This window comes from Elgaria multicarinata, chromosome 15 (assembly GCF_023053635.1).
Source record: "Elgaria multicarinata webbii isolate HBS135686 ecotype San Diego chromosome 15, rElgMul1.1.pri, whole genome shotgun sequence".
NCBI classification, from domain to species: Eukaryota; Metazoa; Chordata; class Lepidosauria; order Squamata; family Anguidae; genus Elgaria; species Elgaria multicarinata.
Window position 1 is genome coordinate 8,605,612 of NC_086185.1, and position 144,179 is coordinate 8,749,790.

The 144,179-nt window shown below is 44.1% G+C and overlaps 1 protein-coding gene across 1 annotated transcript; it reads left to right on the forward strand.

The window, feature by feature from the left end:
• Positions 1 to 15,341: 15,341 nt before the first annotated feature.
• On the forward strand, positions 15,342 to 63,963 carry SMARCA1 (SWI/SNF related, matrix associated, actin dependent regulator of chromatin, subfamily a, member 1). Its single transcript, XM_063142055.1, has 24 exons — positions 15,342 to 15,512; positions 22,760 to 22,846; positions 24,491 to 24,657; positions 25,776 to 25,876; positions 25,988 to 26,088; positions 28,293 to 28,472; positions 29,145 to 29,300; positions 29,842 to 29,973; positions 31,068 to 31,136; positions 31,756 to 31,865; positions 34,667 to 34,893; positions 36,721 to 36,842; positions 37,388 to 37,540; positions 38,500 to 38,632; positions 40,354 to 40,502; positions 40,680 to 40,799; positions 42,670 to 42,780; positions 42,918 to 43,031; positions 46,082 to 46,204; positions 50,005 to 50,137; positions 51,622 to 51,740; positions 52,137 to 52,349; positions 61,818 to 61,928; positions 63,455 to 63,963. The coding sequence occupies exons 1-24, from the start codon at positions 15,342 to 15,344 to the stop codon at positions 63,524 to 63,526; spliced, it is 3,174 nt and encodes a 1,057-aa protein (XP_062998125.1). The 3' UTR covers positions 63,527 to 63,963.
• Positions 63,964 to 144,179: the final 80,216 nt, after the last annotated feature.

Below are 144,179 nucleotides of genomic sequence, written 5' to 3' on the forward strand. Positions count from 1 at the left end.
TCTGACCCAAACAGCAGATGCCACGGCCTGCTGGCTCATTCGCTCTCTGCTTTGCATGAAAGCCATGAGGAGGAAGTGGAAGAGCGGGGGAGAATGCTGGTGAAAAGGGAGACCAACTGAGGGGAGGGGGATCCGCTGAGGATGCCTTGCCCAAGGGTCCCCCTCCAAAACCACTGCTGCCACTGTGTTCTTTATCTCAGCCAGCCAAATGTCTTGGGGGAGCTCCGGTCCACCCTGAATTCCACCCCTGGTCTTTCTCTCGGTTCAGAGCGTAACAAGGCTGCACCTCTAATCTCCAGCCATGGGAGACTAATAAAGAACATAAGAACATCCTAAAATGAATGACAGGACAAGGCGAGGTGGAGCCCGGAGCAAAGAGTGCATCGCATACCGTGCAGCCGCCCGGCGTTTCGGTCTGAACTAGTCAGAGCTATGAAGGAGCTCACCAAGATGTTCCACGCCTCGGATAGCTCCTTTAGCATTCTGACTGGTTTTGAGTGAAACTCGGAGTGGATTCTCGGGCCCACTGACATCAGAGCCATCAGCCTCCACTGGGCAAAGAAAATATCAACTTGATGTGGAGTGGTAGTTTAAAATGGCATATTCCATGTTGGGAATTTTTTTTAGGGAAAGGGGAGAAAATAAATCACCCAGCATCATAATGTTAAAAAACACACAACCCATATCCCTTGCAAAAGTGGACGCTCCATTTCAGTTTCTTTTGCAGCCTCTGCAGTATCTCCAGTATTCAAGGCAGAAAGCCTGGGTGCAACAGTTGCTGGGGAACATGGGTGGGAGGGTGCTGTTGCACCACGTCCTGCTTTGTTGGTCCCTGGTTGACAGCTGGTTGGCTGCTGTGTGAACAGAGGGCTGGACTAGATGGACCCTCGGTCTGACCCACCATCAGGGGTCTTCTTAGGCTCCATTGATCATCCTCTCCTCCATGAATTTGACTAATCCCCTCTTAAAGTCATCCAAGCCGGTGGCCATCACTATGTCTTGTTTATGTGTTGTGTGAAGATGACCTTCCTACCAATGAGCTTCATGGGATGACCTCACTGGGTTCTAATATTGTAAGAGCAAAAAGTCCCTAGCCACTCTCTCCACACACCATGCATTCCTTTTACGTACCTCTGTCACCACGTGTTTCCCCCCTCTTTCTTAAAAGCCCCAAACATTGTACCCTGTCCTCATAGGAGAGGTTGCTCGTTACCTTGAGTATCAGAGGCAGTAAGCCTATCTACAGCAGTTGCTGGGGAACATGGGTGGGAAGGTGCTGTTGCACTGTGTCCTGTTTTGTTGGTCCCTGGTTGATGGCTGGCCGGCCAGCAGAGTGCTGGACTAGATGGACCCTTGGACTGACCCAGCGTCAGGGCACGTCTTATGTTCTGATGTTCTCTTCCACAGCTGAAGTGGTATTTGGGAGTGACCCATATGCAATGTGGTATCGTTTCGCGTGGAGCCGCAGCAAAGCAGAAGTCCTATCCTCACCCCAGCTCAATTTCCCTGCCTCATTTGTGGGTAGCATAACCTGAGAGGCCATTTCGAGGTCTTTTTGGGGGGTGGGAGCAAAGTTTAGGGCTGTGGAGTGAGTGCCCACAGAAAGCTCCTTTAAGCTAGAGGGTGGCCATTATTTTTACCCAGAAGCCCCCATCCCAGTGACACAATGTCATCATGTTAAACAACATCACCCCCCCACCCCAAAAAAGCAACCACAAGCTGTCAACCACCGAGAGGAGAATCCTGAGGTGGGTGTATTTCACCGCCTCCCATTTCTCACACCCCCATTCTTGAATTTTTTAAGGGGCGGGGGTTTCAACCCCCCTTTTGCTTTACGCCTCACTGATTTTGAAGCGAACATTCAGAGCAGAGAACCGCGAATTTTAAAAAACTTCAACAACCGCATCCCAGCCAAGAGAGGCCGAACTGTGACGCTCCGAGTTGTGCGAATTTGGGAACCCATCGAAAGTGGGGGGAAAGCTGATGAAAACGCCCAAGATCTCTGAAAACGTCAGCTGGGCAAGAAGGAATTGCTGAGCTGGCAAAGACAATCTGGAAACAAAGGACGCTGTGTGGCTTTTCGTAACGGTTACTGACAAGAGCTCTTCCCATTCCACCTGCGTTCCCAACCTCCCCCCTCTCCGCCCCCTCCACAAGGGTCAAGGCCTGCTTCTGTCAAGATCTAGAAATAATCTCGCCCTTCACAAATGCGCCTCTGAATGCTTTTATTGTTCGATTTCGCCAGTCTCAAAATGGAACCCTTGCAAGAAAAGCCGTCTGTTACCTTCCACCTGTCATGCTTATGATGATTAGGCGTCAACTGGCGTGGCCTGCAATAAAATTTTGCAGTGGATCCTCATTCCCAGAGTTCAACGCTTTTGCTCAGGGTGCCAACCAGCCTGGACCTGGAACCTTGTAGTCCTACTCAAATCAACACTTTCTTTTTTCTTTCCCACCTCCCTGAAGTCTCCTCCTGCTGTGTCATTCTGGAGGGCGGTAACGAAAAAGGGGTTCTTTCTCCTTTCCTTGCAGAAGTATCCTACCCCAAATCTGAATCCTGTCTCCACCAGGAAGATTATGAACGTTTTTAGTGGCTTGAGCAGGTCAACTCCCTCTTCCTGTCCACCACTTCATTTTCTTCTCCTCGCCACGACTGATGCTTCAACATCCCATATGTCCTTGAAGCTCACGGGTCCTCAACAAACTGGTTTATTTATCAGAAGCGATAAGCCTGTATACAGCAGTTGCTGGGGAACATGGGTGGGAGGGTGCTGTTGCACTGTGTCCTGCAGGCGAGTCTGTGGCCAACAGCTGGTTGGCCACTGTGCAAACAGAGTGCTGGACTAGATGGACCCTTGGTCTGATCTAGCAGGGATGTTCTTATTTATTCACATTTTCTTTTGATTTAAAAATTTATATATCCTCTGTGTACCTAAGGGTATACAGAACCCATTACTTCATTTTTGGATGGGCCTGCTTCATTTCCAGACTGACTGGCAATCAACCTACCCAAGTTCACCATTAAGAGGGAATGATGCACTAAAGGGACTTATATTTATGTATTTATTATTATTTATTTATTACATTTATATCCCACCTTTTTTCCTCCAAGGAACCCAAGGCGGCGTACATAATCCTCCTCCCCTCCATGTTATCCTCACAACAACAACCCTGTGAGGTAGGTTGGGCTGAGAGTCTGTGACTGGCCCAATGTCACCCAGTGGGTTTCCATGGCCAAGTGGGGACTAGAACCCGGATCTCCTGACTCCCAGTCCGACACTTTAGCCACTACACCACACTGGCTCTTATATGAAACTCAATCTGTGATAGCAATCAAGGGAGCCATAATGGAGAGATGGGCTTTTGTGGAATACTTTATGGAGTGTAAATCATGGGACTGCTGGTGTTGTGACTGGATTTGTTGCTTCAAGTTGTATCTATAGGGCATGACCTAGCCGGTGAAGCACAGACTGGGCAAGCCATTGTGATGACACAGAATGTTCAGGAAAAAAAGCTCCGGAAAAAAAGCTGCCAGAATATTTAGAGTCCATGATCTGGGAGGGAAGGGAAATTTGTTAGTTTGGCTGGGCTGGGTCCCACTGAACATTGTGGGTCTCTCTCTCTCTCTCTCTCTCTCTCCCCCCCCCCCCCAACAATGACTCTGGAAATGACACCATATCATGTTGCAGCATTGTTCCTAGGAAGTTATTGTGAGAGGGAATGTTGGACTGCCAGTTGCTGATGGTTGCAGCTCCATCACCGCTTGCAGCAGTTGAGTTAAAAGAATGCCTTGAGCATTAGCCATGCTGGCTGGGACTGATGGGAATTGTAGTCCAAAAAGGAGGGCAACAGGTTGGGCAAGGCTATGGTAGAACTGAAAAGGGCTAAAAACGTTACTCATTCATGAACGCATCGATGTGGCCCCAATGATGACGAAGAAGAGCAAGCGGATCCAATATGGCGAAAGACCTAAATGCAATGTTTGTGTTTAGAGATACTAACATAACTCAATAGCAGCAGCAAAATGCTTCTTCTGGTCAAAAACAACAGTAGAGCAGAATGCTTTAAAACTAGAATTAGTGAATTGCTGCAGTTTAAATATTTGGGAACTGTGTAGATTCTAAAGGCAGAGTCTGTTTAACTAGTCTAGACAACAGGATGTAAGCCTCCTGTCATTTCCTTATTGCTTGATCACAAACTAATAAGAATGGGGAAATGGAACACTGAACACACCTTCAGGCTGCTGTTGTATGCAGTCCTCCAAATTCGACCTTCTTTTTCCTTCTCCTCAAACTCGCTTGCAACACATGCCTGGGCTGGAATGTACAAAAGGTCTCCCTCCATGCCTGGGCTAGAGAGGCCCCTAGACCCATAGCGATTGCTTTTAGAAGGCTACAGGGATAAGGCCATAGTTTGGCTGAAATTGGAGGCGACGGCCGAGGCGAAGGCTTGCAGATTTCATAAAACCAGCTGGGGTGGTGATAGAGCAGATGCAGGGAACGTCTTGGGATTGGGGAGGGGCACAGGCTCCACTGGGAACCCGTTGGGGCGAGGGCCGGTGCCAGACTATTGTGCGCCCTAGGCAAGGTGAGCTACTTTCACACACACCCTCCAAATGCCCACTTTGATTTTTAAGAACAGATGTTTCCTGGAAAAAATAAGAAGCACAAAACTTGAAACTGCTAAATTTATTTTAAAGTGCAAGAAATACGCCATGCCAATTATAGCAAACAAATCGGAAAGGAACGTCTATGGGTCTAAAATGCATTATTTAATAGGAATATCACCTCCAAATCATCCCCCCCAACTCACATGCGTACACACACACACACTCAGCATCACTCACTCCAAACAGTCACACACATGAACACATGCATTCACTCAAAGACCCCATGCACCCCATTCACCCATACATTCTCTCTCTCTCTCTCTCTCTCTCTCTCTCTCTCTCCCGGGCACGTTCCGGAAGTCCGTATGTGAAGCTGCCCCACCCCCACCCCAGCATCCCTGGCTTCGCTTCGGCTGGGCGGGCACGAGGCACCATCTCGCCCGTCCAGGCCCAGCTGAATCCTCGGGCCGGGCCGGATCACAGCCCACGCGCGTGAGTGCTGCGCTGTGCCCGGCGCCCCTCTTAGCTTGGCGCTCTAGGCGGCCGCCTGAGTGGCCTCTATGGTAGCACTGGCCCTGGTTGGGGCTGCACCCAATCCCCCCTCTGCAAGTTGCAGCACTGCTACCCAAATCCCAGCGTTTCTGCCAGGACATAGGGCGGGCAGGGAGCAGGCGCCTTGTCTCCTGGCAAACGGTGCTCCTGACAGACTGCCACCCTGTGGGATTTCTGCAGTGGCATGGCCACTTCTGGAAGCAATGGAAAGCATTCCCCTGCAGCTGAGGGGAGGAATCAGGGAGCCAGAGAAACGGCTATGACGGGCCGCGTGTTGCCCACTCTTGTGGTAGAGCGCCGGACTAAGGACACCTAGGAGACCCAGGATCATGTCTCATCTCAGCCATGAGGTTTGCTAGGTGACCATGGGCCAGCCAAGTGCCCTCACCTTAATCTATCACATATGGTTAATCTGCACGGATGAAACGGGGAGAACCGTGCCCACCTCTTGAACTCTGGAGGAAAAGCAGGACGGGGATGATAATGATGATTTATTACATTTCTATACAGCCCCATAGACAAATCTCTTTAGAAAGATTAAAAATATTAAAAACCGCGTGCAAATTTTAAAACACACACATATAAAAACACACGCAACAGACAGCATACACAGGGACAACCAACATCTAAACCCAACTCTGAGCACTCAGCCAAACCGTAAAACAAATCTAGGACTAACTAAAACTCATCACAGGAGGTATAAGTGGAAATTAAAGGAAGACCCCTAAGTCACCCATGGTTTTCTGTAGGTAGTTGTCACTATTACCTTGGTGGGGGGAGGAGAGGGGAAAGAGCATCAAAAGGAGCCAGAAGTCCGTTCTGTAGACAATGGACTGGTCAATCTAGAATTGTGGGTTTTTATAAGTCAACAGGACCAGCAACTGAATGTACAGAACAATTTTGTTTGTTCTAACGTGGCTTTGGGTCGGCTCCAGCAAATCCCACAAGATCTGGACACCGTAGATAGATACAGGAAAGTAAGTTTGTACAAAGTTCTTCAAGCGCGACCTATATTTTAACCTCATTAATTTCCCCCAGGTTTTCTCCTTTGGACTCTGGGGCCATTTCCTTCTGCTGGGCTTGAGACCTGGCTGCACTGAAGTAAAAATGACAGGAGACCCCCATCAAATTTCCCATGTAATGAAGAGTTTGCCAATTTGGAAGAACAACCCTGAAATGCAATATCCTAAGCGCGCCCTCCCCGCCCCCCCATGGCTTTATATTACCTTGTAAAAGTGCATTATCTTTATTAATGAACTGCATCCTGGGTGTATCACATACATCTATTAAGATGCTAACCATCAATGTATTAATTGCTGCCAAAATCATAACAGCTTGGCATTGGAAGAAACCTACAGTGTCTAATATAGATGAATGGTTGATAAAGGTTCTGGAAGTTGATAGGACAGATAAACTGACAGATAGAGAGAGCAATCCTATAGTCCCTGAGTGAGTATCACACGAACCACAGGACAGCTCAAAAAATCCCTCATTAGTTGCCTTATACTGAGCTCTGGCCTTGGTCCATGAAACTCAGTATTGTCTACGCTGGCTGCAATGGGTCTCCAGACAATGGTACCTTTGTGGTAGGACTTGGGGGCAAACGTTTGGAGCCCTGCTCAGCAGAATCAGCTGGAGGGACCCCTAACACAACAGGACTGGCTTACATATTTTGAAGTATTTATTTATTTTATTTATTTATTTATTACATTTTTATACCACCCAATAGCCGAAGCTCTCTGGGCGGTTCACAAAAGTAAGTCAAGGAATGTCCACTAACATCTAAAAATGAGTGTGTGTGCACGTGAGAGAGAGAGAGAGCACTAAATCCAGAGTATAAAATTATCTACCTGCACCATATCTCCAGAGTTTTGCATGAACCTTTCCTGACCTTAACTGGAGATTCTGGGGATTGAATCTGGGACCTTTCTGCATGCAAAACGTGTGCTCTACCCTTGAGCTCCTGCAAAGGAGGTGGCCTTTGGGAAGGGAGAACAAATTCCCATGGTAACTATAATAGGGTAACCGTATGAAAAGGAGGACAGGGCTGCTGTATCTTTAACAGTTGTATTGAAAAGGAAATTTCAGCAGGTGTCATTTGTATATATGGAGAACCTGGTGAAATCCCCTCTTCATCACAACAGTTAAAGCTGCAGGTGCCCTGCCCTCTTTTAAATCTGGTCACAGTATAGCTGCAGTACAGCTCCTGCAGCTTTAACTGTTGTGATGAAGAGGAAATTTCACCAGGTGCAACATGCATACAAATGACACCTGCTGAAATTCCCTTTTCTCTGCAACTGTTAAAGATACAGGAGCCCTGTCCTCCTTTTCATAGGGTCACCCTAAAAGCACCAAAGTTGCTATTTGCATAGCATTACTGAAAGCCTAAAAGGTCGCACGGGTGTAACTGATCGGCAAGTGCTCAGGGTGAAGCACCTGAAGCAAAGCCAGCTTATTCAGCTGCACAAGCCGCGCATCAGTCAGCATAATAGGATATCTGCCAAACGTTGGCTTCAGTAAATTGTTGTCCCAATCTGTAGCATCTTTATGGGCCGTTCGAAAGACAAATTGCTCCATCTGGCATTGCCGCCAAACAGTCGTTTCGTTTTTCAATTCAAGGAGAACCAGACTTGGAAGTCCCAAGGTGCATTTGCTGCTTGCCAACAATGGGCAGAATTTGGTGTGGTGTTTTTCGTTTTTATTTTAATTCACTCGTGTGGCTTTATTGGATGCCTATTCGAGATAATTTGCCACTGGTTCTCTTGAGCTATAATCTTTCATAGTTGTAGATAACACTGTTGATTTATAATGCAATCTAAGCGAGAGTTGCAGCGATACAATGAACATATTGTCCTTGGTGTATTTCACATTTCACCGCGCTGGGGACGGGGTGGGGGGGATACCTTGATTCAAGTTAGAAGGTTCATAGAATGATTCTTATAATGAAGACCGGGGGGCAGAAGAAGGTGAAAGCTTAAACTGCAAAGTCACCTCATTCAGGGGAAGAAGTCCAGCGAAATGCACACACTTTTGCACATCCCAGGAATTAAATTGGAAGGGGGATAAACAGTTGAGTGGTTCAACCTGGCTGCCTCAATGTAATGAAAAGAGAGGGAAGCTATTCCACACACTTTTCACATGCGTGGCTTAAAATGTATGCTTACATGCAAATGCAAAACCTCCATTGGCTAGAACGTGCCCTCGAATAGATGTCTGTCCCATATTCTCTCCCTCCGTAACAATATTCATGTGCAGATAGTGCAAGAGAACCTCAAAACCACTCTTGGTGAAAGCCTTTTAGGGTATTCCCACCAGGAATGCTTTCAGTGATTATTTAAAAAACAATGCATGTACATATATGTTTATTTATTTGATTTATACCTTGCTTTTACACCCCATTTTTCCAACAGTAATAAAACCAAGATTAAAACTGACTTAGTCAAAAACAATCATAAAGACAAAATAAATTAAAAGACTATTAAGAAAAACACACAAGTATAAAGGAAAAACACATACACAAACAGCACCCAACCCAAGAGAATCTATTTTAACAACAGACTAGTTTCCATGCCAGCTTGAATAAAAAGATATTCGCCTGCTGGTGGAAGGACAGCAGAGACAGGCCCAACCTAGCCTCTCTAGGTAGGAAGTTCTAGTGTCCAGGGGCGGCCACCAAAAAGGCCCTTTCTCAAGTATCCACCAACCATGCCTATGACGGCAGTGGGGCCATGTGTTTATTATTTAATCCATATCTCATCAAGTGAATTCCCAGCCACATCCAAGCTCTAATGACAAGACCCCAAAGCACCCAGCTTCACTGCTGCATCAAGTACCATGAGACCAATTCCATCCTCCTGCATTTAGTCTGACTCCTCTCCTTCACGTCTATGGCTTCGTCAGAACAGACTCAAAGAAGTCCTTGGGAATGCATTCCATGAGCAAAGCGTTTCATTGAGGAATGCCTTTGTTGAATGAAAACTCCACTGTTTGATCTGGTTTGGTATTTCCCGTAATAAAGCTAACCCGAAGGCATGTTAACTATGTTCTTAGATGTTCCCGCAGCCATGTGGCAAGACAAAACTTGGTACATCTAAAGCCCAGGGGAGGACCGCAGGCCTGGGCAAACCAACAGAATCATCCCCTTTGACCTCCACAAGTGCAATGATCAGAGATCGGTTGTACTTTAATTACAGCGTGTGGTTCTTTTATCATAGGTGAGACAAGCAGGGCCCAGAAATAGTTTGCACCAACTTTGTTGCAGATCGAATAAGGATCAGACACAGAGTTGGGAGCTACAGGCTGCTTGAAAGTGAAACACCTTCGGAGTGCATCTGATTCTCTGGGAATTGGATGCAGGTTGGTGGATGTCCTATCTGCTGAAGGAGTGTTTGTTTGCTCCCACTTATGCTGTGTTTGCATATTTATAAATAAAACAAATATTCAAAATGTTGCATATATCTTCAGTGCTTCCTTACCCAAAGGGAAACTAAACCCCTTTGGGCCAATCCTAAAACTCCTCGCCTCTCGGGGAAATCAAAAACACATAAGTGACCATAAATACTACCCAGGTTTTGCTGTTCTAACTGAGTATAGTAAAGGGAAGAGGAGGAGGGAGGAATAACTCCCCACTCATAGTCTGACTCTGTAAGTCAAGGATTGGCAACCAGGTTCCTTCTAGATGTTTCAGACTACAACTCCCATAAGTCCCAGTCAGCATGGCCAATGGTTGGGGATTGTGGGAGTTGTAGTCCAAAACAGCTGGCGGACACCAGCTACACAATAGCTTTAGGCGTCCCATCACCAGTGTTGATGTAAGATTCATCTGCCAATCAGGTCGGCTTGTGTACATTGAATGTGTCATCTTGTCCGTAAGCTACAAAACGTCTTGAGCTTCCTGTGGTCAAACCCTACCAGAAAGCTCCATCCACACTTAAGTCTTGCCGTTTAACCTTACATGTACGGAGGGGTGTATCCTTAATGGTACAGTAGTAGACAGTTTTTACATGCTCGGGTGCCTTTTCTTCCGGCAGGTTTTAGGATCAGGCCGTGGCAAGTGAAAACAGGTTCTCAGGCTGATCGCTGGCTTTTGTGGAGGCCTGGGAATAACTACCAGCCCCTTGATCTCAAGGTTTACAACCCCAATAAATGGATTTTGTCTCGTTTTATGAAATGGCATGCACTGTAAAGGAAAGGGGGGGAGGGAAAGCCCACCTTTCTACTCCTCTTTAAGCTCCATGACCACCAAAGTGATGGGGCAGTTTGTGAGTGTTAAAGAACTAAGGAGACAATCCGCACTGGGACATTTCACTGCTCAAGCTGCCTGCTGTTCACAAAACACGCTAACCCACATTCAGTCATTGAATGTGAGTTGCTTTGAGCCGTGGGCTGTTTGTTGAAACACAGATGTCCAAGGGAGAGAGAAAACCACTGCTTATACTTTTTGAAGGAGGCACATAGAGTCAGCACAGTAGCTTATTATAGCCTCTAATTCACCTTGGAGAGCTCCCTTAGAGTTCTAACTGGTTCTGACTGAAACCCGGAATGGACTCACCACTCCAATGACATCGGAGCCACCAACCCCCACTGTCAGTGAGATGCAACCAACCACCTTGTTCTCCCTGAGGTGGCAACCTGTGGCTGGAAGGTACCACTTCAAATGGCAGCGGGGGGCGCCCATGATCAAATGCTGCTCCACACATAAGAAACAATCATCCCTGCATGTAGAAAACTAGTTTATCACAGAGAAGGGTTCTGACCTAGCTTTCTGCCTGACATGCCAGTCCCACCCCCCACCCCCACTCCCGGCCTGTACAAACCAGACAAATATCTATTCGGTTGGCAAAGGGCAGGCTAACCAAATGAATAAAGCTACTTTTAGATTCTGCTCTACAGGACAAATAGCAGCTTTGAAGATGAGCCGTGTGGGGGACCAATCTGGAGGGTACCAGGTTGGGGAAGCGATGAGGGGATGGTCCCGATCCACACTGGCCACCCTGCTTGGCTGCTTTTAAGTCTAAAAATCTTCCTCATCACATTTAATTTTGTCCTGAGGACTAGTCCCATCACAGCTCCCCCCAACAGCATCTGCACGATAGATGCTTCTTTCTAAGGGGAAATTAGTGTGTGGCGGTGGGGGGTGGGGGGGAAGGGGGAGGAGATGTTCATTGGGAGCACAGCAGGAGTGGGAAGGGTTATACTTCCCTGGTCCGCTCATCCTTATCACACACACCCCAATTCCCCTTTCACAGCTGTTCTTGATATTTTGAAAGCCAGACCCGTGAATTCATGTCACCTCGAGTTTGGACCTCCTGCACTCACTGCCATGTGTCCCCCTGCCATGCACAAGTTCAACTGGGCACTCTGTGTGTACGTGCATGCGTGTATGTGTGTGCGTGTGTATATATTTCTTCCCCTCAAACCGACCCCCTAAAGTGGGAAGACTGCAGTCGGGTGGCCTTTTCCCTTCTCTTAGGGTTAGCTGCTCCACATGCAGGTCAAAGATGCGTGAGTCCTAACCCGGGAGAAGTCCAGTCCCAAACCAGAGAGAAGTGCGGCGGGTAAAGTGACGAAAGAAAGAAAGATGAGAGAGAGAGAGAGAGAGAAAAGAAAGAAAGAAAGAAAAGAGAAAAAGGAGAGAGAGAGAGAGACAGAGAGAGAGAGAAGGAGAAGGCAAGAGGGGGAGAAAGAGAAAGAAAGAAGAGAGAGAAATGGAGAAAGAACAAAGAAAGAAGGAAAGGAGAGAAAGAAAGGGAGAGTGAGAAAAGAAAGAAGGAAAGAAAGAAGAAAAGGGAGAGAGACAGAGAAGGCAGAAGAGGGAGAAAAAGAAAGAAAGAAGAGAGAGAGAAATGTAGAAAAAAGATAGAAGGAAAGGAGAGAAAGAAAGAGTGAGAGAGAGAGAAAAGAAAGAAGGAAAGAAAGAAAGAAGAAAAGGGAGAGAGACAGAGACGGCAGGAGAGGGAGAAAGAGAAAGGAAAAAGAAAGAATGAAAGGAGAGAGAGAGAAAAGAAAGAAAGAAAATAGAAAAAAATAGTAAAAGGAGAGAGAGAGAGAGAGAGAAGGTGGGGGAGAAAGGGAAAGAAAGGAGAGAGAAAGAAAGGGAGAAAGAAAAAAGAAAGAAGGAAAGGAGAGAGAAAGGAGAGAAAGAGTGTGTGTGAGAGAAAAGAGAGTTAAAGAAGAAAAAAGACGGGAGAGGGAGAAAGAAAGAAAAGAGAAAAAGAAAGGAGAATGAGAACGAGAGAGAGAGAGAGAAGAGAAGAGGAGTGAGAGAAGAGACAGGGGAGAGAAAGAAGGCTGCGGCCGGCCGGGACAAGAGGCACCTGCTGGCCCCGGGAGCTGGCCATAAAGTGACCCGGCAAGTCCCCCCGTACGGGGCCGAGCTCCCCGCGGGACTGGGAGCCCTCCGGCTGCCTTACCTGGGCTCTGGCGCGGGCGGGACAGGGCAACCCGGCGGCTTGGGCGGGCGAGGGGCGCCTGCGGCAGCGGCAGCGGCAGCGGCAGCGGCAGCGGCAGCGGGGCGCCCTCCTGGCCCGGAGAGGAGGAAGGCATCACCCGCCCACCGGAGGAGGGCAGGGAGGAGCGGAGCTCGAGCGCGCGGCGCGTCCTGGGCTCGCTGGCCAGCCTCGCCAAAGCGCGCCCCCGCCGGTCCCGACCGCCTTTCTCCGCCTGCGGCGGGGCGCGAAAACCCGGCCTGGATCCCGCCCGCTCGCCCTCCCCGCTATCTGTGTGCCCGAGGAGCTAGACTCGGGCATCCAGGTGGAAAAACCGGACTGGAGCGAGAAAAGAGGGACCGCGCTGCCGCTAGGGCCACACGCGCAAGTCACGTCCAGCAGAGCCGGCCCCTGTGGAAGCTGGTGGCTCTTATTTCAGTGGGGCGGCGAATCCGCCCTGGGCTTCAGTCAGAGCTCCGCGGGAGCTATCCAAGGTGCTGAACCCCGAACCCCAACCTAGGTTCAGCACCTTGGACAGCGCCTTTAGAATCCCACCTGGTTCTGACTGAAACCCAGAGCGGATTCACTGCCCCAGTAACATAAGAGCCACCAACCTCCGCTGCTAGGGACCCATCCTAAGTGAGTCACCCTAGCTGAAGAATACGGAAAGTTGTATGAGCTTCTTTCTTTCTTTCTTTCTTTCTTTCTTTCTTTCTTTCTTTCTTTCTTTCTTTCATATGCCTAGGATTGCTCTCTTAACTAACTTGAAGGGAACAGCAAATTCTGGAAGCCACCTTGGAGATGAAGCAAATTTACAGGCACGGTGGGTGGGTGGGGAGTTAGTATTTAGATGTTTCCTGTCCTGGTTAGGCCAGCAGGCTTCAGGAATAGGATACAGAGAAACCTGTTGCTAAGATCTTGGCTACAGGGTGACTTATAATTTGAACGTGTGTGTGTGTGTGTGTGTGTGTGTGTGTGTAAAATTCTCACAAAGAGCAGATGGTGAGATAAATCTGTTTCTAGACTGTCCGGCCTCCAATTGCAGTGTGTGTGTGTGTGTGGGGGGGGGTTACACCACTGGGGGAAAAGAAAATAATTGCACATTGCAAATCTCATGAATGGGAGAAGACAAAGGTAGACATGCTATATTTCTACGTGCAGGGATTTATTCAGAAGGGGGAGATATGGAGGGACACTGAATCAAGTGACCTGCAATCTAAAGTAATACAGCTCTTAAAACTGTAGCTATGGAAGCAGCAAATTGATCAAATGTGACCAGTGGGGGGAAACCTGGTGAAACTAACAATGCTTAGCCCACTTACTATAGGATTGTGCTGCAAGGTTGCAATCCTTTACACGCTTAACCAGGGAGTAAGTCCTATTGAACTCAAGGGGGCTTAATTTTGAGTAGACATATATAGGACTGCACTGTAAGGAGCAAATATTAAATTCTCTAGTTGCTATGAAGGGATCTCAAAAACTGTCCTGTTATAAACTCTCACCTTGCTCAAGAATAGTCAATTGGCCTCTATGTATCAGTTCACTTTGTCCTGAAACTGAAATTATTCAAGCAAGGATAAATAGGTCAGGAATGCACTTGTGTTGAAAGCCAATACTTTCTTTAAACAAGGAGCTAGTGCTCTCCAGTGGTAGGAAGGAAGTACCACAGATTATTATTATTTTTAAACTAACCATTGAGTTATCTCCTGTGACCGGATCTCTCGCAGGTTTTTATTGTAATTTAAAAGCATACTCCTCTAAAAGCTAGGCAAGAAAGGGGAGCATTTAATCTGTTGTACTATTTTCTTAATCTAAATCAGGAGCAGGTAGAAGACTTCAGGCTTCTTGGATCTACTTTGCTTTTTACAAGATCCATTAACTGGAGACCAGTACAAAGGACATACGCTTAAAAACCCTGAGCTCAGGATTTGTCTTTGAGTACAAAACCTGAATAGCACCCACAGTCCTTCCACTCAAAAATCTACACGCTGTTACTCCAAGCATCCTTTATTTTAGCAGTGTAATTTGGGGGTAGGAATAATTTTGCTGTGGCTCCTGGGAGTGAGAAATCCCTGCTAGTTTACTGCAAACCACTCAAAGATTTCTCCGTTGGTCTAGATCTACCTTTTGTGCACCCTTCGTCTATCATGTGCCTAAAAGCCAGCAAGGATTTAATGGGCACAAATCAGACAGAATATCCGTAATAATAATATTAAATAATAATAATAATAATAATAATAATAATAATAATAATAATAATAATAATAATATAATATGTCTTCCAATTAAATTGTTAATAGGCGGGAAACACATCTCGACAGGTTTTATTAACTGGTATCTAAATTAATTGGTCATTACGTATGGCACATGTCAGGATCAATGCTTGAAAAGCACTTCATTCCCATGCATGGCTAGACGGGGGGGGAAAAGTCCTACAACTCCCAGCATGCCCCGGGAGTTGTAGGAACCCCGCCCCCTCCCTGTCTAGCCATGCGAAGGACTGCGCTTGGCAATGTGTTTCTGTAAACGTCCAATAGGGCGAGGAGGGGCGGAGCTTCTTTCCCCTCTTGGCGTCACGTGCTCCACCCAGGAGGCGGAGCCCCCCTGCGCCGCGCCGTGCCGCGCGTTTCTCTCAATCTCGCGATGTTTCGTCCCGTGGGCGGAAGGGAGCCAAGGAGAGGGGGTCCCTTCCCCGCCCCCTCCCTATCTCCCCCCTCCCCCCACTTTCCTCGAACGGCGGTTGCTAACACAAAATGGACGCCGCCGTTGCTGACGCCGCCGCCGCTGAGGCCGATGCCGCCCCCGCCGCCGCTGCGGCCCCGACCCGCCCGGGTCGCGAGGAGGGCGAGGAGGAGGAGGAGGAGGAGGAGGAAGAGCCCTCCACCTCGGCCGCCTTCTCTTCCCAGGAGCCCGGCCCGGAGGAGGTACGGGCGGGAAAGGGGAGACGGAGGAGGAGGGCGGCGGCGGCGGCGGCCACCACGACCACGACAGCCGCGTTAGCGCCGTGGTGGCCTCGGGCGGCGCCGGACCTGGGCGCCTGTGGCCCCCGCGCCACAATCCCCGACCCTCTGTCCTCGGAAGCCGCCTGTGTATGCTCAGAGGAGCTCTTGCTTTTAAGCCTCCCCCCCTCGAAAGATGTCTGTGTACGCTCAGAGGAGCTGATTTTTTGATCCTCCTCCCCTTCCCCTTGAAAACTGGCTGTATATGCTCAGAGATGCTCCCTCCCCTCGAAATCCATCTGTGTATGCTCAGAGGAGCTCTTTTTTACTCGTTCCCTTTGAAAGCTGCCTGTGTGTGCTCAGAGGAACTCTTTTTTAGTCATTCCCCTCATTATTATTATTATTATTTATTCAATTCTTATACCTGCCGATAGCCGAAGCTCTTTGGGCGGTTTACAAAGCTGTCTGTGTATGCTCAGAGGAGCTCTTTTTTACTCGTTCCCCTCATTATTATTATTATTATTTGCATTCATATCCCTGCCCATAGCTGAAGCTCTCTGGGCAGTTTACAAAGCTGTCTGTGTATGCTCAGACAAGCTCTTTTTTACCGTTTCCCCCTAAACCCATCTGCGTATGCTCAAAGGAGCTCATTTTTTGATCCTCTGCCCCCCCTTGTCTGTGTATGTTCAGAGCTCTTTTCTTGACCCTCTGCCCCTCCTCTTGAAAGCCGTCTGTGTATGCTCAGAGGAACTCTTCTTTTATTTACCCTCTCCAAGGAGTTCATGGTCCATGTCGGAAGAAAGTGTATGTCTAAGCGGCCCCAGTTCCTGGCAGTTGGGCTACCAGCACCCTACCAGGTTCTGAGGCCAGGATGCCTCCATGACAGCGGCCTGCCTGTGAGGGCAGGATATGTCTTTGAATCACCAGTTACCTCGTTCCCTGCTTTTCTGCAGCTCCCCACAGGCGTCTTGCCAGATATTTTTTTTATTTAACATTTAGGGTAGTATCCAATATTTGTCCTCCATCGAGTAGACCCATTGAAATGAATGGGACTTGGTTGTGAACCGCCCAGAGAGCTTCGGTTATTGAGTGGTATAGAAATGTAATAAATAAATTAGTCATGTCTAGCTTGTCCTATTTATTTCAATAGGTCTTTTCTATGTGGGGCTAACCTAGGATACTTACCCTCAAATACCCCTGTCTCCAAAAAAGGATGCTGGCCTACCAGGCAGCCCTTCAGTCTGATCCAGCAGGGCTGCTCTCTTCTTGGTCAAGGATTCCCAAATCCCCTGGAATGTGTGTAACACCAATATCTACAAAAAGCAGGGGTCAGGGGCAGGAATAGGGTTGCTAGGAACCAGAAAAGGGAAAAATTAAGGAGGAGGATTACATTTTATGTTCTTCTAAGGATTTGAAGGTGACATATAGTCACACAGAGGAGGGCCAGGATCTCTTCTCGATCCTCCCAGAGTGCAGGACACGGAATAACGGGCTCAAGTTAAAGGAAGCCAGATTCCAGCTGGACATCAGGAAAAACTTCCTGACTGTTAGAGCAGTGCGACGGTGGAATCAGTTACCTAGGGAGGTTGTGGGCTCTCCCACACTAGAGGCATTCAAGAGGCAGCTGGACTACCATCTGTCAGGGATACTTTAGGGTGGATTCCTGCACTGAGCAGGGGGTTGGACTCGATGGCCTTGTAGGCCCCTTCCAACTCTGCTATTCTATGATTCTATATATGGTTCTCCTTTCTCACCCAAGTTCACCTTTGCAAACAACACCTGTGAGATAGGTTAGGCTGAGAGGTAGCAACTGAGGCCCAGGTCACGCAGTGAGCGTCATGGTTAAGACAGTGGGGTGGGGACTTATATTTGGATCTCTTTGTACCTAATCTGGGACTCTTTAAACCAGGGGTAAGGAATTGGGCCCCTCCAAATGTTTTGGATCACAACTCCCATCATTCCCAACCATTCCTGGGATTTAAGGAGATGGTAGTCCAAAACATTAGGAGATCACCAGGTTGTCCACCCCTGCTCTAACCACTACACCACACTGGCTCTTCATGTTCATCGTTTCCCGGCTTATTGTAGCTATTAAGCATGATGAGCTTGTGGGCTTCTCATTGGGACATCTGGTTGGCCATTGTGGTATCAGTGTGCTGGACTAGATAGGCTTTGGTCAGATGCAGCAGGGCTGTTCTTATGTAGAGAAGCAATTTATCTCTGGATATCAGTTCCTGGGGCAGTGGGCAAATGGGACGGCCGCCATATTCTTGCCCTGCCTGATGGTGTCTTCACCAAGAAGCGGCTGGTTGGCCACTATTGGAAACTGGCCCAGGTGAACACTTACTCTGTTCTTACGAGTTTTGGGGTTTCTGTTTATACCAATTAGGGATGGGCTGACTGAAGGCTTGCCTGGTAATGTTCTCTCCTGCCCCCATCTTTGCCTCTCTTTTGCCTTAGTTCATCATTGTATTTGTAAATTTGCAAAGGAAGAGTATATAGGCTGAGTGGGAGACATTCTAGAGGGGTGTCTGTGTTAAGCCTCTCCTTATATATGCCTGCCCGAGACCTTAGATCTATTGGAGGAGCCTTTCTCCGCATCCCACCAACGCAACATATACGTTATGATGGGACAACGGAGAGGGCTTTCCCTTTGGTGGCACCCCGACTGTGGAATGCCCTCCCCTTGGAGGCCCGATTGGCGCCAACATGGATTGCATTTCGACGCCAAGTAAAAACATGGCTTTTTAACAAAGCCTTTGATGGTTAAACTCACTGGCACATTGTTTTAACTGTTTTAACAGCATCTATTGCTTTTAAATTATATATTGTTGTAACTTGGATTATGGTTTAATTTGTTTTTAACTGTATATTTATTGTTTTATACTGTATGTTTTTATCTGTACGCCGCCCTGAGATCTTAGTGATATAGGGCGGGATATAAATATTTTAAATAAATATTTGTTGCAGCAAAACCAAGGAATAGTTGTGTGGTACCTTAAAGACTGAAAGGGTTCCAGCCCACTTTTATGCATGTTTACTCAAATGTTAGTTCCACTATTTTCAGTGAGGGTGGGGAAATGTGTATAGGGTTGCAGACTCATTGTGGCATGAATGTTCGTAGACCAAAGGCGTGACGTGTTGTCCCCAAAAATCTGTTTATTTTATAAGCAGGGGGGCTAAAAGTATAGTTGGTCAGTGGCATTTCTGTGTAAAGCTGAAATATACGCATTTAAGTCATAAATGTGTGGATAGAAGCCTTTGTTCTTAATTTTATGTACTTTATGAATAATTCTTAGCAAGATAAGCACTGCCATGTATGGCAGCTTTATTTGATGACACAAGGCTCTTGTTTGATGTTGGTAATGGACTGAATGAGGACGAACAAATTGAAGCTTAATCCAGACAAGACAGAGGTGTTCCTGGTTAGTTAAAAGGCAGATCAATAGGGATTCAACCCGTGCTGGAGGAGGTTTCACTCCTCCTGAAGACTCAGGTTCACAATTTGGGTGTACTGGATTCAGGCCTCAACATGGGTTCAGGTGTGCATTTGCAGAGTTGAGGCTAGTGCGTGAAATGCACCCATTCCTAGCGATGTCTGACCTGGACGTGGTCATGCATGACTTAGTTACATCCTGTTTGGACTACTGTAATGGGCTGTATGTGGGTCTGCCTTCGAAAAGTGTTTGTAAACTTCAGCTAGTCTTGAATGCTGCGGTCAGACTGATGACTGAGGGCAGTTATTGGGAGCATGTGACACAGTGGCTTCCAGGCACAATTCAAATTGGTGGTTATGACCTGTAAAGCACTATGTGGCTTGGGACCAAGCTAACTGAAAGGCCATATTCTTCCACATGAGCCTGCCTGGGTTTTAAGAACCTGGAGGAGAACCTTCTTTCTGTCCTGCTGCTATTGGAGGCACATCTATTGGAAATGTGAGAAGGGGCCTTCTCACTTGCTTCCAGGCTCTGGGACACCCTTCTGAAAGAGGCTAGGTTGGCTTACATGCTCGAAACTTCTGGTTCCTTGTTTTGCAAGGTCCTTGAGCGGGTGGTGGCGGGCCAGCTCCAGACACTCTTGGATGAGACTGATTATCTGGATCCATTTCAGTCGGGTTTCAGGCCTGGCTTTGGCACGGAAACAGCCTTGGTCGCCCTGTATGATGACCTATGTCGGGAGAAAGACAGGGGGAGTGTGACTCTGTTGATTCTCCTTGATCTCTCTGGCTTTCGATACCATCACCCATGGTATCCTTCTGGAACGTCTGGCTGAGTTGGGAGGGCACTGCATTGCAGTGGTTCCGCTCCTACTTAGCAGGACAGCTCCAGAAGGTGGTGCTTGGGGGACATTGCTCGGCCCTGTGGACTCTCCAGTATGGGGTTCCGCAGGGGTCGGTCTTGTCTCCCATGCTGTTTAACATGTACATGGTGGTTCCTCCGATTGGATGGAGGGTGTTCAACCGGTTCTGGATGGGGTTGCACTCCCCCTGAAGGAGCAGGTTCGTAGCTTGGGGGTTCTCCTAGAACCATCTTTGTCACTTGAGGCTCAGGTGGCCTCAGTGGCACGGAGTGCTTTCTACCAACTTCGGTTGGTGGCCTAGCTACGCCCCTATCTGGACAGGGATAACCTAGCTTCGGTTGTCCGTACTTTGGTAACTTCCAAATTAGATTACTGCAATGCCCTCTACATGGGGCAGCCTTTGAAGATGGTCCGGAAGCTGCAGCTTGTGCAAAATGCGGCGGCCAGATTGATAGCTGGAACACACTGATTCTGGCCTGCTTGCATTGGCTGCCTATATGTTTCTGAGCCCAATTCAAGGTGCTGGTCTTAACCTATAAAGCCCTACATGGCTTGGGACCGCAATACCTGATGGAACGCCTCTCCCGACACGAACCTACCCGTACACTGCGCTCAACATCTAAGGTCCTCCTCCGAGTGCCTACTCCGAGGGAAGCTCAGAGGATGGCAACAAGGGAGAGGGCCTTCTCAGTGGTTGCCCCCCGACTGTGGAATGATCTTCCCAATGAGGCTCGCCTGGCGCCAACGTTGTTATCTTTTCGGCGCCAGGTCAAGACTTTTCTCTTCTCCCAGGCATTTTAACAGCATTTAACAACGTTAAGTTTGTTTTTAATGGACCCCAGAATTGTTGTTTTTAAATGGATACTGTTGTTTTTATACTGTTTTTATGTTTTTTAAATTTTTGTATACTTTTAATGTTTACTATTTTTAATTGTTGTAAACCGCCCAGAGAGCTTCGGCTGTGGGGCGGTATATAAATGTAATAAAATAAATAAATAAATAAAAATCAATCTCTGATCAGCCCAGTTGGAGGATGTTGTGTGACTTGCAAATCCGGACACTATTCATGAGTTAACCCAAAGTTAACCTAAGAACACATCAAAGGTTAACTTTGGGTTGCTTAACCCATGGATAAGCCATAGTGTCTGGGTTCGTATGTCATGTGACAACCTCTGATCAAGTCAATCAGAGGTTGATTATGGGAAGTGGAAGTTGCTCTTGCACAGCCTAACCTGGCAAACCAAGGGCTAATTACATGCGAACCGCGTCTATGTTTGGAATTGACTAATGGTGAAGGGCTGTCAACATTGCCAGCTGATTTCTGCTTACTCTGAGATACTGGCAAATGACTCTCCATAAACCTCTTCCTCAAGGTGTACAGCAACATATGCTTTGGCAATGTTTCCTTATACACCTTGCCTGCTCATTTCTGGTTGGCTGTGTTTTAGCTCATGCATAGGAAGTCGAGGGAAAGCACCTGACAAATCTATTTCTCTTTTCACTGGGAAGGGGTGGGGAGGAAACTGCCATTCATGGCATCGTTACAAATTCTGGTTAATGAAGGAGCTATGGTTAGTGTTGGTGTTTGTATCATTCTGAGCCGTGGTTATTGCCAGCAAGAGGAGGGGATGGTCATTCACTTCAGAGAGCGGGGACGGTGCGGAAATAGCGTGCTTCCCCAAGGCTGGCTCCCATTTTGCAGATTGATTTGCAGGGAGTGAACATTAATTCTGCATCAGAAACTTGAAGCTGCAGTCCAGGAATCTTCTCCCTTTCTCTAATCTGGTGCCAAAAGTAAAGTTCAGCTTCTGGCGTCTTAATCTTCTATTTTACATCCTTTTTGTTGTTCTGGAACAGCTATTCGTTCCAAAATACATAACCGTACAGCTGTTCCAAATGTAAGACAGTTTTAGCTGTTCCAGCAACACTGTGGCTATTTTTTGAAAAATAAATGTTGTAGTTCGAGTTAATAAAGACTAATATTTTATTAATGGTAGAAATCAGAAATAGGTTTTCAGGCCATGTTTGTATTCTTTTCTCCATCTGCACTTACCGTCAGGCAGAAATCTTGCTTTGATAGCCAGGTTTGACATGCCATTTGAGCAGGGATGGGGAAGCTGTGGCTCTCCAGATGTTGTTGGACTCCAGCTCCAATCAGCCCCATCAAAAATGGCCAAGGGTCAGGGATGATGGCAGTTAGAGTCCATTAATATCTGGAGGGCCACAGGACACTTCAAATACTTAAAAAGTTGTCATACAGAGGAGGGCCGGGATCTCTTCTCGATCATCCCAGAGTGCAGGACATGGAATAATGGGCTCAAGTTACAGGATGCCAGATTCCAGCTGGACATCAGGAAAAACTTCCTGACTGTTAGAGCAGTAAGACAAAGGAAACAGTTACCTAAGGAGGTTGTGGGTTCTCCCATACTAAAAGCCTTCAAGAGGCAGCTGGACAGCCATCTGTCAGGGATGCTTTAAGATGGATTCCTGCATTGAGCAGGGGGTTGGACTCGATGGCCTTATAGGCCCCTTCCAACTCTACTATTCTATGATTCTATGACTCCTCACTTCTGCAATAGGGACTAACAGTAGAATCCAAAACAGGCCTCTTCTGTGCATTTTATTGAGTTCAGTGTGGTATGCTTCTTGATAAGGGTTTTGTAACTTTTCCACTTTACACATGAAAAGGGGTTTCTGTCTCAGAAGTAGTTTGAGCTAAGTAAATCGATCAGGATCCAAAGAGCTATGCATCTACTCCTGCAAATACAATGAGTCTTTTAACTTACGGTTCTCAAAGAGCAATCCACTCCCATAAAACATAGTAAACTGTTTTGAATTGGGGAGAACTTTCAAAATCACTTCTACCAATTTTGCTTTGGTCTGTCAGCTGTTAGACCTAATGATCATTGTAGAATTTTCAATTTTATTTACAGAAATATGATCCTCCATTTCAACTTAAACCCCCTCCAAAAGCATCTAAATCTGAAAAAGACGTTGATCCAGAATATGAAGAGAAGATGGTAGGTTTTTCTGCTTCAGCAGTTTTTTTTATGATACTTTTGCTATATCTGTTGTTAAGCTTAATTTAGTTGTGGTAAGTAGCAGTAAAAATGTTTATATACATAATATTCACTATTCTGAAAAGAAAACTTTAACAAATGATTCATTCATCAACAGTCTTCAAAAAGTGTGTATTTATGTATACATACTGAAATATTATATTTGGAATGTTTAACGTTCATATCTGTCAAAAATCAATATAATCCCTTCAGAGGATCCTTTATTTATTTATTTATTTCACAAATTTATATGCCACTTAGCAGCCAAAATTTCAGAGCGGTGAACATAATGACAACATCAACATTAAAATATAACGATAAAATACCACAATGAAATAGTCACTGTTCAGCAATTAAATTATTAACTGGAATCGGTTGGGTGGCGACTTGTTACGTAAAGAGATGGATCTTAAGGAGATTCTAGAAATCCAAACTGTAGACGCCTTTCTGATGTCAAGGGGCAGCGCGTTCCAGAGGGTGGATGTTGCAACTCTGAATGCTCTATTACTAGTCCTCCCATATGTACCTGCCTGGACCCTAAGGTCATCCTCAGGGGTCCTTCTCCACGAGCCCCTGCCAAAGTAAGTGAGGCAGGTGGCTACCAGGAGGGCCTTCTCTGCTGTGGCACCCCGGCTGTGGAATGAGCTCCCTAAGGAGGTTCGCTTGGCACCTACATTATATGCTTTTAGACGCCAGGTGAAGACTTTTTTATTCTCCCAGCATTTTAACAGTCTATAAATACATTTTAACTTGGTGTTTTTAATTTGTAATTTTGCATTGCTGCTGTTTTTATCTGGTTGAGCTTTTATATTGTATTTTATATTATGGTTTTAATATTGTTGTTTTATACTTTGAATGTTTTTAATTTTTGTGAACCGCCCAGAGAGCTTCGGCTGTTGGGCGGTATAGAAATGTAATAAATAAATAAATAAATAAGGTGAACCTCAATTTCATGCTGCACTATCAAAGAGTGCTTACTCGAAGGATTAGAAAGGTTGCTCAGGGGTGTTGGGGGTGTTGTGATCCTTAAAGTATCCTGGTTCCAAGTTCTTTAAATCTTTATATCTTAACAACAAAACCTTAAACTTAACTCGTTAGCTTATTAACAGCCAGTGCAGTTCTTTTTAGCAGAGATATAACATGCTGACCAGAGGAGGCCCCTGTACCAGTTTCAACTTCCGGACCAAGTCTCTGGGTAGCTCCATACATTTGAACTCTGGGCTTCCTAGTTCATAGCTTGGTCCCCTAGCCATGACAATTTACCAGCTCTCTCTTTATTTGAGCCATGCTGTTTCAAAAGAAGTATTAATTCAAAACTGGAAATGAAAGCATGTGTTAACGTACACTACTACACCATGTAGTGTCTATTAATGTTAATTTGCTTTTTCCAAACCCAGAGCCTGTCATGAGTTGTGGACTCGTTTCTTATCTTGAGGAATTTTCCATAGATTAGGCTCTTAAAAAGCTCCCACTGTGTGCCCTGGAGGAATTTGAAAGTGATTGCATTCTTGATTATGAGGGGTGACATTCCCCTGTTTGCATTTTAAGGTCAGAAGTTGATATGATATTGCAGATACTACTTTGCTTTTCTTGCCTTGAATATAGAAAACAGATCGAGCCAAAAGATTTGAATTCCTGCTGAAGCAGACAGAACTTTTTGCACATTTTATTCAACCTGCAGCCCAGAAATCACCAACATCTCCCCTAAAAGTGAAACTTGGACGACCACGAGTAAAGAAGGATGAAAAGCAGAGCTTGCTTTCAGCTGGGGAGTATGTTTTCTTTCTATATATATATTTGTTGTTGTTGTTTATTCGTTCAGTCATTTCCGACTCTTCGTGACTTCATGGACCAGCCCACGCCAGAGCTTTCTGTCGGCCGTTGCCACCCCTAGCTCCCCCAAGGTCAAGTCTGTCACCTCCAGAATATCATCCCTCCATCTTGCCCTTGGTTGGCCCCTCTTCCTTTTGCCTTCCACTTTCCCTAGCATCAGCCTCTTCTCCAGGGTCTCCTGTCTTCTCATTATGTGGCCAAAGTACTTCAGTTTTGCCTTTAATACCATTCCCTCAAGTGAGCAGTCTGGCTTGATTTCCTGGAGTCTGGACTGGTTTGATCTTCTTGCAGTCCAAGGCACTCTCAGAATTTTCCTCCAACACCAATTTAAAATTACTGCTGGCAGCTTAATTCTTATTACATGTATTTTACATGCTACACGGTTATAGCAAATATACAGCTCAGGTACTGTATAGCTCTTAATAATGGCTCAAAACACTTGAACAAATACATTATGTTGGTATTTGCCTGTTCAGAAGACATCTTAAACCCTGCTGGCTAAGGCTTTTGGTTAAGCAGCAGGGTTTAAGGTGTCTTGTGTGATGCGTTTTGCTAAACCCTGCTCACTCACTAACCACAGCCGGACCGTCTGCAGCAGGTTTAGCAGCCCCAGTTTCAGCAGTAAAAATGCATGTCGGTATTTGTGTTTTCAGGTTTGGCCTCTCAAACGTAGTTAGCAAAAACCAGCTTCCTCATTGCCAGCTTTGGAAAGCAAAAACATCCCTGTGTGCTTGTGGCCATAGCAGGCAAAGGTGACCCAAATATTTTAATTCCATTTCATTCATTTCTATACCACCTAAAGCTCTCTGGGCCGTTCACAGAAGTTACAAGCCAAAACGCAACCTCAAAATGTAAGAGATAATTTAACGTACAAAATTTGAAGCAGTTAAAAAAAGAATAAAGTACTGGTACCCGATGAAACAACTGATATTAAAAACTCCATCATATATGGGGAGAACTGGACGCCAGACTGCAGATATAGTATACAAAGAAGTCCTTGCTGAAAATGCGTCTTCTGCGCATGTGTTAGACTTGAGTTTCTTCATTTATTTTGCAGTTATCGCCACAGGCGCACTGAGCAAGAGGAGGATGAAGAGTTACTTTCTGAGAGTCGGAAAACCTCAAATGTGTGTACTCGATTTGAGGAATCTCCTTCTTGTTAGTATATTCATTGAAAACTTCCTCCATTTGCTTAGATGAGTTTAAAAAATTAGATCACAGTTTACTCAAATGTATAAATAACAAATTTGCATGTTTATGTTTTTGCAGACGTTAAAGGAGGAACGTTACGAGATTATCAGGTTAGGGGGTTGAACTGGATGATCTCATTGTACGAAAATGGCGTGAACGGCATCTTGGCAGATGAAATGGTAAAAAGCTCACTTTTTGAATGTATTTTTGGGATGGGAGCAGGGTGTGTGTTCCTTGGAAATATGTTACTCCCAAATGTGAAACATGAATCATGGAGATTTGAGCATGTTATATACCAAATGGAAAGACACAGTGGTCACAAGCCCAGAGTTGTGCAGGTATTGGAACTTTTTATCAGTAGTTCCTTTGCCAAATCCCAACACTACTTTTTAAACTCCCTTGAGTTCAAGTAGTAGTTGTAGGCTACGATCTACATTCTTCATACTCCATGACAATTCAGTTGGTTGTAATATAGCCTTGCAAATAAATCTGGAATTGAACTAGCCTTTAAATTATTGGCCGTTCGGGGAATACTTGAGGTAAGATTTTTTTTTCATCCATCTGCCTCAATTATTGTGCAGCTATTACCAATATTGGTGGAGTTTCTCATGACTTTTGTGATTTCCTAATAAGCCAGGAGACATTCAGATGAAATTGGCAAGGCAGGAACCTGACTCTCTGGAGATGCTTGTAGGAGGACCACTTTTCCACAGACAAGCTTGTCTACCGATTGAGAGAATCTCCTTGTGTGTCCCAGCATCCCTAAGGATATGCTTAGTTGGCCAAGGGAGAAGGTCTTTTTGCTGGCTGCACCTAGGCTCTGAAATTCCAATTTGAGGGGAGCCTGTTTTACCCCCTCTCTAGTGGCTTTCTTCATGTTGGTAAAAACTTCCCTTTGCGGCTGTGATTTGCCGTTATATTGAATGTGGGCTATGTTCTGTTTGTTTTCTGTTGCTGTTTGTTACTATATTATAAGCATTGGACAGTATCTAACACTTCCCAAGCCCCGGTGGGACCCACTGCTTGTGCAGTGGGGATTTAGTGCTTCCGATAGGAATCGAATCAAAGGGGCTGCAACCCAATCCAAACCAGGCGATAAGCCCACTGCTCAAACTTGGGAACGACTCACCCTTCTCTCCTCCCTTCTTTGGCATGCTATAATATAATTCTTTCGGGTTTATTGATCTGATCCAGGTCTCATATGCTCGCTTATAATTTGAGATTAATATAACAATAGTTTCCCAGCTCAGATGTATTGGGCAGCTGTGCCTTAACAAATCCTGGAAGTATTCTATTACAGTCTACGAGGGAAGAGGAGGAGGCAGCCCCAGGGTGCAATGCTCATTCTCCACCAAGACGACTCAGTTCCAAGTAGTCTGTTATTTTGCTGAGCTCATCTTTTTCACGGGGTCGGGGCCGTGGGCGGAGCAATCCCCATGTTTTCAAAGAAGTCCTCCGAATTTGGAGCGTTCCGAACGTCCAGTGCTCTGCCTGCAGAGGTAATGTTTGCCTCTCTGTCCTCCTTTCCTCACTTGATGCACTTTTGCGCACATCTAGTGGAGCTGTGGGGACCAGAGCTTGGAGGCTTCAGTACGTCACGGATCCTTGATGCCTTCTCTTCCTGCCTCCTTCCCCCTCCTTCGCATCCTCACCTGAGGTTGGAGCGCCTTCCAGCTGCTGCGTTCTTTCCACAGCACTTCAAGGGGTGGGATGGTTTTTTTTTTAACAATCCCCATTGGGATTTCTCCTTTCGAGGTTGGAGCAGTGTCCACAGCCATAGAGGGGGAACTCCCAGGTATCTGTGGTCCCTGGGATGCTCTTCCAGGCACCCTAGGATTGCTCCTTAAGTCTATTTATTGAGCTTATGTGGAAGTAGAATGGGCATGTCAAAGGAAGTAAGTTATCAAGCCTAGCCCACCCTTAGCAATCAATCCCTGTTCTTTTTTAAAGGCTGTGAATTTCTTCTCTACATGTAGAAAATTAATGAGATGGCAGGTATCTCAAGGAGTCCAGGAATAACAGTTCTCTATAATTTAAGGAATAGATGCATAATGCATAGCAGTACTACAGGCTGAGGCTCAAATATTCACTTGCAACATGTCTCGGAGCCAAGTGTAATTAAATTTTTCGTTCTTTGTAATATTTCTTGCGTATTGCAGAGGATTGCTTATGAGAAGCTGTGGTTTTATTGTCTAAAAACAAACTCTAGCCAGAGTTGTAATTTGCATATGGCAGTATATTGGAATTACGGCACTTATTCGTTCCATAGATCGTCCTGTGTGTGTGTGTGTAGACTTTTCCATGCACTGTTATAAATGGAAATTAGCTCAGTACCGCTAAAAATGACACATCACTTTAAATAATTTTTAAAAATCTATTGTAGGGACTAGGGAAGACATTGCAAACTATTGCATTACTGGGCTATCTGAAGCATTATCGAAACATTCCTGGCCCACATATGGTACTGGTCCCAAAATCGACTTTGCACAACTGGATGAATGAATTTAAGCGCTGGGTTCCAACGTTACGTGCTGTCTGTCTCATTGGAGACAAGGACGCTAGGGTAAGTAGCATCAATTAAACAATGATCTGCTTTACAGGTCAGACTGAGATATTCCAAGAACTTATTTTCTGTAGCCGTTGTATATTGTATTTTATACAGTGTTTTTCAGAGTAGAAGATTACTAATTGATTAGTCCATGAATAAAATCTGAATGGATTGGCATGAGAGAAAACCGTTGTTCTATAGCAGCCTTCCTCAACCTGGGGCGCTCCAGATGTGTTGGACTGCACCTCCCAGAATGCCCCAGCCAGGCTGGGGCATTCTGGGAGGTGCAGTCCAACACATCTGGAGCGCCCCAGGTTGAGGAAGGCTGCTCTAGAGGAAAGAGCATATTTTGTTTTAAGATGATGCATCCCTGTGTCACCCTTGGAAGTATCTGAGAAGAAACATTCCTTCTCTCACACGTAGGGAGAAATAGCTTTTTTCATATTGATTATAGTCCTAATATTATCCTCATGAAACATCGTTTTCTTTCTTTTCGTCTTATGTTTCCTTGCCAAGCTTTTCCTCTGATATTGATAGACGGTTGTGGCAACAGCCTCTAAAGGTTTTGGAAATGCTGGGAGGGGAATTGTAGAATTCCCTCCCCGCCACCCCCATTCATAGGATTGTGCTCATAATTGGTTGCCTTACTTATCTGAAAGTGCTTGCCATGTTCATTTTTTTCATTAGGCTGCTTTCATTCGTGATGTTATGATGCCGGGAGAATGGGATGTGTGTGTGACGTCCTACGAGATGGTAATTAAAGAGAAGTCTGTTTTCAAAAAATTTAACTGGAGGTATCTTGTGATTGATGAAGCCCACCGAATAAAGAATGAAAAATCTAAGGTAAGCTCCCTTTTTATTTCTGTAGGTACTTAATGCCATACTGCTACTACTACTACTACTAATACAACAACTTTATTGTAGTCAATAGACCATTCCATCAAAAGTTACATACAAAAGAACTGAGCGTACAGTTAGCTATTAAAAGGACAAGTAATCGTAGAGGATCTAATAGAAACAGCCAAGTTCAAAAACTTGGCCACTTGCTCAGTGATTGATTTGTCTGAGTTCCGAAGTAATCGGGACATAATACTAGAGTAGTGCATATCTGGAAAAAAATCTGTTAACTTTTTCACGGAAATAAAACTTCTTGGTACAAAAGCTAAGAAGGGTTGTCTTACCAAATATTTCATTTTAGAATGTCAGGAAAATAGAGTTGAATGTAAAACAACAGTGACTGATCTGATGTATGCATATTGTTTGTAATTCTGCGTTAGGGATTTTTGGTAGCTTGGAGCTTCATTTTGAGATACTTTGTGCTACCATTTGTAAAAAAACCCCATATTTTCAGGTGCTAATAAGTGCTCTTCCAAACTTTTTCTAGCTATCTGAGATTGTTCGTGAGTTCAAGACAACAAATAGGTTGCTATTAACAGGAACTCCATTACAGAACAATCTTCACGAGCTATGGGCATTGCTCAATTTCCTTTTACCTGATGTCTTCAATTCTGCAGAGGTGAGATTGGATTTCGCATTAAGAACATTACAAAACCAACAACTCATTTTTTGATAACCTAAGCCCTATTCGAGTGTTCTGATTCTGTGCAGAGTAAACACGCAAGGAGAGGAAGTGTAACCCCCCCCCCCAATAACTTTTGTCATCTTAAAGTCATGGAGAGTTCTAGCATTCTGATGAGGGTCTCCTGTATCCGTGTGCATGGGACGGAACAGATTTTCCCAGCGTTCTGAATCACATGGAGATCCTCCTCTTCAGGAAGTAGACGGTGACAGACGTGTTGACAGAGGTGGCTGGGGGACTGTCACGCTACCTCTTGTTGGGTGTTTATGCAGAACCGGAATGCCTGAATAGGACTCTAGTTTCTGCCAAAAGCACTCATAGAATCATAGAATAGTAGAGTTGGAAGGGACCTATGAGGCCATCGAGTCCAACCCACTGCTCAATGCAGGAATCCACCCTAAAGCATCCCTGACAGATGGTTCTCCAGCTGCCTCTTGAATGCCTCTAGTGTGGGAGAGCCCACGACCTCCCTAGGTAACTGGTTCCATTGTTGTACTGCTCTAACAGTCAGAAAGTTTTTCCTGATGTCCAGCTGGAATCTGGCTTCCTATAACTTGAGCCCGTTATTCCGTGTCCTGCACTCTGGGAGGATCGAGAAGAGATCCTGGCCCTCCTCTGTGTGACAACCTTTTAAGTATTTGAAGAGTGCTCAAGCTGACTTTGTATTTTATTATAACTGTTTACAATACAAGAGAGAATGCAATGACTGGAAGGGGGAGAGGAAAATGGTATCCCAATGTTGAATTCTCTTCTCCCTCTCTATGATGTATAGCAAAACTTACTCGGTGGCCTGATATCACACTGCCTTTGTTGCTCACTTCTTCTAGCGAGAGCCAATATATATATTTGTGACAAAAACATAGTAATGTCAGAGTACATTTTACTACATATTATAGAAGGGAAGAACGTGGCATGAGTATACAGTTTTCTTTTAACACATAGTTCTATCCTAAAATTTCTCCTTGAGTTAACAAGTGCTGGTGACTTATGAAATTACAATATTAATATTAATAATATTTCTTCACCTATAGGACTTTGACTCCTGGTTTGACACTAAAAATTGTCTTGGTGATCAAAAACTTGTAGAGAGACTTCATGCAGTAAGTTTGATGACATTTCTTGCTTGAGCAAATTTGCTATCTCCTCCTCTTAGTGTCTCATACACTATACTATGTATTGAAGAGACAGCATATAATTCTTAGTATAGCATCTTAAATGTGTACATCTGAGAAATATAAATGTGTATTGTCTGCAGTGATACAAAGGAAGCCAAGATTTGTTGAGTTTGTTTGCTTCCAACTTACGTAGTTTAGCATTTTTGGTGTGTATGTCATTCCCTTGCCCCGGAAGCAAGGCATCCAATTATTGATATTATGTACTTGACAAATGCTTTTAAAATTTCACGGGTTCAAACATGGGGAGGAGTCTTGAGACTTCTTTTTAACAAGCTCTGTTATCAAGGTAATTCGGAGGGAAGGCCGTTCTCTGCAAGGAGGCTGATGTTTGTGGGCCTGCAGTTGCCCCTAGAAATGCCACGGGGAGTGACACACTTTCTGAAAAGCGTTCTGCACGGGCTCTGTAGCTCTGCTTGAAGTTCTTTTTTCATTCTCAAGGTAGACCCCCTGCAAAACTGATTTGAAAAAAGGCATCATAAGAGCAGTGTAAGGAAGCTATGGCATTGGCAGTCTAAATACTGAAGCAAAAACTGTTGGTTTTCAGGTTTTGAAGCCATTTTTGTTACGGCGCATAAAAGCTGAAGTGGAAAAGAGCTTGCCTCCTAAGAAAGAAGTGAAAATTTATCTGGGACTCAGCAAAATGCAGAGGGAATGGTAAGGTGCTTTTTTCTTTGATTTAAAATTGGTCCACAGTGGTCTAACTTGTCTAACTTGTCCTATAAATTCACTGTGTCTGCAATCCTATAACCAATCATCTGGAAGTAAGCCACACTGAACTCAGTATGTCTTAGTTCTTAGAAGGTGTATATGCAATATAAATGTCCTTGGGCAAGTTGCTATGACTCAGCCCCAGGTCCCTCTTCTCTTTTTCACCTAGTCTGCAATACAGAGATAATAATACTGGCCTCCCTTCCAGAACTATAGTAAGCATAAGTGAGATAATGTGTGTGAAGTACTTTGAACATTTGAAATGTGCAAAATAAATGCACATATAGATGATCTGAAGAAGGTTCCCTACATTCTGCCTCTGCTGTACTCAGAGCATGTCAGAAAAATAGAAGGCAGAAACTTGGTTTGGGGTTAGATGGAAAAACTGCTTTACACGCAAAAGGTTTCTAGCCCACCTTTTAGAGCATGTACCCTTGCAAGGCGGGTTGCAATAAATCAATACAATATAACATTTTCAATGCAAGCCATTTTCCGGAGTCCCATTTTAGAGCCAAGGGTATTATCATCCAGGAAAGTTAGAGGGAAAGAGGGGCAGTGCCAGTTCGCATGTAAAAGTGGCAAATGGCAAAATAATTAAGGAACCCACGATTTGCTGAACTGCATGCTGAACGTGAGCCACTGTGTTTTCCATAAGCAACCACTAGTCAGCCTAGTTGTAGGTTGTGTGATGTGCGAACCCAAAGCTATGGGTTATTTATGGGTGAAATAACCCAAAGTTAACCTATGTTTAATTTTTAGGTTAACTTTAGATTGTTTAACCCATAAATAACCATCCCATAGTGCCTGGGTTTGCACTTCACGCAACAACCTTTGGAGGTGGATTGTGCACAGTATGCAGGTATGCCGATGTAGGGGGAAAAACGCACCAATAAGCGTGGATGCTAAAAAGAGAGATCAGCTCTGGTGCTTGCTAAACGTGTTAAAAACTGTTTTATTCTTTAAATCCAAAAATGCTCTGCTCAACGTTTCGGATGTATCGTCCTTTGTCAGGAGCTATAATAAAATATACAGTTCTTTTAAAATAACAAAGCAGGAGCATCACCCATACATTACTGAAACATTTCATGTAGAAACCTCAACTATTCCTATCTACAGGTTTTGTAGTTGCCACAAGTCGTGGAGACTAAAAGTTTTTCTAGGGACACTTTTGTTCTTATTCCTCCTCAGGATTACACAATGTAATTTGCTGACCTTAGTACACAAATTCTACACTTTGAAAATCTAGGCTTTTCTGACTTATCATATCACCTCCCCGTTAATGGCTTATTTTTTATTATATTCGATCACTATCTTCCCCTACTGATACCTTGCCATAGATATACTTTCCCCTGGCAATGCCTTGTGTAGATTATAAACTATTACAGTCATTGCATCACTACACACCCCAGTAACATGTACATAAAAATACAAATATATAAATACAAATACGAAGCCAAAATGTGTTCTCTCTAACCTGGAAACAGTTGCTGTGCTAGCAGGAGCTACTGTGTCTCACTGGTTTTCTCACCCGCAGTTATGGCGTAATTTTTGGCGTTCCGTGTCGAAATTAAAAGCTATGCAGGCAATCTGGGCCATGTGTCTCTTATTGAGCTACTTCTTATCTCTTAAAGAGCCTTACTAGGTCAAGATTTTGACTCCCCTTGTTCGTTGTGGCATTGGTTCTTTTCCTTACTACAACCTATATACTGCTTATCACTTAGCCATTATAAACATTCCATTCCATTGATTCATTAAGTCCTCCCGGGACTAAGGATTTCAAGTGGCAAATGGCAAAATAATTAAGGAACCCAAGATTTGCTGAACTGCATGCTGAACGGGAGAGGCCACCAGTGAGGGAGGAAGCAGCAGCCAAGCACCTCTCCACCGTGCCTGGGTCCAGCTCCAGCTGAGAGCCCCCTCCCTCCTGCTGTCACCTGTAACTGCTGAACTTCGCAACTAAGATTGTAGTGCCTGAATTTGCTTTCCTTTTCCCCCTCCTCCTCCTCCCTCCCAATCCCCTTTCCTTTTGTGTCATGTCTTTTAGATTGTAAGCCTGTGGGCAGGGACTGTCAAGAAATACTTTTGTAAGCCGCCGTGAGAGCCTTTTTTGGCTGAATGGCGGCATAAAAATCCTTAAATAAATAAATAAAAATAAATAAGTGTAAAATCCAGAATGCTTTTTAACACGTTTATCAAGCACCAGAGTTGATCTCTCTTTTTAGCATCCACACAGTATGCAGCCCAGAAAATTGTGGATTGGCTTTGGATTTTGTGAGGGGAGAGGTGTGCCACTTGATCACCCAGCTGCATTAGCTGTGATGCATGGTCCTGCACTTGGCCTGTACTGACTGTGTAGCAGGGCCATCCTGCCAACACTTGGTCCATGGTAGCCCTTCTGGATAAACCTAGCTGGGAACAGAAAGATGTGCCCCTTTAGATTTTGGAAATTTGGTTGGGTGTGTCTTCCCTCCCTACTGGAATGTGCTCGCAGTGGCCTTCCTCTCTCCAACATCTGTCGAATTTCATGGGTGTGCAGAAGTGCTGACGATTCCTTGAGTTTGTTAGAATCAGGTTTTAGAGAAAAAGAAACTAACCTTAATGCTGCAAACCACATTTAAGTAAGTAGCACTTGTTTCTGATCAAATGTATCTACGACTGGATGCGGTTGTCTGAGACTCTTTCATATTTTATACGTTCAGACTTTAATACCAAGCGTTTGGGTTTTAAATGGTTGAATAATCTTTTAGGTATACCAAGATCCTGATGAAAGATATCGACATCCTGAATTCTGCTGGGAAAATGGATAAGATGCGGTTGTTGAACATTCTGATGCAGCTGCGGAAGTGTTGTAACCACCCGTACCTGTTTGATGGTGCCGAACCTGGCCCTCCCTACACCACTGATACTCACCTTGTGACCAACAGTGGCAAAATGGTGGCTCTGGATAAATTGTTATCAAAACTCAAAGAACAGGGTGAGGAGAGGCTGTTGTGAACAGCTGTTAATGTAGAAATCCACCCCTTACCTTAACCCTGCTAAAGCAGGGTGCTCTAAAGGGATACTCTAAACACACTTTTCATTGCAGAATTTACACAGAGGTAGACCTACTGCATATTCCTCCCATGACATCGTTGTTCTCTGTCACCTGCATCATGTCCCCAAATGTCAGCCTCTTACCACTTACTGATTTCTTTCTAGAAAAAATCCCCAACATGGAGCATAAAATATCCCCATAATCTATTGATTTTGCCATTGGGGTGTCTTTACGTCCCCAAACCAGACAATGTACCAGGGGCATAGAAATGGCCCGTAGATTTCCCAAGGGAAACTGGTCTAGGGAAGCAGTCTTTACTCTAGACATCAGTAGGCTGACATAAAACCATTTCATTGGGAATTGTTTACTTCACCAGAGCCCCCTTTGTTATCGGGGTAGAAAAATAGCCCACAATACCAAAAAACCCCGCTAGTTCTTAGTAATAAAAGTTTGGCCTTGACAGTTTATAATACCTTTGTAATACGTTGAGTTTATAATGTACTTCTGACGCCATAGACACAAATCTGTGGGGGCATTTTGCCACCCCAGGATACATTGGAAAATGGCTTGGGGTAGTGAAATGCCCTACAAACATGTTTGTGTATTGGGGTTTTTTCCCCAACCACTGCCTGTGGATTAACATAATGTTGTATTGGCGACAAGCCCTGCCCCCCTGATAGAGTGGGCAGGGACTGAGCTCCAGCACTAGACAGTCCGTAATGTGATGCGCACTGTTTCTGTGTACAGACTGCACAGACACTGTCTATTCCCATTGGTCTCCACAATAGCCAAATAGATCCATACAGGGTGAACTTCAAAGGATGAGAAGCCATGGGAATGAACAAGGTGGAATTGACAAGATCTGGCAATGAGAAGTGTGGCTTTACCACTGTGGCCTTTGGTGTTGGAGCGCATGAGACTAAGGCCTGCCTTTCCCCCCCCCCCCCCGGGATCGTCCCGGGATCATCCCTGTGCATGCAAATGACACACGGGATCCCGGGAGCTGGCAGGGACGACCCCTCCTTTTGCCTGGGATAATCCTTAGGCCTAAGAGACTCCAATGGAGCAGCTCAAGATGGGGGATGCCAGGCTTGTTCAGTTGGGCAAGAGTAGAGATGGGGAAGAACCTAGTTTGGACAACATTTTTAAGTGAACTGACCTAATTCTCATTTCCTAGAATAATGTGCTCATCAGAACACAGATATCCTTTAGACTGTGGACTTTTCCCAATGGTGTGTTGCAATTCTCTGCTCAAATTGTATACAAAAAATGTGTGTATTAGAGAAAGTTGTTTACCAAAATAAATGCAAATATTTAAACTTTTTTTTAAAACAAACCCACCACCCTGCTAATTTCTGTGGAAATTAGACAGAATCGACTTCTAATTGATTACAAGCAAAACTGACATAGACCAGATATAGGTTCAGTTCCAGATTCCTTCATAATTGGAATAGACCTATTTAAATGAATGGGACTTGTTAGTCATGACTGACTTTAGCCCTATTAGTTTCAATTATGAGGAGATCAGGAAACAACCCATTGACTGATTTGTCTAGCCCCTTAGTCAAGGGACTTTAGAGACTGAGAAAGGGTCATAGATAGTAGCTGCTTTTTGAGAGAGAGAAAAGCAGTTTCAGAAGGAATAGGAGAAAGGCATAAAAAAAGAGAAGTATGAGGCAGTGCATGAAAATGAGAGAGAACTTCTACTTGATATAGGTGATTCTCCTATCAGTGTGATAAAATGTCCTCCTATAATTTGTGTCTCAGGTTCCAGAGTTCTTGTTTTCAGCCAGATGACTCGTTTATTGGACATACTGGAAGATTATTGTATGTGGCGTGGCTATGAGTATTGTCGTTTAGACGGACAGACACCACATGAAGAGAGAGAGGTGAGAAGGTTTTATCTAATCGCTTGAATTTTCATTCCATTCCTGTCCTGAAGGCAGGTTGGAGCATGGGCAATAGCTACCCAGTGACTTTTATAGAGTGACTAGTAATTTTTCCACTGGCATTTACACTTCCCGAGGTGCCAGCTTGTTAAATAAGGCTTTTTGTGTGTCTGTGGCAGGGCTTATAAACAGAGATTGATCCAGGATTATTAAATGGTCTCTTGAGTTTCTTTCATGTCATTCAGTCTTCTAATTTGAATTTAAACAATCTTTTGAAGGGAAGATCAGTGCAAGGTGTATTTACAAAGAGTGCCAGTGAGAATCAACAATATAGTCAGAAGATATCTGTAATTCATAGGCTGGTGTTCAGGTACCTTGTGTTCAGCTGAAATCATTTTAATTCACAGTGTTCTTACTGTGACCACATTTGGCCCAACAGATTTTCGTGTAGATAGGATAAAAAGCTTGCTTTTTAAAATCTCCTGTAAAAGTATTATTCTCATGAAATCTCTGCTGTTTTATTTTATTTTATTTTTACTTTTTAGGAAGCAATAGACACCTTTAATGCTCCCAACAGTAGAAAGTTTGTTTTTATGTTGAGTACGAGAGCTGGAGGCTTGGGGATTAATTTAGCAACAGCTGATGTTGTTATTCTCTATGACTCTGACTGGAACCCACAAGTTGATCTGCAAGCGATGGTAAGCCGCCTTTCAATGCATCTCAAGCTGAGTGTCTTTGAGTTCTCATTCCAAAGGCATCAGGTTAGAACAAAGATTACTTAGCAGCTGCTAGGTCTTTTGGGGGTCATCGTGGCCTAGGGCGTGTCAATTTTATTTATTTTATTTGGATATTTATACCCCACCTTTCTTCATTTCGAAAGCGCAAGGAGGCACACACAATTTTAAAAAGCCATAAGTCATTATTATTATTTTTATTTATTTATTTATTTATTTATTTATTTATTTATTTATTTATATAGCACCATCAATGTACAGTACAGTACAATGGTGCTGTACAGAGTAAAACAGTAAATAGCGAGACCCTGCCGCATAGGCTTACATTCTAATAAAACATTCTATACATTCTAATAAAACCATAATAAAACAATAAGGAGGGGAAGAGAATGCAAACAGGCACAGGGTAGGGTAAACAGGCACTGGGTAGGGTAAAACTAACAGTATAAAGTCAGAACAAAATCAAGTTTTAAAAGCTTTAGGAAAAAGAAAAGTTTTTAGCTGAGCTAAAGTCATGACACATAAAGTCATGACACATAAAACAAATGTTTCAACAAGTGTTGAAAGAGGAGCACACAGCAGATTCAAAAGCAAATTAGATGCTAAAATACCATTAGCTAGCTAAGCCTGCTGTGGTGCCTGAATGCTGAGTGGCTGTTCCAGTTGGCTTGCATCAGTTCAAGACCTGATGCAGGTGCAGCCCTTTGGGTCTGGCCACTAAAAATAGAAATAAAAAGGAGGAACAAGTTATATTTGTTAACCGTTACCAGCTTTTAAATACTTCTTAAAATGAAGTAAACAAACAAACAAAATCTTTTTATTTGTACTAAACGTGATACTTGCAGTGTTTTTTTCCCCCCTTCTGTCAGAATTTTAGTTTTGGCTGTTTCTGGATGTATTATTTAAATTTGCTGTTTGATTAGGATCGCGCGCATCGTATTGGTCAGCGGAAGCCGGTTCGGGTATTCCGACTTATCACTGACAACACTGTTGAAGAGAGAATTGTAGAGAGAGCGGAGATAAAATTGAGACTGGACTCAATAGTGATACAACAAGGTACTGCCCAAGATTTGTAAAAATGTCAACGACTAAAATGTTTATCCTGAAAATAAGTATATCCAAAAAATATGGGGAAGGAGGCTCAGAAAGGCAGAGGTACAATTTTCTACTGCACCTAGAATATTTTCTACTGTACCTGGCTTTTAATTTAAGAAAGCTATAAAGACTGATCTATTCCGGCAGGCCTATCCAGTGGAATTTTAGGATGTTTTAATAATGTATACTATGTTTTAAATTCAGTTTTATGTATTTTATACTTATTGTTGTTCCCGCCTCAATCCAAACAGAGAGGCGGGTAAGAAATGATATTATTATTATTATTATTATTATTATTATTATTATTATTATTATTATTATTATTATTTCTTTTCCATTGTCATTCTTTAGGTAACCCCACTATCTGTTCACCTCTGTTTCACAACTTAAAAAGCATGTTCATAACAGTAGGCATCACTATTATTATTATTTTTGTATAGCTGAGTGAGATGTTACATAGATGACCAATTATTTAAGATAAAACCAGCCCCGATTTTGGTAAGGATACTTGTCGAGCTGTAGTAATTATTGGGGCACACATTCTGGCAGAATACCCTCAAAATCAATAGGCCTTTTAATGGCTAGAGATGAAGTGTTATTCTTAACATTGAATGGAATGTTAGTAAAGATTAATTTTGTGAAAGGAAGTGCAACTCTGCTAGCTCTCAGCTGGTAATAGCCCTGTTGAAGTACTTCCGACGTTAAGGCTGTGAAACATTATGGAGGTTAGACACCCTATTTATTACCATGCAGTTGTGGTTTTTTTCCTTGAATGTACAGGTACTAGTTGGCCAACATAAAACTCACAAGCCATATGCATTGCCAAAGGGATCTTTTGTCTGTGTGTGTGTGTGGTCTGGAACACCTTGTAAAAATATCACCTTTTTGTGTGCGGTGGGCACTTAAGGGTTGCAAGGGGATCTTCTAAAAGCATGATGGTAAAATCATTGGGATTGAAAACAAGAATATTATTATTATTTATTTATTTATTTATTTATATAGCACCATCAATGTACATGGTGCTGTACATAGTAAAAGAATAAAACAGCAACACCCTGCCACATAGGCTTACATTCTAATAAAATCGTAATAGACCAAATAGACCAAAAAAGAAGACCAAATATTTGCTCAATAATTATTTTGGTTTTGAAGTCCTTGTGTAAATCTATATCAACATCTGTGTCATATTTTTCACGTCTGAGCCAGGGTTCTGCATAATAAGTGTTCTTTGTCCACCAACTTTCATTGGACAACTATTCTGTTAATTAAAATATCTAAGTTGTGTTAAATAAATGTGAGTGAAGCACATGTTGATTGTTCAACATTCTTCCGGGTCGTGTTATATTTCTGATGTGACCCTCAATGACAAATGATCTCTCTCTGATACATGCCTTTCAAAGGTGACATACTGCTTAAGCAATAAAGTAAATAATTTGATGAATCTATAAAACTGCAATAGTTTCATGTGATGTGATGCTTGCCTTAAGTTTTGTAAGTCAATGATTTATTTAAAATGTCACTTCAGTTTAGACATTTAGATCATCGATTAGAATCCATTCTTATCCTCCCCTTATTCATTACAGGTTTACTAAGGTAGATGAGAAGGGCGTCCCTGTGTAATTCTTGTATGAAAAATGCTGCAAAGCTTTGGATTAAAACTCTCTCTGTGGTTCCTGTATTAGGGAGGCTTATTGATCAGCAGTCTAATAAACTGGCAAAAGATGAAATGCTGCAGATGATCCGGCACGGAGCAACACATGTGTTTGCTTCCAAGGACAGCGAATTGACCGATGAAGACATTACCACTATTTTAGAAAGAGGTGAAAAAAAGGTGAGAGGATTCATTATTGTTTGTCTTAAACTTCTAGAGTAATTCTAAACTCTGAACGGGGGGTGGGGGGAATCATTCCGTTTAGATGACTCTTTAAACAATCTGATTAAATCGTTTTTTAGGTTGCGTTTTTTCTTAACGGTCATTGTGTTCTCTTTTGTGCCTGGCCTGCTTTAGACAGCTGAAATGAATGAGCGTTTGCAAAAAATGGGTGAGAGCTCCCTTCGAAACTTCACCATGGACACAGAAGTGAGCTTGTACAATTTTGAAGGTGAAGATTATAGAGGGAAACAGAAGGTATCTTCGTTATACTGCTATTATCAATGTGTTTGCATTGCAGCATTACTGTAAGTAAATGCAGTTTTACTGAGGACATAAAAACCTCAGTGCTGAGAATAAGATATGTTGGGACGGATGTAGGATTTAATTATATTTTTGGTCTTTTTGAGTCCATAGCTAGAACCGGGCTTTATCATGGGGCGAATCCCGGGATCATCCCTGTGCATCCACAAGACGCACAGGGGATCTCGGGATCAGGGAGGGATGATCCCTCTTTTGCACCGGGATCTCTCCCTCCCCTTTGGCCCTGGGTTTTCCAAGGTCCCGGGCTGAGCCCAAGACTGTGGTACATGTAGCCGGGTGCCACGTGTTGACCCGGCTTTACGCGATTCCTCGCGTGGAGCCAGGAGCTGCACCCATCGGGGGCAGGGTGGGGGGGAGCGGGGAAAGTAATTTAATTTTTTTTTAAAAAAACTTAGCTTTTGCGCACGAGCGTACGTGCGCTGCTAGTTCTTTAAGAAAATAAAAGAAATGGCAGGCGTGATGCCTCTCCTTCTGAGGTCATCGCGCGTCGTGTGTAAACAGAGGAGGGATCTCGCGTTAAGCACAACGCGAGATCTTCCCTCCTCCGACGTGGGATAACAGGTAGGTCTAGCTAAGGCCTGAGTTTGCTCTTTGTAGGGATATTGCCAGACTAGACTAACTATCGAAAAGAAGGAAATGGTCCAGTCTTTTTTTATTTTTTAAGTCAGTTTGCTGTTGTAGAAGTAACATTTGAGGCCTAATCTGTGCAGGACACAGAGAGCAAGAAGGAAGCCAAAGTGCATTCAGAGTTGAGACACTGTGCTTTTTTCCTCCTCCTTCCTCCTCCCTTTTTCCTTTTGTGCTATATCTTTTAAACTGCATGCATGAGGGCACAAACTATCTTGTGCTCTCAAAAATGCCTTTTATAGGCTTTGCTTCTTTGGTATTGTTGCTCCAGAGGTACCTGCCTGCAGTTTGCTGGGGAGTAAAAGCACTACTTTTCAGACATGGTGGTTTAATTACTGGGCAGCTTACAAAACATTCACGACAATCAAACGAGTAGTGCGAAGGAATTAATTTAGACCAGCTCCAAGATCTTCTTTTTTTTTTTTTAGGTTAATTTTTTTAAATTAATTTTCAAAATACATAGACAAACAAAAACATACAAAGAATTTTCATTGTTGACTGCTGGCAGATGGTAGTACATTTAGCATATTTTATCTATTTCTTTACAGGTGTAGTTAGGATTAAAATCTATTAATTAATTGGGGATTATGTAATTCTTCATAGCCGTACATTATAATTAGTCTCTCTTCCATAGTCTCAAAAAGGGCTGTGACAAGTTCTGCTTCATGTGCCCTTGACTTGTAAATAATATAAAGTCGTGCCATATAGTGTAGAAATCAGAAGTCTTAGCTTCGCCCTTAGCTAGTTTGAGTTGGTGTGTCAACTTTTCTGCCACGGCTATTTGTCCCTGGATCCACAGCCGCTCCCCCGCCCCCGGGACTGTTTTTATTTGTTTCTCTTTCCCTTCATCCCTGAACTCACACCTCCATCCTCAGGGAGGAAGCCACCATGGAGTTTTCCATGTTGGTTGGAAGTGGGGGAAATCTGGGGTCAGAACTCCCCCTCTGATGGTGGATTTCTGCCCTCGGAAGGAGGAATCTGCCATGCCTTGTGGCCTCTGCTCTCAGAGTGTAGGATTGCAACCTTAATCGTGCTATTGAAACTTGTGTTAATCTTCATTCTAGTCTTTCGGCATCCTCTCTTGACAATGCCATGTTTATCATTGGAATCTGAGTAAGTTACTACAATCTGTTGGCCTTTAAAGAATAATTAAACTTGATTGTATTTGTTTTTTTAGCTGAGCATGATGGAATGGATCGAACCTCCGAAACGAGAGCGCAAAGCCAACTATGCCGTGGATGCCTATTTCAGAGAAGCCCTCCGAGTCAGCGAACCGAAAATCCCAAAGGTGAAAAGAGCATAGCTTTCTACTCCATACCATTTCTCTACGTTATAGCCTTGTTATATAAATATTGCCACTTGTCTGAATAGGATAATATTAAAAAGGCAATGCGGTGTAAATGCTCTGTATGTTTAATTCCAAAGGCACCACGACCACCGAAACAGCCGAATATTCAAGATTTCCAGTTCTTTCCACCACGGTTATTTGAACTTCTCGAAAAAGAGATTCTATATTATCGCAAGACCATAGGCTACAAGGTTAGAATCTTATTTTCTTCCTCCTCTGCCACCCTGTTAAAGGGATAGAATACCGATATCTATGTATCCCCATTTAGTAGAATATTTAATAAAATTCATAAGAATCATCTTTGGCACCTTAAAGACTAGCAGTATTTCATTATTGGCGTGAGTTTTTGTGGGCTAAACCCACTTTGTCAGAGGCAGGGACGCATAGAAACAAGATGGGAAAGTCCATTACAGGCAGATAGAAAGTGAACATTCTATTTCAATTTAAAGAGACACCTACAATATTAAAGAAAGTAAACTGCAGGATGGGACATGGACTCCACAGTCCATGATGGCTAAGCCATTTAGATGATCAGCTCAGGCCAAGTTCCAAAGTGTTAAACTTAACAATGAATGTCAACTCTGAGGTCTCACGCTGAATTCTGCCTCTAAAGTTTCTCTGTTGCAAAACAGCCGCTTTGAGTTCCATTACCTAAATTTATTATTTATTTATTACGTTTATATCCCACCTTTTTTCCTCCAAGGAACCCAAGGCGGCGTACATAATCCTCCTCCTCCTCGTCTCCATTTTATCCTCACAACAACCCTGTGAGGTAGGTTGGGCTGAGAGTTTGTGACTGGCCCAAAGTCACCCAGTGGGTTTCCATGGCCGAGTGGGGACTAGAACCCGGATCTCCCGACACCCAGTCCAACACTTTAGCCACTACACCACACTGACTCTCCCACCGGTTTATTGTAATGCTCTCCCATGGGTTTATTGATGTCAACCTTTTTCAATGTTAAATTAGGGCCCATTTATTCTCCTGCATAAGGATTGTCTTGCGTTCACGTAGAACTCATGATGTTCTTCGTTAAATAAGAGTAAGGTGCTTTGTGTATTCATGAGGTGGGGTGAACATGCAGGGTGATCCTGGCAAGAAAAATAGCCACAAGAGAAGTGGCATTCCATCCTCCATGTGCAAGCATCTGATCCAGAATTGTATCACGCATTTTTACGTGTGTTTGAAATTCTTCAAGGGCCTTTGGCCATGAGCATTAAAAGTTTGGCTGGCTGATTCTGATTCCCGTTGCAGTTTCATACAGCTGCGTTGGGGTAAAATAAAAATGAATAAACCTGATGGGGGGATTTATGTGATGGAGAATCATGTGAACTTTGACGCTAGTCCTCAAAGGAATGAGGACAGCAAGCTTTATGGTAGCCTAAACATATTACACCAGAGTGCCTTCGCGGGGCTGCGTAAATGCTTTATGGTGAGAGCAGTGCCATCCAGTTAAATCCACCACACCCGTGTGGGTTGGCCACTGGTTTTTTGTTTTGTTTTGTTGGGTTGGGTCTCTACCAGTCTCCAATAATTTGTCACCATGCACGATTCAAAGTGCTAGTTACAGTCTGGTTCCAAGCCTTTTAGGGCTGTTTTAGGATATCTAAAGCTGTGGTCTTCAACTGGTCCAGATCCGAGCCTACCCCACACTCCACACCTGCAACATGAGATCCAATTTCACAATTGCCCAACATGGCGGCAAGAGCTTTGCCGCAACCCATCTAGACTGATCTCGTGAGCCACTTTGGGGTCGCGACCCACCAGTTGAAGGCCACTGATCTAAAGCACTGCCCTTTTCACGCACCACATTCAACATCTGAGGACTTGTTCCTTGTTTTGCCATCTTCTGCGGTATGCAGAAGATGGCAAAACTTCTGCATACCGCAGAAGATGGTATCTTCTGGGGACCCTTCCTCCCGAGAGAGGTTCAGAGGTTGAGTTTTAGGACACCGGCAGAGACTTTTTTATTCTGCTGTGCCTTTAATCTGTATTAGCCTCCAGCTGGGGAAATGTATTTTTAAACTGATCCAGTTGTTTTATTGCCCGAACCCTGCTACTGTTTCAGTGGTTTAATGGATGCATTTCTTTCTGATGTTAATTTGGAAGCCGCAGTTGTGGGTGGATGGGAGGCACCATTTAGGGATGAAAAGCAAAATAATTGAAGGAGTGGTTAGGGTGCCCAGGTGAGGAGTTGTGGAGTTCTCTTCCTGCCCCCTCCTTCATTTGCAACCACCACATTCCCCAAGCACTTTTCTCCCAGTTGGGCTCAATCGTGTTGGAGGACAGACAGCAAGGAAGGAAGCCGTGGAAATGGGGACACTTCTGTATTCCAGTCTTGTGCCCCCTTCTTTCCTCTTAAAATAAACCGCAGCTCGCCTTTCTAAGTGCAGCCGATTGAGGTTTAGGTACATGGGTGTGCTGCTCTTATATCTCATTTGGCCCATAGAAAACGGTTGCTTACAAATATAGGATATTGCAAATACATGTTTTGGCAGAGAGAGAACATAATGTAGCCCTAAGAAAACGATTGGCTATTTTTGTTGTTGTTTCAATATAGTTTGTAACAAACGGGACTTCTCCATTTTGGCTTTATTTCTGTTAAATAAATCATGACACGGTGTAATAGGTCATGTGTTGTTGTTCATCTGAGGTTGTATTTACCTAATTTTTAGACCTCCTAAGGAACAGATGATTGTTATTCTGTCCTGATATGTAAAACCATAGAATTCCAAGAGGGTGCACTTTCTTTTTCACACGACTGTATAAACGCTAATGTCTTCTTTACAGTCTAAGCGCCGGAGTGTGTATGTGTAAACGGGCTCCTTCTGTTTACATACCCTCCTTGTCTCTTTCATTCATGGTGTCCTGGAGAATGTTTCAGGCTTAACAAGACCCTCCTGAGATGCATTACTTACTTACCTGTTGCAGTTATCATTATACTTCCGTGGAACAAGAGCCTGCAAGCCATGAAAGAACAAATGTAGATGGATGAGTTACGATGTCTTGCATTCATCTTGCCTGAAGAACTTTCTGAGGACTGTAAACACAAGTAAAAGAAACGTTTCCAGTGCCAGGGAAATATTTCCTGCTCTTAACAAATACTCAGTAGCTGAGAAGTGCATCAGTCGTGCCTGACTTGAGTTTCTAGAAAATGCTCTGAAGGGAGATAGATAGGACTATATACAGAACCCTTAGTAGCATTTCTCCGTTACTATTTATTCATCCCGCTGCTGATTTTAGGTCCCCAGGAATCCTGACCTCCCAAATGCAGCTCACGTGCAGAAAGAGGAACAAGGGAAGATTGATGAATCGGCTCCTCTTACCTCAGAAGAGGCGGAAGAGAAAGAAAAACTTCTCACTCAGGTGAAGTGCTTCTAATTTCATTTTATTTAAATAAAAAGAAAGAATTATAAGCCCATCTGCTCACTGTGTGACAAGCGAGGTTCTGATCAGGAAGATAATAAGAGTTACGTGCAGCAAGTGATGACTGTAGCTGTTCTATGCTGTCTTCCGATCATATGAATTGGGTAGGGAGCCTGGTGCCTTCCAGATGTTTTGGAGTACAATTCCCAGAAGCCCCCAGCAGATTATTTTTTGTTGTAAGCCAAAACATCTGGAGGGCACCAGGTTGCCTAATCCTGATATAAATGGCATTGATATAATTAGAGAGTCCCAGTAATGATAGTTATAGACCCCATTCTGGATTTCTTGTGCAGAAACGGAGAGAATTATAATTCTGTGTTTTCAAAATGGCAGCTACCGTTTATTATGCATGGTATGGAGAATGTGGACAGGGAGACATTTTTCTCCCTCTCTCAAAATACTAGAACCCGGGGTCATCCCATGAAGCTGATTGGTGGGAGATCCAGGACAAATAAAAGGAAGGGCTTCTTCACACAGCGCAGAGTTAAATTATGGAACTCACTACCACAAGATGTAGTGATGGCCACCAATATTCAAAAGGGGGTTGGATAAATTCCTGGAGGCAAAGGCTATCAATGGCTACTAGCCCTGATGGTTATGTGCTGCCTTCAGTATCTGAGGCAGTAAGCCTGTGTGCACCAGTTGCTGGGGAACATGGGTGGGAGGGTGCTGTTGCACCATGTCCTGCCTTGTTGCTCCCTGGCCTACAGCTGGTTGGCCACTGTGTGAACAGAGTGCTGGACTAGATGGATCCTTGGTCTGATCCAGCATCAGGACACTTCTTAGGTTCTTATGTTCTAGGTGAGAGTTCAGAGAAGAGCACAGTTGAAATTCAAAAGACTCATGGTGAATTTAAACAAAGATCACATGTTTCTCCCCAAAATGAATGACCTTCCTTTTCTGGCAATGATTACTTAATTATTTTTGGATTAGCATACTCATGTATTTTGCAGTGGGTGGTCTCAGGCACTTCAAATCAAGTATTTCTTCTTTAACTACGCACTGCAGCTATCCAAATTTTGATTTGCTTTATGCCTTTAACTAGCCCTGTTGAAACCGATGTACTTATTTCTGTAAGAAAAGATCTGGAGTATTTGAAGATCATTTTTAGCTCACTTTGCCTTTTTAATATTATAAAGCAGGAAGGATAGAGTTTTGTCACAGTCTCTGCAATAGATTTCTGCATTAAGTATTCATATTATTGAGTGGTGCTTTTAAATGGTTATTTTAGTAATTGTCCTTTGACAATTTAAATTGCCTGTGTTGATTGAAGTGAATCTTCACTTAAAATTACAATATCTGCCAGATCATTCTTAGTCTCTCTGTACAAACAGTTTGGAAATCTTTAAAGCCAGTATTTAATACCATGAAGTAGTCATACAAAAATACCTAGAATTTTCTCTCTCTTCATATTTCTCTATTGAAATACCTTTCGTCAAGTCAAAAGCTTATAACTCCTTCTACTCCTTGGTTATGTGAAAGTGTTCTTTGTTACTCAGACTTGGTAACAAAGTATCAATAATAGAGATAATGATATAGGTTTCTGTTAATATGCATTTAATCTCTTACAGTGCAATCCTATGCATATCTATTCAGAAGTAAGTCTCACTCAGTTCAGTAAGGCTTACTTCCAGGTAGGAGTTTATAGGATTGCAACCTCATTCACTCTAAAACAATTGGGAGTTAACCCAGCAAATTCAAATATAGAGATATGGGAATCGTTGCTGGGTTAAATGTTCAGGCTGAGAACGTGTTATACATTCCTTGTTGTTCATTTGTTGTCATATATATTGGGTTGGATGCAAAAGTTCCCTTCTGATGAAAGGAGATTTCCTCCAACTATTTTTGTTGGCAGAAGTAGGTCAACCTTTGGAGGCAGAGTTCTTCTCTCAGAAGAAATAAACCTTTGGATCCAGCCCATTGTATGGAAAAGTTTGCTTTCCATAACATGCCAAATCAGAATTAATTACCTCACACTTTTGTTTTTAACACATGCGGGTATTAAGCATCACCTCTGCAATTGGTTAAACAATGTTTATCTAAGGCAGTGGTTCCCAATTGGTGGTCTGCGGACCCTAGGGGATCCGTGTAACCCACCCAGGGGGTCCGTGGCACCATTCACATATTAGCTCTGCAAGGTCTGCATTTTAATAAAAGGAAATATGCTGTCTCCCCACTCCATTTGCTTCTACGGTGACATCATGCGCGAAAGCACTTACGTGATTTCGCGACTAGCTTCAGAGATTACTTCCCTGCACCTAATCCTGAAAACTCATGGATAAGGAATCCTTTTGAATGTGGTGATATACAAATACAACTCTATCTGCGGAAGAGCAAGATGCACTTGTTGACATGACTTGTGATGTTTCATTGAAATCATTCAAAGAATATAGACTGGACCAATTCTGGGTGAAAGTTTTTCTTGATTATAAGAAGTTAGGTGGAAAAGCTTTGAAACATCTAGTTCCCTTTTGTTCCACATATCTTTGTGAACAAGCGTTTTTGACATTTTGTTATATGAAGAACAAGCATAGAAATCGGCTCGATGTTGATCCAGATTTGAGATTAAAAGTAGGAAATATTGAACCGGATGTGGAAGGGATTGTTCGGGACAAAAAGAGGCATGATTTCTCCCATCACATTTAGGTTTAGTAGCTGCTAGACATGTCATAATTTGTTCAATTGTAAACTATACGTTAGTAAAACTAAATTTGTCTTTATATTCCTAAGTCATTGTCATTTTTGCATGGTAATATCACAAATATCACAAATTTTATGGCCTGTTTTTTAACATACCTAAAATCTTTTGCTTATTAGGGGCCACCCCTTATTTTCTCCAAAAAATTGCTTCGCACAGGTAACTACCATAGATACAACAAATTTTTCAAAAATAGGGGGTCCATGGCTTGGCATTTGAAAAACAAGGGGTCTACAGTACTTAGCTAACTGGGAACCACTGATCTAAGGAAATGGCACAAGGTGTAAAAGTTGAGTACAAGATGAAATTTGGGAGTCTCTACACCCCTTCCTGTTTTTCCATGAGGAGTTTTGGCTGGAACCAACCCTGTGCGGTCCCATATTTCTTGAAAGTGGCCTTGTAATTCATAAATAGCTTTTAAAAACATTTAATGGTTTAAGAATTGCTGGGATTTTTTAGTACCAATTTCATATACATTGCCATGTTTTGCTTTACTTCCCCGCCCCATCCTATAGATGTTTCTTGCAATTGTATAAAGTGGGTGTTTGGGCTCCATTCTCTTCCTATCCAGGTGTTCATTTCATTCACTATTTGCTTTGTAAGTATTCAAAACAGAATGTTATTGCATTTAGTTCCAGGATGCCCAGGAGATGGCCAGTGACATCTGGACAAGTGCCCTCAGACTCTTGCAATTTTATTTGTTACTTGTGCTTGTTCAAGTGTGATATAAGTGAAAATCCATTAAGATTTGGATTGAACTTTGTTTCTTCGGAGAAATGCCATTTACAAGCATGAATAAAAAGCTTCTTTCCCTGATGCATGAGGAGCGGTGTGCAAAAATAACTCGCTCAAGTTTTTATGACTGAGTAATAAACCCTGGATAATAGATGTTTATGGAAATCCGGCAAGATCATTAACCCCTGTAATTATTATGTGACATTGTACCGAAGCATTAATGAGCAAATTCAACTGTATCCTTCTAAGATGCGAGATCTAGGAAAACATTTCCTCCTTCACCTAATGGCAACTTCTTGCTTAACAGGGCTTTACAAACTGGAACAAAAGAGACTTCAACCAGTTTATTAAAGCTAATGAAAAATATGGACGTGACGACATAGATAATATTGCCCGTGAAGTGGAAGGAAAGTCACCTGAAGAGGTTATTGAGTATTCAGGTTTGTCAATCGTACCTTGAAAGGTTCCAGAAAGAGTATTGTTGGGCTGGGTTACTTTTTTAAGTGAAGAAGGATAGGGGACTGGAAGAATGTGCACTGTGGAAAGAACGTAATGTCCTGCATGGAGAGATTTAAGATCTGCAGAGGGATAATGCTGAGAGTGCTACTCTGTAACCCTTTAGCCATTACTATTCTGCGCTAGCTGAATTTTAGATCATGACATGCTTCATTTGACAATGCTGTGAATGGCAAAGCAGGACAGGGAAGAGGCTGGATTTTATCCTTCCTCCTCTTGCCGGCGTTGTAATGCCAATAATGATTTTGTTGAGTGATAGGTATTTGGAAGAATCCAAAATGCATTCCTGATACAAGCAAACACAATTCTGTTTTGCAGACCTGGCTGTACTCTTCCAAGGCTGTAGCGTCCACCATTTATTGCAGGAAGCCCTTTCCTCTCTACACATAATGTCACTGCAGTTTACGTACTAACTACCTTCTTATCCACTGAGGTCCAGGGTCATTATGGGAAAGTAGAGAGGAAGGACAAATGGCAGTCACACTGTGCCGGAGTTTAAGTGTGTGCATTTATTTAAAGCAATTTAATCCTGTTCTTCAGCCAAAAAAGCCTCTTAGAGAGGTTAACAAATCAGTACAAAAACAAGATAGTTTGTGCCCTCACCCGTGCAGTCTAAAAGACATAGCACAAAAGGAAAAAGGGAGGAGGAGGGAGGAGGAAAAAAGCAAATCTAGGCATCAGTTTGTAAAGTTACAGTGTTCTTATAAGGACCAACGAGGATAGAAGCTGTACAGGGAAAAGAAGAGCTATAAAGAGCTGGTTCCTCAGCATAGCTGAGGGAGTGTCCCTGCTTCCCATCTCTTTCTCTGCAGTAGCAGGGCTGCTGTCAGGTGGCAGTTGGGGAAGAGCCAAAGGTAGTAGGTGTCACAGCATTGCCAGGGGAGTGTTGCTTCTTCACTTCTCACCCTCTGCTGATGGACTCAGCAAACATTTGTGTATGTGTGTGTTTAACGAAAAGCAGTCACGAGAGGCTGTGATCGAGAGCTGAGAAATAGTGATGGTGAGGGGGTGGGTTAAGCTTTTCACCTCTCTGTTTTTCTGCTCATCCCCTCCCTGCCCTCTTTTGTGTAACATGTAATTTGCCCCTAAGTGTATGGAACTCACTGTTTTACGATGAAGCTTCCCCAAAACCTTTCCAGGCCTTTCTAGAAGAAGTATCTGGAATGTTCCCTTATAAGAGATTCTAATTATTACATGTATTTTTGCAAAATTGTATCAGTTACGTATTTGCTTTCTCAAGGGTCTTAGAACTTGTTACATTTTTTAATGTGTAGAGATAATATAATCTGTCCAAACTGTATTTAAATAACCTTGTGAAATAGTGCTTTAATTATATTAAAACAGTAATTAGTGTTCTTTTACTAATACTATAGAGCATTTAAATATATTTTCTTCTTGAAATTTTCAGCTGTATTTTGGGAACGTTGCAATGAACTCCAAGATATTGAAAGGATCATGGCTCAGATTGAAAGAGGGGAGGCCAGAATACAGAGAAGGATTAGCATCAAAAAAGCTCTGGATGTCAAAGTAATACTTCAAATTAATATTTCTTCAGACTAATTTTGTTCCCAAGAATATGCTTCTGTTCCCCACTGATAAAGTATTCTCAGTACCTTTCTAATTTTTCCATACAAAGTTTACACTAATTCAATGGTGGGTAAAGTTATTTTTTTTTTATGATAAGTGGTCTAACTTTATAAAGCCACATAGATGGAAATGCTCAATGTAAATACTTTATGATTGTTAAACCAACTGAAGGATCTTTAAACTGACTAAAGCCTTGATTAGACAAAGATTTAACAGCTGCTAACCTCCGTGTAATCCCACTTACTTCATTGGAGCTCAAGTAGCATAAATGGCCACTGAATTATATACGCACCAACATCCCTAATAAAAACCTTGGTTTTTCGTTTTTCACTTTAGATTGCAAGGTATAAAGCCCCTTTTCATCAGCTGCGTATTCAGTACGGAACAAACAAAGGCAAAAACTACACAGAGGAAGAGGACAGATTCTTGATATGCATGTTACATAAAATGGGATTTGATAAAGAAAACGTATACGAAGAACTAAGGCAGTGTGTACGCAATGCACCCCAGTTCAGATTTGACTGGTTTATCAAGTCTAGAACAGCAATGGTAGGTAGTAGTGTCTGTTTACTTTGCCTTAGGTTTTGCATGTGATGGTCATGGTGAGGGTACACTGTTTTGTATTTTGATGTTAACTGCTTTTTGATCAGAAAGTAATTTAGAACGTTAGAACATAAGAAGGGCCATGACGAGGGTCCGTCTAGTCCAGCACTCTGCTCATACAGTGGCCAAGCAACTGTTGACCAGGAACCCACAAGACAGGAAATAGGTGCAACAGCCCATGTTCACCATCAAAAGGTGTATATAGGCTTACTGCTTCTGATACATGACGTTACACCTCATCCTCATGGTCAGACCTGTTTCAATCCTGACGTCTCCAGTTAAAATGCTCATGTACAGAAGACTATAGGAAGAGCCATGCTGGATCAGACCAAGGCTTCATCTAGTCCAGCACACAGTGGCCAACCAGCTGTTGACCAGGGACCAGCACCCTCCCATCCATGTTCCCTAGCAACTGGTGCACACAGGCTTACTGCCACGGATACTGGAGGTAGCACATAGCCATCAGGGCTAGTAGCCGTAGATAGCCTTCTCTTTCAGGAATTTATCCAGTTTAGAGATATTTAAAATCTAGACATAGTCTATGTATATTATGCCATTCTGCCAGAATACCAGACTGAGTGGAACAAGTAGCTATGAGAATTAGCATGGTTAGTGAAAAACACTTCCCAACTGAGGTGTTGGCAAGTATCCTTGCCACCCCTAACCTATGAGCGGATTGTGGCTACACAAACGGAATAAGAAGTGCAATTCAGCAACTACAGCAGTATAAAATCAGTCTCCTTAGAACCGAGCCTACATGAACAGGAAACACCTCTTAGCAGCTTTAATTTTTGGCACTACCATTTCTGGAGAAGCTGCCATCTGGAAGCTTCCTCAAATTTAATGAGCATTCTTGGCAACTTATCTAAACTAATGGATTATGAGAGTCCTGCCTGAATCAAACATTGGCCACAGATTCAGTACAAACACTGATTTTGGCACCCCGTCTCACATTCGTTGGTTAAAATTAAGTGAACCAAGCTAGTCTTGATAGTTGTTTTCCAGGATCAGCTTATGCCTAGAATAGTTGTAACGCTAGAGCCTCATCCAGTGTAGCTGAATCCTGGGAGATTCGGGACAGATAAAAGGAAGTATGTCTTTATAGCATTGAGCTAGACATTTGCTGCCATAAGATGTGGCAATGAATGCTATCTTTAAAGGGTTATACTAATTCATGGAGGAGAAGAGGTCTGTCAATGACAGCTAGCTATGATGACTATATGCTACCTCCAGGCTATTTCGGACTACTAGCTGCTATTGAAGAACTGCAAGAAAGAAGCTGTTTCCCTCACATGTCCTGCTTTTGGGTTTCCCAGGAGAATCTGATTGGCTGCTCTGAGGGAGCAGAATGCTGGGGCTAGCGGCTCCTTTAGTCTGATCCAGAACAGTTCTTCTATCCCATCCGGCTCCTCAGTTCCTCGCAATGTTGGGATTTTCATCTTCTCAAACTGCATCAATCCAAACTGACTATCAGACGCGTGCGCCTGACAACCCAACATTGTATAGAAATATTTCCTTTCTGTAAAAGGCTCCCAGTAAGAAAGCATCTATAATCACTGCTTCAAAAATGTAAGCATTTTATATCTGCAATTATATTTCAAGCGGGCAAGATTCCAGGAAAAAAAGCTGAGCTTTTCTGTGTAACAGCAAATTCTCATTATTTCCTACCGGCCACCAGATGTCTCTCTGGTTCTGGATAAATAGGCCGATTGCCTCCATGTTTTTCACCCCGATTGCATTTATTTGAAAGTCTGTCTTCAGAAAACCAATATAATTCCTCTGCATTTCTTATTTTCCTGTAAGCATATGGCTTACACAGTATGAGCTCATAAATGGCATGATGGCTTCTATAAAATTCCATTTTTTTTCCGCACCGGTCTTCGTATTTCACGTTTAGATGTTCTGCTGTAGCAACTGCATTTGCTTCTTTTGTGACTGTGATGGAGGTGGGGATGCTAAGCACCACTGAATCACAAATCTGTTCTCTTCAAGGCACGACATCTGCCTGTGCTCTGTGTACTCTCTTCCATTGGAGTGTGATCACTGGGCTGTGGTTTCTTCTGTAAGTGAGGATTCAGTGCACCTTACGCTTTCTGCTCCATTGCTACCTTTTGTGGCTTTGTCCATGGCAGTGGTGAACTGCATTCCTTCCTTTTCTATAACTTTGGAAGATAGAATGCTATATCCGGCTCATGTAGATCTTCCATGTTTCAACCTTTTCCTTCGTGATCCGAGGAAAAGGGGATACATGAGAGCACTCTTCAAATACTTGAAAGTTTATCACACAGAGGAGGGCCAGGGACTCGATCATCCCAGAGTGAAGGACACGGAATAATGGGCTCAAGTTACAGGAAGCCAGATTCTGGCTGGACATCAGGAAAAACGTCCTGACTGTTAGAGCAGTACGACAATGGAACCAGTTACCTAGGGAGGTTGTGGGCTCTTCCACACTAGAGGCATTCAAGAGGCAGCTGGACAGCCATCTGTCAGGGATGCTTTAAGATGGATTCCTGCATTGAGCAGGGGGTTGGACTCGATGGCCTTATAGGCCCCTTCCAACTCTACTATTCTATGATTCTATGACTCCTCACTTCTGCAATAGGGACTAACAGTAGAATCCAAAACAGGCCTCTTCTGTACATTTTATTGAGTTCAGTGTGGTATGCTTCTTGATAAGGGTTTTGTAACTTTTCCACTTTACACATGAAAAGGGGTTTCTGTCTCAGAAGTAGTTTGAGCTAAGTAAATCGATCAGGATCCAAAGAGCTATGTATCTACTCCTGCAAATACAATGAGTCTTTTAACTTACGGTTCTCAAAGAGCAATCCACTCCCATAAAACATAGTAAACTGTTTTGAATCGGGGAGAACTTTCAAAATCTGTCCTGGATGCTTTAGGGTGGATTCCTGCATTGAGCAGGGGGTTGGACTTGATGGCCTTGCAGGCTGCTTCCAACTATGAGATCTTGAAGTGCCGGGCCTCACTCTGGAGGCTTGTGCAGGGGCCACGAGGGCAGATATACGCAGAAGTTTAAAGAGAAAGTTTACAAAATATCTTGTCCCCGTAATAATGCCTTCTTTGCTTGCTCTATAATGTATCGAGGGTGCAGTGGTGTTTATTTTCTGGCGGGGGCTTTCTAGTAGAAGAGAAGATAGCTGTGATTTGCATGTACTTGAGAAGAATGGCATTGTTTCAAGTCCAGGATACAAGGGAAGTTAGGATTATTGTTTTGTTGAGGGAATGTGATTCTGCATGCTCTGGATATTAAAACTGTACGGGTGAAACAATTCTCAGGGGAAACCAAAGACAGAAAAGCAAGCAAGAGTAATGGCTGCTGGAGTCCTAGTCTACAAACATGGCTGGATATTTTTATTTGCTGGGCGGGAAGTGTATGATCTTCATCAGCTTGGTTCACACAAAGAGGGCAAATAAGATATGGCTGGCTTTTTAGCAGGCAGGAGACCTTCAGATAACTCCTGAATCCAGGTTGACCTTAGAAACCTAGACAGACTGTGGTTGGTTCTAGCCATGCATCTTGGCAAATGTGGGAGTCGGCGTCCGAAGTACCAGCAGACATTATTGATGATTCTCTTACACATATTGCAATGATGGTATTGGTGGCATCAGTAACCTTCAGTAAATCATAAACTCTGGCTGTCATGTTTCCGTTGTCACAAACGCTGCATTTCTTGGTATCCGGTAAGGAAAGGAAAGGGCTCCTGAAACTCAAACTGTTTTTTTTTTAAAGGAACAGAGGATCTGTGTTCTCTCTCTCATGCCAGCCTGTGTAGAATAAAGAGATTTCAAACATGGCTCTGTGATACAGGCTCTGAATGTTTCCAAGATGCACAAGTATTTTCCTCCTCCTGAAATCTACTGCATGATTCAGTTACGCAGTCAGGTTATAAAACAAGCAAGCCAGATGCCTGATCATCCTTCTGCCTTTGCCATCTTTGAGCAAGGAAACAATGCTGATCTAGGCTATTAAATGAGTGAGAAGATAAACCAGCTGCAATATTCTGATAGCGCTCACCTATCGCCATCTAGAAAAACTAAATAAAAAGAAAAGACGAGGGCGGTAGAGATAAACACGTTCCGTTCTTTTGGTGCAGATTAGTTCAGGGTGCACTGGAAGACGCTTAAGTCCCGCAAATCCTTGGGGGATATGGGAGATGAAAGCCACCTGCATTTCAGTCACAGATTCGGGGAAGCCAAATTGCTTTACATTGTATTAATTGTAGCAATACTACAAACGAGAAGGATCTTGGAATTGTTGTAGATCACAAGCTGAATATGAGCCAACAGTGCGATATGGCTGCAAGAAAGGCCAATGCTATTTTGGGCTGCATTAATAGAAGTATAGCTTCCAAATCACGTGAGGTACTGGTTCCTCTCTATTCGGCCCTGGTCAGGCCTCATCTAGAGTATTGCGTCCAGTTCTGGGCTCCACAATTCAAGAAGGACGCAGACAAGCTGGAGGGTGTTCAGAGGAGAGCAACCAGGATGATCAGGGGTCTGGAAACAAAGCCCTATGAGGAGAGACTGAAAGAACTGGGCATGTTTAGCCTGGAGAAGAGAAGATTGAGGGGAGACATGATAGCACTCTTCAAATACTTGACAGGTTGTCACACAGAGGAGGGCCAGGATCTCTTCTCGATCCTCCCAGAGTGCAGGACACGGAATAACGGGCTCAAGTTAAAGGAAGCCAGGTTCCAGCTGGACATCAGGAAAAATTTCCTGACTGTTAGAGCAGTGCGATGGTGGAATACGTTACCTAGGGAGGTTGTGGGCTCTCCCACACTAGAGGCCTTCAAGAGGCAGCTGGACAACCATCTGTCAGGGATGCTTTAGGGTGGATTCCTGCATTGAGCAGGGGGTTGGACTCGGCCTTGTAGGCCCCCTCCGGCTCTGCTATTCTATGATTCTATGATTCCCCTTGTGGCTGTCCTGAGAGAGAATATAGGTGCTCCTTCTCTTCCTTCCCATTTTCTCCTGCGCAAGAATCACACCCCGCAAGTACACGTCTATGGTATAGAGGGAGGGAGGGAGGAAACAACCATCACTAATCTTTGTGCCTGCTCTTTCAACATACAGTGTGGGGAAAAGTCTAAAGGGGTGTTGATGAGGTGCCAGGAATGCATATAAGAAGGATGTTCTACCCCAGTGTCCTTAACCTCTACATGTTGAGTGGAGGATCTGCAAAGGGCTTCTACTTCCGTTTGTTTAAACACAAGTACAACCCGTCGCAGGGTTCTTTGTCACATGGAGGCTTCTGTTTGCATTCAAGCCAATGTGAGCAAAGCCCTCTGTGGATCCCCCATTCAACAGAGGGAGATTGAGGACATCAAGGGTGGATCTGGTGCACATGAGGACACCGGGGTGGTCAGGGCACATAGCTCTGTGCCTCTTCCCCATACCCCTGTATCTCAGGCTTTTTATCTCAGCAGCTGGCAAAGATGATGCTACCTCTAAAGGATATTAAGGCTGCACTCCTAGGGACACTCCCGAAAGTTAGCTCTATTGAACACAATGGGACCCAAATCTGACTAAACACGTATAAGACTGCATGATAAGGTGATTGTGTTGTTGATCATCGTCATACATTTATTTCTTTCCCACCTCTCCCTCTGGATCAAGACGGGATACCGCATTGAATACAACAATACAATACATTAAACTGGTGAAAAGAGCGTATAAAACTGATGGGATATTAAAATAGCCATCATAGCATCTTAAAATTCTTCAGTTTAAAATTCTTGCTCTTAATTTCATTTTGAATCTCGCCCAAATCAATAACCAAATGATTACTATTTGTAATTCCTGTGCCCCTTTTCAGTACATTTCCTTATCCTCGTAGCAGTCCTATGGCGGAAGCAACGATAGTGCCTGAGGCTTTCTCAGTGAGCTGGGAGCTAGTGGCCTTAACTACATGTTACAGCTGGGAATGCGATTTGGAGCAGAGGAAAGAGACTTTTCTCTGCCTACCGCTTGTATGCTTTACACCAGACCCACTATATGCTCTTCATGTATAACAGACCCACACCATTCGCTCTTCTGTAGGTTTTATTGAGTAATACTGGATTATTTATTGATAGCTTGTGTAGTTTACGAGGCGGAGGCATCACTTCCGTGGAAGAACGTCTCTTGCCCATAATTAAACTTATTGTGACAGTATCCCAAGCGAAAAAGGTTTCTATCATGAATGGTGTGGGGGCATTTGCAACATGTGCACCAGTGTTTATAAGTCTTGCATGTCCAGTTTTTAGTTGTGTTTTGAAGAAGACATTCTGCCTCATTTTCCTTCACAAGCTGTATATGAGTGAGACTTGGTAGGCGTGTGAGTTTCCCTGGAGAAAGTGCTTCTGCCTCTAATTGGACCCATTCTTCCTCTCTCTGGGCCCTTATAGTTTGTGGGTTCCGTGTCTATGAAATAGCCAACTTAAAAATGGGCTTCAGATTAGAAAATTGCAAAAGTTTAGAGGCAGTGTTCAGTTGCATGATATTCCGGAATGTTTGCTCCTGCTGCAGAAGAGTTCCTGATCGTGAGTCATCATAAGAAAGGACTAAAAAGGCAAGCAATGCTCTGGCTAGCACATGTAGGACCCGATTTCTGGTTTGCCTTAGCGCAAAGCAGACGCTGACGTGCAGTTCTTCAACTCAAAAGATGCCCAAAATAACTGAGGACAGCCGTGCTGTCCTCTGCCTGAAATAGAGGCTTTAAAGAAACTGCCTTTGTAGGAGACAGCTGCATAGATATGGCATGTCCTGTATACCCGCAGCACTGGGATCATAGTAAAAAATCTGCCTGACTTCAGTGTCTTATTAGGTTGTCTCCTTTACCTCCCTCTCTCCTGCCACAAATGTACGAAAGGCATTTCTTTATACAGGTGGAAGAGAAAAAGGTTACTAGGAGGTGTGAGCCTAGTTCAATAGGTGGGGCCACCTGCTTTATATGCATTTGATCCTAGATCCAGTCCTTGGTGTCTCCTGTTAAGAAGATCAGTTTGCAGGTGGTGGGAAAGTCCTGTGCCTGAGACCTTGGGGAGTTGCTGCCAGTCAGAGTAGACAGTACTGGGATAAATGGACAAATAATCTGACCCTAACGTATGGCAGCTTACATTGTTGGTAATAATCTGTGCCTCAATTAAGATTCGACATAGAATCATAGAATAGTAGTGTTGGAAGGGGTCTATAAGGCCATCGAGTCCAACCCCCTGCTCAGTGCAGGAATCCACCTTAAAGCATGCCTGACAGATGGTTGTCCAGCTACCTCTTGAAGGCATCTAGTGTGGGAGAGCTCACAACCTCCCTAGGTAACTGGTTCCATTGTCGTACTGCTCTAACAGGAAGTTTTTCCTGATGTCCAGCCTGAATCTGGCTTCCTGTAACTTGAGCCTGTTATTCCGTGTCCTGCACTCTGGGAGGATCGAGAAGAGATCCTGGCCCTCCTCTGCGTGACAACCTTTTAAGTATTTGAAGAGTGCTCTCATGTCTCCCCTCCGTCTTCTCTTATCCAGACTAAACATGCCCAGTTCTTTCAGTCTCTCCTCTTGGGGCTTTGTTTCCAGACCCCTGATCACCCTCATTGCCCTTCTCTGAACACGCTCCAGCTTGTCTGCGTCTTTTTTGAACTGTGGTATTATAGTCTCCTATACGTTAGTAGGCTTAGGCTACTTTATGGACTAGTTTACATGTTTTTTCCTACATTTAATTCCACCCTTCTTCTAATGAGCTCAGGAGGGCGTACGTGTCTGATGCTATCAGGATTTGGCAGCTTGTGGTCCTCCAGATATTTTGGCCTGCAACTCCCATGATCCCTCACTATTGGCTCTGCTGTCTAGGGCTGATGGAAGTTGTAGGCTGAAGCATCTGCACTACATCCACTGATTCTTCATGTTACTTTATTGCAATGGCAAGCCGTTACTCGGTAAGACCGTCTCCCTTTCACTGTGGTATACCTAACCACATGGATCCTTCCAGTCGTGTGGATGGTGCGCTTATCAGTTCTGGATGTTTCTGGATACTGGCACGGAAATTCTCCACACAACCTGAGCTATGGCCAGTGTGGTGTAGTGGCTAAAGTGTTGGACTGGGAGTCAGGAGATCTGGGTTCGAGTCCCCACTTGGCCGTGGAAGCCCACTGGGTGACTTTGGGCCAGTCACAGGCTCTCAGCCCAACCTACCTCACAGGCGGGATATAAATGCAATCAATCAATCAATCAATCAATCAATGGCAGTGTGAGGAGAGAGGCGTCATGTGGAAGCAGTAGTGAGGAATCACTTGGAACACCCCTGAATCTACACAGCTTTTGCCACTCCTGATCAGCTGGGATTTTCGCGATTAACCTTTAAACTCCAAAATGGGCAGAAGATGGTTTAATTTTTAAGTTCCTTTATATGCCACCTTTCTTTCAAGCAGCTCAAGACGATGTGCATGGTGTGTCTCCCCATCCTTGTTTACTTTATCTTCACAACAACCCTCTGAGTTAGGTTAGGCTGAGATACAGGGACTAACCCAGGATTACCCAGTGAGCATTATGGCTGAGTAAGGATTTGAATCCAGGACTCCTTAGTCCTAGTCAGACATTCTAAAATTGCTTGATGGGAAAACACTAGGGCTAAAGCATTGACTAAAATGAAAGGGTTGCCAAGTTTTTATGTAAAGCATACCGCAAGTTTTTATGTAAAGAAAAATTGTCTGCTCTCTGGAACTCGCTACTGCTACGGATGAGGCAGGCCCCAATTCTTCTGGGCTTTTGGTACATACTGAAAACATAATTTTTCCAACAGGCATTCCGAGGAAGGCAAAGTTTTGTTCACTGAATGAAATGTACGTGTGTGTTTTGTACAATGCTTAGAATGTCTTTAAGTGGATCGTAAATAACTTTAATGTATTATATAGTGATTTAAAGTGCTCTTTCAGAAAGTTTTCGATTCTTCTATATTTTGAGAAATATAGAGTTTTATACAGAAGCAAGTCAGGAAGTGAAAACCATAATATAAAAAGAAGTCTGAGGGAATTTTCTAGGGAGGGATGTTTCCGGTAGATGTTTCGAATGAATTGACTCTCAAATGCCTGAATATTTTCAGAAAATCTAATTTCAGTAGCCGGGTGGCAGTCTGTGCCCTCAGGCTCTGATAGGACATCGTGAGGGTGAGGTCCACATTCCATTGAGTTTTATGATGAAGTACACGTGGATTTTAATTACTATAGACAGCCTCCTAAGTTTGGAATCAGCAAACCTGAAACATAATTTGTCAACATGATACAACATTTTAATAAGACTACATGGCTGTTTCAAAACGTTGACCTGTGTTAGCTGCACCTTTTCTCCCAGACATCTTGCCTTTCTTTATGTTTCTGCCTCGTACGTTTGGCTAAACTGCTACAGAATTTGACGTTTTCTTTACCAGGAACTACAAAGACGCTGCAATACACTCATATCACTCATTGAAAAAGAAAATATGGAAATTGAGGAAAAAGAGAAAGCTGAAAAGAAGAAACGGGGAACGAAAACTTCAGCAGTAATTTGCTTACCTTTCTTACCTGTCTTTCTCTCACTTTTCTACCATATATTCATAGTGGCTTATAATAAGAGACAATAAAACGAATCCCATGTAAACAACCAGAAAAGACAAAAATAAATAAAAATGTTCCAGTCAGAAAAGTCCTAGAAAGACCAATGGCTGGATGAACATGGGAGGTTTTACAACCCTTCTGGGATAAAGACAAAGAGGAATGCTCCTCTGCTCCAGAGGCTTTTAGTGTCGGGGTGGGAAAACAGCGGCCCTCTAGAAATTGACTACAATCCCCATCATCCCTGGCACATTGCACAGATGGCAACTGCAACAGGGCTTGATTTGATTCAATGACATGGCTTAGGACCACAATACCTGATGGAACGTCTCTCCTGACATGAACCTACCTGAACACTACACTCAACATCTAAGGTTCTCCTCCGGGTGCCTACTCAGAGGGTGGCAACAAGGGAGGGGGCCTTCTTTGTGGTGGCCCCCCAATTATGGAAAGATCTCCCCGACAAGGCTTGCCTGGCGCCAACATTGCTATCTTTTCGGCGCCAGGCCAAGACGTTTCTCCTCTCCCAGGCATTTAACAGCATATGCTGAGTTTTTTTTAAACTGACCCCAGAATAGTTGATTTAAATGAACATTGTCTGTTTTTATGGTTTTAAATTTTGTATATTTGTTTTTAATGTTCACTGTTTTAATCTTTGTAAACTGCCCAGAGAGCTTCGGCTATGGGGTGGTGTATAAATGTAAATAATAATAATAATAATAATAATAATAATAATGACATGAAAGGAAGTTTAATATGGGGGAGGGAGTCTGCAATCAGTCCCAGGCTGACTGTAGAGCGCTCTAAATTAAAATGAGCCCCTTGGGACAGTTGGTATCTAATGGTTAAAATTGTAAAGGTAAATGAATTTGAAAAGACTCTTTGCTGCTATGGGGTCTTCCTTCTCCTCCTTTCCCCTTGCCAGAAAGAGACCTGCCGTCAGGATATAAGGACACAGCTTGCTTTCAGGCAGTGGGTGTAGACCGTGGGTTAAGATCCCCCGTCAAGGAGGAAGGAGCTGTTCCACAAGTTGCACATAGGTGGTCGTGCTCGTGGCTTCATGGTGATCTTGAACTATCTCCACTCGTCTCCATGGGCTGTCAGAAAAATTAGCTGCCAAGTATTGTTACAGACTGTTTTGTGTAGGGTTCTAAGTAGATGGCGTCATTCATCTTCTCTCCGTGCTACCAAGGCCATTCATATACCTCACTGGCTTTTGTAACAGGGAGCTAACCTTTAAGCTAACAATAGCAATTGAAATTCGCTAAATTTGTCAATGCCTTGTGAAGTTAGGACTCTTCTAAAACTTGATTCCGCCCCCCCCCCCCCAGGGTCACTCTTTAATTCTCTTTTATTTTGTGCATATGGATAATGCTGTGTGTGTGTGTGTGTGTGTGTGTGTGTGTGATTATATATTTCCAAGGTTAAGATAGATGAAAATGAAGTGTTTCTCTCTCTCTCTCCCCCACTTCAGTCACAAAAAAGAAAAGCAGAATCTACCACAGAGAGCTCTGGAAAAAAGGATGCCAAGAAAGTGAAGACGTGAAGCCAGGAAACAACGCTCAATTTAAAACTGTCATATTTTCCTCTTTTATCTGCGGATGTTATCGACGCCGTCTGTGTATTCATTGTATCTCCCCCCCTCACCAAATCCCCCATGGTTTAAATTTTTGCAGATCTGTATATTTTAACAATGCTTTTCTTTACCTAATGTGTAGCTTTATATTTTATGCATTCCAATATTTTTTTTGTGCACTTGCATTTTGTGATTCCCCCCCCCATGTCTTCAGCAGAATTTACTCAGTCCTTGTTCTTTTGAAGCTTGTGCTGAGTTTTTAGCTTTCATATGTTTTATATGCTTCTGCTTTGACAAAAAAAAAAAAAAGTATTCCCCCTTGATTCCGTAGTTGTATTGTTGTTGTTTACTACTTTATATGATTGTGGAAAACTAAACTGAATTAAAATGACTGGAGGAGAAATACACTTTTCATGTTCTTGTGTTTCATTTACAACTCAGCCCCTCCCGTAGGGTTATTCGGGGGGGGGGTTCTTTTGTTTATTTAAAGTGAGTTAGAGAATATTTACTGCAGTAGTAACAGGATACAAGAGGAAATGCATTCATTTACCGTACCTTTTGTATGTCTATGCATAGTCCCATTTTTGGGTGGGTCTGGTAGTTGTGTACATGTTGACACTCCTGACACTATGTCTGGCCTATACACGCAACGGCAGAATGATGTGACATATACCACTACAAACTGAAGGGGGCAGGTGACTTTGTTTGGGGGGGGGGGTGCCCCTCCACGTTATAAAGTCACTGCATGAAGGTAGTATGAAGGAAGTGGGCTGAGCTGGACAATTTCTCCCTGCCATGCTAGATTTTTACATGCAGGGATTTTTAGAATTATTGCTTTTTTCTCTCTCTCCACAGGGCAGTATTCAGAACTGATATCCACCACCTGCAAACAGATATTTAAGGTTTATTCTTCCACCTCTTCTCCTGCATTTATAGACCGGTTTCTAGGCTCTAAAATGTTTGTAACTTGTAGAAATGAACATGTCATCTTCTGATGCAGGAAGTTCTTCCTGGCCCATTTGAACAGTGTTTGTTTTTTAACCATCAGATTATTTTATAACTTTATCTGCAGTGTTTCTATCGGGCTTTTCTATATACAAGATAATTAAGAGAGGCTAGCCTATGCGGCAGGGTCTTGCTATTTACTGTGTAATCTGTACAGCACCATGTACATTGATGGTGCTATATAAATAAATAAATAATAATAATAATAATGGTATCATGAAATATGCTCGAGTCTATGGAAGCTTATGCCGCAATAAATCTGCATGTCTTCTTGGTTCTGGAGGCATTCTTAGAAAATGAAAATGGTGAGTGACTTGCAACCTGGTTCTTCATTTGGCAGCATTCCAGAGGCAGCTGGACAACCATCTGTCAGGGATGCTTTAAGGTGGATTCCTGCATTGAGCAGGGGGTTGGACTCAATGGCCTCATAGGCCCCTTCCAACTAGGGGTGTGCATGGGCCCCCCGATTCTCTTCGCGCCCGATCCGCCCCACCTCAATCCGCCTAGGGCCCACTCCGCTCCGCTGCGGAGCTCTGGCTCCGAATCGGAGCTCCGCAGTGGCAGGGAGTGGCGCCAGGTAAGGCCCCCCCCCTCCCTCCTCCCCCTGTGTCCGTCCCGGCCCATCCCAGCTTCACTAGAGCCCACAGCTCAACCAGGAACTGTAGCCCCGATTGCGGCCTACACTTCCTGGTTGAGCCGTGGGCGCTAGTGAAGGTGGCGACAGGCTGCAACAGACGCAGGTAAGACCCCCCCTCCCCCTTGCCCCCTTACCTGGCTCTGCTGCCGTCGCCGCATGGGCGACAGCGGCAGGGCCAAGTAACCCCCCCTTACCTTTTTTGCGGAGCTCCAGATCGAGGCGAAGGATCCGCCTTCACCTCGATACGCTCCGCAACGCTCCGCAGCTCCCCCGATCCTCTTCGCCTCCGCCTTAAGGGGAGGCGAAGCCCCCCCATCCGCTCCTGCTTCTCCGGTTCGAGGAGAAGCGGAGCACATCTCTACTTCCAACTCTACTATTCTATGCTTACTCACTTTCAGCTTGCACAAAATGCAGATGCCCAGATTTTTGTTGGTGTGTTCAAAACAGTCATGCTATACATTTGAATTGCCTGCTGATCTGTTTCCACACCCAACATAAAGTGCTTTGCGGTGAACTTTAAATCTGTAAATGGTTTAGGACCGGATGTTTGAAATACTGCCTCCTGCAGAAGTCCCAGCGGCTGAAGGTCCAATGTTGACAGTGTTCCCACTGGTGGTGGGACCTAAACCGGTGCATTCCAGAGGCAAGATCTTTAGATCTACTGGATCCACAGGCCCTGCATTCCTCTGAGAGTCCCAGCCTACAGCTGTCATAGCATGTTTGCCCCCTTACTGGTTTCAAAGGAACGGGATTCTGAAAGAAAGTAAGATTTATCGGGCTTAAAAGCTTGATAAAGCCTCCTTCACCTGCCCTGGAAGGCATGAACTAGCAGGGCTTTGGAAGTGGCAGAAGACCCACCTCTTTGTTTCCAACCCCACTCAGAATTGCTATGCCCACCTGCAATCCTATATACAATTACCTGGGAGTAAGCTGCATTGAAATCAATGGGGCTTACGTCTGAGCCCCATTGCTGAGCCCCAACAAGGGTCTCTGAGGCAGCTAAAACAACATGCTAAAAGCATGATTGAGATGAATAACATTATTTAAAACAGGAGTTGGTCCGTTAAACCATAAAACCACACAGCAGGGAAATATAATAAAATAAGCGGGGACAAGTTCCAGAAAACGGGGCCCATTGTCCGTAAAGAAGGTCGGTTGGAGCATTTGTGATTTTTGTGGAAGGAAGGAAAACAGTTAACGGTTTCTGTAGCAGAAACCAGAAGTAAAGAATTCAATAGGTGCAGGAGAATAATAACCCCAACGGGGAAAAAAAAAAATCAAACCCCACATGCCACCTTTTGGCTTGGCATTTTGATGATTGCAACACACAAAAGACGGGCCAACGTTTATTTTATTTATATATAAAATCACAAAGTCTAAACACAAGCTATTGTGACGCTGTGCAAATCAAAGTGAGATGCAATTGCTCCGTGTGCAGCTTTTATCTCGCTCTGAAGCCACGGGATGCTTCTCATTTCCGATCTTCGTTGGTCTGTGAAATGCCGGCTCTTATTGTGGATTAGCATTGTGCTTTGTTTTGGTGTAAATGCCACATGGAGGCATACAAGAAAGGTTCTAGCTCCCCCCCCCCCCCGAAATGCGGAGGGTGCACAAGAGAGCAAACAAATTTAATCGGGAGCCCTCCGGCCCTGAGGGAGAGGATGTCCGAGACGACACACTGCGGCAATATCTCCCTTCCTGCCAGGCATTGTCATTGGGCTCAGCCTCCACTGCGCAGAGCTGGATAAAGGTCCCTTCTGCAGGTGGAAGTTGTTTGTCCAAGTGCAATGAAAGGATTAAAGACGTTCCATGATCACTAAATAATTCCAGAGACTGGCGAACATGAGAACATAATGACCCAGGAGGCATTATCTGAGTCGGTTCAGGGATAACAGCATCAGAGATAACCGGCCCTACCCTTAGGCAAAGGGAGGGAGCTGCCTCAGGCGGCAAGTGTTCTTTTGTTTTGGTCTTGAGAGAAGGCATCAAAGTTTTAGGAATGAATTTATTAATAATGGGTTGGATTTATTAATAATGGGATTTTGAAATTACACCAAAGCAGGGCTGGGAAAGATCTCTGCCTCAGCCTCGGAGAGCCACCTCCAGTCAAGACTAAGCAACACTGGACAAGATGGGACCCAATCAGTCTAAGGTGACTTCATATGGTCAACAGAAATTGTGATTAACTACCAGCCATAGGCGTGTGCACCGTATTTCGTTAGGGTGTACACCCAGGTTTTTTTTTTAAAAAAATGGTGAACATTTATTGAATACTCATTTGGAAATACAAGCTCTAGCAGAGGCCTAGTGGTTGATGGGGTGCGGCTCCCAGCAGAGAGATTCCTTTTCACTCCTGCTGCCGGAAGCAACGGTGCCCTCTCAGGAGCAGCAGTTCTTCAGTGTGGTGGCGGTGCCACCAGAGAGCAGCTGGAGGACCATCCGACTGAGTCTTTGAAGAGTGCTATCATGTCTCCCAAGGAAGAGGGGCCCACCAAGGGCAAGATAGATGGATGATATTCTGGAGGTGACAGACTTGACCTTGGGGAAGCTGGGGGTGGCGACAGCCGACAGAAAGCTCTGGCGTGGGCTGGTCCATGAAGTCACGAAGAGTCGGAAACGACTGAACGAATAAACAACAACAATCATGTCTCCCCTCAATCTTCTCTTCTCCAGGCTAAACATGCCCAGTTCTTTCAGTCTCTCTTCATAGGGCTTTGTTTCCAGACCTCTGATCATCCTGGTTGCCCTCCTCTGAACACCCTCCAGCTTGTCTGCGTCCTTCTTGAATTGTGGAGCCCAGAACTGGATGCAACACTCTAGATGAGGCCTAACCAGGGCCGAATGGAGAGGAACCAGGACCTCACGTGATTTGGAAGCTATACTTCTATTAATGCAGCCCAAAATAGCATTGGCCTTTCTTGCAGCCATATCGCACTGTTGGCTCATATTCAGCTTGCGATCTACAACAATTCCAAGATCCTTCTCGTTTGTAGTATTGCTGGGGGATACTTGGCTCAGCAATACTACGAACGAGAAGGATCTTGGAATTGTTGTAGATCGCAAGCTGAATATGAGCCAACAGTGCGATATGGCTGCAAGAAAGGCAAATGCTATTTTGGGCTGCATTAATAGAAGTACAGCTTCCAAATCACATGAGGTACTGGTTCCTCTCTATTCGGCCCTGGTTAGGCCTCATCTAGAGTATTGCGTCCAGTTCTGGGCTCCACAATTCAAGAAGGACGCAGACAAGTTGGATTGTGTTCAGAGGAGGGCAGCCAGGATGATCAGGGGTCTGGAAACAAAGCCCTATGAAGAGAGACTGAAAGAACTGGGCATGTTTAGCCAGAAGAAGAGAAGATTGAGGGGAGACATGATAGAACTCTTCAAATACTAAAAAGGTTGTCACACAGAGGAGGGCCAGGATCTCTTCTCGATCCTCCCAGAGTGCAGGACATGGAATAACGGGCTCAAGTTAAAGGAAGCCAGATTCCAGCTGGACATCAGGGAAAACTTCCTGACTGTTAGAGCAGTACGACAATGGAACCAGTTACCTAGGGAGGTTGTGGTCTCTCCCACACTAGAGGCCTTCAAGAGGCAGCTGGACAACCATCTGTCAGGGATGCTTTAGGGTGGATTCCTGCATTGAGCAGGGGGTTGGACTCGATGGCCTTGTAGGCCCTTTCCAACTCTGCTATTCTATGATTCTATGGATCCCTACTCAATGCCCCGCTCAATTCAGCACTTACTGCTTGAGATATTAAGGTGTGTTTAGGCACACCCAGCACAGCTCTTGCGCACGCCTATGCTACCAACCACGCATTGCCCCATTCGTTCAAAAATCCTTGCCTGAAACAGCAGTGTACCTATTGAAAATGTCAATTATTGTGGAATTGTCCTAAGAAGACATTTCCATAAAGTAAAAGTAAGCTCTACCTGCTTCTGAAGCACAGCAGTCTTAACTCTGCAATTTTGTCCACACCAGAAAGTCCAGGCTTCCAAGCCGTTGTATCAAAATGTGCGGACACTTGAGCTTTGCTTGCAAAATATAATTGCCGTTGGATTTTAAAACATTCCAAGCAATTTCCATGACTTAAATAAATGATCAGCCCGCATGTTTCGGAGAGTCCTCTATCATTTGGCCCTTTGCTGAAGCAATGGCTTGAATGCAATTGGGAGTCCTTCACGAAGTTTTAACCTAGTAAAAAATTTAATTAGATGTCAATCAAATTGAAGAACTGGATATAAAATACTCACATTTTATAGTAAAGTCAGCAACTTAGTAAATGACTGTATTGGTAAGCCATGAGCTTTTTTTACATTTTTATTATCTTTATGCCAATAGGCGTTTTTTTCCTCCTCCATCTGCACTTTTACAAAAAATTGGATGGCGCTCCTTCTGTTGCATGGTATTGGTCTTTCAAGGAGGCTTTCATCAACTGCTGCTGCTTTATTTGAATATATCTTAATATCATAGCAATGAAGCATAATAGCTGAGCTGGGCTAAAACTCATTAGGGTGCAACTCTATGCATGTTTAAACAGAGAAAAGTTCTACGGCTTCCAGTATTTCCTGCCAGCATGGAATGCTGAGAGTTTTAGGGCATTTCTGTCTAAACATGCATAGGATTGCACCTTTAACCATCTATTCACAACACTTCAAGAAGGATGCAGACAAGCTGAAGCATGTTCGGAGGAGGGCAACGAGGATGATCAGGGGTCTGAAAGCAAAACCCTATGAGGAGAGACTGCTAGCCATGTTTAGCCTGGAGAAGAGAAGCCTAAGGGGAGGCATGATAGCACTCTTCAAGTACTTGAAAGGTTGTCACACAGAGGAGGGCCAGGATCTCTTCTCAATCCTCCCAGAGTGCAGGACACGGAATCATGGGCTCAAGTTACAGGAAGATTCCGGCTGGACATCAGGAAAAAGTCCTGCCTGTTAGAGCGGTACGATGATAATAAATATTTCTTGCCCGCCTCTCCATTTTGATCGAGGCGGGGAACAACAATAAATGATAAAATACATAATACTCAATTAAAACAATATACATTGTTAAAAACATCCTAAAAAACATCCTAAAACATTCCTGCATTGAGCAGGGGGTTGGACATGATGGCCTTATAAGCCCCTTCCAACTCTACAATTCTATGATTCTACTAAAGAGTATGTGCAAAAATGCTATCAATCAATTAATAAGGGCTTTCCTATAGTAAAATGGTAGATTATTAGGTAGATTATTATTAGGGGTACTTGCAAATGGCTAATCTATAGGTAGATTATTATTAGGGGTACTTGCAAATGGCTAATCTATAGGTAGATTATTATTAGGGGTACTTGCAAATGGCTAATCTATAGGTAGATTATTATTAGGGGTACTTGCAAATGGCTAATCTATAGGTAGATTATTATTAGGGGTACTTGCAAATGGCTAATCTATAGGTAGATTATTATTAGGGGTACTTGCAAATGGCTAATCTATAGGTAGATTATTATTAGGGGCACTTGCAAATGGCTAATCTATAGGTAGATTATTATTAGGGGTACTTGCAAATGGCTAATCTATAGGTAGATTATTATTAGGGGCACTTGCAAATGGCTAATCTATAGGTAGATTATTATTAGGGGCACTTGCAAATGGCTAATCTATAGGTAGATTATTATTAGGGGCACTTGCAAATGGCTAATCTATAGGTAGATTATTATTAGGGGTACTTGCAAATGGCTAATCTATAGGTAGATTATTATTAGGGGTACTTGCAAATGGCTAATCTATAGGTAGATTATTATTAGGGGTACTTGCAAATGGCTAATCTATAGGTAGATTATTATTAGAACATCATCAGTACTTTAAAGTCACTTTTAGTCATGATGCTGCATCTCACAAATAAAGGAAGTTCATAAGAAAGACTCCCGGGTAATCTTTTAAGGACATAAATCCAATGACTGGCTGCGAATGTTGAGAGTTGTAGGACATTTTTCTCTCTCAACATGCATAGGATTGCATGAATAATAATAATAATAATAATAATAATAATAATAATAATAATAATAATAATAATAATAACAACAACAACGGTTCAGAAATAAAATAAAAATTAGGACGGCCAGAGAGTTTGGTCGGCACCAAGAGAAACATCTGTGGTTGCATTCCCCCCCACACACACACACACATTGGAGATCTCTGATCTAGGCTAACAATACATTTTCTTCTCGGAGAAGCTTTAGTTCTTGACTTTGTGATATTATTTACTGATAATTAACTGCTTTTGTACACTACAACTTATCGATGCTTTGTTTCCCACACAGACCTGGAGATTTTCTCTCGAAAACAAAAGGGAAATCAATTTTGGCAAATTCAGTTGTTGCCTTTTTATTAGGTTAAGGTACTCAATGTAAATTAATGCTTTGAATTTACGTCCTCGGTCGATAGCGGCAATTATTGATTCCAACCACACGAAGCAAAAGGACAATGGATCAGTTTTTCCTGGCATTAGCAAGGGAGGTCTTCCCCCTTCTCCAATAAGTATGAAAGATTATTGTAGTCTTCATGGAGCTGTAAGCACAAGATAAAGCAAAAAAGCAGGGACGAAGTTGCATGACTTCTCTTGTGCAGTCCATCGGGATTTTCCAGAGGAGCTCCCAACATCCTATAATAGTTCTTGAGGTGGAGGCAGTGAGCCCAACTAGACACATATATCTGAGCGGTTCAATATTTTGTATGGCGATCTGAAGCAGGAAGCTTTCTGCAATGGTTTTCAGTTCATTGTGAACATCGCAGAGTGTTCCCAAATCATAAAATCACAGAATAGTAGAGTTGGAAGGGGCCTACAAGGCCATGGAGTCCAACCCCACACTCAGTGCAGGATTCCACCTTAAAGCATCCCTGACAGATGGCTGTCCAGCTGCCTCTTGAAGGCCTCTAGTGTGGGAGAGCCCACCACCTCCCTAGGTAACTGGTTCCATTGTCGTACTGCTCTAACAGTCAGGACATTTTTCCTGATGTCCAGCCAGAATCTGGCTTCCTTTAACTTGAGCCCATTATTCCATGTCCTGCAGTCTGGGATGATGGAGAAGAGATCCTGGCCCTCCTCTGTGTGACAACCTTTTAAGTATTTGAAGAGTGCTATCATGTCTCCCCTCAATCTCTTCTCCAGGCTAAACATGCTCAGTTGTTTCATTCTCTCTTCATAGGGCTTTGTTTCCAGATCAATGCTGCCATGTGGTGAACAAGTTGTATACCCAATTGAGTGGTGCAGGTACAGCTGGACTTTGGGGTCAAAATCCAGATCCTTCCACCCGGTGGCTGGCTGGTTGAACAAATGTCCTCCCAGGGAGTAGTAGGTGATGAGGGCAGCAGAAGCAGACTCCGTTTTATTCTTGCAATCACGATGGTGTTGTGATTTCATTGAGTTTCAAATACAAAGCTGCACATGATCAGAATACATATATCTTTATTGATTGATTGCTTACCAATACTTAGTTTCTTCTTAATATATGAAAAATCCTTAAGTGGTTTTCAAAATATGGGATGGCAAATTGTGTTGGTGTTCTAACATATCAGGAACTGATTGGTGGGAGATCCAGGACAAATAAAAGGAAGTACTTCTTCACACTGCATAGTTAAATTACGGAGCTCACTACCACAAGATGTAGTGATGGCCACCAATCTGGATGGCTTCAAAAGGGGGTTGGATAAATTCCTGGAGGCAAAGGCTACCAATGGCTGATGTTTGTGTGCTAACTCCAGTATTCGAGGCAATAAGCTTGTGTGTACCAGTTGCTGGGGAACATGGGTGGGAGGGTGCTGTTGCACCATGTCCTGCTTTGTTGGTCCCTGGCTGGCCCCTGTGTGAACAGAGTGCTGGACTAGATGGACCCTTGGTCTGATCCAGCATTAGGACACTTCTTATGTTCTTATGAACGTTGTGAAGCGTGGAATGGGGGTTGTGTGAGGAGAAGAGAAAGGTGAGTTCTGTGTTTCACAACAGAAGCCATACACAATAACATCAGGAAATCTTCTTACAACTATTTTTGTTTTTGATGCTGCTGCTCTAAATAGTTGTAAAGAAGTACAGCTATACCATCTCCTTGAGTTCTTTAGCCATGATGTTCGTCTTCTTCCCACGGATCTTTCCCCTTCAGTTTCCCCTTGTATAATAAGTTGGAGAATGGTGCATTTTTCTCCTCGAACAATATGATCAAGATATTGCAATTTTCTTCTTTTGATGGTATTTATTCACTCTGTTGATTTGTTTACCCTGTGTATCATAGAATAGCAGAGTTGGAAGGGGCCTACAAGGCCATCGAGTCCAACCCCCTGCTCAATACATGAATCCACCTTAAAGCATCCCTGACAGATGGTTGTCCAGCTGCCTCTTGAATGCCTCTAGTGTGGGAGAGCCCACAACCTCCCTAGGTAACTGATTCCATTGTCGTACTGCTCTAACAGTCAGGACATTTTTCCTGATGTCCAGCTGGAATCTGGCTTCCTGTAACTTAAGCCCGTTATTCTGTGTCCTGCACTCTGGGATCGAGAAGAGATCCTGGCCCTCCTCTGTGTGGCAACCTTTCAAGTATTTGAAGAGTGCTATCATGTCTCCCCTCAGTCTTCTCTTCTTACAGCTAAACATGCCCTGTTCTTTCAGTCTCTCTTCATAGGGCTTTGTTTCCAGACCCCTGATCATCTTGGTTGCCCTCCTCTGAACATACTCCAGCTTGTCTGCGGAGCGGACAAATGAGTTTGACCTTTGAGTAGGTCTTCATTTGTTATTTGGTCAGTCCATGGTTTCGTCAACATACGTCGGTTTATCCATGTTTCGGAAGAGTTGACTTTGTTCAAATTGTTTTTCTTAATCAGGAAAGCCAGGATATAAAATCACCTAGCTGTACTGCTGCGCATTTTTCATTGTCTCTTCGTTGCAGGTTAGTGGTAGAGCAGCTTGCTTTGTATGAAGAAGGGGTCCCAGGATCAACCCCTCCCCCATCATTTCCAGTAAAAAAGACAGAAATTAGCAGTTGATTGTGGAAAGGACCTCTCCCAGATGTTTCAGACTCTAATAAAAATGAACTGCAGACACAGTGCAATTCCCAGATTCAAATTTATATTTACATTTCTAGTGTAAATATATTTCTATTTAAGTTCCACTTGAAATTATACTGAAAACAAAGCCCTAAATACTTAACAACGTTAAGTTTGTTTTTAATGGACCCCAGAATTGTTGTTCTTAAATGGATACTGTTGTTTTTATACTGTTTTTTAATGTTTTTGATGGTTTTTAAATTTGGTATACTTTTAATGTTTATTATTTTTAATTGTTGTAAACCGCCCAGAGAGCTTCTGCTGTGGGGCGGTATATAAATGTAATAAAATAAATAAACAAACAAACAAATAAATAAATAAATAAATTCTTCATCCTGTTCCGAAGTATTCCACCTTATGATTCCTCAATTTTGAAAAACAAACCAACCCATGATTTTAGATTCTGAAAAAATTTTGATCAACGAGTTGTTGGTTTTAAAAATCACAATACTCAGAGAAGTCCCATCATAGCTGGTTGAAACCCAATTAGTTTAAAGAACGTATTAGAGCAACATCTGCGTATGACAACAATGAGATCTGCCTTAGTCCAAGATTTGGATCGTGTCCATCTGCATTCAACAATGATGAAACCAAATCATTCAAGACTACATTAAAAGGGGGTGGCTGACAATGGCTGGGTTCACACAACAGAACAGCCCATACTCAAGGTTGAGTAAGGGTTGAGTGTGAGTTGTTGTTGACCCGTAGGTTGTTGAACTGTGGGTGGTGGATTTGTCTTAACCCAGCTGTGCTCACAAACCATGGTTTGTTAACCATGAACAACCCACTGTTCACAACCAAAAACAAACCACAGGGGTTCTATTGGGACTCTGTGTGTGTGTGTGTGTGTGTGTGTGTGTGTGTGTGTGTGTGTGTGTGTGTGTGTGTTAAAGCTCCTCTCCCTCCATCTTAATTCCTCCCCCCCCAGATATTTATTATTTTAAAAAACCAGCTACTCAAAGGCGAACTTTGCAACAAATGTCACTTCTAGTTTGGCCCTTCATGTTCCAGCAATGAGGGATTTTTCCCCTTATTTTTTTTTTACCCTTCTCTTTTTCACACCCTTTCCTGTTTTCTCCAATATGCTATTCACTGCCTCTGGGTGACACCTCCCTTAGTAGTGGGAATGATCCAAGCAGAACTGGGTTCCACACCGATTCCATGCAGATCTGCATAACATTTGCATATGCTGATTTATATCTATTCGTATCTACATATGCAGAGGTAGAAATAATTACTAGGAATTATTTAAATTTCACAGGAGGAAAAGCCAGCAAATTAATTTCTCAGTCAAATGATCTCAAATAAAATAATTGCTGCATTGCCATGCAGGGAGAAATTTGTGTGTGTGTGTTTGGGATTGTTGCAGGAAGTGGGGAGAGGAGAATTAACCCTTCCCTCACGATCTTCAATTCGACTTGCAAATTACTCCCTCCATGGCAGTTAGGCTAAGACAATAACCATCCATTGGCACCAAAAGATATTCATCATCCTGGAGAATAGATCTGGCCCACGGGGTGGTAAGGCATTCCTCTCATTGCAGTTACCACGCTGGCAGGTCTTTCAAGTGCCCTCTGGATGGTGTGCGCAGACCAGCCCTGACTCTCTAAGCCAGGGGTGGGCAACGTGCAGCAGCCCTGCAGTGTGGCCTTCACTACCCCCAGGAGGGGCTGGTGCCCCTCATCCCCAAAAGGAAAAAAAGAAGCTTTTGCAAACTAAATTGCACCCAGAACTGCTATGGAGTGCCCAAAGGGTCAGGCTTAGCTTCTTTGCAAACTAAGTTTGACCCCTTTGGGACTCTGTTGCAGCTAGGGGTGCCATTTTGTTTTTATTCTTTGTATTCCCCCCCCTCTGCATTTTCATCCCTGCTCTAAGCTGACGCAGTGTTGTATTCACCATCCACGTAGGTTGCAAGACCACATGAATGTCTACAATCTTGGGGGTCAGGAGCATCCTCCTGCAAACGGCTTGTTCACTACTGTGCACAAAGCATCCACACGTACCACTGTTAGGGCTCTTTGTGGGCAGAGGAAGCTATTAAAACACTGTTAGGGCCCTTTGTGGGCAGAAGAACTCAGGGTGGTGTAGTGGCTAAAAAGTTGGACTGGGAGTTGGGAGATCCAGGTTCTAGTCCCCACTTGGCCATGGAAACCCACTGGGTGACTTAGGGCCAGGCACAGACTCTCAGCCCAACCCACCTCACAGGGTTGTTGTTGTGAGGATAAAATGGAGAGGAGGATTATGTACACCGCCTTGGGTTCCTTGGAGGAAAAGGGCGGGATATAAATGCAGTAAATAAATGATAATAATTATTATATTTTGTGACCGGAAAACTATTTTCTCTCAAGTGCAACAAAGCAACTTGAACTTGAGGTTCATGCACAGAATTGAGCATCCCGCCAAAGTCAAGAAGAGGTACCTTCACAGCTTCCCTATTCAAAACCACGCCAGGCCTTTGTACAGCAAAAAGCTTCCCTTGTTTAGCTTGGAGAGAGTGAGTGAGTGAGTCTTTTATTTGATCAATATCCAGTGGGACAAGATGAATCGCCAGTGTTCGGAGAGGCAGGTGGCTGAGCATATGTGGCGATGTGGCTTCCGTGACTTCCACAGTATGTCTTGCATGCGCCGGTTTGTGTTTTATTTCCCCGCTGAGGTATGGAAAAGAGGAAAAATGATCTCACCTGGAGTCCTCAAGGCTTAGGGTTTTGGACGCAGGCCAAAAAAAAAAGCTAGTTCTGTAAAGCTAGCAGTTGTGATGGTTTTTCTCTCGCACTTTTCATAGCGAACAGGCCCTGATCCCCATGAAAGAAGGTGCAGTCATGAGCAACATCTGCTACTGCAGAAGGTTGCTGAATTTAATTCGTGGAATCCACCCTTTCTGCTTCAAGCTTTTGAGCACTCCTGCTTATTAGCAAGTTTCTTTCCCCCCACAGGATGGGGGTGTCTCCTAGCGATGCAGAAGGAATTTACTTTCTCATGTGGACTTACACACTCTTGAACCAGTGCACCAACAAAACCCTCAATTATTCTCTGGAAAATTCTGCAAATTACTTGGGAAGATAGATGGACAAACATCAGTGTCAGCATGGAAACGATGATAATCCAAAATCAACTTTGCTGGACCAGGCATGTCGTTGTACAATAGCCTGATGGCCGTCTTCCAAAACACCTGCTCTTCTCCCAACTTAAGGGCGGAAAACGTAACCTCAGAGGGCAGAAAAAGAGGTTGAAAGATGTTCTCAAAGTCAGGGCTGGTGCTACCATAGAGGCCACTCAGGCGGCTGCCTAGAGCGCCAAGGTAAGAGGGGCGCCGCACACCGCACCTGGGAGCCGCTCTCCCACAGCGGCTTTGAGAGGGCAGCTTCCGGACACGCCGTTCTGAAGCCGCCTGCCTGCCCCAGCATCCTGGCTTTGCTTTGGCTGGGGGGCGCCCACCCAGCTGAAGTGAAGCCACACCCGCCCACCCCACCCCAGCATCCTGGCTTTGCTTCGGCTGGGTGCCCACTCAGCTGAAGTGAAGCCACGCCCCCCCCCCCACCCCAGCGTCCTGGCTTTGCTTCGGCTGGGTGGGCGCCCAGCTGAAGTGAAGCTAGGACGCTGGGGCTGATGGCTTCGAAATGGCGTGCCCGGAAGTCACTCCCCCAGAGCGGCTTCTGGCCGGGCGCGCCGTTCCAAAGCCGCCACCCCCCACCCCAGCATCCTGGCTTCGCTTCAGCTGGGCGGGTGCAATGGTGCCCAGGTATGCTGGGGTGGGTGTGGGTGGGTGAAAGCAGCTCACCTGCCTAGGGCGCAAAATAGTCTAGCACCAGCCCTGCTCAAAGTTAACTTGTAGAAATGTAAAATGGACATTGAGAAATGGGAGGATTGGCCAAGGAGCATCTGAAATGGAGGTTGGCCTTTACCAAAGGTGCTACGGATTTTGAAGAAGAGCAAAGACCATGTGAAAGAGATATATGAGCTAAGCAGAAAGCATGTCAAGCAAATCCTCATCGTGACCATCTTCTATCAGGGAACCGGTGTCCTCACTGTGGGGGGCTGTGTGGATCCAGGACCGGCCTCCACCATCATCTGTAGACCCACCATTAAAATCTCTAATTACGGAAGATGATCTTACTCAGGCACGAGAGATCACCCATCACACTTACAGAACAAGATGTAGAAACAAGTCCATAGTTCATAGGCCTCAAATTAGTTAAGATCTCGCAATTTTCTCATGGAAGGGAAGAGAGTTTTGGTAATATATTGGGGAAACCTGCTCTATAAACAAGTCATCAGTATATATGAACACCCCTTAAAGATGCTGTGTTACAGTGCCGAGGACTGTCGCTTGCAAATGAATCACTGTTGCAAATAATGGGGGAACCGTAGATGTGGTTTTATATCCCGCCTCCCAAAATCAAAAGGTCTCATAAATACGGGCTCTAAAAATGTCTCTGGTAAAGTTAACATAACTGTACAAGCAATAAGCCTGACCTTTCTGTGTAATTTATTTTAGCTTTCTTCAATCCTTTTTTATTAAAACTAGCACATCTGAAGCAGAATTAAATCCTATTATGCCAACTCTGTGATCTGATCAATTTTACTCTGGCAGTGGTGCACTTTATTAAAAGTTACTTTCTTCCACAGAGGATAAAGCAATCGAGGAAGCTGATCAGGTCTTTTGCATCTCTCTTCGTAAAGGAGGGCACGTCGGTTGTCTTTGCCTGGAGAAGGTGCTGCCAATGGCCAAAGAAGGATTGTATATCGTAGCTGAACACACCTTTTAGAGCTGTGTATACATTGGGGGGGGGCGGGAAGGAAGGAAAGGAACCTCTCGTGCAAGCACTGAGTCATTACTGACTCTTGGAGGGACACCAGCTTCCGCTGACATTTTCTTGGCAGGCCTTATAGCAGGGTGGTTTGCCGTTGCCTTCCCCGGCCGTGATTACCTTTCCCCCAGCTAGCTGCGTACTCATTTTACCGACCTCTGGAGGATGGAAGGCTGAGTCAACCCGAGCCGGCTGCCTGAAACCAGCTTCCGCTGGGATCGAACTCAGGCCATGGGGAGAGTTTCAGCTGCAGAAACTGCTGCTTTACTGCTCTGCGCCACACGAGGCTCCTTGCCAATTGCTTGCATACTGCTTCACGATAAACGGATGTGTATGATCACCATCAACATGGTGGACATGGTGGACATGGTAGGAACATCAGAAGCTGCCTTACACCAAGTCAGAACATTGGTCCATCTAGCCCAGTAGTGTCGACACTGACTGGCAGCAGCTCTCCAGAGTTTCAGGTGAGATACTTTTCCTCGTCCTACCTGGAGAAGCCAGGGATCGAACCTTGGACCTTTTGCATGCAAAGCTGATTCTCTACCACTGAGCTACGCCCCCCCTCCCCATTTCCTGTTGTCAAACAAGAGCTTGGTGTGGAACCACTGGGATCTAATCACAGCTCCATGTTACTTAAGTTTAACAACATATCAACGCACTTTAATGTCCGTTCTATTCTCTACTGATGGGATAGTTAAAGAAAGGATTTATTACCTTCCTCTAATCCTGATTCATTTCTTAATGAGGCCATTTAGCAAGGTAGGGCCTGTTTCAAACCCTCTAACATTTCAGAGACGGAAAACAGGAATACTTAAATGACAAATTAACCCATTTATAACTTTTTTTAAAAAATAAATAAAAGACACTCTTGAGTGAGATTTTTGCCTCCTTGTGGGTTCCTGTAAAGATGTCCTTCTACTTCCGCAACCGCTGTGTGTTTCTCTGTGTGTCTCAATGAATTCTTCTAAAGCTGCTCGATGTCTCAGCACTCAGACCGAGACTCAAAAGCAACCTGCTGGGTTCTTGTTTCCATTTTTTTCTGTTGAGTGAGGAAGGAAAAGAGTCACACAGATGCCTCCAGGCAGTGCCTGGGGTCGGCAGCCTTTTGTGCTGCAAAGGGCAGGGCTGCTTCTAATCATCCCCAAAGGGATTCAGGCCGAAAGTAGCAGAGGACTGCTACCCAGCCCTTGTAGTCCAAAGAGGCAGCAGCTGGGCCTGTCCTGAACATCACAACATGCCCAAGAGATGGAACACGGGAAACGCCTCTTCGCAGTACTCATGCCAGCCAAGGCAGTGATTTGCAAATACTGGGGGGACCCAACCAGCCTAGTGAAAATGCTACCCAGAGAGTCAGGAGTATGGAAAATTCATTTTTGCTCTCAAAACATGCGAGCATGTGCAGTTTGAAGCTCCAGAGGCAAGCCTGAGCATTGCCAAAGGTATTTGCAAGTTGTTGGACGCTTACTTGTGTTTTTCTCACTCCCGAGTCCCATTTGGATTGGCACAACTTTCCAAAATCCCGCAACTTTTCTCTGTGGACTGAATCAGTCCCGCTTTAACCTACGGAGAAAATTTGCGCAAATTAGGAAATACGCACGAACTTGGGGGAATTTGCACAAATCTCCTGTTCGGTCGCTTCTTGATTTGCACACGTTTCCCATTTTTGCAGAGAGAGCAGTGACTGCAAAACAGGCATGAGACAGGTGTAGAGACAATGTTCAGAGAATCCTAGCCCTCTCAGACATCACTCATTCCCCCATCAGCTCTGTAGCGCACACCTAACATTTCTCTCCCACCCACCCCTCCAACGCTATTCCATGCTTTACAACTGCTTCTACATTCCTGGTATGTCCCAGGAAAATCAGGATGGATGAAAGGAAGGACTTCTTCACTCAGTGCATAGTTAAACTATGGAATTTACAACCATGAGATGTAGAGATGGCCACCAATTTGGATGGCTTTTAAAGGGGGTTGGATAAATTCCTGGAGGAGAAGGTTATCAAAGGCTACTAGTCCTGATGGCCATGTGCTACCTCCAGTATCAGAGGCATCAAGCCTATATACACCAGTTGCTGGGGAACATGGGCAGGAGGGTGCTGTTATAACATACCCTGCTTGTGGGTGCCTGGTCAACAGCTGGTGGGCCACTGTGTGAACCGAATGCTGGTCTAGATGAACCCTTAGTCTGTTCCAGCAGTTTTCATACTGTATATGTTAGAGCAAACACACACACACACACACACACACACACACACACACACACACACACACTTTACCCAACCCTTCTCTATAAGCTGGACCAAGCACTCACCTGAATCCAGCATCTTTCAGACTGGTTCTGGGAGGCTTCCCTTTTTTACAGACCAACAGATGGGGAACTGAGACTAAGGAATAGCCCTAAAGGGTTCCAGGTGTCAGAGGTGAGATTTGAACTGCAGCTCCAAATCTGTTTTCCAAATCCATTTGGAATTTGGTAACAATCCTAATAAACGCCTTTCAAGGCAGCAAGAAATGCACTGGCATTTAGTCCCCCCAAAGTTGTCTTCGTAGCTGTATTACCCAGCCTCGTGGTTAACTTCTCTTCACTTCTTCCTTTTTGGAAGGAGTTTATTATGTTGGCTGCCAATGCCTAAATTTGGTTTGAAATTTGCAGTTCCACTGGAGCATAACAAAGTTCCCTGAGGGCTGGCAGACTTGTTGAAATTTGCAATGTTTTCATCAAATTGACATCCAAGGAGACCGCTTAGGGTCATTTATTGCCAACGTAATGAACATTTTGATTACGTATTTTTTTTTAAAAAAACCACTTTCTCTCCAAACCACATCTGGTAAAGTCATCAAGTCCTGGAATAAATAGTCCTCTCCACCCACTTTTGTTTTGTGTTGCCAAACTCTTTTAAAATTGTGAAAATGTATTCCTAAATCCACTTATATTAAGAAGATGATTGCATATACGAAGATGGAAACTGAAAGGGGAAGTCAAGAGTGTTAAATCTCTTCAAAATGCTTGAAGTTTACTCAAAATCACAATAATAGAAGCTCAGCTACAATATATGCCACAAGTCTGGAAAGGTAGCACCAAGTCCAAGAGATCACCAGCATGGTTACTGAGCAGTGCGAAGGAAGCTATTCAACAAAAGAAGTATATATAGAATCTGATAGCACTATGGTCACTGTTACCGATTAAGTCCAGGGTTGCCTTCCCTCTGGTTGGTTCCATGACCCAGGGTCATCCCATGAAGCTAATTGGTGGAAGATTCAGTACAAATAAAAGGAAGGACTAGTTAAATTATGGAACTCACTGCCACAAGATGTAGTGATGGCCACCAATTTGGATGGCTTTAAAAGGGGGTTGGATGAATTCTTGGAGGAAAAGGCTATCGATGGTTACTAGCCCTGATGGTTGTGTGCTATTTCCAGTATTTAAGGCGGTAAGCCTGTGTACACCAGTTGCTGGGGAACATGGGTGGGAAGGTGCTTTTGCACCATGTCCTGTTTTGTTGGTCCCTGGTTGACAGCTGGTTGGCCACTGCATGAACAGAGTGCTGGACTAGATGGACCCTTGGTCTGATTCAGCATCAGGGCTCTTCTTATGTTCTTAATTGAAAATAAAACTGCCAATATTATACTGCCCTGATATACATCTATGGTGTGACTACACTCGGAATACGGTGCAGAGTTCTGATCACCACATCCAAAAAAGTGTATTGCAGAGCTGGAAAAAGTACAGTAAGAAGCAACTAAAATGACCAAGGGTCTGGAGTAACTCCCCTAGGAGGAAAGGAAAGGTTGCACCATCTTGGACTTGTTTAGCTTAGAAAAAAAAGCAAGGCAAGACATGATAGAAGTATACAAAATTATGCATGGCATGGAGAAAATATATGGGAAGACCTCTCTCTCTCTCTCTCTCTCTCTCTCTCTCTCTCTCTCTCTCTCTCTCTCTCTCTCATATAATACTGGGTCAGGTTATCCCATGAAGCTCATTGATGGGAGATTCAGGATGTATAAAAAGGAAGTATTTCTTCACACACATAAACTCTGGGATTTGCCACCACAAGTTTTAGTGATGGCCATTAATTTAGATGCCTTTAAAGGAGGATTAGATGCTTCAATGGAGGATAAAGCTGCTTGTCCTGATGGCTACATGCTACATCCAATATCAGTTGGAGGTTTCCCTTGGGCAGCTGGCTGGCCACTGTGTGAACAGAATGCTGGACTAGATAGGCTCCTGGTCTGATCCAGCAGGGCTCTTCTTACATCATTATACCTTTACTGCCTTAGGACTATGAAGCCAATGATGCAGCGTGACTGTGATCAAAACACCTTTCTATGAGAAGTGCTGGATGCTTTTAGTCGAAGTAAGCAGTTGGCAATGTTGTAGTAATGGAAGTATAAGTGTCAAGGACTCCAAATCCTGATTCTCAGAGAAGCCTGATCTCTCTAAGAAGAGGCTCCTGAGTGAACTGTTTAGGAAGAAGAATCCATTACAGAAAAGCATTAGTGGTTTCCAACAAGGATTTACAAATTTTATTCATGGCTACCCTGAATGGGTTTTAGCCGAACACATATTATCACACATTATTACATAAAAAATTAAAATGAGCCGAACTCTGTACAGCAATTACTCCCATCAGCACACATCTTCTACAGTAAACACATCCTAATATCATCCCAATGATATGGCGCTTTTTTTTTTTTTGCATCCAGAGGAGGTTGCATTGCTATCCTTGGACTTCAATCATGAAGATGCTACCCTGCCACAACCACTCTTGTATAACTGCAGCCTCAGGCTGCTAAAACAGAGCAGGTCTCTTTAAGAGAAAGGGCCTTATTGATTGTGGGGTCACAGCTAACCAGACTGAAGGAAACCAAACCCCCTACTTAAGGCTCAGTGATGATCTGCTACTTGTTGGAGCAGCATACAGACAAGCTTGTCTTGCTTCCAGCCTCAGCCTCACTTGGAGCTCTCCATAGTGCTGTCCTCTCCTTGTTCATATCTTCCTGAGAAACCTGACTTGATGAAATACCTGTACAGAATCAATCTATAGTCGAACCTCTAATCTAGGCTTCATCAGTGACCAGTGATGCTCAACCCTCACCATGACTGAAGCAGAACAGACTAATAAGCTAGCTGGAAAATGAACAAAATGCTTTGCGTTGGAAAGAAGAGATTTCAACATGGTATCGATCTGCATTTTCACCCGTGTTTCGTGTCCTAGGAGGAGGATGGACAGCATGCAGAGGGTTTAGCTGTGCATCTTGCAAGCTTGAGCCCACACTATATTTTACAGCTGACCAAGATCAAGTACATTTTGTGGAGTTTACTGTTTCTATTTAACAGGCTGTTTACTACCACACTATATCAGTCACCACATTTTTTTTACTGTGCATTTTTCCACCAGCATATGACAAGTTTACGGAGAATAATAACAACAGACATATTTCGTGGGCACAGGTTAATGCTCTCTCTCTTTCTCTCTCCCACCCACCCACCCCAAATCCAGGCTCATAAATTATTAAGTGTCTATTGCCTGGAACTGTAACACCCCCACACCCCCACACACAATCTGCTGGGCTGCTGTAGAGTAATTTTTAATAAAAGGCTAGGGAAAGATTTGCTACAAATGGGCTTTTATTATAGTAGCAAAAACAGCACCTGAGGCCAGTTGAAGATCACGGAGGCAATTTTGCATGACTCCACTCCTGGCAGAGACATAGAGGGGCCAGGTGTCCTCTTTTTATAGGGGACTCTGCTCTGCTTGAAGGCATCCTCCGTGTTTGAAGACCTATCCTGTCCCATTCCAGTTTAAAGAGAAACAAAAAGCCATAAGAAACATTATCCATCGGCAGTGATCTGGGCATTAAGAATGAAAAGGCAGGTACCTAAGTAATTCACTGTCCTGACCTTACGCACTATTTCTGAATTTGCATCTATGCATATACATTAGCATATGCAAATATTACACCACCACTGTCCTCCTTTGTGCTCTTTATGGGCGATGCATTTCCCCTCATTGGCGATTCATCATCAGCCACTCTGCAAAGTCAGTGTGGTCTCATTTGGCCCTTCAAGGAATCCTTCAGATGAAGCTACTTTCTATCAAGTCAGACCACTGGCCTATCTAGCTCAGAACTGTCTACAACAACCTTCTCCAACTCAGTGCCCTCAAGATGTGTTGGAAGGATGTGTGTGTGTGTGTGTCGGAAGAAGTGGGAAAACACAAGAGGGTTGGAATTAGAAGATGACATTGTCCGCACCTCTCTGCCAAAAAATCCAAGAATTGAGGCACGGCAATTGCCCAATAAAAGCCTTCTCCAGAAGCATTCTTGGACTCTAAACTCTGCCACTCATTTCCAAGTATCAGGTTGTAGGTCCCAATGCAAGAAACCGACTGTGTAGAACCCCACACTCCCCCTTTCCCTCCTTGCTATCTTCACGCTTCTCTCTCTTCTTTCTTTCCACTTCAATTGCCCAAATCCCCTTGCAGTTGAACTGCCAGTCTCCCCAATGATACCATCTTCTCAGCAATCATTCCATGGAGGTGCATGTGCTCACCTGTGGGGTGGAACCCGAAACCACGGGTTCCTGTGGTTCGCTGAGTGGTGGTCAAAGACTCTCAAGACACAATTTCTCTCTCCTTAGAAGGTTTGTTACGAGCAGCGCTGCAAGGTGGCAGCCTAAAAAACTGCCCAACAATTTCAGGAAATGTCAACATATTTATAGGGTCAGTTCCCCTTAGATACCATGGCAGAACTTTCCCACCAATCATAATACAGCTCTGAAACACAACAACCAATGAGGAGCAAAGCATTTAGGCATGTACAGAGTATGAGTGCTTCTCTGACTAGAAGATACTACATTGCAAAAGTTACAGGAAAACAACTCCATCTGTTACTTTCTCGGTTATCTTGCTTTGCAGACATCCTCCACCCTCTGACTGCCGGCGTGGACAACACCTGTTTTGTCACACAGTTTCAGCATCAACTTAATTCTAAAAGCAATTGCAGCATTAAAAAAATAAGTTTTACAAGAACAGGAAACCATGAACTTTATGAACTATAGCTAAGGATGATAGGCCATTTCCCTATACCTAGGGGCATAGTAAAAGAACCACGTAAATTTCCACGACACCTGCCCCATACCGTCTTCCACTCGCTTCAGTTGCTGCTGCCCCACCGCTTTGGTTTCTTCTGTGGCAGCTGCTCCATTGAGTGGGGATGTTGGTGGTGGTGCAATAGATGGCCTAGCATAGGGCCAGCCTTACCATTAGGCAGAGTGAGGCAGTCACCTCAGGTGGCGGATGCTGGGATGCGGCAGCAAAGTATTTATTTACTGCAATTTATTTATTTATTTATTTATTTATTTATTTATTTATTTATTTAATATCCCACCATTTTTCCTCCAAGAAACCCAAGGCAGTGTACTTAATCCTCCTGCTCTCTATTGTTTATCCTCGCAACAACAACCCTTTGAGGTAGGCTGGGCTGAGAGTCTGTGACTGGCCCAAAGTCACCCAGTGAGCTTCTGGAAGGAGAGGTGGGTAAGAAATAAATATTCTAGTCTAGTCTAGTCTAATCTAATGTTCAGAGGAAGGCAACGAGGATGATCAGGGGTCTGGAAACAACGCCCTATGAAGAGAGGCTGAAAGAACTGGGCATGTGTAGCCTGGAGAAGAGCAGACTGAGGGGAGACATGAGATCACTCTTCAACTACTTGAAAGGTTGTCACACAGAGGAGGGCCAGGAACTCTTCTCGATCCTCCCAGAGTGCAGGACACGGAATCATGAGCTCAAGATACAGGAAGCCAGATTCCGTCTGGACATCAGGAAAAACTTCCTGACTGATAGAGCAGAACAGCAATGGAACCAATACCTAAGGAGGTGGTGGGCTAGCTGGACACCCATTAATCAGGGATGCTTTAAGGTGGATTCCTGCATTGAGCAGGGGTTGGACTCGATGGCCTTGTAGGCCCTTCCCAACTCTATGATTCTGTTCTGTTCTATTATATGGCCAAGTTTCCCAGATTTCCCAACTCCCAGTCTAATGCTCTAACCACTACACCACACTGGCTGTCCCGTTGGACGACCTGCACCCCCTAAGGACACTGCCCCACCCATAATATTGAAATAAGATTCAAGTGCCAGTCTAGTTGGCTTTTGTACCCCCCTACTCTCTGCTTTGTCTCAGGTAGCAAGATGACTTGGGCCAGCAAGCTCCCCCAGCCTCAGCCTCCATGATCTGATTACTACAGGTCAGGATGAAAATCCGGCCTACAGTACTCCTTGGTAAAACGCCTACAGAGTCTTGTGCAGGGAACACTTTTAAGCACAATTAGTTTCCTAAGGCAGAGGCATTATGATTGCCGTCTGCTCCTCTGCAAACCTATTCTCCTCTCTTTTCTCCTCCTGCCCTTTCATTCGTTATCCTTGGCATGGTGGCGGAAGGGCGCGCTCGGAAACGCGGGCAGCATCACTTCTAATCAGGGGGCCTGAATTAATGGCAGAGAAAGAAATGGGCCAGTGAAAACAGACCAGTAAACAAAGAGGTTTACCAACTACTCAATTAGAGTCCATTACTGCCCTTAAACCCTGAGCTCTCTGCTTAGTATGCTTGTGTTGAGTCCAATCTCACTCACGCTCTTTCATGGCTTTACTGCCCCCCCCCCCCCGAGTCTAAAAACCTATCTAGCTGGGGAAATGCCATGAAAAGGACCAAGTTTCAGGTCTCTCACGCTTCACAATTCTTTTGACTGAAACCTGATTTGATTCACTTGAAAATGACTTCAGTGTATTGGATTTACAGTTCATTTAACAACGGCTGTAGATGCCGATACATTAGTGCAAACTGGATACAGAGAGTAATTTGGTTTCTAATGAGGTTCGCAGGCAGGATCTTCATATAGGAAATGGGATGGTGTGTGCACTGGAGCTGGGAGGAGCCTGTGCACAGATGTCACAAAGCGGTTCCGGGGGGGGGGGGAAGGTCCGTGCCCAGCCCTATTTTTAACAGCGTATGCTATGTTTGCTTTATGTATGCTATACTTTCGTAGCAGTGTATGCTATATTTTTGTGAACCGCCCAGAGAGCTCCGGCTATCCGATCCAATTGGAGAGGCGGGTAAGAAATATATTATTATTATTATTATTATTATTATTATTATTATTGCAGTTTAATTTTATCAGGCATGGAAGAGAAGGACCATAGGGATATTCTCTGGGCTCTTGGTTCAGTGCTCTCACTCTCATAGAATAGCAGAGTTGGAAGGGGCCTAAAAGGCCATCAAGTCCAACCCCCTGCTCAATGCAGGAATCTACCTTAAAGCATCCCTGACAGATGGCTGTCTAACTGCCTCTTGAATGCCTCTAGGGTGGGAGAGCCCACAACCTCCCTAGGTCATTGGTTCCATTGTTGTACTGCTCTAACAGTGAGGAAGTTTTTCCTGATGTCCAGCCGGAATCTGGCTTCCTGTAACTTGAGCCTATTATTCTGTGTCCTGCACTCTGGGAGGATCTGGAAAGAAGTGTCCCCATGACAAATGGAAGCAGCAGACTAATGGAAGCACCAACTGAATGGCCGATGGAAGACCAGCTGAAAACCCCTCAAATGGAACCAATTGGGTCCCAGAGCATAGTCTGGAGGCACAGGGTGCAACCATCTTCCTTGAGTTAAACTGCTTTGGCACTCTTTAGAGCTTGGATGGGAGACCACATGGGAACCCTTACGCACGCCTCTTTGAGTTCTATGACGAAAAAGGTGCATTTTCCAAGCCATCCATTGGGGAATTTTATTTTCTACTGCTCCTGTTGAGAAATATGCCTCTGACCATGTGTGGAATGCATTGCAGAGCAGAAGAAAGTGCAGAAAAGGGCAAATAAATGATCAAGGGCCTGGAGCATCTCCCCTATGAGGGAAGGTTACAACATCTGGGGTTGTGTAGCATGGAAAAATGGAGGGTAAGGGGGGACATGATAGAAGTGTACAAAATTATGAATGGTGTGGAGATTGAGACACTTTCCCCCCTCTCCCATAGTACTAGAATCCCAATGGGGTCATCCCATGAAGCTGATTGGTGGGAGATTCAAGACTGATAAAGGGAAGAACTTCTTCCTACAGCACATAGTTAAACAATGGAATTTGCTATCACAAGACGTTGTGATGGCTTTAAAAGGGGATTTGATGAATTCCTGGAGAAGGCTATCCATGGCTACTAGCCGTGATGGCTATGTGCCACCTCCAGTATCAGAGGCTGTAAGCCTATGTACACCAGTTGCTTGGGGAGCATGGATTGGAGTGTGCTTTTGCACCCATGTCCTGCTTGTGGGTCCCTGGCCACTGTGTGAACAGAATGCTGGACTAGATGGAGCTTTGGTCTGATCCAGCACGGCTCTTCTGATGTTCTTATTATAGTTGGTATAGGCAACCTTCATCCACTCAGGAGTGTATAGTATTGCAGTCCAATGTCCTTTCTTTCCACAATCTGAGCAGTGTTAAATGAACAGCTTCAGCTTTAAGCAGCGTTCACCCACCCCATCACCGCCTGTCTCCGCCTGGCCCACCAATGATTGAATCATTCCTCTCACCGATAAACGACTTGACTTCTCACCCTTTGATTCAGCTTAACCTTCAAGTTTACTGGGCAGTTTAATGAGCTGGTTGATATATTTTGAGCAATTATGGCTTGATTCTGCCAGGCAATAGAGCGTCCGAAATGACTTAAAATATTATCGAAGCTACCCACTCCATCAGAGAAACACTGTGTATTCATAGACATCTCTTGTAAGCAAGCGATCAGGAAACACGCACCCGTCCAACTCTACTACTCTATGATCCTGTGGCATGTAGCAGTTCATACATCTGATGAGATGGACTCCAGTCCATGGAAAATTAGGCCACATTAAGAGAGCAATCCTACTGTCCCAAGAGAGCATCCCAGGGACCATAGATTATTCAGAATAATCCCTCTGAGGCTGTAGGGTCCCTTTCCTGGCTCCTCAAAGCCACTGTGGATGTTTCCATGGTGACTTCCTCTATGAGGTCAGAACTCCGACCTCATGGAAAGGAGAAACCAGCATTCTGGTGACAGTTCTGGTGAGCAGGGAGGGATTGGGACCCTAAACCCTTTCAGCCCCTGGGAACCAACCCTGGGATGGGGTGATTTTTCATCCAACCACAGATGGAAGAAAAATACCACAAGCTCTCCCTCCCTCCTGACTGCTGCCCTGCGAATAACAGCTCCTCAGGTGTAGGAAAGAGAGGAGCTTCTAATGTCAGAGGCTTCACTCTGAGAGCATAGGATTGCTCTCTAAATCTGTAAGTCTTCGAGGTGCCAGAAGTCTCTCAGTTTGTGTATGTTCTGGTGGGAATCTATTGGCCCTTTCTAAAGGAATCCGTCATTCTCAGGGGAAACCAGTGGGAAATCGATGCTATTGAGAAGAGAAGGACCATATAATGACTTCCGTTCAAATCCCTGTTCTCTCGTACCATATTCCATTAAACAGCTACTAATGACATTTCCATGGCAGATCCTACCCTAACGAGATAAGAAACAGAGTCTTCTCATACAGCCCCCCCCCCCCCAATTTGGGAATCGTTGATTCGTGTGACAGAAACAACTTAGGGACGCATGTGAAAAACAGGCCTTTTTGTGTTGAGGGCTGCAGTCCTTTGGTAGCAATCTATCGGGCTGCACGTGGGTGGTGGATTGGGTCCAAAAGTTCGGATCCAGAGCCAGAAGTGAGGAGAGCCACCTACTCTCCCTCTTTCTGCCACCCATCTCTCTCTCTCTCTCTCTCTCTCTCTCTCTCTCTGGCCAGATCACACCAAGCAGGATATAGCACTATAAAAGTGGTATATGAAAGACAGGAGCCACACTACTGCTTTATAGCGGTATCGAAGCGCACTGACAACCATTGGGGCCCATTGACACACATCCCATACACCGCTTTCATACCGCTATATCCTGCTTGGTGTGACTCCTGCCTTTTATATACCGTTTTCATACCACTTTCATAGTGCAATATCCTGCTTGGTGTGGATTAGGCCTTCCTCCTCTCTGGTCTTTTCTACACCTAAGGATTATCCTAGGAAAATGGAGGGGTCGTCCCTGCCTGCTCCCGGGATCCCCTGTGTGTCATTTGGATGCACAGGGATGATCCTGGGATGATCCTGGGAAAAACGGCAGGTGTAGAAACGGTCTCTCTCTCTCTCTCTCTCTCTCTCTCTCTCTCTCTCTCTCTCTCTCTCTCTCTCTCTCTCTCTCTCTCTCTCTCTCTCTCTCTTCTTCTGCTACCCATTTCTCTCTCTCTTCCCTCTCCTCTCTCTCTCTCTTCCCCTCTCACTTTTTGCCACCATTTGACTCTCTCTTTCTCCTTCCCCTTCTCTCCCTCTCTTTCTGCTCACCCTTTTTTCCTTCCACCCCTCCACTCTTTCCCTCCCTCCCTCCTCCTCAACCCCATCTTTCCCATTCCTGGTTTAGAAACATCTGCTGGGCCAAACGAGATGAGACATTGCCTGAACCTCATGTCTTCTATAGAATCACAGAATCACAGACCAGTAGAGTTGGAAGGGGACTCTAAGGCCATCAAGTCCAACCACCTGCTCAGCGCAGGAATCCTTTCTTTTAAAACAGTCTCTGTTGTGCAGGATTGGATTGGGACTGGGTGGGGAGGGATTCCCTCTATGCCATTGGCTCAACTAAAACTTCCCCTGACGTTCTATTTCCTACTGGGGACATTTAGAGATATTTATAAATTTCCTACAGGCTTTGTGCTTCATCACCAATGTGTAAAGACCAAACTGGAACAGACTAGACTTTTGGGGAAGAATCTCATCACCAGCCCTAGCGCATAAAGAGATCCAAGGGAATCAATTCACCCCTCCCGCCCTAGAAGATGCATTCTAGAAATGTCTCTGCAAAATCGTTGTAGATTTCGAGTGCTCCTTCACCCTTCAAAGTTAGATGCAGGTTCAGAGCTCTTTTTTGTTCTTAAAATAAGCCTTTCTTCCAAGCGGTTGTGACATAGAATCATAGAATCATAGAATCTGGGTTCTACTCCCCATTCGGCCATAGAATAGAATAGAATCATAGAGTTGGAAAGGGCCTACAAGGCCATTGAGTCCAACCCCTGCTCAATGCAGGAATCCACCCTAAAGCATACCTGACAGATGGTTGTCCAGCTGCCTCTTGAAGGCCTCCAATGTGGGAGAGCCCACAACCTCCCTAGGTAACTGATTCCATTGTTGCACTGCTCTAACAGTCAGGAAGTTTTTCCTGATGTCCAGCCGGAATCTGGCTTCCTGTAACTTCAGCCCGTTATTCCGTGTCCTGCACTCTGGGAGGATCGAGAAGAGATCGTGGCCCTCCTCTGTGTGACAACCTTTTAAGTATTTGAAGAGTGCTATCATCAGACAGCTGATCAGATTTGGCCATATAATAATGTCACTAAGGTGGGTGAAAGCTAGTTTGGAGTGAGGGTACTGCCTGTTCAGGAAGCACCAGGCTCAGCCTGTATCATCCTTGTTTTGGCCTCAATGATTTCACCATGTAGCCTAATATTCACTGTTATTTCAGGCCATTTTTGGACCTTGCCCGCCTTCCCTGCCCCGATTGATGCTGAGATTGCAGCCAATTGGCATGCGATTTGTGAGCAGCAGTTGAACCATCATGAAAAAAAATATATATTGAGAAGTCTTTGGGGAATCTTTTTCGCTTCCTAGAAAAACAACAGCAATCCTCTTTTCACACGAAGAACGTTCCCAGTTGAACATTTAGCTCAGCTCTAGTTATAATTAAGAGTTGGAGAGACCTTAAACTGTAGAATGCTGGGCAATTTGTGGGTACCGGTATTTCTAGGCAAGCTTTAGCCATCTTCAAATTCAGCCATGTATACTTGTTCATCCATGTCAAAATGAATGTATGTGATTGGAGTTGAATTCATTGGCTCTGCCTTGACCTCAGCATGATCTGGTCTTGTACACAAAGCCCATTGGATCTTTGTTGTGTTTCTCAGAACACTCCTGCTTTTGATGGGAGACAAATGATGAGGCCTGCTAGGTAATCCACAAAGTTTTTGTTAAGCAGCAAACACCTCTTCTACCTGAAGAGAGTCTAATCTCTTGGAAACTTCCCCCTAGGCAAAACTATGCAAATTAAGTGAGACAATTGTCTGACCAAGGAGAACAGGAAGCCCCTTCCCAAATGCCCGTAACTTCAGAGAGCCTGGTGTGGAGGCAGGTTCTGGCACAATCCTAGTTGGACCAACTTTCTCACACCTTCCTTCCGCTCTGTGCATTTTAGCTTCCAGCAGACCCTAGCATCAGCTAGCTTGTCAGGCGCTATCCTCCGGAAGAAAGCTCACATCTCACTGAGTGTGTAGGATTTGGCCTTGAGGAGGTAAGCTCTGGAGAGGGCTGACTCCCAGCTGGGGAATCGCCCGTGAGAGCTTCCTCCCCCACTGGTCTAGGCTGACCCGGGTTCTGGTACCGCCGCCTCTAGTTCAGAATCTGATTCTGATTGATTACCTGAAACACCTTCTCCCAAAACAGGGGCAGTAGGGTTAGACATGACAGTCTTGCAGACATGATCTGGTCTTGTAGTGCTCGCTTTGGCAGCACGTATACTAAAAAAATTTGGAACGATCTGGTCTTGTACACCTGATTGGGCCATGTATGCCAAAATGCACCCAGTAGATCCAATTTCTGATTTCACCCTCCCCCTTCCGCTCCATGCTTTCTTTTCTACATGGATGAAATGTGTAAACAGGGCTTTTGTGTTTATCTTTGCCAGCTCTTGCCATATACGCCACAGAATTATGTTCACGTTTCCGAAAGGACAATGTACTATAAAGCCGATGGCTTAATTTTCTTCTCTCAGCAAAAATTGCCCGCTGCAGTCACAAAGAAGACTCCAAAAGTGCGTGCATCCTCTTTTCATGAGGAGTGGAATATGCCACATCCTCTTGCAGCTTAACTTTATTATCTCTTATCTGAACGTTTAGAGGCTGCAGCTGGCCTTATCAGCAGGGATGCACCCTACAATTATAATATCCATATCTTTGTCTGAAACACAAAGGTTAGCTGTGCTTCGGAGATCTAAATATTCTGGATGGATATGTCCCCCATCCTATTACCCCACTGCAATTGTCTGCTTTGCACTGATCCTTTGTTGTTGATTTGGGAAAATACTATGGAAAGAGCGATTATCTCTGCTTGCAAGAGGGATGGAAGACCTGAAACATGGGCAGGATGCTGGTCTTCTTCTCGTCATGATCAACCAAGGCCATTGCTAGACGAGGCGTTAGCCCAGTGTGAGGCCCGGTCTCCCTCCTGTGCATCCAGATGACGCACAGGGGATTCCGGGGTCAGGCCGGGCTAAGACCTCCATTAACCCGGGATAAGCGGATTCGCTTATGGCCCAGCTTTTCCACAGCCCCGGCCTCAGGCCGGGGCTGCGGAAAGTCTGGCGACTTCCATGGCTTTTCCTGGCTGCTCGCTTATTCACGAGTAGCCGGGAGAAGCCATGGACTGGGCACAGTGCTCCATAGGAGCGCTGTGCCCATCGGGCTGGGGGGGGAATCACGGGGGTGGGGAGATGGGGGCCGGGGGAAAGACTGACCCGGCAGGAGAAGGGGGGGAGAAGAACAGGCATGGGCATCAGGGATGGGGGGGGAAAGAAGGACGGGGATGGGCACGGGCATCGGGGACGGGGGGGAAGAAGGACGGGGATGGGCACGGGCATCGGGGATGGGGGAGAAGAAGGATGGGGGCGGGGACAGCCATGGCGGACAGGGGGCGGTGAAGAAGAACGGGGATGGGGACAGCCATGGCAGATGGAGGGAGGACGGGCGAGTGAGCGGGCGGGGGGGCATCAGACATCGTGGGGGGGAAATCAGGGGGAGCGGGGAATCCTTTGTTATTTTTTTAAAAGACTTACCTTCTTTGGTGGTGCGCTCCTCCTCCTAGACGGATTATCTCCTAGGTCTAGCAAGGCCCCAAGAGTGGGGAACCAAGGGCCAAAGGAAAACTTCCTGACCCTGGCCTACTTCATGTGGCCCTCAGCCTAATTTCAAAACCTCTGTCAACAGCAATCTGTCCCTTCCTTGGCAGCTTGCTGCATCAGAAGGATGTGGGAAAAAGAGAAAACGGGGTGGCAGAGGGAGAGAGGCTGAAGGGATGACCTATCTAGTTCTGGCTCTTCTCACTGCTGACTTTGGCCCTGCCCCACCATGGCCATGTGGCCCCCGACAGATTACCTGCAAGGGAATGCAGCCCTTGACTGAAAAAAGGTTGCCCACCCCTGCTATAAGCCATAGTTTCTCATGACAGCTGAATGCAGCCATAAGGAAGTGGATGTCAAGGTGCAGATGAGAACCTAAGAATTCAAGAACATAAGAGCCCTGCTGGATCAGACCAAGAGTCCATCTAGTCCTGCATTCTGTTCACACAGTGGTCAACCAGTTGCCCATGGGAATTCCACAACAGCACCCTCCTTCCCATGTTCCCCAGCAACTGGTATACATAGGGATACTACTCCTGATACTGGAGGTAGCATATGACCATCAGAACTACCATTGATGGCCTTCTCCTCCAGGAATTTGCCTATCCCCCCCTTTGAAAGCCATCCAATTTTGTGGCCGTCACTACATCTTGTGGTAGCCATAGTTTGACTATGCACCATGTGAAGAAGTCCTTCCTCTTACCTGTCCCAAACCTCCCAGCATTCGGCTTCATGGAATGACCACAGGTTTTAGTATCATGAGAGAGAGGGGAGAACAATCTCTCCCTCTCCATGTTTTAACTGGTTCTAATGATAATTTAATCTACGGATTTGTAAAGAAATGGGACCATTCATTTTGGACTGTTATGAAACCTATAGTGCTTTGAGCTTGTTTGTAAAACAAGACTTGAGCTTTTTCTAAAAAATAACAATGTTGAGTTCCTTAAAGAGACCTGTAGGGCTGTGGGCACCCATGATGTGTCCAGGTAAAGAGCAGGGAGCTCATGCGAATGGGTGTGTGTGTGTGAGCAGAGGCAACACCCCAAATATTTTCCCCTCCAGCAGATTCCTCATCCTTTCTCCCCCCACAAGAGCCAGTGTGGTGTAGTGGCTAAGGTGTCGGACTGCGAGTTAGGAGATCTGGGTTCCAGTCCCCACTTGGCCATGAAAACCCACCGGGTGACTTTGGGCCAGTCACAGACTCTCAGCCCAGCCTACCTCACAGGGTTGTTGTTGTGAGGATCACATGGAGAGGAGGAGGATCATGTATGCTGCCTTGGGTTCCTTGGAGGAAAATAGGTGGGATATAAATGTAATAAATAATCATCATCAACTTTATTACGGTCACTGACCAGACTTTACACATACAAGAGAGTAGGGCAAAATTACATACAGATTTATGTATGCAGCAGAATCAATTCTGGAGAGACCTTATTCTCATTGCATTCAAAAAGAATTTTGCAAAAGCCTCGATAGTGTCTTTGCCCTCTGTGGCCCTGAAGCACTGAAGAAGTGCATTGATTTCTAAACTGGTGTCTAGCAGGATAAAAATGGAGAGAAAGGAGGATTATGTAAGCCGCCTTGGGTTCCTTGGAGGAAAATAGGTGGGATATAAATAAAACAAATAATAATAATAATAATAATAATTAATAATAATAATAAAAATTATCCATCCTCTGAGCAATTCTCCCTCCCATTCAAAGACATGCCAGTACCCAGCTTCCTCCAGCACCATACAGCAATCAGTAGATATTCCAGTTCTATTAGCTATGGCTCTGTTTGGGTATGTGTGTGTGTCGGTTCGATAGCCTTGCCGACAGATCTCACAGTCAATGTCTGCTTTTCTACAGCAAGCCACAAATCCAGAATCCAGCCCAAGGAGACTTCAGTGGCTTTTGGCCGTCCCACGTTCATACAGTCAGCTACTTAACCTTGACTCCTGGCTGTGCTGTCTTTTTCTTTTTCCTCATTACCTTTCTCCATTATATATTATTTGGTTTTGTTACAGTCGCTAGACTTTAACTGCTTTGACAGATTAATAGTTAATGGCATAAACGAGTCCATTAAAATAACGTCCTTCAAATCAGTGCGCTCGACACTGCGTGAGGGCAAGTGGACAGCAGAAGACATGGCATTGCTGGATGGCGTGTCCTGAATGGCGGAAGCATAAATCCAGGGTGTGCATGTAGAGTAGCTTTTGAATGTTGGGTCTTCTAGCTCTTGCAATGTACAGTGATATAGGTTGCATAAAACTTCTTTCATCAAGATATTAAAGAGTAACCTTGGTCAAGGATCTGGAGGATCATCTCCACCCATATGTACCTGCCCAGACCCTAAGACTGTCTTCAGTAGTCCATCTCTGGTAACCCCTGCCAAAGGAAGTGAGGCGGGTGGCTATCAAGAAGAGGGCCTTTTCTCCTGTGGCACCCTGGTTGTAGAATGAGCTTCCCAGAGAAGCTCGCCTACCACCTACATTGTGCTCTTAACAGCTGAAGGCCTTCTTATTTTCCCAGGCATTTTAGTGTTTTAGCTCTGCCATTTCAAATCTGTGCCTGTATTTTAAATCTCTGCATTGCAAGAGTATTATTATTATTATTATTATTATTATTATTATTATTATTATTTATTTATTTATATAGCACATACATTGTGTTGTACTCTTATACTACAGTTATAAGCTTTTGCATTTTATATTGTATTTTATGATGCATTTTCTGGTTATAATTGTGGAGAGCTGCCCAGAGAGCTCCAGCTATTGGGTGGTATAGAAATGCAAGTAATAAATAAATGTGGCACCCTTTAGCTGGCTTGGAATACAATGCCCACCTTCTCCAAAGAGCATCCATGCTGGCCAGGGCTCATCGGAGCTGTAGTCCAAAATACCGGGAGGGCCCAGGTTGAAGAAGGCTGTCAAAGGCTTGTAAATTCATAGAATCATAGAATAGTTGAGTTGTAAGGGGCCTATAAGGCCATCAAGTCTAAAACCCTGCTCAGTGCAGGAATCCAGCTTAAAGCATCCCTGACAGATGGCTGTCCAGTTGCCTCTTGAAGGCCTCTAGTGTGGGAGAGCCCACCACCTCCCTAGGTCATTGGTTCCATTGTCATACCACTCTAACAGTCAGGAAGTTTTTCCTGATGTCCCGACAGAATCTGGCTCCCTGTAACTTGAGCCCATTATTCTGTGTCCTGCATTCTGGGAGGATCGAGAAGAGAGCCTGACCTTCCTTTGTGTGACAACCTTTCAAGTGTTTGAAGAGTGCAATCATGTCCCCCCTCAATCTTCCCTTCTCCAGGCTAAACATGTCCAGTTCTTTCAGTTTGTCTTCATAGGGCTTTGATTCCAGACCCTCAAATTCCATATTCGAATTCCATTGATATATTCCAAACTCCTTTGCGGTACTTGTATTTATATCAGTGAAATATATTCTATTTCTCAAACATTGTTGTGCAATTCTTCAACAACACTTGGGTTCCTAGTGCTTTTTGATTTGTTTGTTTTTGCCTTATTCAGTATATGGCAGCTTCCGATGACTTCCCAGTGGATTAAACCCTTGTGACCTGAGCATTGCAACTCTAAATTCTCCTTGACATTTTCCCATTCCTCCTGTAGTCATTGGTATCTGTCTGGCAAGCCAATATAAAACAGTTTGGTTGTTTGTTACATCCAGCGTCCTTTTCATTAACTGTCTGTTTTGCCTTATGGAGGCAGGAGCAGGATAGCATCACCCTTATCTTGAGAACCGGAAGAGCAGATTTCTAGTGCATCTTAATTTAATGAGCCAATTAATGTTCATCAAGATTGAAAAATGATTTTTTAAAAAAACGGGTAGGGGGAGAACCCCTTTTGGCTTTGCAAGATGCACGCTGAGTTGCTTTACATCTAAAGCCAAGTAACAATTACGTAGTTAAATACCTGGATGGAATAAGCATAGGGTGTGCATTCAGCACAATGAGTTGTTAGGATTCTGAGAAGTTAGAGTGGCCTGAACCACAATTCAGGCGGCAGGTGGCTAATTATATTTTTGAATGCTCCTCTATATATTTTATTTATTTATTTATTTATATTATTATTATTTATTTATTATTTATTATACTGCCCCATAGCCGAAGCTCTCTCGGCGGTTTACAAAAGTTAAAAACAATGAACATTAAAAACAAATATACAACAATTTAAAAGCATAAAAACAGAAATATCCATTTAAAACAGCTATTCTGGGGTCACTTAAAAACTCATCATATGTTGTGAACTGCCTGGGAGAAGAGAAAAGTCTTATATCTATCTCTATCCCAGCAAACAGAAAACTAATACCACAGGAAAAGGTTTGGGTTGGATGCTGCACTCTCTACTTTTTTTCTTTTTAACATGTGGGAGAATTCTCAAATGGTATCTACCACCCGTGATCTGCAGTGGTACAGGGCCACTCTTCCATATCAAGATGTTACCACTTCATTGCGCTGCATGTGAGACCAGGTTGTAGCTGGTTTCCTATGGCTAGCCCAACTTCTCTTGTGGCTCACTGGACTTCTTTCATGGCTCTCTCCCCCTGCTTGCCACAATCACAAAACACACACAGCCACAGTCACAACAGAGGTGGGGCTGACCTTCTTCTTCTGAGTTCATTTACTCCTAGTCATCCTTCCTGGATTGCTAGATAGACGTGTGGTTCATTCTGGCTAGTTGATGCCTGGTGCACTCTTCCATTGTGTATATATTTGCCCTTGCTGGCTACAGCTCAAGGGAGGGGACATTGGATTGGGTCCTGGCTGTAGGAGTTCTGGAGGAGAGCAGGTTCAGAACTCCAGACAGGTCTGTATGTGGTGACTCAGGGCCAGTGAGATCAGCTTCAGGACCATGGACAGCAACCCCACAGGGAAGATAAGTGACCTCAGCATGGGCTTAGAGAAACTGACAAGGTTTAACAGTCAGGCCAGAAGGGTTCTTTTGGGAACTCCACTATTCTCATGTGCTGCCTCTGTGGTTTTATTTTGTTTCCCCTTCAATGTCTTCTTCTGGGTGGTGAGGGTCTGGGGAGTAGGGATGTAATTGGGGAACCCTCCCAAGGGACTCCCTGCAGGAGTCCAAGACTGTATCCAACAATGCCATTCTGCAAATGGCTTGCATAAGAGTTATGTGCAACTGGTTGCACGACGGGTGGCACAAGAATCCTGCACAATGGGTGGCACAAGTGGTTGTGCATCATGATTGTACAACCACTTGCACAAGCATGATGCAAACAAACTTTAGTTGGCTCTTTCTGTTACGCATGTTTTAGAACCTAATTTCTGCTAGTGCAACTTCATTAGCAGTAATGGGATGACACAGTTAGAGACTGCTTCGAGGTCCACTCCTCAGACTCAGAGGGCAGTAGTGCCCCTTAGGGATTTAGTGGGCAGAGTACAGGATCTGAGGTAGAGAGTGCGCCACATATGGAGGTCCAGGAACTGTGTCCGACTTCTCCGAGTCACGGCTGCTGGAAATCTCAGCCTCAGAGGGCCCTTGGTCCTGAGCCATGACACCTGGTTGGCTTATGAATAGTGGGTTTTAGATTAGATAGGAACCCCACTCCCTGGCCATACCTCCTGACATATGCTGGTTTCCTGGCAGGGGAGGAAGTTGTTAAGTATATGAAAAGTAAGATACTTGCTTAGTCATTAAAATTGTGTATGTATGGCTATCTCAGGGTTAAACGGAGAAAGACTATCTGTGTGCAATTACCTTGAGATACACTGGGAGCTGTACAGGGAACCTTGCCAGGATTCTCTTAGGACATTAAGGGGTTAAGGATGAGAGTACACCAAAGATCCTTGAGGCCAGGTTAGCCTGACCACAGCTGTTTGTAATGTAGATAAGAACTGTGTAGATATGTATGTGTATATAGTTTCTCACTTTTGTAAAATGGAACTGAACTGCACGGAACTGTAAAAGAAGCCTGAAGCGAATAAACTAACTCTGCTGTGTAAGACCTGCATGGTGTGCGCTTGTTTCTGAGCACGGACAGAATCCCAGAGGAAAAGTTCTGGCACCCAACAGAAGTGTCTCCATCACCACAGAAATAAAACCATGCCTCTCTGTCATTTTGCTCTCCTTCTCCGGTAGCCTCATCTGAGTATCTGTTACTTGGGTGACCATGCTGCTGGGCTGTTCAGCAGTGAACTCAGCCTCCTATGGTGTGCTAGAGGACTCCACCCTGTCTAGCATTCTTCAGAGGATCTCCCCACACTTCCATTTCAACACCATTCATAAGCAAATCTCAATCCGAAAAGTAGACATTGGAGAAGACTCACAATACCCCTCCCTCTCCCCCTCCCCAATATATGGGGGATACTTGGCTCAGCAATATTACAAATAAGAAGGATCTTGGAATTGTTGTAGATCGCAAGCTGAATATGAACCAACAGTGCGATATGGCTGCAAGAAAGGCAAATGCTATTTTGGGCTGCATTAATAGAAGTAGAGCTTCCAAATCACTTGAGGTACTGGTTCCTCTCTATTCGGCCCTGGTTAGGCCTCATCTAGAGTATTGCGTCCAGTTCTGGGCTCCACAATTCAAGAAGGACGCAGACAAGCTGGAGCGTGTTCAGAGGAGGGCAACCAGGATGATCAGGGGTCAGGAAACAAAGCCCTATGAAGAGAGACTGAAAGAACTGGGCCTGTTTAGCCTGGAGAAGATAAGATTGAGGGGAGACATGATAGCACTCTTCAAATACTTAAAAGGTTGTCACACAGAGTTGGGCCAGGATCTCTTCTCGGTCCTCCCAGAGTGCAGGACATGGAATAACGGGCTCAAGTTACAGGAAGCCAGATTCCAGCTGGACATCAGGAAAAACTTCCTGACTGTTAGAGCAGTACGATAATGGAATCAGTTGCCTGGTGAGGTTGTGGCCTCTCCCACACTAGAGGCCTTCAAGAGGCAGCTGGACAACCATCTGTCAGGGTTGCTTTAGTGTGGATTTCTGCATTGAGCAGGGGGTTGGACTCGATGGCCTTGTAGGCCCCTTCCAACTCTGCTATTCTATGATTCTATATCTTTGTGATTTGAAGTGGGGCCCAGTAAACTGGGCAGATGGAGAGTGCTTAAGTAAGGACAAGGAGATTCAGAGCCACTGCAAACATATTGGATTAGTCACCAGTCCTTGGATGTGAGTCGGAGACACACATTTCAATTAAATGAGGATATTTTTACATTGCTCCTCAATCCTCTCTGGATAAAAGGACTTTAGAAGAAACACACATAATCTTGAGACCATGACGTGAGTTCATAAAGCTGACTAAATTTCTTTTTTTGGACCAAAGCTGAGCTGGATGTGTGTGTGTGTGTCTGTGAGAGAGAGTTCATCTCAATTTCTAAATCCACTTATCCATTTCGGGGGCTTTGAAATGATTCCCGGATCTTATGCTGGCTCAGGAATTTGACTTGAACTCAGCAAATGCCTCCCGCCCTTCCTCTAGGCCCTTTTGAAACATAACGGCATTTATCTCCAGAAATGGAAGGCCTCTGCAATCTCTGTAGAGCGCATGGGCGCGCTTGAATTCTGCTGCAGAGACGTGCTGGTAAAAGGGGCGCACTTGCTCATGCGACATTTGGCAACCTTCTCTAGGGATAACTAATGATTCATGTTTCAGTACCGGGAAGGTTAACGTCCATTGTTACACATACATCCTGTAAAGGGGGAGAAAAAAAACCCTCTTCCCTCATCCCTTTGTAGCCTGGTTGTCAACCCTGGGTGTTCCAAACATGCATTAGCCTTTTACAGTAAGCTCTCTGCAATGTCTATCTTCTTATTGATTGCCTTATATCCCTCTGTGAAGGTCTGAGGCCCACAGAGGAAAGGTAATAAAGCCAGCCCTAGAGGCCTGGGGTTTTTTTTTCTGTTTGGAGGGGGCATCCCTGAGAGGGGTAGTTTCCTTTCTCCAGTTAAGATTCATTTCTCTGGTTAAGTTTCATTTCTTCAAAGCTGGAACATTTCTGTTTTGGGGGAAGATGGGATAAAAAGAGAGGAGAGAGCCAACCAGAGTGAGCGAGCAAAAGAGCAGGAAAAGACAAGAGCACGAGGAAGCAGCAGCTGGAAAACCCTAGATGTATCTAGGGTAAAAGAATTCACATTTTTGCAGCGTTTATTTTTGCCTAATGCCTTTGTATCACTCAGCTCTATTGACTAAATGCCTTTATTTGTAATTTGGTTGTGATAATATACTAGTAAACTGTTGCATCTTGAATGTCACTCACCCCACATCTACAACCTAAACCCCACATTATTGGGAAGGGGAAGATAAAAAGAAGGAAGGCAGGACTCTTAAGGAGGCAAGAGAGTTGCTCAAGGGATCCAGGACATGGAATGAACCTTGACACTCAGCCTTCATTGAAGGAGCTCAAGGTGGCATGTATACTTCTCCTCTCCCCTGTTTTATCCTCACAACAACCCTATGAGGTAGGTTAGTCAGATTCAGAATTAGAAGAAGATGATTTAAGGCGGCTCCAATTTCGGTGGGGTTGTGAATTCATTCCAAGTTTCAGTCAGAAGCAGCCAGAACTCTGAAGGAGCTGTCCAGGTTGCTGAACTGTACCCCCCAAATGGCTTCAGCACCGTGGTCAGCTTCTTCAGAGTCAGTGGAGGGCGGTGGCTCGATTTCGGTGGGTGGGGCTGTGAATCCATTCTGGTGGTTAGTCAGTACCAACCAGAACACTAAAGGAGCTATCCGCTTACATAACAAATAAAAATGGGAAAAATAAATAAATACTTTTCTTTGCAACTGGAAGAGGCTAAAGTGTTGATTCTCATTTTAATGCTATTAAAATGAATTCATTTTGAAAAGACAGGGACATTTAGCATCATCACTAACTATGGCAGAAATAGTTATGAGGTCATAACGATCATTTTGTTCTAGACTTACTGAACCCATAAACTTCAGGAATAGGTGAAGTTCTCAGTGGTGTTGGCATATCCTCCGAGTGCCTACTCCGAGGGAAGCTCGGAGGATGGCAACAAGGGAGAGGGCCTTTTCAGTGGTGGCCCCCCGACTGTGGAATGATCTTCCCGATGAGGCTCACCTGGCACCAACATTGTTATCTTTTCGGCGCCAGGTCAAAACCTTTCTCTTCTCCCAGGCATTTTAACAGCATTTAACAACGTTAAGTTTGTTTTTAATGGACCCCAGAACTGTTGTTTTTAAATGGATATTGTTTTTATGTTTTTAAAATTTTGTATACTTTTAATGTTTACTATTTTTAATTGTTGTAAACCGCTGAGAGAGCTTCGGCTGTGGGGCAGTATATAAATGTAATAAAATAAATAAATAAATAAATAAACAAATAATCATTTGGTTCTTTGACAGGGAGTGAACCCGTCATCTGTGCTTCCTGGACATCACAACCAAAGTCCGATGCTTTTGTGAGTTGTCTGGACATTTTGCCTGGTATCAAGGAATGTTGCCATTCAGAAAGGGATGCTTATGTTGTTAATGTTTTATTGAACATTATTGCATTACCAAGAGGGGACGTTTTCAATTCAAAATCACAGGGTTGTAAACATGGAAAGACTACAGAAGAATAAACCCTGGCAAGGGTGCTGGCTTTCCCCCTTAATGTAGAGACACAGCACCCATAACTAAGCCTTAGCACAGGCATTTCAATGGTTTAGAATGGGAAAAAAGTGCTTTTTGATGCTGCTGATGTGAAACAACTAGAAGTCAGAAATGCTTCCCGTTCTACTGCTGATCACCCTGAGTTCTAATAGTAGATCCCAACCTGCGCGCTGTCCAGCCCTGTCCTAGAATAGCCTCTGCGCAGAAACTGAAACAGACATACTTGATGTACTTCGAACTAGATATTGGCCTCTAAAAATCCTGCAGTCTATTTGTGGGCAGAGAAATTGGTGGGGACAATTTCACCAAACTTCTGCAGCAGGAGGAGAAATTCTCCAACAGTTCCTCATAGGCAGGGTTTCCTAATGGGCAGAGATTGTAGCAGAGCTTCTTTTTCCCTTAGCAGGGTGTGTGTGTGTGTGTGTGTGTGTGTGTGTGTGTGTGTGTGTGTGTGCTGTCCCTGTAAGTAGCAACTGTGTTGAATGGCTGGCCCCCATGTTGCATCTGCACAATGCCAGTCTGAAGGGTCAGTGTTTGTGTCTTCGTCCAGGAAAGAGGCAGAGCTCTGTCCTCTAGTTTCCGGAATGTTTTCTTCCCCCGTGAAAGAAGCTTCCATTGTTCTGCCTCATTCTCAGGGTGATCATTTTTGTGTGTGGTGTTTTTGAGCTTTCTTAATCACTGCAGAGCAGCCAAGAGTCCTCTGTGTGTAGTTCCTTTCAATTATACATCTTTCCATTGCAGCCTTCCAGGCTAACTGTCCTTCCTGATATAAAAAGGCCCTATGGGAGGAATTAACTTATGATGCTTTCCCCTGGGCCTTAATTGAAGTGTAGGAAAACAAAGAGGCTACAGGCTGTCAGAGAGAGAACTGTACAATGAAAAACGCAATGCTTGGATCCTCAGCCACCTCCTAAGTAAGGTAAGTGCTGTTAGGGTTGCAGCCGAGAAAGCCTCCTCAGATGAAGAGGAGGAGGACAACTTACCCACAAGAGAGGGAGTTTCCTTCCCCACAGCCAGGCAGGAGATCAACACACAGAGGGAGGACGTTGCAGGTCCATCAGAGGAGCCGCGGGTTGGCCAGACCCTTGCCCTGCCTGACGTTCCAGAGGTGGAGGCAGAGACGGAGATGTTGACGCCACCCAGCCCTCGGGAGCGGAGGCAAGGAAAGAGGGCTGAGCAGATGCAGGCAGTGAGGAGGAGCGTGTGTGTGAGAAACTGGCAGGGGAAAGGCGCCGAGCCTAAATAGGAGGCAGGTGTAACAAGGCACAGCTGGACTCTGGGTGGGGTCAGACTGGTAGGACTAGAAAAGGAGGATGTCGAACGCTGGGATGGCCTGGCAAACACCTTTTCGCTTTCCCTAGTTGCCAGTACCTTGCCTTGTTTCCTGACTCTGACCTTGGATTCTCGACTCGGACTGGCTGACTGACTACGCATCTACATGACCCTGACATCCTGGACAACGGACTCGGCTCTTGACTTGGACTTCGGACTGCTATTGACACCGCGATATCAGCATTCTTTGTTTCTGGCTGGTGGACCCGGGCTGGTAGGATTAAGTTCCAGCTGAACTGCTTGTTTCTGTCTAAAAGACTGGGATGTTATCTTTACCGCAGTTGGCTTGTGTTTGCATTCCTGGCCAGAGATTTATGGCCGGGTAATTGACCAGTGTAATAAAACACTTAACAGATAATGCTTTCGGCTCCCGGCTGTTTCATAAAAAGTGCAAGGAACCCCAACCCATGAGACATAGGTGTGCTCAGCACATTTCATTAGGGTGTGCACCCAGGGATTTATTTTTTTTAAAGGTGACCATTTATTGAATACTCATCCATAGTGTAGAGAGTGATATAGAACAACTCTGCAGACAAATTTCTGACCAACAGGTTTTTTGGTGTGGTGATGGAGCAGCCGGAAGAAGCTGTAGGACCATTCTGCTGCACCTGGATCCCTCCTCAGTGGGCCTCTCAATTCATGCTCATTGGTTGAGGCTTTAGGGTGTGCCTGGGCACACCTGGCACACCCCATGCACACGAGTATTTCTCCAAAATTTCCTTCACCGTGGAATTTCTTTTCCAAAGCAATTTCTATTCTGTCAAACTGAATTATAACGATAAAACAGAAACAAAAACATGGGAGATATTTTCGGCACAGCACTGCTTCAAACCCATTACCATTTCTTTCTTCCGTGAACTTGTTTCCAAACCAAAACATAGATAATGCTACAGGCTGATGAGTTTAAATCTCTCTCCCCTCCCCAAACGTATTTGTTTTCAAGGTATGTTGTGAAACATAGGGAATAGCTGCATTTAGAGCAGCTGCCGAAAGCTTTATATAAAACCTTTACCTTCACACATGAGTTGAATGAGGCTGTCGTCAGTGATTAATGATACAAGCAAAGGTGTCTGCGAAATCTAAGTAAGTCTCCAACAAATGCACTCTTTCTGAGGGGCATAAAATAATTAGACAAATGAAACAGTGCCACAGGGTCACTTAATGAACAGCAGTGTTCAATAAGGTGCCACAGAAGACCAAAAACTCAGGAAGACTTTTTCAAGCTTGTTTTCGCAGAAGAGGAGTTTGAAAACTGGCTGAAGGGAACATTTCAACCTAGCCAAATTGAGAAGGGTGAAACACACTTGGCCCAACCCAATGGAGGCTGGTGGCTCCAATGTCAGTGGGGCTGTGAATCCCTAAAATAGCTTCAGCACCTTGGATCGCTGTTTTAGAATCCTGACTGTAGATTTACAGCCCCAGAGTGGATTTACATCCCCACTCGTATCGGAGCCACTGCCTCCAAACTTTGCTTCTCTTGCTCTCTATGTTACTATTGCAAAGGATATTTTTTACACATCATGTTTTGGTGTGTGTGTGTGTGTGTGTGTGTCCGTCGGTCCGTCCATGTCCCTCTCTGGGCCTGTTTTGGTACCCAGCATATCCTTTTGCAATATATCCACTATACTAAGTAAAGTGAAAATAATAAAGACCAGGGATCCAAGGATAGGGTGACCCTATGGAAAGGAGGACAGGGCTCCTGTATCTTTAAAAGTTGCATAGAAAAGGGAATTTCAGCACGTGCCATTTTATGCATGCAGCACCTGGTGAAATTCCCTCTTCATTACAACAGTTAAAGCTGCAGGAGCTATACTAGAGTGACCAGATTTAAAAGAGGGCAGGGCACCTGCAGCTTTAACTGCTGTGATGAAGAGGAAATTTCACCAGGTTCTCCATATATACAAATGACACCTGCTGAAATTCCCTTTTCAATACAACTGTTAAAGATACATTAGCCCTTTTCATATGGTCACCCTATCCAAGGGTGACTGGGAGGCTGTACCCTCTGCCGCCTGGGAGCTATACTAGAGTGACCAGATTTAAAAGAGGGTAGGGCACCTGCAGCTTTAACTGGTGTGATGAAGAAGAAATTTCACCAGGTTACCCATATATATATATGACACCTGCTGAAATCCCCCTTTCTATGCAACTGTTAAAGATACAGGAGGCCTATCCTCCTTTTCATATGGTCACCCTAGTAGAACATCAAAAAAAAAGGAAGACAAACCTGGACCCATCTATTTGCCAGAGATGGAGCTATCCGTCCTGGCAGAAAGAATGCTCAGCTCTAGCTGCCAGTTGTGCTGGAACTGCAGAGCTGAAAGGAAGCATGCTTTGTTATTGGCCAGGGGACTGTGGGCTCATCTACACCAAGCAGGATATTCCACTATGAAAGTGGTATGAAAGCAGTATATAAAAGGCAGGAGCCACACAACTGCTTTGTAGCAGTACTGAAGTGCACTGACAACTGTTGGGGCCCATTGACACAACTACACCAAGCAGTGTATAGCACTATGAAAGTGGTATGAAAGCAGTATATGATATGTGTTATGGGCCCCAGCAATTGTCAGTGCACTTCAATACCGCTATAAAGCAGTTATGTGGTTCCTGCCTTTTATATACCGCTTTTATAGTGCAATATCCTGCTTGGTGTAGATGAGCCTTGGGAGCTACTGGGATGCAGGTGTATGCGTAAAGGCAGGCCCACCTCTCTACATCAGATGCAGGTGGGCCTCCCTGCCCACCTCTATCCATCTTCCGTTGACTTCAAGAACTGGTGTCCAAATTTGCTCCTACATCCCCATCCCTTCCCCTTTGGTATCACATCTAATATATTTTGAGCCTGTGCTCGGAGGCTGTCGTATCCTTTAATCCAGAAATGGGCAGACTTTATACCTGTGAGATCTGTTTTGCTTTGCTTTGTTTTACTAGAACCCTGACATTCATCATCTGGAGCCTGGCGCAAAAAGAAATGCAGTTAGAATTAAAGAATTCTGAATGCAAGAATTTAGTTTGAATACCAGAACTAAATGGTGCTGCCCGTCCAACCTCACAAAAATTCACTCCTGGTTACCCCACATTTCTTAATTTCAGTGCTGCAATTTTGGGTGGGAGGCGAGTCGTTTTGTAGCTGCTAAATAATCGACAGTCAGGAATCCTTGCTGTTCTACTTCAAATCACCCAGAGATCTACAAGGAGATACTGATTTACCTTCTGGCCACCCCCTGTTTTAATCTATGCATTACATTTAGAAAATTCTAGGTGCTTTAGATGCGATATATCTATATCTACATGTAATAGAAATAGAAGAATAACAATGAAATTGTGACCTGTAATTTGACCACTGTAATTTTTAAAATTAAAAGCAACTGCGAAATGAGAATGGTGTTGGTGTGACATTTCAAGGCTGTGTTGAAAGCAGTTGCATCGGATGTGAAGAAAATTCATTATGAGCGAAAACAACAACGGGAGATTAATTTGGTTAGCATAATTGGAGTGGAACATAAATACAAACATTCTCCCCCACCTCCTCTCCTGTGGAACCAGCTTGCTAGAAATGTATGGGGTATAGCTCCTTGAAGCCTGTTTTCTTGAGATTCCTTTAAAGTCTCTAGACTGCTTGAGTCAGCACAATGATAATCACCAACTTTTGCCTGGAGTCTGTGCTGACAAAGGGCACTAAAGAGATATTTAATACAACTTTGAATTCTCCTCCAAAGTTGTGCGTTTGATGCTGGGCTTGTGTGTTTATGGAAAGAGGATTTGTAGTTGTGTGCTTTCATGATCCCTGTGCCTTTTAGCAGATGTTAAAGCATCACATATACAAACAAAACAGAGAGGACGAGGTAGAAGGAAATGTATCTAGACTCATGGGATTAAAGCATGAAATGTGTTTTGATTTCTGCCGGTAAAAACATCACGAAAAATGTTCCATTCATGCTCTTGGATCCGGCCGTTGCTTTTAAACTCCGAAGTCTCTGTAGGCCTATTTATACTGTAATTGGAAAATGAAGCTGAACATTAATGACACACACAAGTGGTACCTGCAATAAAATGTTGCAGTATGGAGTGGTCTTGTTCAGAGTTCCAGCCAGCCATGCCTTCTTCCAGCAAACTCCATCTCATTCCTCCCCACCCTGCCCCATCCCACACCACCTTGTTCCAGACTCCCAGTACTCTGTGATCACTGAGCATTCTCAGTTCTCATTGGGCTATTCAAGATTTTGTTTATGCCTAGATTGTTTCACCCTACATATTTTTCTACTTCTGTAAAACTTAGGGCCCCCCAAGTCTGCTGATACCTAGAATCATAGAATTATAGAATCATAGAATAGTGGAGTTGGAAGGGGCCTATAAGGCCATCAAGTCCAACCCCCTGCTCATTGTAGGAATCTACCTTAAAGCATCCCTGACAGATGGAATGCCTCTGATGTGGGAGAGCCCACAACCTCCCTAGGTAACTCGTTCCATTGTCGTATTGCTCTAACAGTCAGGAAGTTTTTCCTGATGTCCAGCCGGAATCTGGCTCCCTGTAACTTGAGCCCATTACTCCATGTCCTGCACTCTGGGATGATTGAGCAAACCATAGAATCATAGAATAGCAGAGTTGGAAGGGGCCTACAAGGCCATCGAGTCCAACCCCTGCTCAATGCAGGAATCTACCCTAAAGCATCCCTGACAGATGGTTGTCCAGCTGCCTCTTGAAGGCCTCTAGTGTGGGAGAGCCCACAACCTCCCTAGGTAACTGGTTCCATTGTTGTACTGCTCTAACAGTCAGGAAGTTTTTCGTGATGTCCAGCTGGAATCTGTCTTCCTTTAACTTGAGCCTGTTATTCTGTGTCCTGCACTCTGGGAGGATCGAGAAGAGATCGTGGCCCTCCTCTGTGTGACAACCTTTTAAGTATTTGAAGAATGCTATAATGTCTCCCCTAAATATCCTCTTCTCCTCTCCCTTGTTTCTTGGTAGCTCTAGTTCGGCTATATCAACACCTTCTTGAAGAATTCATAGTGGGATGATCCTCCATATAAAATAATTTTCTGCAGAAAGGAAAAAATAAGCATGTCAGACTAGAATAATCATCCCTGACATCTGTTTTGCTTTGTACAGTGAATTACTTTGTGTGGAGGAGTATTCATTTGTGAGAGCTCACACCTGCAGTCCTAAATAGTACAGCCCAGCAGATACAGGTTTACCTCCTCAGTGACAACCCAGGCAGAGTTTTAATCAATATGGCAATAGTCTATTCTACAGTGTACCTGTGTGCTGCTGCCAACCTTCCATGGTTGCTTAGGGAAGAGGAAACACTAGCGATGTATGAGAAATTCATTTCAGTTCATTTTCGATCAGGATTTTATCAAATTCACAGCTTCCAGACTGAACACAGTCTCTGATGGAATCTGCGGCCTAAGTTTGTAGACTTCCAAGCTTGTAGAGTGATTTGTGGGCCCCAAAAAACATGTTTGACAGCATTTCTGCATTTGGAAAATGCACATGAAAAAAAAAAAGCATCCTTTTGAAAAAAATGCACACAAAAATGCTTCACTCAATTGGAGAAGAATGCGTACATTTCAAAAATACACAAATTGATGCATACAGTTGGAAAAGCATGGGGGGATTTTCATGTGGGGGAAAAAGAAGAAGATCACAGTGGGCCTGTTCAGATGACATGCTAAGCCATGGTCAGGCTGCTAACCCTTTTGCAGCAAACGGTTAGTAAGTGTGTTTAAACCATGGTTATGTAGCCATCATTGTTAGGGATGGTTCATAAGACTCGCTAAGTCATGGATCACATGACAGGCTGAGCCATAATGTTTAGCTCAAAATGCTTAACCACCATGGCTTAGTGTGCCATCTGAAGAGGCCCAATCTGTTATGGTCTCAAGTTGGAGAGAGCTTTGAGATGGAATTCGGCAAACTTTGGTATTTTGGTGATTTGCTCATCCCTAGGAAACATCCACAAGACACCCAGGCCTTAGCTAGACCTACCCAATAATCCAGGATGGAGGAGGGAAGATCTCCCATTGCAATTAACATGAGATCCCTCCTCCGTTTACACATGAGGCGCGACGACCTCAGGAAGAGAGGCGTTGCGCCTGCCATTTTTAATTTTTAAAGGAGACGGAGCGCACGAACAGTAGTGCGTGTAAAGGTAAGTTGTTGTTTTTTTTAAAAAAAATAATAACTTAATTTCCCCACTCCCTCCCACCCTATCCCTGATGGGCACAGTGTGGCCCCCAGCTCTGTGTGAGTAATCGCCCAGAGCTGGGTCAAACTGCAGCAACAGGCCACACGTTCCACGGTCTTGGGCTCAGCCCGGGACCGCAGAAAAAGCAGGCCCAAAGTGGAGGGCGAGATCCCAGGGCAAGGGAGGGATGATCCCTCCCTGATCCTGGGATCCCCTGTGCATCATGTGGACACACAAGGACGATGCCGGGGTTCGCCCCGGGATTTCGCCCGGTGTAGCTAAGGCTTAAGACTCTCATGAAGCAACTAAGGGCCTTGCTAGACCTACCTCAGAATCCATGTGGGAGGAGCAGCCAGCCTGTGATAGAAGTAGCGCGGGCTGTCGCTCCTTTCCATATGTCAGACGCGCCGGTGAAAGGAAAGCCCTGTCGCGTCCTCCAGTTTTTTTAAAAAGTTAAAGGGGCCATGTGCGCAGGAGAGCACCAACGTAAAGGTAAGTTGGTTTTTTTAAAAATAAAGGGTTCCCCGCTCCCCCTGCCCCGATTTCCCTCCACAATGTTTGATGCCCCCACTTGCCCCCCACTCACCCCCTTGCTCACCTCCCCGCTCGCCCCCTCGCTCGCCCCCGCTCGCCTGCTCACCTCCCACTTGCTTGCCTGTCCGCTCACCCACTTGCTCGCCCGTCCGCTCACCCATGGAGCGCTGTGCCCAGTGCATGGCTTCTCCCGGCTACTTGCGAGTAAGCGAGCAGTTGGGAAAAGCCGCAGAACCAGCTAGACTTTCCGCAGCCCCGGGCTCAGGAAAGTGGATCTGGTTATCCCGGGTCAAGGGAGGGTTTACCCCGTCCTGACCCCGGGATCCCCTGTGCGTCATCTGCATGCACAGCAGGGAGCCTGGGCCTCGCACCGGGCTAAACCCTCGTCTAGGAAGGCCCTAAGAGGCAGGAATGCAGAAGCCAACACAGAAATGGAAGGTGAGATTACAGATGGAGCTGTGATGGTGAGCAAAGGAGACAATGCATGATGCTGCATGATCAAAGAGACAATTCCTGTGCCTCTTTCGGGGACTGCCTGTTGCCGTACAATCCTTCCCTCTCTTTCACGAGGATGGGGAACGGGGCTGCTTGTGGATCGGCCGTGTTCTAGGATCAGTGTTTTCTAAGCCATAACCCTTTTATTCCCCACCCCCGGAAGAACAGATGGTGCATTTCCAAAATGCCTGGCAACAACCCAGAAGCATTTTCATACAAATGACACATCATTACCTTCTGCTGCCAGTGCCATTAGTCGTGAGTTAGTGGAGTTTGAATGGGCATTTATTGAGCAGAGGATGCTCTCTTAATTCAGTGACAGAGATCAAGTGATAAGCCAGGGCTGCCAAAGCAGAAGCTTTTGACAGCACCCTAGGTCACATTTGTCTTCTTTTTCTTCCATAGTGAATGCATCCTTTCGTGGTTGCCTGAAAAATGTACTCAGATACATTTTGGAAGGTGCACATTGGCTCGTTGGCTACAGTTTACTAAGAAGCCGCTATCTGCGGAAGAGAAAGCATATGCGCTCATAGCATCCTGCCAAAATGCCATCCTCTTACAGCTTGCATCGCATCGATAAATACATTATTAAATCAATTTGTGAAGAACATCCCAATTTTGGTAAATTTTTGATCAGCAATGAAATGAGAGAGCAAAATTCTCACCCATCTGCACCAGCCAAATTCAATAGGTACCACAATTCCCAGCATGGAGAGGGCCATGTTCCATCTGTGCAATTTGGAAGCTGTACTTCTATTAATGCAACCCAAAATAGCATTTGCTTTTTTTGCAGCCACATCACACTGTTGGCTCACATGCAGCTTGTGATCTACAACAATTCCAAGATCCTTCTCTCCTGTAGTATGGCTGAGCCAAGTATCCCCACATCTTGTAACTGTGCATTTAGTTTCTTTTTCCTGTGTGTAGCACTTGGCATTTATCCATCGTAAAATTCATTTTTTCACTGCTTGCACCTTACTTAGGAAGGTCTTTTCAGTTTTAGGTCCATTTTCTAGTAGTAGATACCAAACCTTATTTTATAAACATGTAGCAAATTAGTATAAAATCACTCTGCATCAATAGCAAATTGTCTGAACTATATGAACCATGCATGGCATTCTGGTTAACTGTGTAGACTTTGTGTAATGGATGCATAAACTGTATACACACAATAAAAAAAGGATTGATTGAAATTTATCTCTCACCTTTCCACTGGCATGGCTGAAGGGCAGCTGAACAAAATTGCATAAAGCAAAATCATTGATGCACAGCTGAAGGATCCTTAGGAGAGAAGATGATTTATTTTATTTATTTCTTACATTTATATCCCACATTTCCTCCAAGGAGACCAAGCCAGTGTACGTAATCCTCCTCTTCATTTTATCCTCACAACAACCCTGTAAGGTAGGTTGGGTTGAGAGTCAGTGGCTCAGTGAGCTTCATGGCCAAGTGGGGACAGCAGTCTGGCTCTCCCAAGCCCCCATTCAATATTCTAACCCATATCAGCCAGCCCACACATAAAGATCAGAAAGAGAAGCCCTTCTAATTTGCACACTTGTGAGAACAATTAGGTGGGTAATCACACACGAGAGGGCCTTCTCTGTAGTGGCCCCACATTGTTGGAACAAATTGCCATCAAAGGTCCACCATGCTCCGTCATTGCAGGCTTTCAAGAAGGCCTTGAAAATGTATTATTTTCCCATGGTCTTCTTGTGATACAACTCCTCTCGTTGCTGTTTAATGGTTGGCTTTTATTGTTTTCATTGCTATTTTGTGTTGATGTTTGTATTGCTTTCAGTATTTTAACCGTTTTTAGGTATTTTCTTTCTGTAAGCCGCCTTGGGAGGGCTTCTGCCCTGAAAGGCACCCAAGAAACGTTTTAAATAAACCAATAACCACTATAGCACATGTGTGCCCAATCCGCCCAATGGAAAATTAGGGGGCGGGGCTTGATCCAGCCATTCCCTTGGTTACCTTTATTTAAAGGTCTTCTAGTGGCTGCAGTCCTGATGGAAAATGGAGGACCTTGTCACAGCCCTTCCACTGAGGCTAGCAGTTTGTGATCATCTGTGATAGCAGCGCTAGAGTTTTTCATGATCTTTCCCTCTGTAGCCGACAGTTGATCATATTCTGCAGCAGCAGCAATGACAGCACAAAAATGGGACCTTGCCTGAACATCTGTTGGGGAATATGTTCCATCTTTTATGAGAAGAGGGTATTTGGAGTTCAACGTGCGAAGCCTTCCGTTCCAAGTCTGCTATGAATGTGGTACTATGACAAGCCCATGCCATTGTGTTGGATCTGACACAAGCCTTTTTTCCTGGATTAAACCTGAACATGGTGTTATGACAGACCTGTGTCATTGTGCTGGCTTCAACATAATGCTTTTTCCTGGATTAAACCTGGAATGAAATGCTCCATAAATTGAACTCCAGTTGGAGGACGGCAGGATAACTCTTACATTTTTAAATACTGCACCTGCAAACTCTCATCCTGGAAATGAACCTCAAACAGACTCTTAATCCTTTTGAATCACCTCAAAGATTCATTAGCAGAATTCCAAAGGTGGCATTCCAGGCAAACATACCTACCTGCTTATTCACTGCTAATTTTTTTTTTATTGCTTTTACCATTTCATTGTGGCGAAAGCTGGCACTGGACAGTTAAAAGCTAGAAAATGTAACTGAGAAAATTGAAAAACAGAATAATGAAACAGCATTTGCTACCTAATATCTCATCTAGCTGCTTTGCAGGGCTGAAGCCAGAAAGCTGGTCTGGAGGGAGCCCAAAGAGGGATAAAGCAATGCAGAAGGTCCAGAACTTAAATGCAGGTGGCCAAATATTTATTTTATTTCATGGCATTGTTTGTTAATAAAATAGTATTGAATTTTAAACATTTTAAAAACAAGGGTCTAGTCACTAGTGCTTATCAGTCAGCCCAGAATGTTTGGCCAGGAATTGGCTGAAATCCTGGTGTCCCAGCTGAGTTTTCCAAGCAAAGAAGGGAACTGTCCAGCAATATCAAATGTCAGAGAGTCCTGAGCAGGAGAGGAGCTGTCCAAAAGGCAGCTAGACTGGGTAACTTTTGCACTGACAGCTTCAAGGAAGCAACTGAGGTTTTACATAGTCAACCTGGAGTGCTACTAAAGCCCTGATCATGACTGAACTCATGGACTTTGAAATGACATACCTTGTGCGTTTTGGAAGCTATACTTTTATTAATGCAGCCCAAAATAGCATTTGCTTTTTTTTTTTTTGCAGCCACATCACACTGGTGGCACCCAATACCAGGACAAATCTGTCAATTTTGGTTTCTCTCGCATTTTTTCCTATCTTAAGTTTGGTTGATTTTTTTTTTAAAAAAAGTTTGCGTGGACATTGGTACATATTTTAGTTCAACTTCATCTTCAGGCAGGCATTTTTGCATGCAATTTCGCCAAAGATGCAACTTCTTGCAAGCAATTTCCCTAGAATAATGAATCTTTGAATGTTATTTTCACTAATGCATACTTCTGTATGAACATTCCCCATTTTTGTATTCATTTTTCGATTGGAGAACTCGGTTACAAAATTCAGAGGTGCGGATTTTGAAGGATATGTAAGTTTTTGTTTGTGTATTGGTTGAAAATGCAAAATTAAAATACAGCCTGAGCCAATTTCTCCCACCTCCTTAGAAAAGAGGGAGATGGGGGGGGGGGTATTGAACACAGGGACATTTTATATTAAATAACCTCACAGAAAAGCTCTGCTCTCTCTTTTCTAACCCACAACCTGTCACAGATCCTTATCGCAAACTTCATGAACTTCACCCATCATTCCATTCTGGTCTCTATTGCAGTGGCGTAGTGGTGCTTCAGTTCAGAAAGATGCCATGCTTGCACTCATTTTAAATAGCAGAGATGCTGGCATCTTCTGCCACCTTCATCCTTTCAGACTGCCCTGTCCTCCTTGGGTTTAGCTGCAACCTCACAGTAGCTGGGGAAAAATGAATTTTACCCTGTTGTCATGCTAACTGTTCTGGGACAGTTTGGATTTGAATGTTCAATTAAGAGCCATTAGTTGTACAAAAGATTGCTCCTGGTGGAAATGAGAACTGCTAGAACTGGGTTGTTGATATGGATCAATTCATCTGCCTTCATTTTTTGGATTCTCCTTGGGAAGTGTGGCTACGTGGACCAATAAGAGGAGCACCCCAAATTTTCCTGCAATACTCCTGCTTTGCTGCTGAGAAATCTTCCTTTCCTTCTTCTGTTTCAATGTCCCTTTCACCTTTTCTTCCCTATCCCCCCCCCCACCTAGTTTGCTCTTTTTCTTACCAAACTCAATGAATATAAAAGCCTAATGGACCAGTTTCAGAGACAGCAAGCCTATATACACCAGTTGCTGTGGTACATGGGTGGGAGGGTGCTGTAGCGTCACTTCGCTTGTGCATCCCTGGTTGACAGCTGGTGGGCCACTGTGTGAACAGAGTGCTGGACTAGATGGACCCTTGGTCTGATCCAGTATGGCTCTTCTTATGTTCTTATGACTGGGCAGTGAATTTACAGAAAACTAACAAGGAGAATTTTGTAACAACAAAACAAATGATGGGTTTGCTTTTCTGAAATTCAGCACACACACCACAGTTTTTTTTATTGTTGTTTATAACGATAATGGGACAAAAAAATCAATATACTACTAATAAAAGTATTTAAAAAACCTTATAACATAAATTTAGAGTTATTGAACAGAAAGGTGGAACTACTTTTCTGAGTGTTACAACAGAGAGGCTGTTTAGAAGCAGTGTTTACTGAAATTCATATTCTCTTCTGAATTGCCTTGTGAAACTAGATGTAATTCAGTGTCTCTAGAGGTTCTTTATCCCCCCATGATATCATGCAGCTAAGTACATGTTTTAAAATCCAGGAATTTTATATCACACAAAAACTCTCCACATTTGCCTGCATCTAATTACTTGGAAAGCTGCAAACCTGATTATCAAAAATAATCATTGATGTCAAAACCAATACGAATGATTACAGTGAGTATGAGGAGGGACGCCACGAATCATTCCTCATTCCCAAAAGGTGCACGTCTAACTTTACTGCCATGGTAATTGCCTGAAAATATGTAATACTTAATTAATTCCAAGGTGTCAATCTTCATAACAGTTGATTAGAAAATTTTAATTGATGGAGCAGCTGCTTCAATGACCAAATGCATTTGTGCCCGAAAGTGACATTCTGGCTGTAAATATTATTCCACTTAGATCAACATTATTCCCTCCTGTGCATAACTTGTAACAGCTATGGCAAATTGATGGAGGGGGGTGGTTTATTCAATTGCTGTGGGAATTAGTACTATCTTCTCTCTGTGGGTCACACAGGGCTTCTAGATTTGTACACCTCCACAAAAGATGTTTTCATCTAGATGGTGGTGGAGGAGAAAAGCAGTCCTTCACAGTCTCACTTCATTGCAGGATGGGTTGGTCTGAGAATAAGTGATGAGACCATGGAGGTTGGATTCATGGTACTGGTAGCTGCCACAAGCAGCAAATAAAGTATGTGAAGGTAATAAGGACCCAGAGGGACAGATAGTGAAGGAAAGAGGTGCACATTGTGAGAACAGGTTGGACAGCTCAGTTGGTATGGGCTTTTCTACACTAGATCAGCCTTCCCCAACCTTGTGCCCACCAGATGATTTGGAATACAACTCCCATAATCCCCAGTCAGCATGGCCATTGGCTGTATCAACCTGTATTGCTTCCCCCCCCCCGAAGTCTGGATGCTTAGTATGTGTCCCCTGCCAATGTATGCATAGCACTAGACATGCACAGTGAAGATACTGTCATGATCTGGAAGCTTGGTGTCACCCCAAAGAGGTCTCTGAGCCTGATGATATACTGGTCACCCTTCTCCAGGGAGGACACTTGGGAACCCCTGATCCATCCCTAAGACTCAAAGGCACAACCTCAGCGTGCAAGAATGGTTCTCTCCAAACCTCTGTAGAAGTGAGCATGGTCCCTTTAAGGTTATAGACAGCACCAAGTAGGAAGTGCAGCTTCTGAAGGACTCAGTTGCTGCTAGTCCATTGCTGCAACAGCAACTCCATGAGAAACTATTCCTAGCGGCTCATGTAGAGAGCTGTCCATGGTACTACTAGTTGCTGCCTGTGTTTTCGTTTACTCAGCATAACTACTGACAGAATGTGACCCTTACTTTGCCAATATAGCTTCCTTATACCAGACCCTACCTGAACACTCAATAATGGTTGCTTTCCCCAGTACGATTTGTTTACCACCCTGAACAACTCAACGACAAGCCGTGGGTTCTCAAGGTGGCTTGTTTGAGAAAACAAAACCACACCGCATGGTTAACAAGCCGCCCTGCAGGAAACATGCTACATTCAGACAACACAATAACCCACCCTGCGGAAAACACACTGTGTTCAGACAACACATTAACCCACCCTGCAGAAAAAGTGTTGCGTTCAGACAACAGTCTGTTGTGTGAAATCAGGAAAGGATTTACGTAACAACCCAAGTGAACACATATCTTTCTCATCTCAACTGGCCAAATTGGTTTGGCAAGAAAAGGAGTTACTGTGCCATAACAGTTCCAGCATGTCATTAACCCAACCCTGAGCTGCAGCCAAGACTTGGACACAGTTTCAAATGTTCAGCTAGCTACAGAATGGAATCATGGACAAATAAACGGGAAAGTAAAACAGATCCAGAGGAGACAGATTCACACACCCTTAATAAGTGTTTGTAATAGCCCATGACATCTTACGGAAACATGTTAGTATCCATGGAAATGAAGGTGCAGATTTCACTAGTTCATCCTATGCATGACAGAAACCCCCCTACAATTCCAAGCATTTCCCAGCCAGCCATACTAGCTGAGGAATGCTGGGAGTTTTAGGGCATTTATTAGTCTAAATGCATAGGATTTTTGGCCTAAAACAATCCAGAACAGCAGCCCTCAATGCTTTATCTGAAACAAATGCACATTTTGTGTAACCAATAGAAAACCAATGCATACAATCACATTTCTGCATCTATAGTTTCTGAACTAAGGAACAATCATTTTGGTCCAGTTCAGTGGAAGTAGAATGTATCCATACAACAGTAATCCCATTCTTCTGGGCCTGAATTTAGGCTATATTGCTGGCAGTACACATCTTTTCTTTCACCCTTGATTACTCTCTAAAAAAGTGAAAAAGTTTATTTCAACTGGTGCTAGCATTGTTTATGGACTTGTTGTCTGTGATTTCTATTTATGGTCAGCTTTGAAGAACTGGCGAATATTTTAGTACATATATCATTGCTAAGTTTGTGATTCGTGACCTTGGAAGCAAAAGTTATTCCCCCCCTCTTTCTGGTACACTTGAAAGTGACAGTAGAGCAAAGATGTGTGGTGTACAAGGGAGATAAAATCATAACGCAGTGATCTTAAGGCTTAGTTTTAGTCTTTCTTCAGAAATAAAAAGAAATGTGATGTCACGCTTTTGCAGCTCACTCATACCTTATCTCCAAAAATAGCAGCTGGTTTGAGCCGAGGCAACCTTTGCTCTTGAAGTTCCAGTTTATTCTCTCTGTTGCTTTTGAGAACTGAAGATTCCCTCTGCCCCCATATAGACATGTTTTGATGGGAGGAGGAAAAATATATATCTTATTTTCAAACTGTACCGTCAACATGGGAAGTTTACTTAGAATGTAACAAAAAGATTAAAATGGGATGGATACCCCTGCAATTATCTATTATATTGTGTTTGCGGTTTGTAAGATCCAGGTTTTGTCATGGAAATGAACCTCATAATTTTTTTGTTCTGGTGTTGGGCTTTTCAATTATATATCTCAAAGGAAACTTTTCACTGACAAAAGCAATGAAAGAGTATTCCCTTTACTGTATTTTGCTTATTTTCCCCATTTTATAGTCCTTCAGTGCCTCTTCAAATTTAAACCTGAATGACAGGAATTCACAGGGTTAGAAAGTTATTAGAGAGAGGCCTCCGCAGCTAATGAAATATGTGTGCTTACAATACATGGAAAAACACTGAGGAAACCTCAGCAATTTCAATATTTAATACCGGCTGGATATATATATATATATATATATATATATATATATATATATATATTAGGCATTTTTGCAAATGCAGCATATGTTAATCTATGGCTGGGAATTCATCTGGCAGATTCAATTTCCACTCATAATTTTTTCATTTATTAGTTTCTCTTTCTCATAAACACCATTGTGTATTCAGATCTACATCAATGATACCAGGCAGTATATCCAGCAAGGGAGGCCGTGTGATTTATTAGGAAGAGTTATGGACTAGATTATAAAGTCTGGGAACCGGTCGGTGGAATAAATATTGATGATGATTTAAGATCCTCTCGTAAGAGACGTGTACTGACTTGCTGCCCACGATATCATTTAGGGTTGGTCTACACACAAAACGAAATGGTGGAATGGATTGTACCATATTAGGCTGCAGGTAGGTGATACCATTTCTGAATGCTGCTCTATATAAAGATTCTCAAAAGAAAACTAAACTATCAGAAAGACTAGTCATCTCCTTGGTCTGCTAATTTTCTGTTTATACAGAGGGCTTTTTCATTTTCTTTTTAAGCATAGGGGATGGTTTAAAACAAGGAGAGATTCATTTATTCATTTAGGTACAATCCTTATATCCTGCTATTTCTTCAAAAGGAGGACATGAAATACATCAATTATCTAATCTAAAAACCCAAAACCAGCACATCAGGATCCAAAAGCATTGTCGATCTTTTAAGGTCAGGCTAATTTCATCCAGTTTCTGCATGAGCCTGAGATTTATTTATTTTTTAAAAAATATAAACATAGCGGAAATTGTACACATTTTTCATAATGGATCCATTAATGTACACATGTTTGTGTGCACTTTTCAATGCACTTTTCAACTGACTTAAGTACATTTGTGTGCATTCTGGAAATGTACGTGTTTTTCTTTTTACATGTGGTCAAAGGTGTACATGTTGCCAAACACAGCCTTTTTCTTTTCCAAATCACGTCAGAAGCTCAGAGGTGTATGGATTTCTGATCCCCAATTGTGTTCAGGTCCACATTTGGGTTGAGCAGATGCAAATTTGGTAAATCCCTTCAAAACAAACCAACCCCTCAAAGGAATGAATTACTCTCACTCATCACTAGTATTAATCTGCAATCAAAACTGGTCTAGTCCATGCTACCACCTCAAGACCCGATCACATCGAAATATGGTGTTGCTGGATGTAGTTGAGGAAAAAGAGGGGAAAAGCACCACGAAAAGGCTATAAGAAAAAGAGGCTACTAGCTCTGGTGCTAAGAAATGTCAAAAGAAATTACTTTATTTTTATCCGAAATATAAAAATATAAAAATGTTCAAAAAAACTTTCAACCAAACTTGTACAACGCTCAATGTTTCGGATCTGGAAATCCTTCGTCAAGAGCTGTAAGACGTTCAAGTAAAATATATATATTATATTGTAAACAAGTTCATCCAACTTAAAATTAAATAAAAGGAACAACACTCGTAGTCTAATACAATATATGGACCTTTACACTAAGTTTTTACTGGACTAACCTACTTGTGATATAATCAACTTAACCGTTTGTATTAGAGGAAACGTTCATAGTTTATTGAATTTGTATTTTTTAATTATTATTACAGCAAGTGTAGTTATGTAGCTAAAACTTTTTTGTTCAAGCAGGCCTTTGGAGAATAATCCAGCCCTCCATCTATGTTAATGTCTTATAATTTTGTTGTGTATTTTTTTTAATTGTTTATGGTTTTGTTCCCCCCCCCCATGTATATTTTAAACTTTGTAAGGCCGCCTTGAGGCCCAGCATTGGGCAAAGGCGGAATACAAATAAATATAATAATAATAATAATAATAATAATAATAATAATAATAATAATAATATTTTATATTAATTCAGCACTCTCCTCAACTCCCTAAATCTGTTCCTGGCTATATAGTCATAAATAACTACTTTTATTTGTCTTTGTATAAACAAAGCCTTAGAAAATGGAGTACTCCTTGGTTTTTGACTGGGGTGATGTAAGTTTACTTGCTCATATGCAAGGCTGCATATGATGAATGAGCCATAAGGAGATCCTTCATTTTCACATTGAATAGATTCACTCACTTGATCATCTGTATCATCCCTATGCATCTACGAGTGATTGAAGACTGTGCTTTTTTGCATGGCCTGCTACTGCATGTATGAACCTGGCACGTGCAAATTGTACACACGCAGGGTCTGTACGTCACCTTGGAATGGAAGCATGTAGGTTGGGGGACCTACACACCTTAACACCACACGCCTGCTTGACGATATGCTGGCATTTATTCTACATGCACTTGACATGTGAATAGGACTTGAGCCTTCCTCACCAACAGAACATCCAGGCAAAATGGAAGGCAATAGAAGGGGGGGAATAAAGCCCACCCAGATGGGTTGCCATCCCATTGAGATTAGTGGGACATAAATGCTTGAAGAAAGAATAAAAAATATAAAGATTGAGGCTGAGTGTATTTATTTATTTATTTATTTATTTATTTATTTATTTATTGCATTTATATACCACCCCATAGCCGAAGCTCTCTGGGCGGTTTACAAAGTTAAAAACAGTAAACATTAAAAACAAATATACAAAATTTAAAAACAAAAAGCATAAAAACAGCAGTACCCTTATAAAAACAGCTATTGTGGTGTCTGTTAAAAACAAACAAACTCAGCATATGTTGTTAAATGCTGTTAAATGCCTGGGAGAAGAGAAAGGTCTTAACCTGGTGCCGAAAAGGGAACAATGTTGGCTCCAGGTGAGCCTTGTCGGGGAGATCATTCCAAAATTGCGGGGCCACCACTGAAAAGGCCCACATAGTTATGGATGTGGAGGGTACTGAACCTGGTCTCCAGCATCTGTACTTTAGGGTAGATTTCCAGAGCAAAATGTTGCTCCCTCATTAGTAGTCTAACCCTGAAACAACCCCCGCTGCTGGTGTTCCAAAGCATTACAAGTCTATGGGTATCTGATACGATGCAAGCCATGGTGGGCTGTTACGTGAACTAGCTCAATGTTACCATTCTTTTTTTAGTTGGCGGAACGTGGCTGTAACTTAGCGTTCTTCTATAACGGAACGTTTTTGTGATGGAATGTTCTGAATCACTGCCTTGTGAGGGCAATTTGCCCTGAAAGGCATTTTAACACTTATGATCTAAGCAAATAAAGACAGAAAATAGAATAAAGAAAAATAAAGAGAGCCGTTCCGTCTGCAGGCAAGGGCCATGGCTGGAAATGCTAATGGGGTTTTCAACTCAGATTTGGCGTTCTATAAAGGAATGTACCAGGGCTCCAGGCTGCTGCTTTGTGTGTTTCCAGGCAATCATTAAATACAGCAGCTTCAGCTAGAGACATGGTCACCTGCACTGCTTGCCGTCAGTCAATGCTTGCAATTTGGAATTATCTCAAAACAACAGCACGGGCTGGAGAGAGAACCTTCAGGCTGCAGCCAGTCAATGCTGGCATTCAAGCTTTTGGTTCCGACAGCAGGGATGGCAGCGAAAAGTAGTGGTCTAACACAGAAGAAATGAAAACAGCCTTTCCCTACAACAAAGGATGTGAACCAAAGGCAATCCCTGTGCACTCCAATGGTGAGCCCTGATCACGGCACAAAAGATCAGAACAGCCATGCTGGATTAAACCAAAGGTCTGTTTGCTTCAGCATTTGGATTCTACAGAGGCTAACCAGGGGGCCACTGGCCAGTTGAATGGCAGGTTATGATGGAATTAGCCATCCTCAAAGGAATTAGCCATCCCTACAGTGTGCAAAGTTATACTGTGTCTGAATGAGAAGCTTTTTAAAAGCTTCTTTAAACTTCGCAAGTAATAGCTATTGTTAGATCTATCCTCCATCAATTGGTCTGGTCACTCCCTTTAATAATGAACTCTGGAGGTGAATGCCGATAGAAATTGAGCTGAAATTAGATGACGGGGAACTAAGAGTATCAGAATATGTGGGCGAATCCTGAGGTTTTCAGGAGTATTTTTTTTTCAATGTTAGAAACCCACCTAAGACCCCCACAAAACTAAAGCCCAATGGGGACCGAATATGCTCTGTATTTGCATCTGAGTCCACGTTCGATCTGCAAGGGATGAACTGGGTAAATCCCGATCAAAACAGAACTGAAATGAATTTCTCACAAGGACGTAAGAAGTGCCCTGCTGGATTAGACTAAGGGTCCATCTAGTCCAGCACTCTGTTCACACAGTGGCCAACCAGCCATCGACCAGGCACCCACAAGCAGGATACGAGTGGTACAGCACCCTCCCACCCATGTTCCCCAGCAACTGGGGTACATAGGAATTTTGCCTCAGATACTGGAGGTAGCACATTGCTAAGCATTTATAGACTTCTCCTCCAGGAATTCATCCAACTCCCCTTTAAAGCCATCCAAAGTGGTGGTCATCACTACATCTTGTGGTTGTGAATTCCACGGTTTAACTATGCGCTCATACATCCCCACCTGCAGCCTGCTTTCCACGTAAACTTATCAAGCCAGGCAGAGATAGGTGGCAATTCTCAGCCTAGGCAGGTTTCAAGGCAGGATTTCTCCCTCACCCTACCTGGAGACACCGGGAATCAAACCTGGGACCATCTGCATGCAAAGCAGATGCTCTACTTTGGGATCACTGAGCCATGATCCCCTAATTCATTCATCTCAAGCTATTTACTTTCTAAGCACCATTTTTTAAAACTGCACCTGCTCTCTGTTTCTGGCACATCATGGGCTGCAGTGCGCCAGTTGATTTTCAGAGGTGCAATAGACAGATGCTCCTACTCTGGCACCGGTTCGGGTAGACGGTCTTTGCCTTCCTCCCATCTCATCAGTTCTATCCCTGGCAGTGTCAACAAAGGCAGCTGGAACAGCTGCAGGTGACATTGCCACAGCAAGGTGTGACCCAATCGCTGCATGCACTGCTTACTCCAAAGTGGGGGGGGGAGAAGAGAGAGAAACGGTGGGTGCTAAGCTGGATGAGAAAATCAAAACTCTTTCAGAGTTTGAACAACAACATCACTGCCATTTTCTTTCCAAAACTCTAAGACCTGAAAAGAAAAAAAATAGGATGAAACTCATCTGATGGTACTAATGATCACAAGTTGCAAAGATGCCTCTTTGGCATTCTTAGTTCAGTGATCTTTAATGAGATGCAGTGGGACCGATGCTATGAAAATGATTCATTCAGTGTTGTGTTTATTCATGAGATCTGGGATTCATGATAGTCCATGCTTGTTCCACAGACGCTCTTCTCTCTCTCTCTCTCTGGCCTTAGCTAGATGGGGCTTTATCACAGGGTGAATCCCGGGATCATCACTGTGTGTCCACATGATGTACAGGGGATCCCGGGATCAGGAAGGGATCATCCCTCCCTTGCCCCAGGATAGAGCCCTACATGTTGGGCCCAGTTTTTCCACGGAACGTGTGGCCCTTTGCCATGGGTTGACCCAGCTCCGTGTGATTCCTCGTGCAGAGCCGGGAGACGCGCACGGGGCACAGGATGGGGGAGTGGGTAAATTAAAGTATTTTTTTTAAAAAAACTTACCTTTTGGCACTTGTACGCTCCTGTCGCTTTAAAAAAATATATGGCGGGCGCAATGCCTCTCCTCCTGAGGTAGTCACACGTCACGTGTAAATGGAGGAGGGATCTCACGATAATCACATCGTGGGATCTTCCCTCCTCCATCCCGGATCAATAGGTAGGTCTAGCTACGGCCTCTCTCTCTCTCTCTCTCTCTCTCTCTCTCTCTCTCTCTCTCTCTCTCCTTCTTCATCTCCATCAAAACTTCTGCAGCTGTCTGCCAAAGGAAATGGGGAAAGTAACAACCTAAACGTCTGTGCCACTTACGTCTGTGCCAGTTAAGAAACAAATACGATTCAAGTGCAGTTGCTAATTGAGCCCAAACCAGCCTGGTTAATTTTGCTGAGCAAAAGATTAAAACCAGTGGGAAGGCAGTGCCCCAAAAAATCAGGTGTGAAGTTCATGCCATTTTCTCCCTCAGCTATTGAAGCTAATAGGCTACTGAATATTTGCAACATAATTGCATCCTTTCCTCATTTTTCCTAGCAGAAAATGCCTCCATCAGTAAGATTCGAAGATGAAGAACTTCTAATGACGCTTTCCCCCTCAACTAAGTCCCTGACCAAGCTCCCATAATGCAGTTCACGTCTCACTTTTACTTTTTAAAGATCACAGCTGGATCCTGAGGGGATAATGTCAGATATTCCAGGTGGCCCTGACAAGAAAGGGAAACTGCATTGAAGCTTAGCAATATTCTCTAGGGTTGTCCTTTTTTTTTTTTTAATGTACCACTGACACAAGATGGTTGAGACTCCGAGGTGATACGTTTGAGCTTTAGACAGAGGTTTTGTCAGAGTTTCTCACCACAATGTTTGAAAGAAATGTGATACTTTGGCTAGCTTTAGTCATCATGCAAAATGCCAACTCTTAACCTATTAGCCTTGTTACCTTTTATCACAACCAGTTGAGGCGGGTGGCTTCGATCTTGGTGGGGCTGTGAATCCATTCTGGGTTTCAGTCAGAACCTGCCAGAACTCTAAATGAGTTCTCCAAGATGCTGAACTTGTGTGTGTGTTTATACTTCTGGCTGGTTCTTACTGAAACCCAGAATGGATTTGCAGATCCACTGAATTAGGTGCTACCAGCCTCCACTGCTTTGAGGGAAACCCAGATGGGACACTCGAAGACTGTAACTCACCCATGATGGCAGAGGAATAATAATAATAATAATAATAATAATAATAATAATAATAATAATAATAATAATAATGATGATGATGATGATGATGTTACCTGCCTCTCCCTCTGGATCGAGGTGGGGAACAACATTAAATACAATATAATACATAAAACTAGTTAAAAGAGCATATAAAACCAATACAATATTAAAATAACAATCACAACTGCTTAAAATTCTTAGGTTTAAAATTCAAGTGGGTAGGCCTGCTGGAAGAGACTAGTCAGAAACTGAGTGCCCATTCAGCCCTCAAGCGTGCCAGCTCTAGAAGGTGGGAGCACAGTCTGCCACACGGAGCTGAAGCCCATGCCTCAAGTATGTAAGCCCGCTGTGTCCCTGCTACCAAAGGTGACCCTACCTGCCTAGTCAGTGGACGCTCGTGGCTCCAATTTCAATGGGGCTATTAATGCATTCTGGGTATCAGCCAGAACCAGTCGGAACCCTGAAAACCAAGTCCTGTGAAGAGAGACTGAAACAACTGGGCATGTTTAGCCTGGAGAAGAGAAGATTGAGGGGAGACACGATAGCACTCTTCATATACTTGAAAGGTTGTCACACAGAGGAGGGCCAGGATCTCTTCTCGATCCTCCCAGAGTGCAGGGCATGGAATAATGGGCTCAAGTTACAGGAAACCAGATTCTGGCTGGACATCAGGAAAAACTTCCTGACTGTTAGAGTGGTATGATAATGGAACCAGTTACTTAGGGAGGTGGTGGGCTCTTCCACACTAGAGGCCTTCAAGAGGCAGCTGGACAACCATCTGTCAGGGATGCTTTAGGGTGGATTCCTGCATTGGCAGGGGGTTGGACTCCATGGCCTTATAGGCCCCTTCCAACTCTACTGTTCTATGATTCTATGAACCCTAAAGAAGTTATCTGAGCTGCTGAACCTTAACCACCAAAATGAGTTCAGCACCTTGGACAGCTTGAGAGGCCCACCCTCCTCCTTGGATCTATCCAAGGTGCTGAACCTATATATATATTTGGTGGGGTTAGGGTTCATCACTTTGGAGAGCTCCTTTAGAGCTCTGACTGGTTCTGATTGAAACCGGGGATGGATTCCCAGCCCCACCGAAAACAGAGCCACCAGCTTCTGCAGCTGAAAAGGGAAGCAAAAGACTTCCTCATTTTCATAAAGTGCCTCCTTTGTGCACAGAACCATTCTCTCTAGAGCTGGGATGTTGGCGGCTGGCGGCAGGCTATTATTTTCATATATTTACATCATTTATCCATTGAAGGGTTTGAGTTAGCTGATGGCACTCTCATTTGCTTTAGTGTTCCCCCCTTTTTTTCTTTTCTTGTTTTGCTTTTGGCTTTTTGGTGGTACTCTGTCCTTTTAAGAAGAAATAAATGGAAGCAATCTGGCAGGATGCAGGAGGAGCACTCCCTTTACTGCCTTGTCCCAGCCTTAAGGCAAAGTGCGCTGTTCGCTTTAATGGTTGCTTAGCCACCGGAGACTATGTTTACCTTCTAAATGGCACCTCAGCGTTGCTGCTTGCGGTTATCCCGAATTCTCATCACACCATGCAGTAGCAGATGGCATAAAGGCATCCAGACATAGATAGAAGGAGGGAGGTCTGAGGAATATCTTGTGGGGCGTTCAGGCTGACCAGGGAAGGGCCAGATCTCGTTTCTGCCTGATCAAGGAACGCCCAACTTGTTACTTCAAATTGGCATCCTTGCTGAGAAATGAGCCACACCAAACCAAACCAGCAGCCCAAATGCATGTCTACTCAAAAGGAAGTGCCGCCGAGTCCAATGGGCCTTATGTCTAGGAAACTGCATGCAGGATTTCATCCGGAGAGCACAATCCTATACATATCAGAAATAACTCTCTTTGGATAAGTTCCATTGAACACAATGGCTAAAATCCAAGTAAAGTCCTACTTAGAGCAGACCCATTGAAATGGGACTTAAGTCCCATTCATTTCAACGGCTGTAGGACTTTAGTTGGATTTACCCATTGTGTTCAATGGAACTTATTCCCATATCCATGAGTATAGGATTTCACCCTTTGTTATGAAACAGCAACTAAACAGTAACTTGAGCACTATTTGCTAAGGTGGGGTATAAGAACATCAGAAGTGCCCTGATGCTGGATCAGACCAAGGGTCCATCTAGTCCAGCACTCTGTTCACACAATGGCCAACCAGCTGTTGGCCAGGAACCCACAAGCAGGACATGGGTGCAACAACACCATCCCACCTGTATTCCTCAGCAACTGGTGTCTATAGGCTTACTACCTCAGGTACTGGAGGCAACACATAACCCTCAAGACTAGTAGACAACGTAGGGTCAACACGCTGCCCTCCCCAATGCAAAAGTAGGAACTGTCTCTGACCAACAGTATAAAGAGGCTGCCTCCCCTTACACCTGCACAATCTGCAATGCCTTGTGTATCAGCTTATTCAATGTCACTCTTCCAGCTACAGCTTCATGGTGTGAAGGGCTGGCCCTACCATTAGGCAGAGTGAGGCAGTCACCTCATATGGCAGATGCTAGGATGTGGCAGCAAAGAATTGTAGGAGAGAGCTGTGGCCCATTTAGCTGATCTTGCATCACCTAAGCATGTTTGCTGCCTACAGGTGCACTGGTGGACATGGTCCCATACACCGGGTTCAACCTCCAGTCTGGTCAGCTTCTGTACATGGAACAGGAGGGGCTGTGTGTCCTTTTGTTCCTTAACTTAAGCAGCAAAATGTCTTGGGCTGAAGATATTTATTTATTTATTTATTTATTTTAAACATTTGTATCCCGCCCTATATCATTAAGATCTCAGGGCGGCGTACAGATAAAAACATACAGTATAAAACAATAAATATGCACAGTTAAAAACAAATTAAACCATGAACCAAGTTAAAACAATATGTAATTTAAAAGCAGTTAAAACAGTTAAAACAATGTGACATCTTAGTGGATTTAACCATCAAAGGCTTTGTTGAAAAGCCATGTTTTTACTTGGCGTCGAAATAAAATCAGTATTGGCGCCAGGGGAGGGCATTCCACAGTCGGGGTGCCACAACAGAGAAAGCCCTCTCCCTTGTCCTATTATAGCATATATGTTGAGTTGGTGGGATGTGGAGAAGGGTTCCTTCAACAGATCTCAAGTCTTGGGCAGGCATATATAAGGAGAGGTGCTCCCTAAAGTATTGAGGTCCCAAGCCGTTTACGGCTTTAAACGTCATTACCAACACCTTGAATTCCAACCGGAAGTGTATAGGCAGCCAGTGCAGTTCCTTTAAGACCGGTGTTATGTGATCTCTGTAAGATGTACATGCAGTCTGGCTGCTGCATTTTGCACTAGCTGCAACTTCTGTGTCGTCTTCAAGGGCAGCCCCACGTAGAGTGCATTGCAGTAGTCTAATCAAGAAGTTACCAGTGCATGCACTACTGTGGCTAGGTTGTCCCTGTCCAGGAAAGGCCGTAGCTGGTGGATCAGCCAGAGCTGACCCAAAGTACTCCTTGCCACTGAGTCCACCTGGGCCTCCAGTGACAATGTTGGATCTAGGAGTACTCCCAAGCTACGTACCTGCTCCTTCAAAGGGAGCGCCACCTCCTCCAGAACAGGTCACTTACCCAATTCCCAGACTTGGGAACCACCAATCCACAGAGCTTCCATCTTATCAAGATTCAGCTTCAGTTTATTGGCCCTCATCCAGCCCATTACAGCCTCCAGGCACTGGTCCAGCACCTTCACAGCCCCAGCTGACTTTGACGACAAGGAGAAGTAGAGCTGAGTATCATCAGCTTACTGATGGCACCCAACCCCCAAACCCCTAATGACCTCACCCAAGTCTGGCCAGCTTGTGTACATGGAACGGGAGGGGTGTGTGCCCGTTTGTTCCTTAACTTAAGCAGCAAAATGTCTTGGGCTGGAGATATGCAGATGGTTTCCTGGCCACCAAGTTACCACCACTTTGATCTTCAGCCCAGGCAACAGTATGTCTTGGCACCTGCCCTGTGGGTGTGGCTTGATGATCCACAGTCACCATGGATGGCTCATCATTTTAAACATCAGTTCATCCAAATGGGATGCAAATCATGACACCCTACTGGGATTGCGGTGGGTCAGACCATCTGTTTGACAGGGAGGGGGGGACTCAGATGAAGGAGTTAAGTATTCCACCTCCTGTGGAATCCTGCCCCTGGTCCTCCTCCTCCTTTGAAGATCATAGCCTTTTGAAACTGCCTTTTATTAAAAAGGCAGGGGCGTCATTAGCCATATTTCCATGTAATGTGTAGTTTTCTGCTAAAGGGAGATGTGTAATTGTTATTATGCATAGTCAATCAGTGTCAGGCAAGCAGAAGAGAAAATGGAGAGATGATATTAGTATTGAACTCTCTGGATGAAATGTGGGAATATGTGTGTTAACCTTCCTTTTGTCACATCAAAGGCTTATAAAGTACGATCTAGAAAGATAATGGCATCCAGGCTGGCTAAAACACATCATGATTTAAACGAACAGTACTAGCAATGTGAAGTTTCACCTGCCAATTGTAGACACAGTTAGTGATCCTGTACAAAAGTAAATCTGTTTTGGAGAATAGTGGCAATTACTCTGAGGCAAATAGCGAGAAATAGTGGGTTGTGGGTTGCCTCTGAATGTTTCACTGTATTCAGAAGCAACAAAGAGTCTTGTGGCCCATTAAGGACTAACAGATTTATTGTAGCCTGAGATTTCATGGACTTGAACCCACCTCATTGGATGCATGGTGTTATCCTCTGTTGGTATGCATATGTGTGTGTGCATGAGTGAATATACATGTGTGTGTGTGTGTGTGTGTGTGTGTGTGTGTGTGTGTATGTGTGTGTTGTCTAGGGATATCAGAGGAATCTGTCTGGGCAATAAAGTTCATTGATCTCTTAGCAACTAATTTCATTTACGCCAATTTCAATTTCAATTGGCGTAATTTCATTTACGCCAGTTTCAGCCTGTCATGTCAGAAGAAGTGTGTTTCACAATACTTAAACACCCACGGCCAGAAAACATTTTCACAGGAGGTGGATTTTTTTCTTTCAGTACACAATTGCCTCTCTCCAATGCATATAGAATAACCAACAAAATACACATTTTTTAAAAAGCTATGATTTTATATTATCAATTTGAAACAATGATGTTTTGAACTGAAAATATTGGAAAACTATCATAATTTGTTGAGGTAATTTTTTTTAAAAAGCACACCTTTATTCTTACCACAAAACAACAAAGCCCCCTAAAATGTTGCTTTGTTTGCAGACATAAAAACATTAGGGCTATGCACTGCTTTGGTCTGGATTTGGATTTGGACCAGATTGGGTCAGATCACGTCCAAAGCACTTTGAATCACTTCAGCTTAATCTGGGATGAGGCCAAGCCCCTGCCCATTTCTGCAGACATCTCTTATCAACCCCCTGAGGAACACAGACTGAATCACATCAGGCTTTGAAATAAAGTATTTTAAGCATCCTGGGAATCTGTTTCTCCCCCTTTTCCTGTCCTGACCTGGATGCTCTCCTCCTATTGGTTCATTGGACTCACCTGACCTGCTCACTTGCGCTTGGCAGCCATTTGCCCTCCATGAGAGATGCCATTTTTAAGGAAGATGGAGGCTGTTTTTCCCCAGATCAAACGTTGAAAACTATGACGACCATAAGGGTTCATTTCTGGAAATGGCCATTTATGACTGCTGTTGTAAACACAAAGCCACCTTCTTCCTTAAAAATGGCAGCTCTCATGGAGGGCAGACAGCTGTAGGGCGTGAGCAGGTGGGTCAGATCAGGCCATGGGTGGGCAGGGGCTCACTGGGTTCAGGGGGCAAATGGGGCAGGGTCCCAGTTGGCCTCACTCCCAGCTTTCCCAGTCACCTGCTGAGCAGTTTGGCAGGCGCTAGGGAAACCGCAACACCCGACTTGCTCCATATCCATATCCGAGCTGGGTTGACCAGGCCCAAATTAGGCCTAGGCCGATTGGGGCCAATTTTAAAGCTCTGAACCAGCCTCTGAAGTGTGTTGGGGGTCCCTGAGCAGCTCTAAAAAAATACCCCATATGCCAAGTGAAGAGATTCTTGGCCTATTTTTGGCCCAAGTTGTGCTTTTGTTTCTAGAAAGAAAACAGGAAGTGGTATGTAGCTGAAATCTGGGGACATTATTCAAGTGACTATAGACAACAAAATCCTTGCAGGACTATGTTGTAGGTCTACTTTTCTGTAACTTCTGCAATATTCATCCATTTGGACTAGTCTTTTCATCCACCTCGTCACAGCAGGGTTAAAAAAGGACTGGGGAAAGCTGATCAGCCGTCTCATTTATTGTTCCTGGATATATGCTGAGTTTGGTTCTTCTGCATGGACAACAAAGCAACCCCCAAAGAGTATGATTTATTTAGGGTAATGAGTCTCAGATAAATGCAAAATCTTTCTGAGCTTCCTTCCATGAACTCGAGAGTGTCACTTGCATTAAAGAAATCCATTACATACCTTCAAATAAATGCAGAGCTATATATCTGGAAATTATCTCTTAAACAGGGAGTTCTTGGGTGACTTATTGGCTCATATCATACTCATTGCATTATCTCCATAACTCATTTTCTCTAAACACAGGGAGAGGGAGCTGAAGGTTTCAAATGAGGTGCTGCTCATTACTGTGTTTTTCGCCCATTTATATCATCATTAAATTTGGCTGAAGGCTGAAGCATCTCCTGATTGTGCTACATGCTAGGCTGACAGCCGTTATCCCTGAGCAGAAGCATCAATTCTGCTCATGTAGTGAGAGCTTTGGTCTTTTCTTCGCCTAATCAAATCATTTAGCATCTTTCATTCGAAGCTTGCTGGAAGTAATCAAATAGTTAGGGCATATTTTGGTAGGTGAGAAACCAAACCTCTCTCCAATTATGACATGGCTCTAGGGGTGCCCATAGCATCTTCCTATCTTCCTTCCTTCCTTCCTTCCTTCCTTCCTTCCTTAAATCCCTACCTAGACTTACTTCTACTTCTTCTTCTTCTTCTTCTTCTTCTTCTTCTTCTTCTTCTTCTTCTTCTTCTTCTTCTTCTTCTTCTCACAAGGTAGTAAAACACAATATAAAAATACACAATAAAAATGTACACATATACATTTAAAAGAATTTAGATGGCTAAAAAGAGTTTCAATAAAACACTAGACCTGTTTAGATGATAGGGGGGAAATTCCCCCACATATGCCACTAAATGCCATTAAATGCTTGAGAGTAGAGGGCAGTCTTAACCTGGCACCAAAATGATGACAGTGTTGGAACCAGGCGGGCCTGAATGGGGAGCTCATTCCATAGCGTGTGTGGAATGCCCCTGTCTAACTAATTGAAAACCGTCAATGAAAAATGGTCCAGTACATAACGGCAAGAGTCCAGAGCTCAGTGGTATATCACTTGCTTTGCACACAGGAAATCCTGGGTTTGATCCCTGGCGTCTGCAGGTGCCCCAGGAAAATTCATGCCTGAAACCCTGGAGAGATGCAGCCAGTCAGTGACCCCATTCAGACAACATGCTAAACCATACTGCTTAACCACAAAATGGTTAATGCATTCCATTAACCATTTTGTGGTTAAGCAGCATGGTTTAACATGTTGTATGAACAGGGCCAGTGTCAACAATACTGGACTAGATGAACCAACTCAGTAGAAGACAACTTCCTAGGTTCCCTTGTTCCCTCCTATTGATCCCCCTGCCCCATTTTTTCAATTTAAATTGCAGGCGTGAGCTCTGCCTCAATCTTGAATGGGGATAACAACCAACAGAACTCTATTTAGAGTTAACACATTGGAATAAACAGGACTTCAGTTAGGGCTCATCTACACCAAGCAGATTATTCCACTATGAAAGTGGTATATAAAAGGCAGGAGCCACACTACTGCTTTATAGCGGTATGGAAGTGCACTGCAGGATCTACACTACTGCTTTATAGTGGTACTGAAGTGCACTGACAACTGTTGGGCCCCATGACACATCTACACCAAGCAGATATAACACTATGAAAGTGGTATAGTATATGTCAGGGGCTCCAACAGTTGTCAGTGCACTTCAATACCGCTATAAAGCAGTAGTGTGGCTCCTGCCTTTTATGTACCGCTTTCATAGTGCAACATCCTGCTTGGTGTAGATGAACCCTTAGTCATGACTAACTGAAGTCCCATTTGCTTTAATGAGTTTACTCTAAGTAGGACTTATGCTGAGCTTTATCACAGGACCACAAGGGCTAAACCACCCTACCTCCTACGGTAGGGTCTAGATACGCTGGCAATTTGTGAAAAAACCAAACCAAACCAAACCTTCACACTCAAGAGCAGAGCCATGCAGCCCAAGTCATATGTGCTTTGTCAACCTCTGCACTGCCTTGAGCACCTTGAAGAAGAATAGAATCAAAATACAGTCAAGCAGTAATAAACGAACTCCCGCCCCCCTCCAAAGACTTGACTGAGTCCCTGGCCATCATGGGATGCTCTCTGCCGAGAAAGTAGAAAATGTCTGAACACGTCTTTAGCGGTTGTGTTGGTCTTATGAAGCCAGTGGCCCAACTGCTTGCTTCCAGCATTTTAAAAGCCAATTAGTGAATCATTTCAATTGCTCTGTGTTTATTGTACCCATGGGGATTCTTAACAATATTGCGGCTCTATAGGTTCCATCCATCTTCCTCTAGCTCTGATAATGCCAATATGTATTGAACTCATTCTTTGTTGCTTCTTATAAACAATGAGTACATTTCAATAAACTTCAGCAGGCCTGGGGCCTGATTCTCACATTACCGAGGCAGCCAGCTAGCTGCCACAAAAACAGCTGGAAAGAAATGACATATTCAGTGCAACCCCCATGTGATTCAGAGCTTCATATGTTACAGAGACCATATGGGACAGAATCATAGAGGAAATACTTGCAGTAAAACGAGAGTCAAACCTAACTCTTTGCTGGATTGTAGCCGCAGGTTTAGTAACTCTACAAATACATCGAAAAGAATATGAAAAGGGAGGAGCTGAGATCAGTCTGTATCTGGCCTACGGCAGCTTTGCCTCTATTCATTCACAAGTCTGCTTCATTCCGTTTCCGCATCAATCTGAATTAAAAAAGAAGAAGAAATGTGCAAAAGATTGCATTACGTTCTGAGCATTTTTCACAAAATATATGTTTTGTACGACTTTACCCCAAAACAGGGGTGGGGGACCTCAAGACCCTGGGTCAAATCTAGCCTTTCTGAGCTCTCAATCCATATGGCCACACCCCCTTCCTGTGATGGCCACACCCCTTCCTGTGATGGCCACACCCCTTCCTGTGATAGCCACACCTCCTTTCCTGACTACCCCTCTTTCCCCTGACTGCTGATCATTTAGTGGTTTTCACAGTTGCCCCCAACATTCTAAAAAGGTTGAAATGCATCTCCTAAGGTTTAGGAGGAAATCAGGAAAAATGTCCTGTCTGTAAGAGCAGTACAACAATGGAACCAATGAACTGGGGAGGTCGTGGGCTCTCCCATGCTAGAGGCAGCTGGATAGCCACCTGTCAGGGATGCTTTAAGGTGGATTCAAGCCTTGAGCAGGGGGTTGGACTCGATGGCCTTATAGGCTCCTTCCATCTCTACTCTTGAAGGCCTCTAGTGTGAGAGAGCCCACAGCCTCCCTAGGTCATTGGTTCCATTGTTGTACTGCTCTAACAGTCAGGACATTTTTCCTGATGTCCAGCCAGAATCTGGTTTCCTGTCACTTGAGCTCGTTAGTCCGTGTTCTGCACTCCGGGATGATCGAGAAGAGATCCTGGCCCTCCACTGTGTATTTGAAGAGGGCTATCATGTCTCTCCTCAATCTTCTCTTCTTCAGGCTAAACATGCCAAGTTCTTTCAATATCTCCTCATAGGGCTTTGTTTCTAGACCCAGATCATCCTCGTTGCCCTCCTCTGAACACGCTCCAGCTTGTCTGCACCCTTCTTGAAGTGTGGCATTGCCATTAACACAGCAGGGGGAAACACACAGTTTCCATAGCTTCTTCCCCCACACTGCATTAAGGGTGGCCACCATTAATGCAGAAGCCAGGGCGATCAGTTGCCAAGTGCTGGCAAGCCTTGTGAGCATTCGGCAGAGGCTCACGCAGCCCCGCTTGCAGGGGTGGATGTAGCAGCCATGAGGCAAGTGACTGTGGAGAGAGTGTTCACTGATTTTGCCCATTCCTACTTTCAGAAGTGCAAATAAGGTTGCTTTGCTTAAAATTCTGGTCCAAAAGAACTCATTGAGGGTCCTTAAATATGACAGGATGGAGTGGGTTTGCAGACATTTTTGACAGGTAGCTTCTATGCTCCTTTTCACGGATGGTAGGAACAAAAAAGTTTCACCAGTCAGCAGTTGGAGGGAAACCATTCTGGGGAATGCCAAGAGAGAATTGATACTTAGGTAGTTCTGAAAAAAAACAAAGTTTATGCAACAATTTAATCTCCCATGATGTCATTTTATCATTCACAGCAAGAGGAATTGCACTACACTAGGGGCAATCCTTATTCTATGATCTCTGTCTCTGAATACCTGTCCTATTTTGTTCATATTATTGCCTTTTTGATGATGTCTAGTTGAAAATGCATGAGTGCAATTTCCTATGTTGCTATTCTTAAACATCAGATCCTGTCCCCAGAGCACCTAGAAGTTAAATTTCTATAGTATACATATATGGATTTTGTTAAATCTATTGCATCTGTGCTTTCCAGATTGACTGTCATCTTCCAGACTGTCACTCACTCATTGATGGAATAGGATTTCCCCCCTTTTGGGAAAAGCACACAAAAAATTATGCCAGAGTTTACATGATTTTTGCTGGCACATAACATTTAGCATAAAAAATGAACATAGGTGCAGACATTTCCTAGCTTGACGATAAAATCCTGCCAGGTGTTCGAAGCCAGTGCAGATACAGGAAACAGGCACAAGGTCAGACGCAGGTTCAGAGTCCAAGCGGGGCCAGAGGCAGAAGAGAAGTCCAGTCAACAAGCAGGCAAAGTCTGGGTAGGAATCAAGGCAAGAGGGAAAGTCCAGAAGAAACAGAGTCCAAACAAGGGCCAAAGGCAAAAGTCAATGGTCAAAGTCAAAGCAAGGTTCAGGCATGTACCAGGTAGCAAAGGGGCCAGAGGCAGAGGCATGGTTGAGACGAGTAAGAGGTCCAGCAAGGTGATGTGAGATCCGAGGTAGCTAATGGTCAGGAACCGGCTGTAGCTAGCATGAGAGACCGTGTTGCTGTGGCAAAAGGCTGAAGGGGAAAAGCAGTTCTTATATAGGCCATTACTGGCCACTCCCAGCTGTTCTGTATGAGCCCACCTGGAAGTGCCTGCTAGTCTGGGCCTGAACCCTGCAAGGCTTTACCAGCCAGGGCTCGCATCCTGCAAAGCCCTGCGGCTGGTTATATGGAAAGCTGCCGCCAGATGGTGCTGCAGCACAGGACAGATCCTGACACAAAAGGAATGAGTGTACACCTAGCTACTAAAAAGACAAGTAATCATAGAGGATCTAATAGAAATGGCCAAGTTATTATTTATTTATTATTATTATTATTTATTACATTTACATCCCGCCTTTTTTCCTCCTTAAGGAGCCCAAGGCAGCATACATAATCCTCCTCCTCTCCATTTTATCCTCACAACAACAACCTTGTGAGGTAGGCTGGGCTGAGAGTCTGTGACTGGCCCAAAGTCACCCAGTGGGCTTCCATGGCTGAATGAGGACTAGAACTCAGATCTCCCGACTCCCAGTCCAACACTTTATCCACTATGCCACACTAGCTCTTTGCTTGGTGATTGACTTGTCTGAGTTCCGAAGTAATAGGGACATTAGGAATTCAGTTAGGTGACCAGGAAAAGATTGTAAAATGGGGTTCAGAAGATCATTCCTAGCCCCTTGATAAAATGGGGTAACTTGTTAATACTTTAGCGCCAGGGATGCTCTCCATGGTCCTGAACTCACTCCAAGTCCTGGGCTGGTGCTCGCGGTGCTGGTCATGGTGCTAACGCTTAGTTTTGTCTTTGGCTCCTCCCCCTGGAATGATTTTCTGAAACAGAATTCTGTCCTTAGGTTGAAAGTATTTCCCCACGCCTGCATTAGCATCTGGCAGGGGCCAAGATTTGCTGCCTCTTGTTCTTTCCCCCTCTGCTTGAGGTCTTGTATTTCTGCCCCTCATCTCCTTAATTCAGGCTAGCCACCCCCTCCCCCTGCACATCAGCATCCTTGATGGACTTCATCCCAGGAGAACTGCCCCATTCCCCCAACAGGCAGGGCAAGCATAGATTTAAACACTCATGAGCAGAACCAATGGCAGGCCATTCCTTATAACAAACCTTTGCTGTGGCTTGCGAGACGCATTTCCGTGAACATGAATAAGAGCGATGTACTAATATGTTTCTTTTCTTTGTGGCTTTTGTTTTTATTTTATGTGGTGTTTTTTTTACAATCATTTGCAAGCTTTCTTTGATACCAGAAAGAAAAGAAAAATCAATTTTGAGTCCCTTTTAAGGGGGGGTGCGGAGGGGGAAGAGTCAAATGCAAAATTAAATGCTACACATTTCTAGTAAAGCAGCCAGGAACACAGTGCAGGGGATTAATGATACCAGAATAGCCACCAGCTGTAAGAGGGGAATAATGAATGCAGAGTTAGCTAGTTCCTTGTAAGGAGATGTCAGGATGGGCGTCCCCAGTGATTTTGTTCAGACTAATAAAGAAATGGAATTGTCCTGCTGTTCAGGAAGTCTCTTTGGCCTCATTGTGGTTGTGGTTCGGTGGAAACTCTTCCTTACAGCAGTCCATGGGGGTGGGTGGATGGAGGGTCTGTCACTCCACTTTGGCTGCCATAGGAACACAGGCTCAAATCAGGTCCTTGGCCCATCTATCTCAGCATTGTTTACACCAAGGTTGCTGAATCGGTTTCAGACTGAGACCATTGCCCAAACTATCAGCTTGTCCCTGAATTCTGTTCTTCTGTGAGCTAGCTCCTGAGAAGCAGCAACCTTGAAGAAGGAAACCTACATTAAAGATCAGGGGGCTGTCTATAATCTTCTAAGCTCTGCAGTGGCTGTGCAGTGGCACTCCCTCTAGGGAGGGAGCCATGTATAGGTGTTTCTGTACTAATGCTAGAAGACTCTGGGCCTTCCTAGACGAGGCCTTAGCGCGCATTCTGACCCGGCTTCCCTGCTGTGCGTCCAGATGACGCACAGGGGAATCCGCAGACAGGCCACGCTGAGGCCTGTTCTTACCCGCCATAAGCGAAGTCGCTTATGGCGCGCCTTTTCCCCAGCTCCGGCCTCAGGCCGGGGCTGGGGAAAGTGTGGAGAGTTCCGCAGCTTTTCGCGGCTCCTCGCTTACTTGCGAGGAGCCGCGAAAAGCCACAGACCTGGCACGATGCGCTGTGCCCATCGTGCCAGGGGGTGGGTGATCCGGGGGGGAGAGATGGCAGAGGGCGATGAAGGACACGACGAGGGGATGGCGGAGGGCGACGAAGGAGACAACGAGGGGATGGCAGAGGGCGACGAAGGAGATGGTGAGGGGGGGCGGAGGGCGACGAAGGAGACGACGAGGGGGGCGGATGGTGGGGGATTAAATAAAAAAAAACCCTTACCTTCTCTGGCGGCTTCGGGCCCCACATGGCCCCTTTAAAAAACAACAACATGGCCAACGCTGCAGGGCTTCCATCATCCCTGCGGGTTGGCCGTCTAGGAGGCTGGGCGGCGCGCGTTAAACTTAGTGCGCTGTAGCCCCGCCTCCCTGCCGGCTTATCCCGGCAGGTCTAGCAAAGCCCTCCGAGTCAAGATGGGAGAGTTGGGGTGGCTGGTTTTAAAAGAGAACTTAGACATAGTGGGCTAAAGAACATCAGAAGAGCCCTGCTGGATCAGACCAAGTAGTCCAGCACTCTGTTCACACAGTGGCCAACCAGCCATCAGCCAGGGAACAACAAAGCAGGATATAGAATCATAGAATCATAGGATAGTAGAGTTGTAAGGGGCCTACAAGGCCATCAAGTCCAACCCCCTGCTCAATGCAGAAATCCACCCTAAAGCATACCTGACAGCTGCCTCTTGAAGGCCTCTAGTATGGGAGAGCCCACCACCTCCCTAGGTAACTGGTTCCATTGTCGTACTGCTCTAACAGTCAGGAAGTTTTTCCTGTTGTCCAGCCGGAATCTGACTTCCTGTAACATGGTGCAACAGCACCCTCCCACCCATGTTCCCCAGCAACTGGTGCATATAGGCTTACTGCCTCTGATCCTGGAGGTAGCATAGAGTCATCAGGACTAGTAGCAAATGATAGCCTTGTCTTAAGAACACAGGAAGAGCCCTGTTGCATCAGAGCAAGAATCCATCTAGTCCAGCACTCTGTTCACCCAACCAGCCATCGGCCAGGGAACAACAAAGCAGGACTTGGTGCAACAGCACCCTCCTACCTATGTTTCTCAAAACTGAAACCAGATGGAATGGAGAAAACCAGTAGGATAGGGAAGGGTGTACTAGAGGATGTCCCATCCTGTACATCAAAGAGGTCACAAAGTCAAGTATACTAGGTGTAGACTCCTCCACAGAAGCACTGTGGGTGAAAATACCAGATTCCAAAAGTAATCTAGTAGTAGGGACATGCTGTTGTCCTCCGGGCTAGAATGCTCAGGGTGATCTTGAGATGGAAAATTAAATCAGCGAGGCATCTAAATGAGGAAGTGTTGTAATAATGGGTGGCTTTAATTACTCTCACACCGATTGGGTAAATACCTGTTTCAGCCATGACTGTGCCCTATAACAGTTTGTCATGGAACTGGCCAGAGGAGAGGCAACCCTAGACCTAGTGCCTGATATGAGTGTTGCCAAACCAACTGGAAATAGTATCTACATTGATATCAGATTTAATATATATTTAAGTGGAAAACTGCCAAGGAAGTCCAACACTTGACTTAAAAAAGAAAAAGAAACTTCTCTAAAATGAGGAAAGTGGTAAAAAAGGAAATTGAAAGTGGGGAGTCAAGAGGATTAAATCTCTCTAAAATGCTTGGAGGTTACTAAAAACGCAATAATATAAGCTCAGCTAGAAGGTCAGGAAAGGTAGCACCAAGGCTAAGAGGTCACCAGCATGGTTAACAAGTAATGTCAAGGCAGTTATTAGAGAAGAGAAGACTTCCTCCAGAAAATGGAAGTCTTGCTGAAACGAGAACAAAAGGAACGCAAACTTGCACAAAGGAAATGCAAGCAGACAATGAGATGCAAAGAAGCATTTTGGGGAGCATATCACTAACCAATGTGAAATTGATGGCCTTCTACCAAAAATACAGACCATGTCCCAAAGATTAGCCTAGGTACCAGAGGACTGGAGAATGGCCCATGTAGCACCATTGTTTTTAAAGGGATCTGGGGAGATCCAGGAAATTACAGGTCAGATAGCTTAATGTCTGATCTGGTTAAGTTGGTGGAATGTATTATTTAAGATAGGATTAGTAAGAATATAGAACAAATCCTGCTGGAAAAGAATCAACAGGGCTTCCACCAAGTTAAGTTACTAGTCCTGATGGCTATGTTTTGATTGCTGCTGATTTAGGATTTAATTTTTACTGCTGTCGATTCTGGTTTATATTTTTGGCTTGATTTTGGCAACCAGGGGTTTATATATTCTGCGGTGATGCACCATTTGTGGAACTCTCTGACTTGCTACCTCCTTTAATTTCTTGTTGGGGCAAGCAAAAATCATATTTTTTAAAAAAACGTAATAATCCTGGGCTTTTACAACCAATAAGAAAGCGCTTTATTGTGGTTTTCTTTCTTTCTATCTATTTTACTCCTGTCATTATTCTGATGTTCCTAGAATTTTGCTGATGTTCTGTCATATTTCATTCTAGGTTTTTAAACTTTTCCAATCTGCCATGTTAATTTTATATTGGTGACTTACAAATCTGAGAAAGAGAGAAAAGAGAAAATAATTTGAAGGCTGATATTTGTTTTATCATTGACTGATTCCCCCCACCCCTCTATAAGCCACCTTGAAAAAACGTAAAAGTTGACATATACAATATGTTAGTAAAATAAATGGATAAATCCTCACCACTGCTGCACCGCCCAAGATGCTCACTCTCAGGTCCACTCAAAACATCATATTTCTGTACCTCTGCCGTCACGTCTCATTTTGTAATGCCAAAAGCAACATTTT

Bases quoted from the DNA above. Each gene is read 5' to 3' on its own strand.
- SMARCA1 (XM_063142055.1), top strand. From the start codon at position 15,342: ATGGACGCCGCCGTTGCTGACGCCGCCGCCGCTGAGGCCGATGCCGCC. The intron at 26,089-28,292 runs GTAAAAAGCTCA...AATCTATTGTAG, and splicing joins GCATCTTGGCAGATGAAATG to GGACTAGGGAAGACATTGCA. The intron at 40,503-40,679 runs GTGAGAGGATTC...GGCCTGCTTTAG, and splicing joins TAGAAAGAGGTGAAAAAAAG to ACAGCTGAAATGAATGAGCG.